Source organism: Erigeron canadensis, chromosome 1 (genome assembly GCF_010389155.1).
Source record: "Erigeron canadensis isolate Cc75 chromosome 1, C_canadensis_v1, whole genome shotgun sequence".
In the NCBI taxonomy this organism is placed as follows: Eukaryota; Viridiplantae; Streptophyta; class Magnoliopsida; order Asterales; family Asteraceae; genus Erigeron; species Erigeron canadensis.
In genome coordinates, this window is record NC_057761.1 from 29,302,862 (window position 1) to 29,447,040 (window position 144,179).

The 144,179-nt window shown below is 33.6% G+C and overlaps 11 protein-coding genes and 1 long non-coding RNA gene across 15 annotated transcripts; 7 read left to right on the forward strand and 5 right to left on the reverse strand.

Moving 5' to 3' along the window:
• The first annotated feature begins 11,935 nt into the window (after window positions 1-11,935).
• Window positions 11,936-17,798, forward strand: LOC122580099 (protein NEDD1). Its single transcript, XM_043752376.1, has 10 exons — window positions 11,936-12,236; window positions 12,333-12,445; window positions 13,252-13,512; window positions 13,640-13,744; window positions 14,440-14,505; window positions 14,612-14,833; window positions 14,908-15,411; window positions 15,897-16,451; window positions 16,786-16,965; window positions 17,378-17,798. Exons 1-10 carry the CDS (start codon window positions 12,080-12,082, stop codon window positions 17,483-17,485), a joined length of 2,271 nt encoding a protein of 756 aa, XP_043608311.1. The 5' UTR covers window positions 11,936-12,079; the 3' UTR covers window positions 17,486-17,798.
• A 608-nt stretch (window positions 17,799-18,406) lies between these two features.
• LOC122604541 (folylpolyglutamate synthase-like) lies at window positions 18,407-25,788 on the reverse strand. Its single transcript, XM_043777428.1, has 16 exons — window positions 25,631-25,788; window positions 25,324-25,478; window positions 23,938-24,003; window positions 22,787-22,896; window positions 22,409-22,469; window positions 21,670-21,753; window positions 21,478-21,534; window positions 21,346-21,406; window positions 20,985-21,031; window positions 20,784-20,861; window positions 20,521-20,685; window positions 20,158-20,427; window positions 19,697-19,775; window positions 19,140-19,292; window positions 18,830-18,987; window positions 18,407-18,716 (listed from the first exon to the last, which is right to left on the reverse strand). Exons 1-16 carry the CDS (start codon window positions 25,638-25,640, stop codon window positions 18,657-18,659), a joined length of 1,614 nt encoding a protein of 537 aa, XP_043633363.1. The 5' UTR covers window positions 25,641-25,788; the 3' UTR covers window positions 18,407-18,656.
• A 3,217-nt stretch (window positions 25,789-29,005) lies between these two features.
• Window positions 29,006-34,166, forward strand: LOC122607944 (protein YIPF1 homolog). The gene is made up of 6 exons (XM_043781029.1): window positions 29,006-29,240; window positions 30,195-30,234; window positions 30,343-30,426; window positions 32,422-32,578; window positions 32,824-33,097; window positions 33,687-34,166. The coding sequence occupies exons 1-6, from the start codon at window positions 29,184-29,186 to the stop codon at window positions 33,876-33,878; spliced, it is 804 nt and encodes a 267-aa protein (XP_043636964.1). The 5' UTR covers window positions 29,006-29,183; the 3' UTR covers window positions 33,879-34,166.
• An 11,919-nt stretch (window positions 34,167-46,085) lies between these two features.
• On the forward strand, window positions 46,086-54,416 carry LOC122601104 (delta-1-pyrroline-5-carboxylate synthase). Of its 2 annotated transcripts, XM_043773878.1 has the most exons (20): window positions 46,086-46,331; window positions 47,355-47,426; window positions 47,524-47,627; window positions 48,751-48,853; window positions 48,935-49,096; window positions 49,183-49,460; window positions 49,543-49,693; window positions 50,266-50,430; window positions 50,530-50,607; window positions 50,702-50,791; window positions 51,073-51,159; window positions 51,248-51,334; window positions 51,422-51,518; window positions 51,624-51,727; window positions 52,328-52,403; window positions 52,609-52,759; window positions 53,138-53,206; window positions 53,308-53,374; window positions 53,794-53,864; window positions 53,959-54,416. In XM_043773878.1, exons 1-20 carry the CDS (start codon window positions 46,272-46,274, stop codon window positions 54,038-54,040), a joined length of 2,154 nt encoding a protein of 717 aa, XP_043629813.1. In that variant the 5' UTR covers window positions 46,086-46,271; the 3' UTR covers window positions 54,041-54,416. The 2 variants fall into 2 exon arrangements, with proteins under 2 accessions (XP_043629813.1, XP_043629817.1); XM_043773882.1 differs by lacking the exons at window positions 46,086-46,331; window positions 47,355-47,426 and adding an exon at window positions 47,830-47,899 and having other exon boundaries at window positions 47,563-47,627.
• A 1,884-nt stretch (window positions 54,417-56,300) lies between these two features.
• On the forward strand, window positions 56,301-59,120 carry LOC122585344 (CASP-like protein 5B1). The gene is made up of 3 exons (XM_043757473.1): window positions 56,301-56,635; window positions 58,003-58,135; window positions 58,822-59,120. Exons 1-3 carry the CDS (start codon window positions 56,505-56,507, stop codon window positions 59,023-59,025), a joined length of 468 nt encoding a protein of 155 aa, XP_043613408.1. The 5' UTR covers window positions 56,301-56,504; the 3' UTR covers window positions 59,026-59,120.
• Window positions 59,121-61,841: 2,721 nt separating this feature from the next.
• LOC122591311 (probable methyltransferase PMT11) lies at window positions 61,842-68,131 on the forward strand. Of its 3 annotated transcripts, XM_043763569.1 has the most exons (9): window positions 61,856-62,548; window positions 63,729-63,878; window positions 63,962-64,232; window positions 64,886-64,996; window positions 65,955-66,114; window positions 66,192-66,449; window positions 66,534-66,656; window positions 67,253-67,330; window positions 67,505-68,131. In XM_043763569.1, exons 1-9 carry the CDS (start codon window positions 61,871-61,873, stop codon window positions 67,704-67,706), a joined length of 2,031 nt encoding a protein of 676 aa, XP_043619504.1. In that variant the 5' UTR covers window positions 61,856-61,870; the 3' UTR covers window positions 67,707-68,131. The 3 variants fall into 3 exon arrangements, with proteins under 3 accessions (XP_043619520.1, XP_043619504.1, XP_043619512.1); XM_043763577.1 differs by lacking the exon at window positions 66,534-66,656; XM_043763585.1 differs by lacking the exons at window positions 67,253-67,330; window positions 67,505-68,131 and having other exon boundaries at window positions 61,842-62,548; window positions 66,542-66,650.
• Window positions 68,132-68,341: 210 nt separating this feature from the next.
• On the reverse strand, window positions 68,342-72,716 carry LOC122591332 (protein HESO1). Its single transcript, XM_043763596.1, has 9 exons — window positions 72,433-72,716; window positions 70,740-70,962; window positions 70,495-70,659; window positions 70,248-70,426; window positions 70,062-70,157; window positions 69,854-69,923; window positions 69,645-69,775; window positions 69,439-69,549; window positions 68,342-69,061 (listed from the first exon to the last, which is right to left on the reverse strand). The coding sequence occupies exons 2-9, from the start codon at window positions 70,876-70,878 to the stop codon at window positions 68,522-68,524; spliced, it is 1,431 nt and encodes a 476-aa protein (XP_043619531.1). The 5' UTR covers window positions 70,879-70,962; window positions 72,433-72,716; the 3' UTR covers window positions 68,342-68,521.
• Window positions 72,717-73,489: 773 nt separating this feature from the next.
• Window positions 73,490-75,267, reverse strand: LOC122591340. The gene is made up of 2 exons (XR_006322691.1): window positions 75,202-75,267; window positions 73,490-73,753 (listed from the first exon to the last, which is right to left on the reverse strand). It is a non-coding gene; the product is annotated as an uncharacterized LOC122591340 (long non-coding RNA).
• A 4,834-nt stretch (window positions 75,268-80,101) lies between these two features.
• Window positions 80,102-85,101, reverse strand: LOC122606209 (thylakoid lumenal 15 kDa protein 1, chloroplastic). Its single transcript, XM_043779170.1, has 7 exons — window positions 84,801-85,101; window positions 83,519-83,614; window positions 83,355-83,427; window positions 80,851-80,912; window positions 80,679-80,760; window positions 80,541-80,601; window positions 80,102-80,457 (listed from the first exon to the last, which is right to left on the reverse strand). Exons 1-7 carry the CDS (start codon window positions 85,035-85,037, stop codon window positions 80,406-80,408), a joined length of 663 nt encoding a protein of 220 aa, XP_043635105.1. The 5' UTR covers window positions 85,038-85,101; the 3' UTR covers window positions 80,102-80,405.
• Window positions 85,102-93,399: 8,298 nt separating this feature from the next.
• LOC122589223 (L-type lectin-domain containing receptor kinase S.4-like) lies at window positions 93,400-95,388 on the forward strand. The gene has a single exon (XM_043761484.1). The coding sequence runs from the start codon at window positions 93,400-93,402 to the stop codon at window positions 95,386-95,388; it is 1,989 nt and encodes a 662-aa protein (XP_043617419.1).
• Window positions 95,389-96,050: 662 nt separating this feature from the next.
• LOC122600181 (pumilio homolog 2-like) lies at window positions 96,051-104,227 on the reverse strand. Its single transcript, XM_043772855.1, has 9 exons — window positions 103,171-104,227; window positions 101,237-102,375; window positions 100,666-100,807; window positions 100,473-100,580; window positions 99,572-99,784; window positions 99,357-99,467; window positions 98,413-98,607; window positions 98,118-98,292; window positions 96,051-96,518 (listed from the first exon to the last, which is right to left on the reverse strand). The coding sequence occupies exons 1-9, from the start codon at window positions 103,759-103,761 to the stop codon at window positions 96,433-96,435; spliced, it is 2,760 nt and encodes a 919-aa protein (XP_043628790.1). The 5' UTR covers window positions 103,762-104,227; the 3' UTR covers window positions 96,051-96,432.
• An 11,914-nt stretch (window positions 104,228-116,141) lies between these two features.
• On the forward strand, window positions 116,142-117,842 carry LOC122585933 (glycerol-3-phosphate acyltransferase 5-like). Its single transcript, XM_043758049.1, has 2 exons — window positions 116,142-116,696; window positions 116,806-117,842. The coding sequence occupies exons 1-2, from the start codon at window positions 116,142-116,144 to the stop codon at window positions 117,754-117,756; spliced, it is 1,506 nt and encodes a 501-aa protein (XP_043613984.1). The 3' UTR covers window positions 117,757-117,842.
• The last annotated feature ends 26,337 nt before the right edge of the window (window positions 117,843-144,179 follow it).

A 144,179-nucleotide genomic window follows, 5' to 3' on the forward strand; every position in this document is an offset into this window, starting at 1 on the left:
TGACCATTAAGTCAAGTCACGTGCATTGCATGCGAGGTATCAAAATTGTAATTTCGCGTATACCTTAGGTATCATCTATGTAATTTACTCTAATAAAAAATTATTAAGATATTTATATTTATATTTCAATTATTAAAGTGGATAGATATTCTATATTAAATTTCATATATATAGGGTAACACTCCGGCAATAACACTCTTAAAATAAGGAACGTTGAGAACACTTAAATACATCATTTTGATACATTAAAAGTCCATAAAACTAACATAGTGCATAACTATTTATCATTATTTAAGTGTTTAACAACACATTGATCCGTCAAAATCGGAAAAATCACGTTTTTTATTGGATGCATCATTTTGAAGAATATGCATCCAAGATGGATGCACAAAACAAAAAACATGTTTTTCTCTGGAACTTCAAACCCAAAATGCTACAAAATGCTAATTTAATAAATATTTTAAAACCGTAACGAGTCTTCAACTTTGCTTTACCCCTCTAATCTCAGGGATGACAAAAACCATATGAAAAAGTTATATTGTTTTTTAAAAATATTTTTGTTTTGTATCTTTTAATATATAGGTTTCTGTCAAAAAGAATAAATCATAAAAAATAAAATAATAATAATAATATAAGAGTAAAACTTTAGTGGTTTTTATGGTTATCATTCTTGTTATATTCACTATACACATATAACAAAATAATAATGATATATATAATAATAAATGCATTCTTGTATCAATTATTTTTCTCGATACATTTTATATTAAAAAAAAAGTTTTTTTTCATAATTAAATTATTTTCTTTTTTTTCTCTTTTTCATATCTACCCAACTCAATAATTGAAGTATAAATAAAACTCTAAAATTTTTAATAATTTTTTATTAGGGTAAATTACACAAATGATACCTGAAGTATACTAGAAATTACGATTTTGATACCTCACATACACTACACGTGACTTGACTTAACGGCCAAATAGACGACCCTCAGCGATAGGTATGGTCAGTGGTCAGTGTAAGTTTTTAACAATGTTGAGTATGTCTCGCGTAATTTTTAAATTGTAGGTATAAGCAGTGTAGTTTCGAACAAACCTCAGGTATGATTTTTGTAATTTACCCTCATTTCTTTAAGTTTTTTGGTCTTTTATAAAAAAATTTTGTAAAATTTTGTTTTACATGTATGTTATCAAAAAAAATTTTGTTTTTTTTTTTATTTATGCGTTTCTTTATAAAATTTTTGCGAAAGAATAGTATTTGATAACGCAGACATTTTTAAAAGCCGATACCGCCCATCAAACGGTTCGAGCTACCTAGTTAAATAAACTAAAAGTCTTTATTGCGCTCTTGCCATATATAATATGTAGGTACCCCAGTCAAAATTTTAGCAACAATACTTCTCACTGAGCTTGTCTTAGCCATAGGAAGAAAATCAATTACAAATTACAATCACATGATTTGTGGCTTGTAATTTCCCTTTACCACGAAAAACAACCTTTACTTCTTATGAATAACCGCACTATAATATAGATGGTTATAAATAGAGGTGTAATCGAATTGAGTCGAGACGATATAGTATCAGACTCGAGCTTGACTCGATGATAAAACTTGAAGCTCGAAACTCGACTAAGGCTTTGTTTTAGCCATATTTAGCCACAAAAGACGTTTTAGCCGTATAAAACCATGCTTTGGAATTCGTTGATTAAATCATACAATAGAAGACTAAGGAACCAATACTGAGCTAGAATATAAAACTACACAATATATTTGCTTTTTTTTCATACGACTAAAACTTGACCCATAAAAGATGTTTTAGCCGGTTTCGTTCCTTACAATAAAATACTTTTTGGTTTAGACCCTAATAAAGATATTGTGACAAGTTAAAGTACTTTTCAATCAAATATCCCTATTTACGAGTAAATTACAAGGTTAGTATTGTCATTTTAGAGTTAATTAAAAGAATCGTCCCTGTGGTTCGATAATTTTCATGGTTTATATTCCTTCCTAAAAATTTTAGTGGATTGGTCCAAAATCCTTACTTTTGTTGCAAATGACTTGAAACGGTTCCATATTTCTTCGTTAATACATGTCATGTGGCCTTAATGGGAGTGTCTTTTAGTCTTTTTGCTTATAATTTCACAACTATTGCATCTTTTTTTTCATATTTATATATATTAACTAATATTAATTCTTTATATCTATATCTAAATGACTAAATCGATATCAATATTATATGTATATCTATATCCATATCTATAATTTATAGCTCCATTACATGTATATGAGTATATCCATATCCATACACGATCTATATCTATCATTTATGTCTCCATGATCTATCTATCTATCTATCAAACAAAATCCATCACAGATCTATACACTTGAAGACTTTAAAGAGAATATGCTCAGAAATAACAAAGGATGTTTCTTTGGTAATAAACAAACACACACACACATATATATATATATTGAAAAGTTTTTTGAGAACCCTTTTTTTTACGAGAATCTTTGAGAACTTTTCAAATCAAGTCCAACCGATGATTATTCTTTACATGAAAATTGTTTTTTGATTGTGTTCTGAATAACTTATGTGTAGTTTTGAAGTTTATAATTGTGTGGAGTCATGGATTATCATCCGTTATACAATTATGTAGAGATTTGAATTCTTGATCATATGTGCACGAATATTGTTATGATTACATGTGATCGACTTGCATACATGTGATCATAGCAATATTCGTGCACATGTGATCAAGAATCCAAATCTCCACATAATTGTATACCGGATGATAATCCATGCCTCCACACAATTATAAACTTCAAAATTACACATGAGCTATTCAGAAAACAGTCAAAAAACAATTTTCATGTAAAGAACAATGATCGATTAGGCTTTGATTTGAAAAGTTCTCAAAGGTTCTCGCAAAAAAAAGGGTTCACAAAATAACTTTACCCTATATGTAACATCCGTGAATTTTGACCCTTTGACTTCTATGAAAAATGCTTATTAAATTGAATTAATGATGGATTTAGCTCCTTTGAGATTAAATGATGGGCAAAACGCTTAATGGGTCACTTGACCACTCGTTAGACGATATGATTTTAGACGACAAAAGGGCAACGATTTATTTGAGCTAGTAATGTGTGAAGCGGGTCAACCCATGATCCAACCCCACCCCCTTATCCTCACCTCCAACCTCCACCACCCTTTCATTTCCCCATATCTCTTTCTCTCTCTAATTCTCTTCCAAGAACACACACACAATCTCAGTCTCTCTCTAAATTTTCTTCATCAATTAGTATATCTTGAGCTAGATTAATGCAAGATTAAGCTTCATCATCATCATCTCATCTTCATCATATCAAAAATTCGGGTTTTGAAGTCCAAGGATTCTCCCATTCGGGTCAAATTCGGGTTTGAGCACTAGGTGAAGGTTTTGGTAAGTCAAATTCATCCCATAATTATCATTTCATGTTTATTTACATGTTTCTAGTTGATTGTAAACGAATTCGGGTCACAAATCAGGCAAAATCGAATTAGGGTTCAAATAGGGTTTGAAATGGGTCAAAATGGATTTGAGCAAGGATTTGATGTTATGAATCGAAACTAAGATGTGGGTTATGTTTATATATGTGTATTTATGCTTAAAAACGAGTTGGAAAGGTCCTTGGGTCGATCTTGGGTCAAAAATGGGATTTGGGGATGTTTTGGATCATTTTTGGCCAAGTTTCTGCTGCAGATTAGGCTCACTGCGGCGCAGTGGGAGGTGCCAGACCCCACTGCGGCGCAGTGAAAAGTTGCTGAACCAACGATTCTTCGTCAACTTCAAACGCTTATAACTTTTGATCCGTAAGTCCAATCGAGTCATATGACCTATCGTTGGAATCGTATAAGAGTCTACTCTCTTGTAGTAACATTCATTTTTCATGAATCTTTTTCCATTTCTAAAAATGTCGAGTTGAATGTGTCTTGTTCTTACGCGGGAAAGCGGTTAGACGTCTAAGAGTTGTGACTCGACCTTAATCTTACTAAACCAAATTGTTTAGGACTATAGAGTTGAATTTGATGATAATATGATATTTATTGCTAGGTTGTGGACTCGTAGCGGTTGTTGAGCGTTTGTAACTTTTCATTAACTCGTTATCGTAGCTTGGAAGCCAAGGTGAGTTCCGTAGCTCCCTACTCAATTGAGATTCGGGCTGGAAAGTGCACCTATATGTGTTTGATTGTTTGATTGACTTATTGATGTTTTGTTGGTTTATCTGATTCATGATGCATACGTTTATGATTGTATATTGTGTGATTGGATGATGCTTCGAGTTGTGGTTTAATTGATGGTTAGCTTGTAACTGTTGATGGATTGCGCTTTTGATTGTGATATGATGAATATTTAGGATAGATGTACCTACATGGAAGTCGGTTATACCTTCAAGGAGTTTGAGATGTGGAGGGTTAGCCGCTGGTACACCCTGTATACAAACATCGAGAACTCGTTGAAAGTAGAATCCTCTTAAGTGTATGTACGAATAGTTTTGGTTTGTTTGATGATTGACGGATTGTCTGATGGATTGTTTGTTGGATTATGCATCTGTTTGGTTAATGTGGTTATTTAGGATAGATGTACATACATGAAAGTCGACTTTGCTTTCAAAAGGTTTGAGATGTGGTGGGAAGGCTACGGGTGACCCTGTATACAAACATCAAGGACTCTTTGAAAGCAAGCCCTCTTAAGTGTATGTATGTATAGTTCGATTGCATTGGTTGTTATTGATGAGATGTACGTAGCCCCACACTAATGGGAAACTTGAGCGAGAACGTTCGCACCCCTGCGGGGAATCGTGTGCGGGGCCGTTCGCTCCCCGGGGTACGTAAGCATGCATTTGATGAGATGATTGTCTGTTGAGACAAATGTTTATCCAGGGGTATAGACGTATACACCAGTGTTGATCGGGTATATAGACGTATATACGCCGAATGCATTGCATAGATAGCCATACATATCATACGCATCACGACATTGGCATGCATATCATACACATTATGACATTGACATGCATACGATTCCTATTTGGCATTGGCATTGTTTGTGTTTACCATTACACGCTTGTTTATATCGTGAAATCATGATGGGTTGATACTGTGGTATGTGAGGGCTACTTGTATGCTTGATCTTCCTTATATGTGTTGTGATTATTGTCGATGGCTCCTTGTGATCCATCACTACGAACTCACCAACCTAGTGTTGACTTTGTTTAGTGCACTTTTCAGGTATTCTTGTGAAGTTGGATTATTGATTGGCTACTTATCATTTCCACTAGAGCTTGACTTGGGACTCCCATGGATCCGTGATCCGTTGTCCATTTAGGGTTCATGTTTAGTACTTACGATTTAGTTGTAATGACCTGTTTTATTTCTCATTCATGACTTCTGGTTTACTTTGTACCTTGCACCTTAAATGTTGGTTTGGATTCACCGAATCCTTTATCTTCATGTATGTTCTACGATAATTCCACCGTGTGCTATATAATTTCCGTAATATTTCGAGCCCTAGCTTGGGGTGTTACAATATATATATATATCTGAACAGTTTCTTTCTTGTTGATAATGACGACGATGATGATTGTTGAAAGATGGGCTATAAGTTCTTTATCATCGTTTTAGCATCCCAATATTTTAAGGTAATAGAAAATTAACCCATTTGTAGTTTTGACATTAAATTAATTTCCTAGTATTTTGTTTTGAGTTAAGGGGTTAATTTAGTTGGAACTTTAGTGGCTAGCCGGTATTTTACCCACAAAATACAATATGGGACGTGGCTAGCAGGGAGAAAAGCCAGCCACTAAGTTGATGATTCATGTTTTCCCACTCAAGCTCTTTTCACTTTTAACTACTCCATCATCTCAAAATCCTTCAAAATCCATGCAATTGAAGCTTCAAAACTAAAAGTAAAGAATTGTAATCCTAAACAATAACAATAATCATCTCCAATTGAATTAGAAATTGAAATTGGGGCTTTCTTGGAGGTGGTGGTGACCGAAATATTAAGGAAGTGAAAAGGGAAGAATTCCAATTTGAAAACCTTAGTTCTTTGTCTCTCATCCTTGAGGTATTGATTTCATAAACCTAATTTTTATTAATTATTGAAATTTAGGGTTCTTAACCTTAGAATTGGGGGTTTTTGTTAATTGAGATTTTCAACAAGAACCCTAATATTTTGAATTAAGAATTTGTTAGTTTGATTTAAAGAGTAGTTGATAATGGAAAATCCCCCACAGTAAGAAATTCACATTTTGGTGGTGTTTGGATAGAAATCATGAAATAAAGTTTGTAACAACCGTCATAGAAATGTTTAAATAAATTCCTCTAATCGTGCTGTCGCCATTAAAACGATTAGACGGCTCAATTTAACTTAAGTTCTTGATGTATTTTAGACTCAAGTATGTGTTTACATGAAGGCCCACTTGATCTTAAACCTTGAATTATAAGACGAGTTCATAATTTATTATGATAAAATACTAGATTTCGAGTCGTAAACGGTCGTATTTATGAAAGTTCTAGCCCTAAAATATTCACATATAGTCCCTACATTTATTAAGATCATTATTATTGGAAAACTATAAATAGAAGAACTTAGTGAGAGAAACTCATTCCTTCATCTCCTTCATCTCACCTCTCTCTCTCTAAAACACACACTTGTAGCCACATTCACACACACAAAATTCATCTTTTGATTTTGGGTTGTTAAACCAAAATCGTTTGTACTTTTAGCATCTTTGTGATAATCAAAACATATTTCCAGAATCAAATCTCAGGTAACAACAACAAATTTTGAGTTTTTGATCAAATTAAAAGTGTACTTTTTCAAGTTTATGTTCTTGATGATTTGTTCCAATTTTTAAATGAAAATTGTGTTAATAGTTAATGGGTTTGTGTCTAAATGTATTTAGTAACATTTTTATATACAAAATTGGGTCATAACATGCTTTAATCTACAAGACCCATTTTTGAAAATGCAGGGAAACTTGTTCTTGATGTGCCACACCTTGTTTATGTTATAGATGGTTTTGAAATCGTTTAAAGTGTTAATGGTTAATGTTTTTGTGCATATATGTACTAGTTCTATGTTCTAACAAGCCCCGAAATCGATATAAGCCTTTTTGTCGAACTCGTGCCCGTCCTTGAAGTGTTGGACGATCTTGTTCATGAAGCACTAGGACGATCTTGACCCCAAGACCGTCCTAGGGCTGCCATCTTGTACTTCTTCGTGGTTGCTCGTTTGATCTTGCGTTGTGATGTTGTGTTGGTACACCTCTTGGGTAACTAATCTTCTAGATTGGTTTTGCTCAAATAATTGTTCTTGGCGCTAGGAAGATCTTGCCAGGAAGATCTTGACACAAAACGATCTTGTTTTACAACTTGGCATACTTGAATTTAAATCAATCAGGTCTTGTTCATGTTCGTGTTCTTTGACCCTTAAGACGATCTTGGTCTATGTAACTTTAAAACGATCCTGACCTAGCTTGAGCCATAAGACGATCTTGAGCTTGCTAACCGAAAACGATCTTGAACTAGGATCAGCTAGGACGATCTTGCACCAGAGGGACGATCTTGAAACCCTAAAACCCTAGGACGACTTCGTGCAATCATAAAACAACATGTACATGTTCTATAACACACCATACTTAATCATTTAACACCAAACCAAGTTCATAACATCATTATCATTCGATTAAACACATTAAAGGCTACTTATTAACATCGAGCTAGTTCATGAGTCGATCTAAAATAACGAACAAAGTGCAAACCCTAATTGAGTACACATAAGACATGTGCTAACTAAATTACTAAAGAACGAGTTCTATGAACAACTAAATTAAGTTCCAAGGCTAAAGTTCCTTTCTAAAGTCATGTTCAACTCATTAACACGATAAGTATTTAGGTGTGAGTTCAAAGACGTTCATTTCGAGTCCAGTTCATGTATTTAAAGTGCATTTAAAACCCTTTTGAGTCAAGATGTTCAAAGAATCATCAAAGGACCAAATCATCAGTTCATCAAGGTTATTTCAATGATTAATTAATCACAAGAACTAATACATGTATTCATCTATGTTCAATGACTTGTGATTAGGTTGACATCAAGACATACTTGGATTTAAATAGATATATCTTACTTATATCTGTGCTCATTCTCTGTGCTTGTAAACTATGCTTGTACCGGATCACTGTGAGTCTTCGTAGCCCCTTTTTCTTTACTTATGTTTTGGGGTGAAAGGAATACTACATATGTTTTATATATGTCGTAACTGCTTTTATTACTCTATGGCTATCTGACTACTTGTTACATATCAGCCGGTCCTGTTGAGGATTGTGTGTGCTCGCTTATTACATATCAGCCGGTCCTGTTGAGGATTATGTGTGCTCGCTTTATACATACTTGCCGGTCATGTTGATGACTGTGTGTGCACGATTATATACAAACACTTACTTATGTGCAAGTTGGTCTCTAGCCACATTATACTACTTTACTCTTGAATTCTATTGATGGCATAAAACGTTTTTATACATCTTGTTTATGAACTCAAACCTACGAACTCACCAACCTTTGTGTTGACACGTTTAAGTATTCCTTTCAGGTAATCAAGCAAATCGTGGCTAGGATTGGTAGCATGGGACTCTTAGCAGACCGCATGCTAGGTTTTGAAGTTTGCATGCTCTCGTTTATGCTTGATGGCAATATGCCTAACCTTTTCCCCTGCGTGGGAACTTATCTCATCTCTATTTGAATGCTTGATTTAACTTGTGTGTGATGACTACTATTATGCTTGTTTGGTTATGAAATTGACTATTTATGCTTAATGTATGCACACATTTAGTATTCCTATGTAACATCCATGTGCGCGTGTGCTTTATCTTACATCCCGAGTTTTCCGCCGCTGTCGGGGTGTTACAAAGTTCTATCATGAATGTTTGTTGGAAAAGTGTTTAGTAGCCAAACACCATAATCTTAGAGTTGTTGAATGCAAGTAGAGGTTTGTAAGTAGGTAAGTCATGGAACTCATAGATGATATGTGATTATTCTTGTATAGGTGTTGAAGAATAAATTGTTGATCTTGTAACCTTGTTGTGTCAACTAGCCAAGTTTGAGGTGAGTGTATATGCATATAATCATGTTCTTGTTATTAGAGGTCATAGGTGGGTAAATTCCTATGACCCATTTGATAGATATTTGTTAGAACTAGTAGGTGGGTAAATTCCTACTAGTCAATTTGTTTGCAAGAGCTAGTAGGTGGGTAAATTCCTACTAGCCAAATTGTCCATGGCCATGTTGAAAATGAATGTATGTTATTTGAATTGTATGAAAAGGCTAGCTTGCTAGGCTTATATGGTGCTTGATGCACAAAGTTGAAATGACATGATTATGATTATGTGTGTATGCATTCACTAGGCGTTACTTATGTTTTAGTTGTTTAACTCTTTTATAGGAGTTGGTAGTAGTAAAGGCAGGGAAGCTTTAGAGTGAAGTTCAAGTGAAGGTTCTTGTCATCGCTAAGGTTGGCAAGTTGGATAATTGTGAGGGTAGATAGTCCCTTTGACCCAGTTGGCTTTTGATACAAGTCTTGTTTTACGGAACAAATCTAAATTTGGTGTAAAACTTGATTTGATGTCATGTACTTAGTTAGTCGTTGTTTGTTTTGTATACTTTGCAAGTGTTTAGTTAATCAACGTTTCGGGCCATTGACCCATTTCATCAAATCGGGTAATTTGGCTTTCGGGTCGTGATGTATTTTGGTCACAATGATGTGTACACATAACTATTAGCAAGGGCATGTCAGGTCTTAAGTTAAATGGATGTTTGAATTGATTTTGTGAAGTCATGTGCATGAAAAATGGATTTTTGGCAAAATGTTCCCGTGCAGTTAGTCTCACTGCGTCGTAGTGGGGAGCCACCCAGGCTCACTGCGCCGCAGTGAGCATTTGGTCGTTTTGATCCGTGGGATTCCACTACGCCGCAGTGGGTGTGTTTTGCCTCACTGCGCCGCAGTGAGCTTTCGTTATTTAATTGTCGAAGTTTTCCACTACGTCGCAGTGGAGGTGTTTCGCCTCACTGCGCCGCAGTGGACGCTTATGTAAAAAAAAAAAAAAATTATTCGAATTTGATTAAAAAGGTTTGGGTCATTACAATCGATCTATAACTTGGGTTTATCATTATATTTGGCTAGTGTGTTATGACTTATGAGAATATGAAGTCTAATGAAACAAAATCATTCCATTTGTTTAATAGGAATATTGAATGTTGAATCGTTAGATTTTGGATTCTTGTTTAGAAGCAAATCTTGATAATTAAATTAGTGGATTTTTTTCTTGATTAAAAGCAAATTTTGAGCTTAGATTTCGATTTGGCAATGATGATCAATTTTGATAAAACAAATTTTGAGTTTGGATTTTGAATTTGTAGTGATGTTTGGATTTTGATTAATGACCCTTTTATGGTATATAAATAACTCCGTTGAAACAAAGCATGAAAGAAAAGAGAAAAGTGATACACAGTTGGAAGTTAAGTGAAATGATCAAATTGCCCTCATGTGAGGTGCACGTGACAGAGATTAACGGAGAAATATGGATGGAATTCGTTTTAGGGATGTAATGTGCAACAGAAGTAAGGATTTTGGACCAATTCCACTATAATTTTAGAGAGGGATGTAAACCACGAAAATGCTCAAATCACAGGGATGACTCTTGCAATTAACTCGTCTTTTTATATATAATTGTTCATATTTATCTTCGGTGTACAATTTAAGTATAAGAATGAAATGTAATTATGAAGATAAAATAAAACTAAGCTAGAAATAAAATATTTTAAAAGTTTTAAACAATATATTTATAAAAAGGAAAATGATAAACCATCCTAACAAAATAGCTTAAAAATCTTCATAATATTATAAGAATGTGACATGTGGCATCCACTAATTCTCTTTCCTAATCTTCCCCTTTGATTTTTTCATATGTCATCATCCAATAGTTAGGAGGATTGATCATTTCCCTTATAAAAAACATGTAGTCTTAATTGTTTCTTCACTGTGATAAATTTGTTCGACTTACACAATATTATATGCTCGGAAAGACAACAAAAATGGTGTTGAAATATATAGTTTTCGACAACTTTTTGTCACATGTTGATGTATTTAGAGAGCTAGATAAAAAAAACTCGTTGAGGCTATGAGAAGCAAGGCTTCCTCTTAAAGCCTTTCACAAGGGCGTCTTATGCCATGTGACATATTAATCATCATGAGGTTTTCTCCCTTATTTTTTTGGAGCAAGACTTTAAAAATGATAGCCCCTTATTTTGTCTTTTTATGTTTGACTTATTATACTTTAAGGTTTGATATGTGATAGTGGCAGGTGGGGTCCACAAAAAGTAGAGTAGAAAGAGGATTCTATTTTTTCACGCCATCTCTCTTTTCTCTCTCCAAAAAGCCCCTTAGGGCAATATACGGGGCTTCCCAAGGAGTTTCCATGCAAAAAAAAATAAAAAAGAACGTCTTGCTTCGTTCAACCTGACGATAATATCAATTTCAAAATGATTTTTTAACACGTTAAATGCATAACTTTTTGTGATATATAGTTCTATTTCATGAATGGTTATGTAAATTCTCACCTATGTAATTGTGCAATGTGTATTGCAGTATTGATTACAATATAGTTAACTTTAAAATCAAAAATGATGTTATCTTCAAATTTGGTTTAACATGCGAATGAAAATAGTGTTATCTTAGAATTTGGTTTAACATGGAAAAGAAAATAGTTATCTTAAATTTTTAATTTCATTTTCTTCCCCCGAAGTACAAGGGCGCCGATACACTCAATTTTCTTTTTGAAATTTATTTCATTCAATTACAGAAATCAATAATTATAAAATTCAAAAATCAATTAATAATAATCACGATCCTTTTACCTTCAATTTGGCTCTGTACCAAATTCAAATTCCTTCTAATTTTTTTATATATGTATATTCATCATCTGTATCTATAATCTATTACAGTAAATATCAAACCCTAATTTATAACAATAAACCTCTAAAAATGAGTTTCAGTGATCCAGCAATGTCGTTATTGGCCGCTAGCGGCGGCGACACCGTGAAACTTTTCGATGTATCCGTGGATCCCGGAGATCCTTGTATTCTCAGTCACACGCCTTCGCCTGGCTCTCAAGTTAATTCTGTTAAATGGAATCATACTAGTAAGTTTTTTTTTTATTGTTTTTTTTTTTTTTTTAATTTATATTAATTATATATTTTTTTTAAAAATTGATAATTGTTGTGAAAAATGTGGATAGATTTGGTGGTGGCAAGTGCCGGCGACGATAAGAAGATATCGTTATGGCGAAAAAACGGTCAGAGTATGGGGACTATTCCGAGTGCTGGTGCTGATAGTGGTGACAATGTTGAGGTCGGTTCGATATTCGGTATTTATGTAGTTTTTATACGGCTGTTTAGAATTGTTACTTGTAATTGAGTTAGTGAGTGAATGGAACTGCATTATGCTTAATTTACTTGGATTTAGAGTTTTGAAGTTTGTGGATTGCGATAAGTCGGTAATTAGGCGTCCAATGTGCCATTTTAGTTACGGAAGATGACCGCCTAGACTAATAGAAGCTAAATGTTTATCTTTGCAATTGTATTTTTATATCTGTTATCGTGTCTGTATATGACCTTTCAACCACTTTATACACCTGCTTCTTTGCAAATCCCATTTTTTCACAACTTGACCGCTTCCACCAGAACAAATGTCACGAGATGCCTTAGTACTAAAGTTGAAAGTGAATATAAACTCCTGCAAGTAATTACACAAGCATTTGGTCCTTGGTTAAATAGAAAAGTTCTTTGGTGAAGTTGGGATCAGTTGGTTGGGCGACCATCTGAGAAGGGTGTTGGGTGAGCTTGCTTGGTATAACTTCATATGATATGCCAGTTGGGATTGCCAGAAAGTTAACCGTGTGGATGAGTTGGTAGTATGTTTCTTTTATCTTTAAGTATTAGGTGACAATGAAGAAGGAGGAGTTATTTGTATTCTTTCTCTCTGGTTTCTGGTCTTGTTATTTCATCTGTCACATAATGATTACATCTTTGCATGAGGAATGCTGCTATTAAAGCTGCAAGACTATGTCTGTTATTGGACTTTTTTGCGTTCTTTTTGGTCAATTTCTCAATTTTATTGAATGATGTCTGACCAAATGTTCGTGTAAATACTTGCAGGAGTCTATATTCACTATCAACTTTAGTACCAAGGCGTCTCGTTACATTTGTTCGGGTGGAAGTGGTCAAGTTGTGAAAATATGGGATTTGCAGAAAAGGAGGTGTATAAAGTGGTTGAAGGGTCATACAGACACAATTACAGATGTCAAGTACAATTGCAAAGATGAACATTTAGCTTCTATTAGTCTTAGCGGTGATCTTATTATTCACAACCTTGGTTCGGGTGCAAGGGCTACTGAACTCAAAGATCCTAACGGGCAGGTGTGTCTTCTGGTTCATTTCCCAGCTGTCTCAAAACCATTAAGAATGTCTGTTCTTATTGGTGTCTGTAATATATATACTTCTGTTTTCTGATTTGCTCGATGTTTGTATGATGGTTCAAGCTCAGGTCCTGAGGGTGCTTGATTATTCACGGATTAGCAGGCATCTTTTGGTGACAGCTGGTGATGATGGTTCTGTTCATCTCTGGGATACAACCGGTCGCAGCCCAAAGGTTAATCTTTACGAAAATTTTTTATAGAAAAAACCTCCCACTACTTGCTTTGTTCATTTAGGCCATTCGTTTGTGATTCTGAAATTTCTTGATGTTTTTGGAGGATCTGTACTAAAAAAATACTCATGATCAGACTTGATACTAAACACATCTGTTGTTTAACCTGTATGCAAGATTGAAATGTCACACCTAAATACCTAATTGGTTATGCAGCGCTGTTATGCTTTTAGTAGTCATATGTACGTGTGTGGGCAATGCCAGTTTTTCAATCAATATATAAACTATAAAGCACTGAAATGGGTGTGTGGGTAGGAACTGTTTAAAATACGTAAATCTTGTTCGAATGTCACATATTTGTATTCTTAATAAGATGAATACCTATCTTTGTAACTTAATATCATCATATTATTCATATAGATACATATTAATCAATCAAGCTTAGTTGAGTGCCTCATTGTACAAATACATACACAACAAGCTTTGAAATAATACAAAGAAATATCAGGGCAAGTACCTGTCATTTTTAAATAATAGCAGAGAGGAAGAGCAGAGTCTAAGAAAAAATTGTCAAATCTTAAATTCTAATCATCTAAGCAGTATAAGTGGAAATATGTTTAACAAGCATACATATAAGATGTACTCGCAATGCTTTAATTCACACTAACATCTTATGCGGTTAAATTTTCAACATGCAGGTCTCCTGGTTAAAGCAACATTCCGCACCAACTTCTGGTGTTAGTTTTTCACCATCAAATGACAAGGTTTCTTCTAGTTATTATATTCTGCCTGTTCAATGATGAAATGTTATGTGAAGAATATTCTGCATGGATTAACAAACCATCTTATATAAGTGTTGGCTTTTGGCAGATGATCGCTAGTGTAGGATTAGATAAAAAGCTGTACACTTTCGATTCAGGATCAAGAAGACCCTCATTTTGCATTCCCTATGAAGCACCGTTTTCTTCAGTGGCATATAGAGATGATGGATACACACTGGCAGCTGGAACAACTACAGGCCAGGTGGTATTTTATGATGTCCGAGGAAAACCACAGCCGTTTACTGTTCTTCGTGCTTATGCTAATTCTGAGGTAATAGCTTTTCTTTTTTTTTTTTGGTTTGCAAAGATTATATATTTCATAATTTAAACTCAATGTGTATGTAGGCTGTCACAAGTTTATGCTGGCAAAGATCAAAGCCATTGTTGGTGAATGAAAAAAGTTGCACACCTGATATGGCCCTCATGGGAGGTACTGTGGATGATTCGATCGTGATGCCAGATCCACTTCCATCAGCAACCACATCTACTACTTCAATGATTGGGTCCCGGAGTTCTGCTCGTCCTGGTCCCTCCCCAGAATCTGCCACCTCAGTAACAACTAGTGCTAATGATCCATATGCAGGAGAAGAAACACCGCTGAGAAGCTCAGTAAGAGCTGGTGGATTGCCTAGATTACATGCCCCACGTGGTTATAATCACAAGGATGACATGGAGGTGTTTTCTCCACTTGTAGAAGTTCAACCAATCACACCGTCGTTTGATAAATTGTTTGAAGATAAGAAGTCTTTTCTGTTGTTCCCTTCATCAAAGAGACTTCCTCTTTCAACAGATGTGGGTAGTGATCCTCAGTCAAGTTTTGATTGGAAGCCTCCCTCAACTTTGATGCAGGTTTGTTAGTCATCCACATTGATTTACACTCTATTTTGTAAATCAAATTATTCAGTGTAGTTAATAATATAGTTTCTGATATATATCTTATTATGTAAGTTTATATTTCACAAAAGCATCCAACTTTGGGAAATCTTTTTTTTCAATTGACTTTGTTTTCACCCATAAAAGAATTAAAATACTAAAAGGTTCGCTCGTAAGCTAGTTTTCTGATGCGATGTTAGGAAAAACTAAAGTTGGTCAAAGTTAGGAACTTAAGGACATACCAGCCACCACATTGTTATTTTGATGGGTGCTCAGGGTCAGATATGTTGATTGTTAGAGTTTATTTATCGCTGTAAACAATGATTGAAAGTTTGTTGCCTTAAATAGAGATGAAACCGAAGCATTTTACCTTTATATTGCAAATACCCATTTTTTAACCAGCAAAACCCTTGTAATATGGTCACGTTGAAAGCTGATCATGTGTAATCATAATAACACAGGATGCCAACCGAACTCCAGTCTTTCAACCAACATCTTCTCCTGTATCCTCAACAACCGATGAATCGCCTTCCATTACTCCACCAGAAGCTTGGGGCGGTCAGAGAGCGTCTGAAAATATTGCTCGGCTACGGCATGGGAGTTCTCGTTTTTCCACATTGGCATCTTCTTCAAGTTCTGGATCCATGATGGCTGGGCTTCAAGATCTTAGTTTGCCTTTAAGCCAGACGGGTATTAATTTCCGAGTCAGGGACAACTCTTCTAGTCAAGAGAGTCTTTTAGCCTATTCTGATGCCCCGTTTGGTTCATCAATATCGCTTGGTATGAGAGGCAATATGGAATCTTCTGGATCAGCGTTGACCCAAACACGAAGACCTTCAAGTTATGCTGAGAGAATAAGCACCACTCCATCCTTTAGTGACGGGACAGCCAATGCTGTGGGGTCCCCAAAACTTAAGAAAACAGGAGCTGAAACAAGAGAAGATCTTTTGAATAGCTTTACACCAAGGCATGAGATCTCAGCTGTCACGGAAGCGGCTATTCCTCCATTGTTGAATGTAAGATAGTCTCTGTATCTTCACCCCTATTTCATGAAAGTATTATGGTTTTTACAAAAGTGTCGGTGTTTCTATGTCTTCATTCCCTGAATTATCAAACTTTGTGAAACACTAACTTGATTGACTATGTGATTTTTACAACATCAAACAACAGAAGTATGTTCAAAACCTGTTGAAACACAAGTGTTCATGTGATTCTAATTGTTCCAATATCATAGAATCAACTTCTAAAATGCAAATCTAAATACCCCCCATTTAAATGATATGATGCTGCTTTATGGGCTGACTAGGATTGGCGTAAGTGGCTTAATATTCCCTTTGATTTTTTTGACAGGGTATGGATACACAACCCCAGAGAGCACCTTTGCAACCAAATTCACAGCAGGGATCTTCCTTCTCACTTCAACTATTCCAAGGCACTCTTGATGAAGCTCTTGGTTCATTTCAGAAATCCATTCACGAGGATGTTAGAAATCTACATATAGAAGTTCTTAGGCAATCTCATATGCGCGAGGTATGTATGATGTCTCAGATCTTTGTAGAGGTGGCAAAAGGATGGGTTTGTTAAGGAGTCAAAATGGCCCGATTTGGGTTAATTGAAAATATTTTGCAAAATTAAGTCGTGTATAATGATTGGCATGTCAAATATGAACACAAAATTCGTATCCTCTTAGTAATGATCTTATTTCAGAATTAAATGATATAGGATGTTTTATGCATTTAAAATACATTAAGGGTGACTTTCCACCTGTTTGACCCATTTAACCTGTTTTTTTTTGGCAAACTAGTACTTGATTTGACCTGTTAGAGTAGAAATGAAACATACCTTGATTCAGTTCATTCATAAGTAAATGGCTTGAAAGATAGTTATATAATATGTAACTTTTTTGTTTTTGCCACTCATTATTTATTGATTCTCTCTGTAGATGGAAATGTCAAATGCAATGAGCTCAATTTTGGAAGCACAGGCAGAGCTTATGAAGGAAATCAAGTATTTACGCAAGGAGAACCAGGAACTCCGACGGCTATTGTGAGGATTAGCCATTTACTCGTGTGTCTTCATAGTTAAATTGAGTCCACTTTTTGGTTTATTGTATTTCGCTTTCATTGCAAACTAGCCATTAGCCATCTCTTGTGAAAATTCAAAAAAGGGCTAACTGAAGTTTTTAAAAAATTAGGAGTTTTGGAAAAAAAATTAATATAGTATTTGTTTTGGATTTTGACAAGAGTAATGGTTTTGTGTTGTAATTTGTAAATAGTATGTGAGTGGTACAACGGTTTGAAAACTCGAGTGCTCTTTTTGAATATGATGAGTGATGGCCCTGATGGCCTGATTTACTTTACGTTTATGAAAGTTCATGCATATGATTTAGTGCTGACTATGCTATTCTTTAGGGTATCTGATGATTCCTTAGAGGTGGTTGATTTTGATCCCTCATTGGTTATTGAGAAATTAGAATATGAAGTTTTTTCCTTTGTATAGGAGTTGTATATTTTACACATCTTTATGAAGTCTGGAAAGATTCTCAAATAATATCATGCATCATTCAGTTTTTTCCAAATTTCCAATGCCTGTTTACAGTCCTTACTCAGACCTGAGCAAACTCCCCTCTTGATCATGTAACATGATTATACTAATTACTTAAGATTAGCATAGTACGGTCTTTCTATAATAAAAAAGCTAGAAAAGAGCAGTGAAACTAGTTATGACACATGACCCATTGTTTCATGGTTTGGTGTCTGGGTTGAATCTATAACAATGGGCCGGGCCGGTTCATTTGGGACTCAAACAGGTTAACTCGGGTCTTGGGATTCAGTGTTTCATGCACACCCCTATGAGTATGCGCAATGACACTTGGTCAAGTAACACGCTCTTCACATGCGCCAGTTAGGTGCTGATGAAGAGTTTTTAATGAATATATTTTACCTTGCTAATAGAAATAAAATACTTGCAATTTCTCTAATGTATTTCACAGTTCTATATCATCAAGGTAAAAATACTTTTGAGACAGAATAAATTTCTGGTAACAAATCTAGGACCAATACTGTAACTAGAATACACAGTAACATTATTATGACTGGAAACAGAGATTACAATTAATACATGATCTTTTGTATGTCAATTTAATATTTGAACTGGTCTTTGTTCGTGCCTTCGTAAACTATGAATCTTGAATCTTTCTATAGATAGAACCATTTGTCAACTTATTTCTTCACTAGTTTTATGACATCTCCCACCAAATGTAAAGAACCAGTCACCAACACCTAATATGGTGAAGAAAAAACACACACGTGTCGAGTAAATGGATGTTGCAGAGTGAACAGGCTTATTAGGTTATGTAAAGGGGTGAAAACTGAAAACCACTATAAGGATGTACCTGCAGCCGAAAATACTCATTTTGTTTGACAGTATCTCTTAACCATTTCATAGCCAACGGGAGGGATGAGAAAACCATACTGTTTTTGCAACTTATAGCGCTCATCCCTACATTATCTCTGTCCTCCTTGAAAACAAGGTCATCATTTTTAGAATTTCCTGAAAGTGGAACATATGAAACTTCAGAGTTTTAGTAAACTTATGGAACCAAACTCAAAATTCCTGTATAGTATAACCACCTTTTGTTTTTCATGGTAGTTGGCCTTGATTAAATTTCTTGTAAGAAGTAGCAATGTAAAAGCAACCCATACCTCTTGTACGGCAGATAATGTTCTCCCATGCTCTTTGAAGTGTTAGTTGCCATGACAGGTCAACTTGAGAATTGGTTGGTGGCAGGGAGCTAGATCCAACTTTGGTATATAGTGACATGTTTGGTACAAATAATGCCTTTTTGAAGTTTATACCTAAAAGATCAGTATTCCTTTAAATCATACAACCCTTACATGCTTGTAAGTTCTCAAAATAACCAAATTAATCAACCCAAAATGAAGCCAGAGACTCACAGCGAAGAGGCAAACATACATAACATATGTCTGTATTTGAGAAAGCTTTAGTAGAAAAATTAGGTGTCAAAGACGATGAACTTTATGAGTACATATGAAAGCTTAAGTACTATTAAAGAATAAAGATACACTTTGGGGACTTTCAGTGCATTGGACCCACTTCCTCTTAGTCAATCATTTTTACCTAACGGGTATTGACCTCTTACAAATAAATCATACTTAAATCGACCCAGGAATAAGTAAATGGTTGAAACAGTCACCTCTATATCAGCCAATATAAGTGATGCGTGTTACTAAGATATTACCATGATTAGCACATGTGTCCAGCAGCCGTGGAAAGAGCAATTGTGGGTCTCTCACTGACATGCAATTAAACAACAATATCTGCATTTTCAGTCAATTTAAAACGATCAAAGATTTGACAAATGTATTTCAAAAACAGAATTAGTAACACGTTCCCATGTTAGCAAAATGAATATTGAAGCTTGTGCCAGCAATAAGAAGTGGTAATGTCAACCCATTAAGCTATGAGCTGGTTGATTCTGTTTATATTTCATCTCTAACAAGTGAAATGAGTATATTAACCCGCGAAAATAAATACAGGTCAAATGGGTTGAAATTCTCTCAACTCTATTTTTAAAGCATGCAACCTACTAAATTACCTTATATAAGAGATAAGATTATAATTGTAGTAATATACTGTAATCACTATCCTTTTTATTTTTTGAAACTGGATGCATATTTCAATATTCAAGTTGTATCTAACCTGTGTAGAATGCTTTTTGGAGTTATTACTAGTGCTATTATGTGTAAGTTCATCTGAAACTCTGGAATTATGTAACTTCTGATCTTCTTTAACCGCAAGGGAATACCAATTTGCACAAACTTCCATGCTTTCAGGACTATGTGCTCCATCCAAGTAAAAGACCAGATCTCCTGGACTTTGAATATCAGACAACTGGTCAGGAACGATCTGGGCTCGTCCTTGTAAATTTGCTGTTGTTAACCCTTTAATGAATGGCTCTGACAAAGAGCTCTGTATGTGACCAAAAACAATAGGACTGGGAACAATTAATTCATCATATCAACATACAAAAAGAAAGGTTGCTTCCTGTTTTATAAAACTTACAGTTTGACCCATGGAATCGAATTCAAGATGACCGGTCCTTTGAAGCCACGTGGAGCTTAGCATAATGGCAAGCCCTGCATTTACATATTGATGCTCGCCTGCAAGCCCGAGATGTAATCCATTTAGCAAATTACCGTCCAACTGCTTTGCCACTTGAAGGGGCACCTGTAATAATAATTCGCGATAAAGTACATTGTGGTAGCTTTCTGGAGAAAGTATTAATAAACTTGAATTGACTGACTGTTAGGAGAGACTGAACTTACATCCAACTGGGAAGCCTTATCTTCAAGTACCTGCATGGCTTCGGGTGGTTGAGAAACGGTAAATGCGGGAACACCTTTCTGTACAAAAACCATAGAAATCAAGCATCTCCATGAGGAAGAAAATGAAGAATATCTCCTTAAAGATAAAAACTTGTAATCAAATTCACAATGTAGCAAAAGGCACATCATTTAAAGAAGCACCTTAAAGATGCCAGCCTTCTGCCCTGCAATTGCTTCAAGAGTATTTCCTGATCATTGATATTTATACAGATTATGAGTACTTGTCAACATTTGTGCTATCTTTAAACCCTATAGCTATACAATGTACGAGGTACCAAGATACACTTGAATCAATTACATTATAGAAAAACATACTGAACTGATTGTTAACAAAGTGAACTCATTTTAGGTTACACAAAAGCTGAATGATACCAGGGTACATGATACAAAATTAATCATAATGCTTACCGCCAATATCAAATCAGAGTTATTTTACAAAATCAAAGAAGTAACACCAGCCGAAAGAAACTATTTAAAAATACAGGCTATGCGGACAACTTACCAAGGATTTCCATATGATCGTACCCTAGTGGTGTGATACCACATACTATAGGAGTCTGAACCTGAAAAATTGTCCATCATATTAGATATATTTCTTCTGTATAACATATGATGATCCCAAATACATGCATACCACATTGGTTGCATCAATCTTTCCTCCTAATCCAACTTCAATAACAGCAACATCTACCTGCAACCAAACACTACGAATTTCAGTAATAAAATCATGATAATGATCACATTTATTTCCTTGGTGTGGTAGTGGGGGAAGTAGGTAAGTGTTTTGTACAGACATGAAGACGCTGTTAAGAAATTGCTCACTTACTTTCTCTGCTGCGAAAATTTTGAAAGCAAGTAAAGCAAGGAAGTGGAATAAGGTCGGCATTGGCATATCGTCATTACATTTTGCCTGCATATGGTAACACAAACAAGTTAAAACTAGACAAGCAATACCAAGGAATGTAAAAAAATTTAAAGTTCACACAGTTTATCATAGCTCATTAGTCATAACAAAAGTAAAACACATTAGCAAACTTGATGATCGCTAATCGGAAATTTGTGGCCATGTTACCTCTAAGATCAGTGAAGCTATATAAGTTAGAATAACAAAATCTCGTTTATAAATAAACTACTAATCTCTTGAATTGTTCTCATAAAACCTTCAAACAACAAGAGCTTTCCAACAAATTCTTATTTTGCTTCTGGAAGTTGAACAAATATTCTGGAAAGCATGAAAACTACTACTCCTTCTGCCCCATGAGTTATAAAAATTGCAACAATGATTTTTTGCAAATAATTAAGGATCTTTAATGTCAATCTATCCAAAGTCACCCTTAACAAAAATTTCTTTCTTTTCTTATAATGTTATTTCAGACTTAAATATCTAAGAAATATAATCTAAGAGGACTTTCAGTTAACTGGACCAAAAAGGCATCTCAAAGTACAGACAAAAGAATGAACATCAAATGGGTAGAGAATAACCATAAAAAGGTATAATATAGAAGCATGAGAAGAGTTATCATGGGTAAATTACATTCATACTATACATAGATTAGAAATCATGCCTTCAGCCTATCCCAACACCACCAGAAGTATACCAAAAACTTCTCTTTGCAGATGTCCTCGCTGAAATGGAAGAAAAATGTGAAATTTTAGCCTTTTAGTGCCATTAAATTACTACTGTGACAGAAAATCAGTTGTCATATTCCAACACACCATACGTAAACAGATAAAACCACCAAGATTTATCGATATTTATATCATATCTATGTTGATGGAGAGGTTCCATGAATCCTATGTATATTAAACTGGTCACTTCAGTAACATGATATTAAGCCAAAGCCAGTTTAGTATGCCAGTAGTTGGTTTATTCACATTTTAAGAAACGAAGTCCCGAAAAAACAATATTGCGTGAACTACAGTTAAAGGATCCAAAAACTCACCCATCTAACCGAAATCTTTCTCTTACATCAATGAGGTGAGGCGATGTAAAGAGGCCAGTGTGAAAGCCACAATTGCGCAATATAGCTTCCGTGAACACACACGTTGATCCCTGTGAAAAACCCAGATTTAGACACAAATCAAATTAACACCAAGAACAAACATGAAGTTGTCTCTCGGTAGGTAGATTGTTCCACATTAATATACTCTGAGATTCAAAAAGAAAGAAACAGAGTAGACAAGTTCACTCGTGGTATAGTGAGATTCTGCCTTCAAACTGAAAGCGTATGTGCAGACGAAAGCCATCATAGGAAGGTTTTTCAAACCTCTTGATCTGATCAACTTCTAAAAGATTGATTTCATCGATTCTCTTTCATTATATATTTAAAACACTTTCAGATAGTAGCTATAATAAACTACGAAAGCACCGACTGTGTCCCTCAAGTCCTCAACAAATGGATACATAAATTACATAGCTTTGGTTGTGATCATTTGAAAACTAAAACTTTCGTGAAAACTAGAAAACTGGCCAAAACACACTGTGATCTGATTTTAACACAATGTGTTATTATTTTTATTTTTTTAGAAAACACATTGTGTTAAGTTCACATCACAGTGTGTTTGAACAATTTTCTGATTTTCACGCGATATCAAAAACACACTGTGATTTAAAACTTAACACAATGTGTTTTTAGATTACACAATAAAAACACATCGTGAATGTGTTTTTAGAAAACACAATTAAAACAAATAGTGTTATATTCAAATCACAGTGTGTTTTGACCAGTTTTTTAGTTTTCACAAAAATTTTAGTTTTCAAATGAACATTTCACTAGGTATATAATCAAGATATATGCAAGTGCAACCCGCGTTATTTATCACATTTGATAAACTCACATACAGATATGTTTGTATAGCAAAAGATTAGTTTCTGTCAGATATAAACCATTTTAAGACGGATGTTACCAAAGGAAATACGAAAATCCCTCTACCAATGGCAACACTAACAAAACAAAAGGAACGGATTATCATAATGCATATGCACATACATACATGCTTATACACAAATACAAATCCAATCTCACACAATTCATCAAACAAGAACTTCTACATCAGAAGTGATAACTAAAACGAACAACCATCAAATTATCACCTTTCCTTTTGTGCCAGCAACATGGATGATCTTCATCTGCGAAATCGGCTCTTTCAGCTCTAAAATCTACAAAGATAGCAAAAGCGGAAACCATACATCATCTAAGCAACTTTATAACACTCATCTTTTCCTTTTTTTTTTCTTTTGGTTCCAACTCGAAAATGACTTTCTTTATCTTTTCTCGTCTATTCCATTATTTTTCCTATGAGCCCACTTATTTTTTTTTTCTTAACTTTTAAACTCAAGAATAAGCGTATACATAAAAAAAAACCTGTTGAAAAGTGCTTTTTACCATTTCCAGTGATAACTTTCTGAAGAAAAAAATCTTAAATGAATATGTTTTTTAAATTTCAAGTTATCCATAAAAATTCCCCATTTCTACAACTAAACAAAACCGATTCCATAAAAAAGCTAGTACAGATTGTTAGCAACTTATCAGATGCAGCACTTTTTACTCTTTTATGGTTCCTAACTAACTAGTTACAAAAAATACTTATACATACACATGTATGTATGTATAGGTCAATCTTCTTTTAGGAACCTTTTTTAAATTATGTATGATATCACATGTTTTTTAAATTCATTCACATGTAAAAAGCTATAAAAGTTCATATCGTAACATACAAATTTTACGATAAGAGGCATATATATACATAGGGAAAATGATCCGTACTGCAGACTTTACCTAAGCTTAGGTACTACCACATTAAAAAAAGTTACATATTAAACCTTTGAATTTAATAAACATACATAACCCCCCTGAATTTTACATAAACTCTCCCTGAATTTTACATAATCCCCCCCTGCTTTACCTAAGATAGGTACTGCTTGCTTTACCTAACCTTTCCACATATACATATATATATATATATATACTATCCTATAAAGCATTTTGCCCTTTTTGAAAATCTAAATTCTTGATTTGAAGTACCTAAAATATTCCTCTTCTTAATTCACTAATTTAAACATCCTTAGCTAATATACTTATAATACTTTTAAATCCCAACCACTCATTTTCTTCTCTTTTCTCAAATCTCAACTACTCATTTTTTTTCTCTCTCCTCCATAAATCATTTTATTCATCTAATTCATTCAATCAAAATCCTTTATCTTAAGAACCGTACATCGATAAATTATAAAAATTGTATGGGTGTTCTGAAAATTTCATGCTCATTCATTAGAGAAGTCATTCGATATACTTTCGACGAATTTTTAAATGCGAGGACGAACCCGTACGGATAAAGCATTTGGCTATCACACCCTATGACTTATCACCTCCTATGACCTATCACCCCTACCATCTCACCGCCGCAATTCGTGTATATATATATATAAGTAGTTAGTTAAAATGTGAATAGATAGATAGATAGATAGCAAGCAAGAAACCTGAAGATAGTGGAACATCCGGTCGAATCGATTATCGACAACAGAGACATGAGAACGATTTTTTTTGGTAATGAGAGAGGACAAAGCATCCATGGCATCATCATATGATGATGAATGTTTACTGCTAGTATTAGATCCAGATTCACCTTGTTCACCTATACATACACAGATATATATGTATACATAATATACGAGTAATAACAATATAAGTTAATTTATTTATGTTTGAGCTGATAGATATTAATTTTAAACCGTGTATATAGATATGTGAATTGAACAAAATGAATAAATAAATAAGTAAATATACCTTGTGACATGTTTTATTGGCGGCGTGGATTGAAGAAGGAAAAGATTGTGGTGTGGTGTGGCGATGGAGGGAAGACACTTTTTATTGTATTGCAACTTCCACTAGAAAGAAAATGGATTTTTTAAATCTCTTTCCCTTTTAGAGTTATTTTCCATTGTCCCAAATGGAAAATGTTATACTCCGTATGTATGAATGGGGCGCCAAACCAACCGAATAAATTTGTTGATTATATGTTATTTCATTTAATTTAATAAATAGTTAAACAATATAAATTTGTTGGAAAATTTTAGTTGTTCATGTTTGTTTGTTAAAAGAAATGAATGAATATAAATGAACAGTCACATAAGTATTGTGATTCAAATTGAAGGATGAGTATAAATATGAATGAACAATGATATAAGTAAAAAGTAAAAGTTAATAAAGTAAAGTAACTCTCAATGTTGTTTTTCATAGGTTTTAGGTCCTAATATTGTTTTTTGACGGTATACGTGAGAGGTTGAGATGTAAACAACCTTACCCCTACCAAAGGTAAAGAAACTACTTTTAGATCTACCAAAAGGAAAAAAAGTACCTCCAGCCTTACTAGGCATGCGAATCGAACCCTTGAACTCTGTCTCCAGAGGCAATGGAACTAAAATTTATTTATTAAAATTTTTTTACTAAAATCTATCTTATCATAAAGATATATATTATAATTAAAAATATTTTATAGGTAAACAAAGAAACACATTCAGATTAACATAATTGAATAAATTTCATGAATAAATAATTAAATATTCATAAAAATAATTTAATAAATAAGAAGTGCATTTTTGTTCCTGTACGTATATGTTTATGGGGTAAAGCATGCAGTACCTATCTTAGGTAAAGCAGGGGGTGATTATGTAAAATTCAGGGGGAGTTTATGTAAAATTCAGGGGGGTTATGTATGTTTATTAAATTCAAAGGTTTAATATGTACTCCCTCCGTCCCATTTTAGTTGTCATATTGACTAACTTTGACCGTAAATAACTTTGTTTGTGTCATGTAACACTTGATATAAAATATATGAATGGATTGAGTTTTTAATGTACTTTCCGTTCATATAAGTTTTATCAACTACTATATAGTACAAACAAAGTTATTTACGGTCAAAGTTAGTCAACATGACAACTAAAATGGGACGGAGGGAGTAACTTTTTTTAATGTGACAGTACCTAAGTTTAGGTAAAGTCTGCAGTACGGATCATTTTCCCTATGTTTATACAGCTAAATCAATGAATATGGGCGAATATCATGTGGAAAGAAGATTCACAAGGTGATCCTCATTCGCAACCCAACCAACAATACTAATTAATAAATAAATAATTAATTTTTTTTTCCTTATATTTTTACTTAACTCAACTAGAACTAATTTTTACACTCACATTAACAACTCAACCAAACAATTTTCCTAACATATACTAATGTTTTACATATAATACTTTTTAGTTAAAAATTAATCTACAAAGTAAAAATATATTTATATATTAAAGAAATAACTTATTTATCATATGTATAAAAATATATCTTGATATTGTAGGCAATAGATAAGGAATGAAAAGTTATATATTTTGAACTTTTTTTGAACAATTACTTAGTTTACTTTTTAATATTGAATCAATTGCATTTGAAAAATTACATTGAATATGGTGTTTGAAAAAAATTATCGTTTTAGCATTTTTTTTTTTTGTTGTTTGCATAGTTGTAGGTGTCTATTCAACATGTATATAGTGCCATGCCTACATATTCTAGTGCCAAACATTAGTTGGTAGGCTAAACAAGTTGGTTAGATGTAGTGGAGTTTATTAATTTTTTAATGTTATATGTGCAGACCGAACAAGGATTTTACAAGCGATGGGGATAGTCTAAAATGTTCGATGATAGTCTATTCATTTACAATCCTATATGGCTATATATGATGTTTGATAAAGATAATTGTCTCGTAGAAATTTACTTTAAAAGTAATGATTAATAATTGTATATGTTAGGGAGTCTAATACTCCGTAATAAATATCTAAAATTATTTCATGTTCCATTTGGGTGAAAGATATATTGCCAAAATGTTATTAGGGAGTCTAATAAAAAATATCTAAAATTATTTCATGTTCCATTTGGGTGAAAGATATATTGCCAAAATGTCAACAATGAATATGCCAAGAACCAATCAATGGATCCAGCTTTGCCAAAGCATACCAATAAATATTGTATGTGGTGGTAAATTTTATTGACATCAACATACACATAAACAATATAAAGGAAAAGTAAAAGAAACATCTTAACATCTTTTTCCATCAACCTAGTGATACCGCTTTTTGTTATCGATGTCACAAGTTGCGATTGTCAAAGCCACATGCCGCTGTCTCATGTCAATACTCATATGTCGATCACACCATTCACTTTAAACTCCACACCAAACACACCATCAACAAAAATGTTTGATTTGATGTATTCACTTGACGGTTGTGTTTTTTGTGATAATAAAAATAATAAAAATACGTGGGCCTTTAGAGGGAGTTATTTTTCTTAATTTTATACTCCTCTATAAAGCATATTGGTTTTTCTATTTTTGGAAATGAAGCAATTTTTTCAGTATTTCCATAATCTACTACTCCTTTATAATGATTATTTACCTCTTATTTTAGGAAAGGGTTAGAAAATAGTTAGATGAGAAATTACTAAATTGCCCTTAACAAACAACCCTTAAAGAAATAGTTATTAGATATTACTAAAATTACCCTTAATGAATTAATTTACACTTTAAACCCTTATCTTCTAAAATATCACTATCACCATTGTATCAACTTACACGGTTAGACCACTCGACACCAATTGTCGATGTTATCGATCACCACCTGTCACCGACACCACTAAACCACCGTCGCCGTTACCGCCGTCGCATTGCGCGGGTATAATGCTAGTATATTTAAACATAAAACCCTAATATACCCTCTTTCCTCCATTTTTTCCAATCATTACACGCTTTCATCGACCTTCAATCACCCTCCGCCGCCGCCTCCTTCTCCACCGCCTCTCTTTTATATTATCCTCACCTTTTAGGTGCCACAACGCGCAGACACTCTGCAACTTGTTAGTAAACAACATGACGTATCAAGCTACTAGCTACTTAAAAAAAGATCCGATCCGAAAAATTAATCTATACCTGATTACTTAACCCCTAAAAAATCTTAAAGAAAGAAGATTAAAAAAAAAATAAAACCGTCGGGGCCTGTAACTAGGTGCGTGGCCATGCCTATTTGCCAAGTCGTTGTCCCCTTTCAAACTCCATTCCAGTTGCTCTAATCATTCCTCCTCCTCTTCTTCTTCTTCCTTACTTTGCTGCCCTCCCTCCCTCCCTCCCTCATAATTAATATTAATAATTATTATAATTAAGTAGGGGGTTTTTCCTATTTCATTTCGTACTAGTATTATCAATTATTTCAGTTATATTTTACAGCAAGCAAAAACTCGATTCTCAAAAAAAAATATTATCATCAATTCCATCGCCCCCTCATTTCCTTCAAATTGTAATTCAATGACGGATCCTTCTTACACTAGCCTTCCTACTAGTCACTTGCCTGGTTCTGTTCCGGTATTTACTCTCTCTCTCTCTCTCTCTCTATATATATATATATATATCTGCCCTAATTTAGTATCACTGTATTTACTATCACTAATTAATCTTTACTCATAACAGATTGAAACTTTGTTATTCATGATTATTTTTAATTTACGTTTTAATTTTAAATTTAGTTCAATTTGAAGTGTGCATTTTGCTACTGAAAGTACTTGTTATTTAGGTTAGCATAACGTTTCGACTAGCAATCGATTATGTTCAATATTAGAGATTGTTCGTTTATCCGCCTCTGAAAGTATGATGTTGTCATATAGTTAAGTTAATTAGTTAGCTTACATATAGTTATTGTCATGAATTCATTGTTGAACTTGAAAGTAACGTTTTTGTGATCGAAGACCAAACGTGGATCCTTTTTATCGGACTGCTTTAATTTATATTTGTAAACGTATTAAGTCATCTCGAAACTATCGGTGTATACTGTTTCATGGTTTATCAAATTTTGGAGTGGATAATAGTCTTGTAATATCTTTTTGTGTGGGGGATCAAGGGGAAATCAGGTGTGGTGTAATGTCAGGTGCTAGCTGTAGTATGAAAATACAAAAGATTGTTGTGAACACGTAGTAGGGTTATTTGTGATTGACGTTTTGCCTAAATTCATTTTATGCTTTCCCAAAACTCACATGTCAAGTTTAATTGTTTAAACTGGGTAATGAAGTAAAAAATGTATCTTAAATTTATGGAAGGAAAGTAGTTTCCATTTGTTATGCTCTAGAGATCTATTATTTGTGAATATGTGAAATTTATGTATGTGTGAGCCTGTGAGGCACCGATGATTCATCTGGCATGTAAATGTGTTGATATGTCGGGTTTTGCTAGCTATAAAAAAGTACAGCCTTGGCGTTAACAAATGGATGAGTTATTTGTGAATAAGAGTAAAGCTGACTGTCTGTTGTTTTTTTTTGTGTTCAGGCTGTCATAACTGAAGGAAAGGCTTCAGCTATACAACACGGTATTGGACTCTTTTAAGATATGTTATTCTAGCTGTTGGAGTTTTCTTCGATCTGTAGCTGAATTTAAAGCAAGTATTTTATTTATCTTTTGTTGGGTTGTCATGCAGACCCTGAAGCAAATCTTCAAATATTTCCTCCTAATAGTGGCGGCGGCGGTGGACGGGGATACCAGACTCTTACAAGTCCAAACGGTATGTTACATGATGCCATCTATAATTTTTCATAATAAACTTGTCTTTTGAAGCAAGCAGGAAAAGTTGTTATGATGACTCAGTTTCTACTCTATCTAGCTATCTTCTTTTGATTCTTCTCTACATCAAATGTATTCCTGCAGTTAATATCAAGGTCCCATGACTATTTTGAACTTGACAATCTTTTTTAAGGCGATACAAGAAAAAAAGAAAACACACAAGAAGTATATTTTTATAGCTAGCCCTCTATTGACTAACTAATAAGTTCAGGATATGGAATTGACTATTTATATACTTGAGTTCGATTCCACCATATTGTTTGATGTAATAACTCTCAGATATCGTTGGATTCCTGTAGAGCTGGTGAAAGCCCAGGCAATCTTTTTAACCAATAGAACATTCCGTTGTGTTAGCATACAAGTTTTGTTTCTAAGATGTGCTGAATTACTGATATCCAGTCTAGAGCAATCAAAATTTAGTTGTTGATAAATAAGAGAAATTGATGGCATATACAGCTGCGTGCTAGTGATTAGATCTTGTGGATGCCTGGTTGATGAAGAACATCTTATACCATTTAGATACTCACTTTCATAATCTTGCAACCTTGCTGATCTGTTTCATCTGTTTTCTACATCACAAGTTTTTTGATGGCACATGGCAGCAGTATACCTTCAGATTCATTCACATGTTAACCTGAAAGGTCGTGTCTGTCGGTACTTGCCTACAAGACCAATGTCGTTTTACCATATAAGAATGCTTTTATCACATGAATCTCAATTGTTTTATGTCTCAACTTATCCAACCGATATTCATTGTTAGAAGTTCTTTTATGAGTTTGCTCTTACTATTGAGACTGAGTGCCTTCGTTTGTTATTATTGAAAACCGAGTTTTAGAGGCAAACTGTAACCTTTTTCTAGCACAATTACCTTCTTTTGTGCTAGCCAGTTTTGCACCGGGCATGTTTCAGAGAATATTTCAACTTTTGCAGTGCTAATGTTTGTGTGTTCGTTTGAAATTTTAAATGGAGTACGCTATAAAGAAAGTATGACTTAGCATGCTGCTCACCAATGTGGTTATTAGCTTTTCTATCAAAAGTTCAGTCGTTAGGTCAAGAAGAAAGGGATTCTTCTGTATCCCTTCGCATGGTAGTTCTATCACAAAGTTGGCAGCAGGAGTGGCACGAGAGCTTGCTCTTAATTCCGTGCTTTACATAAATAGTCTCATACTCATTCTCTTGTAAACTTTGCCCTCTGCTTACATGCAAAAAGGTGCGCTCAGGGTATGGCAATCTTGTGTGAATTGATATGTAAGCAGTACTAAGAAGTGAGGTTGTGAGGAGGGATGAATCATAGGAGAAGTCCTTTTCCTCTTGGACATAGTCTTGTTATATATCCATTATATACGGACTTTGAGGGGTAACGTCCAGTCATCATATTTGTATCAGATGGCACCTTACGTGACAAGCACATTACATTTTTGCCACATCTTAGAGAGCTCTTTTTTTGACATTCAATGCAAGATGTTAGCTTAAGGAAATGTGAGATATCATTCATACTGCAATGATATGCCTTTAATAAATGCTAACTTGCTACAGATAAGTACCCACGCAGTAAAAAGAGATTTTTTTAGTTAATTAATTAATTTGAAGGCTATGTGGTGTTAGCTTTTTGAGTTAGGTCTATGCATGTACATGCTCAACATCAACCAAGATACGTTACTGATGCTTCTTCTTCTTCTTCTTCCAATATTTAACAAAACATTTTATTGGGATCATCTTTTGTCTCTTGCTATCATGTCAAATCTATGTTAAACGACATACTCTCGTTCTCTGTTATATTGGCTTGTATGTCAACTATAGAAGTAATATGCGATACAAATTCTGTCTTTTCTGATTCTTGAATTTTAGTAGCAATAAGATACAGTAGTGCTAGGGAAGGTACAGTTCTCAGTTGATACACACCAGATGCTAATTTTCTATAGCCCTATATCTGCAGATGGACAGCAACCTAGCAACAACTGGAATGGAGCATTCAGCGTTTCCTCTTATACACAATATTTTAATGTTGATACAGATGATGTTGTGAACAGATTGACAAGTTCTTTGTATCCAACTGGGGATTTTTTCAGAAAAACCGAAGCCAACCCAGATCTGTAAGTTTTGTGCTTTTTCTTTCTTTCACCATCTCAGTGTCTCCCTTGTAAAGTTGTCTAAGTGCTGCATTGCCATATCCCTCAGTTACATTTTCTACTATTATAGTGTAGTTTTTCAATAGAAGTTCTAGTTAAATTGTTAATTTGTTTCTTTATATATCACATCATATTCTAATGTTATGAACACTAGCTTATCTTCGTAAATTAAGAATCTTGAGCTCATCTGATAACTGTTCTCTATTTAGATATGGACTCATCTGGATTTCCACCACATTGGTATTTGTGATTGCTTCATTTGGTAACTGTGCCACATATCTGATGAGTAGAAAGGGTAACTCTATGGTTTCTTGGAGCTTTGATGTGAGCTACTTCCAGGTTTCAGCCATAGCAGTATATGGTTATGTCTTCATTGTACCACTGGGATTTTACTTGCTGCTTCAGTATTTTGGTTCGAGGGTTGGTCTTGTCCAGTTTTGGTGCATGTGGGGATATTCTCTCTTCATTTTCATCATCAGCTCTGTAAGTATCCTTCTGCTTGTGCTGGTTAACTGGTTTGGAATCACGAATTAAGTTTTTCAACATGTGCATGCATGATCATCACATGATTTTATGATGATTGATGGCTGAAAACTATTTGATTAATCAAAAACTTTGGGATAATTTCATATAAGCCCTAATCTACTTAAATTTCTTATCAAGTTCAATCCTGGATTTCATAAGCTGCAATTTAAACCCATTTACTTGTGAATGGGTTGATTAGTGATAAAGGAAATGGGTCATATTGGGCCTAATTGGTCAATCTAGCAAGTCAAAAAGGTTGGCAAGCACTCAGAGTGTGTATTTAAATGTGAAATGCATTAAACCTCCTAAATTAATTTTCGATTTTGTTGAAATAACTCGACTTTGTAACAATATATGTACGACTCGCTAAACATTGATAAAAAAGAAGTGAGAAAAGTTGTTTTCAGTAAAACCAACCTATTTTGACTTATACAAATGTACCCATTTTGACCGGTTCCCCCACCCCTTACCCCCACTCATCCATTTGCTGCCTTTGTCACCTGCAGTGGATATGACAAATCATAACCTTTGTTTGTGACATGCACAGCTTTTATTAGTTATCCCAGTGGATTTTCTCCGATGGACCATCACACTCATCACGGGTATCGCTTCAGCTGCTTTTGTTGGTTTGAACCTCAAGTCTCACGTAGAGTTAAATGACCTGACCATTGTGTTGGTTGCTGCGTGCGTGTTGCAATTTGCTCTGGCCATCTTCATTAAATCATGGTTCTTCCATTGAGCTTCTAAAACCCTAGAAGTGGTATTTCGATGTAAGTGAATTTTGAAAAAGTATCAATTGTAGAGATTGTCTTAGGATTCTAGGCATGTTTAGATCAATGGTTCAAGTGGCAAGCACTGTTATAGCCCTTGGTTTGTAGAAAGGAAAGATGAAAAGAGTGTTGAATTTACTAATTGGTTTTGGAAGAATGTGATTTTAGTTGAATACCTGGATTTGCTTGTAAAACTAACAATGCTTCCTTTTGGGCGAATATGTGATTTCTACCCCAAGTTTGTCCAGTTTGTTTAATGGAATTGTGTTTTTTTGGGCCTTATTGTAAAAGTTCATCTTGCTTAGGCCCTTTCATATAATGATCTTGAAAATGTCAATTGTATGCGTAAATGGTTTAGGTTCGCAAAAGAAATGCGTAAATAAATCAGGTTACCCAAGGATGGCAAATAGATAACTCAGATGTATGCGGCCCAAATTGTATCTCATGACCGTTTTTGAACTCTTTCCCTAATCATTCGTAAGATGCTTTGTGATCGTCAAACTTGTTACCACTAGGCCATCTTGGTAGTTAGGAAATGCTGGATGACCAATGTGTTAGTAGTGTTGTGGTAGGCGGAATAGGCTAACCGCTAAAACAAGTTTAAGCTCAGAGGACTAATAAATATATACTAGTTTTTCGAGTAGTTAGCATATTAAACATCATTACCATAGCTAGAATATCTAACAAACTATCTGATTAAGTATATGTGATTTATGATGCTTTACCCATTAGGAACCTACTATAGTCTATAGGAGACCTTTGTTCAACCAATTTAACGGGTGATATTCCCTACACCAACTAATCTATTTGAAACATGCAAGTGGTGAAGGAAGCTACAATACTTGGAGGTCTCAAGTTCGAATATCTGAATCTTAATATCAAAAAAAATATAGCCCCCTGTGACTGCGAAGATTTACCTGTGAGAACTCCACGTTACTCGCAAAGCAGATGGTCGTTTTAGACTTTTAGGATTAGTTGGTTTTCAAAGCGGGTAACATACTTTGATAATAAATTAATAAAAAGTCATGTAACTTTCCATAAACTAAATTATCCATTTTATTCATAATTATATTTGGCAAACCTCTATTACTGTACACGGAGTCGAGTTTTTTGTTTCTTTTGCTACAAGTCATTTTCAAACTTTGATCATATTGGAAACAAATAACCAAATTAACACTCTTCCTGTCCATTTGTGACCATTGAAGGTCAAAAAGGTGCACACAGGCACACAGCTGTCACAACTATCGTAAATCATCTAAGATCATACCGGCGATGCTATCATTGTTAGAGAAAACTAGCGAACCAACACAAGCAAACACAACACAATCGATGTGAAAAAGAGTTTTTCGGATCAAAAGAACAGTACCGTGTGATGCGGTGGCGTGATGGTGGCGGAGGTAGCGGCGGTGATGGAGGTGGCAGCGGTGACAGACGGTAATGGCGGCAGTGACGGCAACTATTGGTTGTGGCAGCGTCGGAGGTTAGTGCAAGTCATTGATGTAATTTGGTTTTGATGAAACGTTGAAACTTAAAATTTTAGAAAAAAAAACATATTTACTTTAGGGATAAGTGTCCAGAAATGCAGTCAACTAATGCTCAAAAGTTATTGTGTGCACGAACTCTATGTCAGCTTTATTGTGTTTACAAAACTTAAAGTTTTGGTTATTGTAACAGTCAAAGTGGATTTTGCTTATGTGGAACCGGTTACCTCTCCACGTGGATGACAAATTCCAAATCAATATCACAAACCCTGATATTGAGTCAACTTTTCATTGTCAATCTTATAATTAAACAAAAGAAATCAGATAAAGAAAAAGATTCAACAACTTTTTCCTTCATCTTCTCTTTTCTATCTCAATCTCGTTGTTCAACAAATCGATCTGAAATTCATAAGGTTTTACTTGCGGTCAAAATCTAAACATAATGATGTTTTTGAATCTTCAATTGGTTAAGTTTCACTGACGGTTCGTTTTACGGCAAGACTCCATATTTTCCGGAGACGTCAAAACAGAAAACCGTTGGTTAGGGTTTGTGCGGGATCCATCTTTGGGTAATTTGGTGAAAATTTCAAGTTTTATCTCGAAGAAACACCAAAGTTATCATCGTTTCAATTTTTCCGACAATCTAGATCACAACAACTGTTGGGCAGGGTTTGTGTGGAATTCAATTTGGAGTAGTTTGATGAAAATTTCAAGTCTTAATTCATAGAAACAACAAAGTTATCATCATTTTAATTCTTCCGGTGAACTGACATCTTTTCTGGCGAGTCTCAACTAGCTTTATTTTGGATAGGATTTGTTCGCGATTTGATTGTGAGTGGTTTGGTGTCATTTTCGAGTCTTAATTCGGAGAAAAGTGAAAGATATCGGATTTAGAAGTTTTTCCAACGAAGTTTTGTTGTTTTCCAACGCATAACCCAGAATCAATCTATTATTACGATTATTATTACCTAATTGAATTGGGATTGTTCAACATGTTGATGAAACATATCGATTACAAAACTAACCCGATTTTGGCGATCAATTGGGAGTGGGTTTCGATGGATTGATGAAATGGGATGTGGGTTTCGATCAAGATTGCGTCTTGAAAAGAAATCATGGACGGAAATGAAGCCAAGATCATGATCTGGGTCGAATTCGTCTTCAAGATGTTGAGGGTGGGAATTGTTAATAGGATGTCTTGATGATCGTCTTCAACACTTAACAAAAATGCTTACATGGTGGTCTGATAGGTTAACACTTAACATGCCACCTAGTCTAGATTCACCTTTGTTATTTGTATAGAAAAACTGATTGATACATATTTTTAATTATATATAAAATCCAGTCAAACATGTCACGTAAGCAGTCAACGGGTCAAACTCAAATTGTTTACCGGTTAACTTTTTACTCGGTTACTTTTGCATGCTATGGAACTCTTGAACAAGCTTCCTGAATACAATAAAGCTGACCTAGAGTTCGTGCTTACAATAACTTTTGAGCATTAGTTGACTGCATTTCTGGGCACTTATCCCTTTACTTTATAATATAGTATAGATTACCTGCATGCATATGCATGGAATTAGTGGTAAAAACAATATATGCATGTATATATATATATATATATATATTAACAACGAGTTAATAGTTAGTAGTTCGTATTCGAGACACCACAATGATATCTAATTGTGTAGTATGCGGAACTTGAATCACGTATTTCTAGGATGAAACTCATGACTCTTAAAAATCTCCTTAATAATTCACTCCTACAGACTTGGAAAGCTGAATTTGAACCCTAGTGGACTTCTTCAACGTTTAAGACATTACTAATAAACCAGTGGCGGTAAAAACAAGATACTTAAAAGAAATGAACAAAAACAAAACCAAAAAATCAAATCGAAAAACCTGAGAACCAAAAAAAGCAATGGTGTCAGTTTTCTGATATGTTAATTTTTTTTATATTTATACCATGTTATTAAAATACTTATTCCTTATACTTAGTTATGTGTTGATTTTTTTTAATTTATAAATATTTAAAACAAAATTAACTATATGTTTCAGGTGAATATTCATAATAATATATATCAATTCGGTATTAGAAATTGCACAACAAATTAACACCTAAACAACGTATATTCTTCAAAAGAAAAAAAATGAAAAAAGAAATACAATTACTTAATTTGAGTTTTTTTTTTTTTAATTATACTATCTCTTTAATAAATTAATGTCTTATTTCAAACCCAGTCAACTTAAATTGTTCTTAAAAATAAATTTGAAAAGCAAGACTTCATCCAAGTTCGGTTTCTTAAAAATAAATTTGAAGAGGTGAACTTGCAAGGAGGGGTGGAGCTCGACTGCTCGAGTTTAGGTCATACATTCGGTGGTCTTTGCTATTGTTAGGAATTAAAGATGTCTACTTTACTTTTCATTATGTCTATTATGTTTATAAGTCCAAATAAGAGCTAAACGTTTGTACATCTATGACTCTATGAGGATGACTAGATTTGATATTAATAAGGCTGTTATCTTCCGAATTTTATATGAGAACTATTAAGAAGGCTGTTATCTAAGATCATACCGGCCATGCTATCATTTTAGTCTTAGTTAAAAGGTGTTACAAAAGATCAAAAGTATATGACAGAATAACATTTTAAGAAGTTTATATCTCTCTTTTTAATTAGCCAGATCCCAACTCAAATTTCTCATATAATTTACACTATAATATAAATATTTCTGTGAAATAATCAATCACCGCCTGTTACACGGATTTAATAAGCTTCAAATTGTTAGTTTGTTTGTAAATTTTAATGTTGATACCTCGTGATTTTTGACAGGTAAATCTATGTCTTTCTAATAATCATTTGTTGGAAATTGGAATAAGTGTACACTTTTATTATTAGGGTCATTGTCTTTCAGCCAATAATTGCTTGAATTTGATTGTTCGAATCAAACCAGTATTTCAGTGTCAATGGGTTGATAACTAAATGGCATCCCAGATCTCCAATAAAGTTTTGTTCTTTGGGCAACCAGAGTTCGAATCCAAAGGGACGCAAGTTTTACCCCAAATAGCATTCAATGTCGTAGATGTCGTGCAGTTTGGCGATCTATCCGGGGGTTTTCTCTATGAACTACGGCGATGACATCCTGCCCGGTGGGTGTAGAGGCCACATATGAAGTGAACAGGCTCTGACCAAAATCGTACATTAAAAAAAAACCAGTATTTCAATGACACCGGTATTATCCGTCGGTATTACCGATATGGTTATTTTTTATTTCTTTTTTTATAAAAATGCTACAAAACTTTATAATTCAACAAAAATAACTAAAATACAGTTATAATTCACTAAAAAAGAATCTCAAATAAATATTTCATAGCAATTATTATTTTTAAAGTTTACAAACAACAAAAATAACGTTAAACTATCATCAAAATATATTTTAAATAACTTCTAAAAAATAAAAATGGAAAAACAGTTTTACAATACCGGATAAACCGGAAAATATCAAATAAAACACCGTGCTAGTTGTATCGGACGACCGACCGATACCCGATATTACCGCCTTATCGGTAACACCAACTGGTACGTACCAGTATTTAAAATACTGGTTCGAATTGCTGAGACTTCCAATATAAAATCAGCCCGTGTAATGTGGTCGTGACGATAGTGTGGTGGCGACGGATTGCTGCAGAAACTGGTGGTGGAGATGGCGAGTAGTGTAGGCTAGTGATATAAATGTTATTGATACAATGATTAGAGTAATTATTTTAAGAATTCAGGAAGTGTTGGTGTAAATTATTTAAGTAAGGGTAAATCTTAAGTATATTAATGATGCTTAAATTAGTGAATAAAGAGTATAATTTAGAGAAAATGGAGGGGCTAGTTCTTGAACATCCCAAATAGAAAATTTTTAAAAAAATATAACATGAATACAAAAATTTCACATCTAAATTTTACTTAATTTGTTTCATTGAGATTTTCTAATTTGTGACCTAAATGTACACATAAGACCGTAGGAGTGCGATTTATGAGCCAATATTTTTGTTAAAACTTAAAATATATGATTTTTAAAGAATAATCTTCATATTCTTTTACTTTTTTGAATTGATATATTTGTATTACTTTTACGTATGCTATTAAGACACAAATTAAAAAATCTCTTCTATTTTTCCATTCTTGATTTAATCATTTGTATTGACAAAGTATATTAGACAGACATTTTGTTGTATTTTTTTTTTAATTTTTTTGACATTTCTTTGTCTGTTATACCCATGGCAAAACTGACCAAAAATAATGATATTTGGTACATAAATCATATGATGATTGGGAAGTTTAATGGGGAGTTTGTATAAGGCCAAATATAATGGGGACATAAATAACACTTGTCAATTTAAAAGAACTAAATAACAAAAGGAGGAGGAGAAGAGGAACATGTCACCTAGATAAAGTTAATGTAACACCACATGTGAATTCTTATCACAGGGACACGCGTATGACTAAATTCTCAGCATTTTTCTCTCTTTTGTTTAGTTCCTCAACAAATACTGATTACACGAAAAAAGAAAATAGTATGTTTATGGACGAAAAAACCTTACCAAATGTATGTTATATTTGAAGTTTTTGAAAATAAATAAAAATGATTTTTGGGTACTCGCAAATTGCCGTAAGCACTTGTTTTCTAAGCCTAAAAATTCATTAAAAAACAAATATATGTTAATACACAGTTTGAAGATAATAATGTTCATTAGCAAAGAAAAAGTTTAAGATCTTGTTTATTTAGAATTTAATTGGCCTAATAAAAAAAATACTTAATTAATTAAGTCAACTGAATATGTTTGTTTTTTATAAAGATAACTGCAGGAAATAGAAAGCACCTTTCGACCAATTCATGAAAATAGTAGTGACCTTTAAAAGTTTTGTTTATTAGAAATGAATTTTCATTTATTACCAGAAATAGCAACATTTGACACGTGGACATGGTGACGTGGACATCTTTTGATTACGTGGCATTTTTTTAATGACGTGACATTCTTTATAACACAGAAAATAGAAAGGACCTTTCGAACAATTTACGAAAATAGCAGTGATCTCTAATTTATAGTCGGATTACTTCAACACCACGTCAGTGCTGGATGTGGAGATGGTTTTTTCTTCAATTTCTTCAACTAACTAAGAAACCGTCGACAGTTTGTTCGAGTTCGAGAACACCTCTGGACCTTCGTCATCTGGATCTATCTCATCCGCAGACAAACTCTTCTTAAACGAACCAAATTCGGCCTATGAAACTCTCGTCTTACCTAAACATCCCCATGATCTCTCTCTGACGAAAACAAAGATGTTTTGGCATCTAATTTTAGAGATTTTAAATCTCGAAATAGATGAAGAAGATATAGATCTATGTTTCCTTTATGATCTTAATACACAGCTTCTCAATGTTTGAAAATGGAAGAGACTCAACAAAAATCAATGAAAAGAAACTGAAATCAGCTTCAGAATATAATGACGAAAAAAAATGCCTTGCCGGAACCAAAACTGAAACGGAACCATATTATTATTTTTTTGGGAAATGACATGACTGATAAAAAAATTAAATAGTAATAAATAAAGAATAATGTCACGTCATTAAAAAATGTCACGTAATCAAAAAATGTCCACGTCACCATGTACACGTGTCAAATGTTGCTATTTTCGGTAATAAATGAAAGTTCATTTCTAAAAAACAAAACTTTTAAAGGTCGCTGCTATTTTCGTGAATTGGTCGAAAGGAGCTTTCTATTTTCTGTAGTTATCCCTTTTTTATACCAAACAACTTTATTAATTTAGTCCATACGGATATTATTTATTCATTTAGTCACTTTATCAATTTAATTACTTAATGATTGAAAAAAACAGACTCTAAATTCTAACAATGAAAAAAGATGTTGTCAAACTCAAATTCATTCATATTTTTTGAACAGTTAGTCGGTATTCGACATCAGGTAGCACCTCAACGTATAATGGTGAAATCATGTACGTACTTTAGACTACGAGATGTAAACCATAAGCCGTTACAGGTGATTCAGGAAAAAAACCCACAAACTTGTCACTCATAAGAGTCGAACCCAAGACTTGTGGAAAAAACAGGGATGCATGAGATTTAGTTATATTGAAGTGAATTAATACAACCATATTTTCGGAAGGCCTACTAGAATTTATCACATTTTACAAAATTACTAACAACATCATATGTGATTTTAGGTTTTCACTATGATTTTAGAAAGTTTATATTTTGCAAAAGTGGATGAAATCGAGGGTGTCACTGGAGTTGATATTTAGGACTTACGACTCGAGACTTGATTGTTTTCTAACTTCCTTTAGCGTGACTTTTAATACTGTGCCTAGTGGCTTTTTGTAAAGCGATGGTCAAAAAATTTTTTTTTTTAATTTTTTTTTTTTTTAAATTTCAACCCGTAAATTGAATCGACCAAATCAAGTTATCCGTTTAAAGCTTGTTTATAGTTTTATGCTTGAACTAAATAATATACCTTCAAAGAATATTTTCAAGTATTGCAAACAATATCATTCTTTGGGAACAATGATGGAGTCAGAAATTTTTTTACGAAATAGTAAATTATTATTATTATTATATTTTTTTGTCATTTTTGTTAGAATCATCTTCAAAGATATATAAAAAAAAGAAGACCCTGACTCGAGTATATAAAATGGACTCCTAAAAGAATTTCAATTCGTTAAAGGAATTTCATTAACACCGGGTTTAGTCCAATTTCTTTTGGTGTCTAGTTTGTGATATAATGGTAGCGTGGTGGTGAAGGATATATATCATAAAAATGCGGAAGTCATGAGCATAAATCGCATCTTATGTCGGCAAAACCACATCGTTACATGGTGTATGTCTATCACAGGTCGATGAGGACCTATAATGAGTCGTTTATATATTTATATTTGTAATACAATATTGGGAGTCTACGACTCTACTAGTGTCGGGCTTGTAACATAAAAGTGGAGGTGAGAGGTTTAAAACATGTCTCGGTTCCCTTTAAACGTGATATTACATATTTATCTCTTTCATGTTGCTTGTAAAAAAGATTATTGAGGAACAATAATAAGTCGATTACCCATTATACTTAGATTAGTCATTTATAATATTTATATACTATTGAAAAGGTGATTTGAAATGCATAACAGTTTCAAAAGTGCAAATTAAGGGAAAATGAGACACACATATGTCAAACATTAAAGAGTGTTGATATATCTGTCGCAAATTCTAATTAATTATCACAATTGTGTATAACAATTATACATCGAAGAACATGCTGTGTCAAAATTTCTGGTAGAATTATGGCTCTTCAACATTATATTATATCGCCTCATTCATATACACATAACAGTGATGTTTTTTTCTGGATAACTATTGAATTAGTAAAATATATGATCGATCATTCTTTACTTAATTTATATAGAAACGTAATATTATCCTATCTAGTCATTTTAAAGAGTTGTGGCTAGGACGTAATTTCTAGGAAGTGGCCATTAGTATCGTTACGCTGACAACCACATGCTAAATATGATATGATACATCAAACAACTGAAGATTTGTATAAATGGTGACAAGTGGTTTGCTTATGATTGTTATGAATAAGATATTAAGCAATCAACCAAGGGACGTTGAATTTGGGTCGTTGGCACAACGGTCACAATCATGTGCCCGTGTCTTTGTTTAATGTGTATTTGGTGCTTTTCAACCGAGGGATATATTAATCATTACGAGTATTAAACAATTACAAAATTTATATCTCCGTAATTAAGATGCATCCAAATTTTTTGGCTTTGTTGTATGTTTAAACATATCTATTGGCGAATGGAGAGTATTAGGAGGGTGGTCACCACTCACCACGATACCACCTTAGCCTTAACTACATTTTCCTTATAATTTTTTTGTTTTTAATATTATGCTACAACCTAAAATATTAAGTTTCAACCCAATTTAAATTAACAAATGTCCAAGCCTTTTATTTTTAGAAATCAAGAATCCGGCACTCGACATCTTGTTTTTTTTTTTTTATTCAATAAAATTCATGGGGCCCATCATATATTAATTATACAAAAAATATTAAAATATATTATGCGAGAGGTTTTTCAACTAAGTTAGATATGCGACAACCTCACACTCAATTTTCCCATATATATATATATATATATATAAGGGTGAGATGTTTTGAGACCACCTCTTATTTTAGGACCAACTAGGACCATTGATTTTTGTACACCATTATTATCTACTACGATATACAAGACTTTCCGGCGATGAGCCCACCATACACATGTGTTACTTACACATGTGTAAGTTAACTTACACATGATTTTTCTGTGGGCCTGTTGCTGAAAAGTCTTAGTGTTTTTACAAAAAAGTCTTGTATATCGTAGTAGATGATGATGGTAGTGTGTAAGTTACGAAAATCAATGGTCCTTTTTTGGACTTCTTTTAGTTGGTCTCAAATTATCTTTTCCATATATATATATATATATAGGGAAAAGTGAATATAAGGCTGTCCGGCACCTAAGTTTAGGTGTGGAACCCCTCACATACTAATTTTTTAATATTCGTTGAATTTTAATTAAATCACATGACCCCCATGAATTTTATGGATTTAAAAAATAATATGTGATTGTTCCACACCTAAACTTAGGTATCTAACAGCCTTATATTCTCATCCTCCATATATATATATATATATATATAGGAAAAAGTTAAATTAGGGACACTTTATTTTAGGGACTGTTAGGGACTCCTTCTACCTTCTTCTCCGGCCACCACCACCATCATCTCTGACCACCACCGCCACCACCATGATCATCTCCGACCACCACCATGATCCTCAGGTGACGACGACCATCTCCGGCGAGACTTACGCATGTGTAAGAGACTTACGCATGTGTAAGTAACTTACACATGTTTTAAGTACAATTTTTTTTAAGTAGATCACCCATCATCGGCCGGTCACCCCCTATGACCTATCACATTATGACCTATCACCCTCAGTGACCTATCACCCTCAATGACCTATCACCTCCACCAGCTTTGGTTTATGAATCACTTTAAGGACGAAGCCCGTTCCGAATCATAATTTTTATTCAACTTACACATGTGTAAGTTGTACTTACACATGTGTAAGTCTCGCCGGAGATGTCGCCGGAGATGATTATGGCCAGAGATGAAAGATAGTTGTGACATAAATGAGAGATAGTTTCTTTATAATAATGAAAGAGATACATGCGCAATGCGCCGACGAGTGATTAATATAGATATGGAATTATGGGGAAAGACCTTTTTCGCATTGTTTGAATTTTGTTTTGATTGGGGAAGGAGGGAGGGAGGAGGAAAGAGTGTACAAAAAAAAAGGTAGGTGTTAGGAAAAGGGTAATATAAGTATATATTTTATGGTATGAGTTATAAGAATAGTTACAAGGTATTTTTATATTTTATAAGACAAAAAGTTTAAAGAGAAAAAATAATGGATTTGCTTTATATGGTATATTGAAATAACTGTTACAAACCATTGTTAATTTTGTGAATTCGGCCAAGTTTTCTTGTGTATTTATTTATTTAAATATGGGCAATGATAAAACTATAATAATTTTTGCCTTATCTTTGTTATAAACACTTTTACAACTATAATAACAAGCTTATCCTTTTTGTGTGGCAATTTTTTTTTTTGGATTTATCATTATCTTTAAATATTTATCTTTACTCTTTTATTAAGTAAATGAACTCTTCTATCTAAAATACCATTTGTTATTACCATTACATCTATCTTTTTAAGTAAAGTTTCAAAAATATTCTTAATGAAATAATATATAAAATCTATCCCTTAACTTTAAAAATATCTATATTACCTCTTTTATTTTTACATTAATAACCTACACTACTCGTCGCCGCCACCTTAATCGTTTCCACCATCGTTAACGCTTTGTAAGGGTTTTCCTCAGGTAGACAATAGTAATACACAATAATAGAAAATGATAATTGATAGTGATGGATATATATCATATATAATATGAAAATGATATTAGTATCATTTTTTTTTATATATGTTATAGGTTTGTACAGTCAGTTATAAAACTTGTACATTTTGGTATATCTATAAAAATATAGTGGTGCGAATATTATCTCTCATATATGAAAAGGTCTTGCTCAAATAAAACAATCAATTGCTATTAAGTAAAAATTGTTGTGCATCATGAAAAATCTTCATAAATCAGTTTATCTATTGGTGCCCTATAAAATTCTATACATCAGTTTTATCATAATCCAATAATTAAGATTTTCACATATTTATTTTTTACTATAATACTTATTTTACAATAACTATCCCACCAAAAAAACTAGAAAGAATTGAAATCGTATACAAATATGACTCATTCGTAAGGTCTTTGACTTTGTGAAAATTCATCATGGTTCGAATATCATTTTTTACATTTGTAGTAGTAGATTATAAAAGGTGTTTTTCGAGAGTGTTTGGTTTTATTTCAGGCATGTATGGTTTGAGCTCTGCATACTACTCAATTAAATGTCATTGTGGTGAGCGACTGGTTGCTAAAGAAAAATATGTGAGTTTTGGTTTTGCATGTGATAGATCGAGTATACTATATATATGGGCGATATATATCACTTTAAAAAATCATAAAAATGGAACAAGTGGAATTCAGGAATCCTACGATCACATTAATAAAGTGATTAGTCGTACACGAGTTTCCTCATACCTCCTCCCATCATTCCCATTCCTCGACACCAGCCACAAATTAACACACACACACACACACTCAACACACAGTAGTGTGTTTAATATATATATATACACATATTTTTCAAGCTTCTTGGTCAATAATGGAAGGAATCGATCCAACCCGATGTTTCCTTAAAGATGTTAGACGTATTGTTATAAAGGTAAATATTATTGGTTCTTGATCACATTTTCACTTATGTCACACACACAAACATATATATAGTACTAGTATATATAATATTCTACGTTTTATTTGTTACTTTTTTTTACACTCTGAATAACGTTATACGTGATATTGTGATAAATCTTCAATGTTGCATTAAAATTTTGTGTTTTTCTCATGAAAGACTTTGTGGTTTTTGGAATTTTAAGGTTCTGTTTAGTGTTTGTGTTTTTTAAGGTCTAATCATATGTGATACGAGTATGTTTTTTTTTTTGTCATTAGTTAGTTCATTTGGATGTATGAGGTCTAATGGCGGAGGCAGTATTCTTATACTGGGTCGCCGAACAGTTTTAATGATACTCAATAAGAGTCAAATTAAACTACGAAATTCAATTACAACTGTATGGGGTTGAAAGTTATGCCAATTACCTTAAAACTGAATAAATACTTAGAAATAGTACTAGAAATATAGAGTTTAATAGAAATTATGGGGTTGTCATGACCACCACATAGCTCCTCCATTGATGAGGTCTATTCATGCTTGTTCTAGAATTTTCACCTATAAATAGTAATATATACAAATACAAATAGGAATAGTACTAGTAATATTACTATTAATGATATAAAATAATGTTATTTTGAGAGTTTAGTCACTTAATTAGTAAAAATGATATAAATTTAATCTAATTTGGTAAAAATCATGTGACATAGATAATGATGTTCTAAAATGGCTGGGTCATGATAGAAATGTTTGGACATTATATATATTACCAACTAAAGACTTTTATATACACAAATAAAAAAAGCAATTTCTTTTTTCTATATAATCCTTGAGATACATATACTAACTGCATGTATTTTTGTCATATTATGATGATTTTACTTATTACTATTGATTTTAAATGGAGTAAATATGTTGTTTATGCTTAAACTATGTAACATACATCTAGAGAACATGTTCATATGATTTGGGATTAATAGTTTAGATGATTTTGATACGACTATTTTTCGGACTTTGAAGGTTGGGACGGCTGTTGTTACTCGAGATGATGGAAGGCTTGCACTGGGAAGATTAGGAGCACTTTGTGAGCAGGTGAGTTTTTGATTTCACTAGGACAAGTTAGAGTTTTGTGATACATATTTGAAAGGCCTTGAATGTGCATATAGTGATGGTTATGTATTGTTTACAGATTCAAGCACTAAATTCTCAAGGATTTGAGGTTATCTTGGTGTCGTCTGGTGCTGTTGGAGTTGGTCGCCAACGACTTAGATACAGAAAGCTAATTAACAGCAGGTACTTAGTCACAAATAAGTGTGGAGTTCTGATTATTTTTTGTAACTCGAAATACCATAACTGAAAAATATAGTTTTACGTGTCTGTAGACGCATTTCAACAAGTTATGTCAAATGATTAAGAAATTAATGGAAAATTTTCACCTTAATTTGATGATTTTCTGGATGGATTTTCATTTATGTCTTTAAGAATTTGAACACAGGACATGAGAGGTCACATGCATTGACAAGGTTAAGTATAATGGATGTGGGGGATGTGGCCCTGCTCCCTTTGTAAGTTTGTCATACTTTTCCTTTCTAAAAAAATAACCCCTTACATTTTAACCTGTTCTATTTTTAAACCAATCTTGAGATTTTAATGAAAATCTAGGTCTAACCCACACTAATACATGGGATGGTGGCCCATTGGAAGGTCTTTAGCCTTGGGGTTTCCCACCAGGTTCATGTCACACTTCTCACATTTGTGGGGGTAAACTTATTTTTATTTTTTTTGGGGGGGGGGGGGGGGGGGGGGGGGTCCAGAAGTCAGGTCCCAAGGGTCTTCTAAAAGAAGTAAGTTACAGCATTTAGCCATTTCTGTGCAAAAGCTTCATGAAAGATATCAACGCCAAACTTAATAGTTAATAGCTAATCAGAACTGATAATGAACTATGGAAATTGATTTTCTAGTCTTCATAAGAATGTTTGGATCATTAAACTTTCTAACTAATACTAATGTCTTATCATATCCACGTTCATTGGGCTAGTCATTGCTTAACTATCACGACTGACTGACTACCTTGGCAACTGACCTGTGGATCTAGGTTGTAAATATGAACATGAAAGAACCAAAAAGTCAACAGCAGGTTAACAAAGGGGAGATGGTAGCAATATGCGTGGCTTCAAATTGTGCTTTAAGTTTTTATGTTTGGATTGTGCATATCATGCCATGCTATTTGATATATACTGTATTCGTATTCTGCATCTGTCATAAAACATCCTGCTTTGTTTTTACTTAGGTGTTCAGATTCATTTGCTTACCCGAGTTTCCTTGTTTTGTTGTGCTTAAGTTACTAAGTCTGATTTCAAAAGTAAATATCGAATGATATGTTATATTGTGATTGATAAAAGTTCTTCTTTTGAAGTTTTGCGGATCTCCAGAAACCGCAAGCTGAACTTGATGGCAAGGCATGCGCAGCTGTTGGACAAAATGGTCTTATGGCACTTTATGATACATTGTTTAGCCAGGTGAATTCATAAGCCATTGGCCTTTTTGTCAATTTCCTTCTCCTATGCTCAATAATGCTTATTATAATGACTCGTTTGCAGCTGGATGTAACATCAGCTCAGCTTCTCGTCACTGATAATGACTTCAGGAGTCCAGAATTTAGGAAACAACTTACTGAAACAGTTGATTCGTTGCTAGATTTGAAAGTCATTCCGATATTTAATGAGAATGATTCCATTAGCACCCGCAGAGCTCCATATGAGGTATACTTTTACTATTTTCCAGCTTTGCATTCTTACTGATGTTACAAGCTTTAATTTTATATCATGCTGAATGCAATTTTTTATAGGATTCTTCTGGAATATTCTGGGATAATGACAGTTTAGCAGCCCTACTGGCTTTGGAGTTAAAAGCCGACCTTCTTGTTCTGTTAAGTGATGTAGACGGTCTCTATAGTGGCCCTCCCAGTGATCCTCAGTCGAAACTAATCTATACATACATCAAGGAAAAACTGGAAAATACAATTACATTTGGTGACAAGTCTAGGCTTGGAAGAGGTGGTATGACTGCTAAAGTAAAAGCTGCTGTTTATGCTTCTGATGCTGGAATCCCGGTTGTTATCACCAGGTATTAAAACATTCATCTTCGAGTTTTACAGTCTACCTTATATACAAGAATGAACGTCTGATGACTTTTGTTATATTTAAAGTGGCTTTGCTGGCGACAATATCGTACGAGTTCTTAGAGGACAGCGTATTGGTACGTTATTCCATAGAGAGGCTCATACATGGGTTCCAAGTCAAGAGCTAAATGCTCGTGAAATGGCAGTTGCAGCAAGAGAAAGTTCCAGGCTTCTTCAGGTAATTAGATTGTTTCCCTTATTGTAAAGTTGTCTATGCATTTAACAGCAGTAATAAGCAACGTGTCTCTGATAGGATGAATAGGTCTAATCTTGAGTACGACAAGTGATAGTTGGCAAAATGGGTGGGTTGGGCAGGTTGGGTAACAAGACAAAAACAGGCCAGCTCAAAATGGGTACAAGTTTTGTGGCTGGATGAATGGGTTGGGTTGACATGAACACTGTTGCTTAAAATTCTCAAATGTTTATAGATAGATGTGCTAAATATGGTTACCCATATTAAATATTAATATTTCAGTTATAGTCTATTTTTTTATTAAATCGATTTGGATATTTCATGCATTAAGAATACAATTTTTATGATCATTGACCCTATAGAAAAATCGACCCCTTCATATAAGTAAATGGGTCACAGCTGTCACCTACATTACTTCCATCAATTAGGTCACGCTTTCTAGAACTACTATGTGTTTAATACGTCAATCTTAGTTTTTATGGTGCCATGACATGTGACGGTGATAGCAAAACCAGCTTGATTTAGAAAATCATAAATGTTATTACACTTTTATGTAGGCCATGCCTGCAGAAGAGAGGAGTAAAATTTTGCTAGCTATAGCTGATGCACTGGAGGCAAATGAGAAAAGTATTGCTCATGAAAATGATGCTGATGTAGCTGCTGCACAAGAAGAAGGATATGAATCATCATTAATCTCTCGGTTGGCTCTCAAACCCGGAAAGGCAAGTCACCTTTTAAATCTGGTCTTTATTGATTTAGAACACTATTCTGTGGTTATATATCGACTTCTTTGGTGATATCGTTTTCGTCATATTTTGCAGGTCTCAAGTCTTGCAAAAGCAATACGTATACTGGCAAAGATGGAAGAGCCAATCGGCCAAGTACTAAAGAGAACAGAGGTAATAAATGATCAATTTGTCTTATTGGAGTTCTTATTAAAATACGCATGCCTTAAAATCATATTTTTACCTAATGAATATCATTTGCATACAGCTTTCAGACGGATTCATCTTAGAGAAGATGTCGTCTCCCTTGGGTGTCCTTCTTGTTATCTTTGAGTCTCGGCCTGAGGCACTAGTTCAGGTATGGTGAAACTGTATTTTAGAACATTTAGTTATTATATACTGTTTCTAATAATGGTTCCGTTACCGCTTCATGCATTATTAATTTTTGAAATGGCAATGCTTTCTTTTTTATCTTCATTTGTTTTTGAAGAAATAAAAACCAAGATAAATTATGGTAAGTGGTAGACATTTTTGTTTTTGGATGACCAAGATCGGGTTACCGACTTTGTAGGTACTAACTAAAAAATGTAACTATAATTTCTACGTTTGTTGAATTTTCATCCTTTTTTTTGGAAACAGATAGCATCGTTAGCCATCAGAACTGGGAATGGGCTCTTACTAAAAGGGGGAAAGGAAGCAAAACGTTCTAATGCAATCTTGCACAAGGTCAACTTTGTTGACTAAATTGAATTATACAAATGCATTTCTCCTACTGTTTTCATTTATTGATGTTATACATTTTTTGAAATTTCAGATTATTACTTCATGCATTCCAGCAACAGTTGGTAAAGGGTTAATTGGGCTCGTGACTTCTAGAGAAGAGATTCCTGAATTACTCAAGGTAATTTTATTTGTTAGGATGGATGTGTATTTCTTTTTGTTTTCTACGACAATATCAGTAACACACAATTATAATTCTCTGTTACAGCTTGATGATGTTATCGATCTTGTGATTCCAAGAGGAAGCAATGAACTAGTTTATCAAATAAAGTCTGCAACGCAAATTCCTGTTCTTGGACATGCCGGTAAAACTGTCTTGGATGATTATTTGTGCTCTTTGTAAATTAAAAAAGAAAAACAATTTGACAGTGAAAAGATGATATAGTAATTCCATTTTCCTAACTTCTCAGATGGGATTTGCCATGTCTATGTTGACAAATCTGCTGACATGGAAAAAGCAAAAAACATAGTTTTGGATGCAAAAACAGATTACCCGGCTGCTTGTAATGCTATGGTATATATCTTTCTTAAAACATCTGTAATGTTCTTAGTAATATATTTGTAACACCTAAAGTCTCTGTCATTTATGAACAACAAAAAGAAAACCAGAGTATCGTTGAAAGGGAGGTGATTTGCAGACCACCAAGTTTGAGTTGTACGTCACCAAACATGCATTTTGATGTTTTAGTATTTTCATGTAATATTTTACTTTAATGGTGTGCATATCAATATTTCTTGTGTACAAATAGCATCCCTTATGGAAAAGTTTAATCTTTAGATCATATCATACACAGTAATTATAGATAAAAAATATTAAGTTTGTCGCACACTGTATATAAGGGCAAACCAAACCTGACTCGTGCCAAAATATTACCTGTTTTCCCCTTACCCATTTGACCCCTTATGCAACCCAAGTGGCAGCCCAATTTTGTAACCTCTATATATTAGGGACTGTATGATGCTGTAATCATGTTCCTATTATGGTTCTCTTCTTCCTTATCCAAGGTTGATGATTTAATGAGAATTAGGAGATTACTATGTAAATGGATCGACATCTGCATATTTGTTGATCAACCACAGATTCTAGATATTTGATATTCCTCTTTATTACCAGGAAACACTTCTTGTTCATGTGGAGTTGATGGAGAATGGTGGAGTTAATGAGCTTCTCATTGAACTTCAAACTAAAGGCATGAAACTGTTTTTTCTTGGTGTTGATTATAAATCTTTTAACTTGCTTGATACCCAAATGATGTGTAAAAAGTAAGGTTTTTTAAGAAATTACTTGGCCATGTCATGACTCATGAGAGTTGTATTATGTCGCGTTATAGTGAGCATAATCCAGAAGGCTAAAAGGAAGGACATAAAAAATGATATTGATTGTATATATTTCAGGTGTCAGCATAAATGGGGGTCCAAGGGCATGCACATTGCTTAACCTTCCACCAGCGCCATCATTTCATCATGAATACAGTTCATTGACTTGCACTATTGAAATTGTGGATGATGTTCAAGCTGCCATTGATCATATACACAAGCATGGAAGGCAAGCTAACTTATTACTTATGTAGTCGCAACTCTTATGTTCCGTCTTGTATGTATTTTCTTTACTAGATGTGACTAATTGGATGAGTTGAGTTGACCCACACACACTGTTTGAAAGTAGTTATCTTTAGAGATGGTCGGGTTGAGTTGACTCACAAACACTGTTTGGAAATAGTTATCGTGCTAAAGATGATTACAAAAGACAGTTTGGTCAGCTTTTGCCCTTGTTGCCATTATGGTAACTTTTTTTTTTCCACCTATTTGACCGTTGGACATAAACCTGGCCCAAATCGATCAATTCATAAATAATTGGTGAACGTTTTAAAATTTTTAGTCTACAAATCACTTATAGCTCTGTCTTGGATACTTCTGTTTGCAGTGCGCATACTGATTGCATTGTAACAGAAGACCCGGAAGCTGCAAACATATTTCTACGTCAAGTTGACAGGTTCGAAATGCAACTATGTATATTGTATAGTCTGTTTTTAACTTATATATGCCTGCGGAACAATCAACTAACTTGTTTATGTCCTGATGTCTATGTTGCAGTGCTGCTGTATTTCATAATGCGAGCACAAGATTTAGTGATGGATTTCGTTTTGGACTTGGTGCAGAGGTATCATATCTTATTTATGTTTTTTTTAGACGGTATTTGGGTGTGCGGTATATATCTAGTTATCTAGTTATATTGGCTTGATGTCGTAATAATCAGTTATTAATGTTTGAGTTTACTGATAATTATCATATCAAAATTTAGTGAACATTAGATGGTCATATGTTGCGGTTTGGGTCGTCTGAATTATATAGATTTAATTCACGAGCTTTAAGATAAGCCTAAAAATATGATGATGACAAGTGGCAAGATCAATGAATGCGATGATGAAAGAGAAAATGTGTAACACAGTTGTCAAACATTTGATGATTAGGCCTTTAGGCTTATGAATTAGGTCTGTTTATTATTTATCTGGGTTTTATATCATGCCTACGTGTATATCTCCTTAGTCATGTCCCATTTCCTGTCTAATAAAATGGCAGGTTGGTATAAGTACAAGCAGAATTCATGCTCGCGGGCCTGTAGGTGTCGAAGGATTATTAACAACACGATGGTATGTTTGTTTGTATTTTTCCTTTTCAGATACATTAATGGTTTCCACATGAATTATGCATAATTTAATTCAGTTTGTATGCTTATAACTTTAGGATTGCAAGAGGAAATGGCCACGTGGTGGACAATGATAAAGGTGTCGTGTATACTCACAAAGACCTGACTTTGCAAGCTTAAGATACTGGCTCGAGTATCATCAACTTGAAGGTGCTCTAGATGATGAGCCATAACCTTACCAAAGTCAACCAAAGTCAAAGGAAGCTAGCTAGCAACATTACTCGTATCTTTGTCTGCCTATATGTTGTACAATTACATATATAACACCAGCTTTATATGTGTTTGTGACGTAAGCAAACCAGGCTGTGGACAAATACTATTCTATCTAATAAGTATTTCAAATTGTTTAGCTAAATGAGAGTGTGGGAGAATTAGAAGTGGCTGTTAATTGTTTCATGTAATCAAATAATACTACTAGATGCATTGCATTATCCTAGTTTAAGTTTATTAGGAAGAAGTTTAGACTTTTGATATCTAAATGTACTGCTTATAACTATTCAATTTGTCATTGCTATTGCTTTAACAATCTACACACACACACACACATTGCTATTCTAGTGTGTTCTGTGACAACTATACTAGAAAATAGCGTGTTAGTTGAACAATCAGAAAGAATTTGGGCGACGATCGTTGTTTCTGATTTCGGACAATAACCCATAGTTTTTTGGATTTGTGTTTGATGTAGGAGCAGGGAAACCTGAATAACATTAGATTTGGTTGCAGAGTTCATGTCACAATGTCAAACACTTGGAAATGAACATGAAGGCAAATAGTATGCACGTATTGTTATTTTAATGAAGTAGAATGCTTGTTTTTTTTTCCCACCAAATCTGTAATTGGTCTGCAATAACTTGCTAAAAAGTGCAAACCAACTTACATGTCAATACCAATCTACAAGTGCTGACAACAATAAACAGATATTTGGCCAAGCAGTATTAGAGAAGGGGAGCGGGTTTAGGGTAAGGCTGGGCTGGAGTTGGCATCGTTTGGGTGTGGAGGCGTTCAGGAAAGAAACTCCATTTGGCATAGGTGTTATGTGTTTGAACTTGATTAACTGATTAAACATACTACAGAAAAAAAACGATGTGTGTTTATATGAGGGTTAATATCTAAGGGTGTAAGTAACTTTTATACATTTCTTATTGTGGGAATGTAACTTTTATTTAGTTCATTGTATGTACGTAACCCGCTAGATTGAACGATTAATGTAAAATTGTATACGTGGCAAACCATATGAGCTGCCACGTAGAAGTTTTTATTGGTTAACGTAAAAGTTTTACATTAAACGTTCAATTTAGCGGGGTTAGTTACATACAATGAACCAAATAAAAGTTACATTCACACAATAAGAAAAATGTACAAGTTACTTACACACCCAGATACTTAACCCTTATCTGGGGATATTAGTCGGACAATTGTTTGTCTGTCCGTGAGAGCCATTTTCGTACCCCCATTGACTTTTCATTCTAACTTCTAAGCCTGGGCATTCTCATTGTATTCACGGCTAGAGATCCTTTTCTATCTTAGATAGATACTGAAAGTAGTCTCTATATACCGTCGTGGTAGAGGTAAAATTGTCTACATATTAATCTCCTCTATACACCGTCGAGGTAATGTGATAAAAAATCTGTAAAAGACGGCATTAGGTGCTTAGTTCTTTACCATTGTATTAACGACTAAGCTCCTTAAACATGATACTGTTGTAACAATATTTGATATTCTTATATATCTCTCACATTGCAAATGTTTGGGATAGCAAAATCAACTCCACATTCTTCTAAACTACAGTACTAGCCATTCATCTTAATCTTAACTACCTTATAAAACATTTAGTCATCCTATTTTTTCAAAAAAGAACTTGATTTACCCAAACTACTGATTTCATTCATTCACTAATTTAAATATCTTCACCCAATATACTTATAATACCCTTAATAAAATTATTTACAAACATACATCTCTTAATCCTTAAAATAACTACAATACGGTATTATATCTTCATTTATATCAAATATTTATATATTAATAATCACGTCACTACCGCCGTCACCGCCGCCATCGTCATCGCATCGCGCAGGCATATAACTATCATATAGAAAACATTTACATTTTTTCTTTTTTATGTTAAGAATTGATGTCTTTTTTCAAAAATATCTACAATTAGTAATTATTAATTCATCACATATCACGTCATAACTCTAAGTCAAAAATTTGACATGGCCAAAATAACAAATTGACCTGAATTGTGTTTGACTTTTTGTCAAAATTGAGAAATGTTGACTTTGATTGAAAAGCAAGTTTGGTGTAATTTCTATACGCCTGATAAAACTCCATATAAGAAATGAAGCCACTTTTTCTTTCATCATCTCTGACTTCAGAAAAAAGCAGCCAACTCCTCTTTTATACTCCATAAAATATTATATATTATATTTATATAAAGTTGTCCGAAATTTGCGTGAAATTTACAATCATTTTAACATCACCAAAATCACAAAACAAAGACACACACAGTTGTTCCTGTGTCAAATATAATATTTTACTTACACACAGACAGATATTAAGGAAGACAGAAATATATAGAAAGATGAAGCGTAGGTTTGGGACACCAGGGATGAAAAGTGGGCTTGTTTTGAGGGTGTTTCAATGTTTCTTTGCTGCTGCTTCTATATTCATCATGGCTTCTTCTACTGGTTTTGCCAGCTCCACTTCTTTCTGGTATATCTATACTACTCCATATAAATATAATTGTATATATTTATATGTATTTATGTATGAATCTTTCTCACAAACACACACACACTTGTACTTTTGTAGTAGTCCTTTTGTCCCAAAAACACTGCCCAAAAATTGATAAATAGTTAAAGATGTTTGTAATTAATTTCAAGTAGAGGTAATATGGAAAGGTTAGTCAATTATGTAGTATAATTATTATAAAGGAGTGTTCGGGATTTGAGTACCTTTTGTATTTCTGCTCTCATAATCTTGAATTTTGGAAACAACAAAGTCTAGGAAGTTAGCAAGAGCTATAATTATTTGAATATGTGCGAAGTTCAAGTGTATATATGTTTTCTAACTCGGGTATCTAGAGATGGCCCTAGTTCGTTAAGGCCTGGGCGGGATGATGCTGTAGCCCTGGCATGGTGATCGAGTTGTATTGAAAGCAGTTTCGTATTTTGGTTTGGGTCGTCGGTTGGTTTTGTTCAGGTCTGATGTGAAGGATTTGGATGTTAGGTGGTTTTGGTGTACTATTTTCAAGTCAGATGTTCCTGTTTATTTTTTCGGGTCGTCTAGTTTGTAACTAGTGGTGATTTAGTCTGATGAGGCTCCTGGCAGCTCGTTTGTACTTTTCTGATGATTGGCTGTTAGGAGTTATATTTTGTAATTGGAGCATTGTTAATGTCTCTAAAGATAATAATCATATATTAATTGAGGTTAAAGTGGGCTGGAAGCAGTAGTTTGTTTAGGTGTATTGACCTTCTTTATAACATTCTTCAGTATTACATCAAAGCATGACCAATGTAGCAAGTAACTGTCTTAAGCTTTCAAGAGGACTTGAATCAAACTCCAGGTCTAAACGTTACTGTGATTAAATTCAATTTATAAAGCCCTATACTCTTTTCCTCATTTGTAGGTCTACGTTTTGTTTCTCGTCAAGCCAAGTTAATGGGATTGATGATCGCGTCCTTGCTTCTTTGTTCAGCATATGTATAAGACTCACAATCTAAAAGTATAAAAATGGTGTAAACAAGTACAACCTAACTACCAAATTATATGGGGGTACTAGTCCTGAGGTGGAACACTTGTTTGCTGAGAAAAATTGCCCCACCCTGTAGATGTTGCCAAGTATAATGCCTCGACATCTCAAACAAGTCCCATTTTCCTGAGCACAATCCATTCTCATTCCCAACAAGATTTTAAGTCTTTATCATGATAATCAAACCCTTATGTAGAAGTTCTATCTTCTTTAGTGCATTTTATTCTCCTTAATATCCGTTAATCGATTTATTCAGTATGTAAATGACATGCCCTGTTACAATATCTCATTGTGCATGTTCTAATTCATGGTGTATGTTTGATATTAGCTATCTAATTGCAGCAATGGGGCTACAAGTTTTATGGAGTTTTGGACTTGCCTGTCTTGATATCCATGCTCTAAGAGTAAAGAAAGATCTGCAGAGTCAAATCTTATTAACACTTGTCGTCATTGGTGATTGGGTACATACATTTACTTCTTTTTTCTTTTTCTGGTGCACATTGATTAATTATGCTTAGAAGAAACGGATTAAGAAAATAAAAAATGGTTTATTTCTTGATATCTGAGAGAGTCGTTTAGGTTACAGTATGGGCAGGTCGGAACAGGTTTGGTAATGGGTAAAGACGGATAATCTTTTGATATTGGACAATATGGACGTGTTGGATTGATCTGAAATACTATAGTTCCTCGTTGGTTACAAGTTATTATTGTTGAATATGATTCCACAAGTTATAGTGTAAGGATAATCTTCACACGAAATTCAACATAACCTGAATCAATTCGTTCATAGGTAAGTGGGTTGGATTCACCACTTCTATTCTTTAGGTACTGTTGCTTGTGTGTCTGATAAAATGGGTTAAAATCTGATTGGGTTCAAACTTCAAGACAGAAAGTAACTATTAATCAAATGTCTAAATGACCTTTAACAGGTATAATAAGGTTTCATTCTCACTTGCCACTGCATAACGCAACTTTTGACTTGTCAGAGTCTCATAAGAAATATTAGTATATTATACCCAAATGGCCAAATGTACCGACTACATGATAGAGGCATCTTGCTATCTTGAAGTCCCTAATCAGAAGTAATTTGCCATGATGATAATGGCCAAATGTACTGACTACATATTTTTGTAATTTATTTTTTCAGGTGACGGCTATTCTAGCACTTGCAGCTGCATCCTCATCTGCTGGAGTGATGGTTTTGTTTGTAAGAGATTCAGATTTGTGCAAATTGGACCTCAAACTTTCGTGTAATATGTTCCAGATTTCGATAACTTTGGCTTTTATTTCATGGTTTCTCCTTGCCATCTCTTCTCATACAGTCCTTTGGTTGTTGGCTTCACTTTCTTGAATTTCCATAACTGTACATATCGAGTTTTTAATGTAACTCTTTTTTCTCAACTTCCATTATCTTCTAAATTACACCTGAAGTTTTCTGAACTTAAAGTGTTCATTGTTACGATATCAATATTTTGAAGTTTTATGCGCCGGAGTTTTTTCCCTTGAAGGAGATTGGTGGGGACATCCTTGATCCTGGGTGTCTTTTTAACCGCAGTCATTGTCCACCCTCGAATAGATAAAAAGCTACATTAAACAATGGTCTTCTTTTTTCTTCTAAAGAAGATTTTTTTGTTAAAAAAAGAAATCAAAATGTTTTACCCCAAAAGCTACATTATGACTTGTAAAGATGCATTATATCTGCTTTATTATGTTTGTCAAGTGGTCAACACATAATGCTTTGGCCTTCTTACCCTAATATTTGATTTCTGCACATTATTTTTAAATCTAAAAACACCGAAGGATCTTAAGATATTAAAAGAATTTGATATTATCTGCATTAACTTGACATAATAAGTTATATAATTTCAAATGCTTTTTCTATCAAATTCTTTGCAATCTATAAAACAAACCACCCATTAGTAGAAATGAACCTGAATCCGGTATTGACCCGTACAAGTCCTCAAAACCATCAAAACATGATATCAATCTCGGTTTCATTTAAAATTTGGTATCATTTTGTGTTCCCATTTCTGGATGTTGCGGTCCCAAATCCGCCAAATAACAAAAGTTTCTTGATATTGCAGTCCCAAATCCGGTAAACTAAGTATCGGTTCCGGCCTTTGACCACCAATTGAAGTATAGGAATACTCGTATTATTTTTATGTACGATTTACACCATATATTTGATTTTTTAAATAGAAAAACATTCGACATTACGCATCACGCTAATATAATTCTAATAATAACGATAATGATGAAAACAACTTAAAACTAGTAACTTGCATGGTAAACTTTATCCATCTTCTAACTTTCTACCCACTTGAAGTAGAAATCCAAACAGACGTTGTTCAAGCTTTGCTTTATTATGCTATGCTAAATTCAGGCTCGACAAGTTAGTTCAAGCTTATGTAGATCAGTAGATGCGTATATATGATCATGTGTTGTTTAAATAAATTTTTATATAAATATTATTTTTGTTAGACAAATATATTTTAAACATTACCACCACCCGGTTACACGTTTTGAAGTCCGGTCTTAAAGCTGAAATGTTTATTTGGAAATTGAGAGTTATGATATAGCTTGCTTTTCTTTCCTTTTTGTCAATTGTATCATACGCTTTGTTATTTACTCTCCATATGTAGTGAACATAATATCTTATTTTTGGTATATAAAATATAAAAAAACTAGTTGTTAACTTGTTATACACTTTGTTATCCTTCCTCTTTAGATTTTTGACAAAGAAATGAGATAACTATTGATTTTAGTTAGGGCTATCCGAGATTTGGTACCAATATCTCAGTTCCAGTCAACCGGTATCATAGTGGTCTCAATGTCAGTTTAAACGAGACCGGAATCGATACCATGCTTTGATCATTTTCAAGATCGATGCAATCGATATCGGGACTGGTACTATACATGACAATACCAATCTCACGTCCAAGGCTAAATCAATCTTATTTTTCATGAGATATCTATATTACCTAACAAGCATGGTACCCGCGCAATGCGACGGCAGTAGTGGGGAAAGCGGTCTAGTGGTGTTGGTGATGGTACTATTCGTGGTGGTGACGATGTCAAGTGGTGTAGGTTGATGTAATTGTGTAGTTGAAAATTTTAAAAGATAAGAATTTAAAGTGTTAATTATTAAAATAAATGTTTAGAGTGTAAATTAATTCATTAAGGGCAAATTTGGTATTTTATAAAAACTGTTTTCATAGTGGGTGTTTATTAAAAGTAATTCAGTAATTTCATATGTAACTATTGTGTAATTATTTCTAAAAATAGGGGTGTGATAATTTTTATAAAGGAGTATAGATAAAGCAAACCTTAAATTTTTCTTATTAAAGTTTAAGCCTTTGATACGACTAAAATATCCTCATCTCATACAAAGTTTGGAGGGCATTTTCTACCATTTAGGTAGAAATGGAAGCAGCCTTTCTACTTAAGTAGAAGTAAGATCTGCCTACATCTTAATTTCTCACATACACCGTTGTGGTATTGGGGCTTAAAACCCGCAGAAGGCGGCACTGAGCAAGTTTCTTCCTTTCTTTATCCTTTCATAAAACCAAAAATCATCACACATATCTCATATTCCATCAATGTTCCTCTATGGAAACATACGCTTTTCATTAACTACACCACCCTTTTACATCAATTACTTTTACATTAATAATCACACCGTTAACGCTAAAATCTCCCGCCGCCATATTACGCGGATACCCTTGTCGTAAAAAACTAAAGAAGACGAAATGTACACACTTTTATCCATCTCCAAATACTAGAGCACCGAACTTTGATAGACTCGAATAGTCGAATTGAGTTTAGCAATCGATATGTATTTCAAGGGTCTAAAACAGTTTCCAAAAAGAGTTGAGGGGTTTTATATGCATATACAACAGATTTACCTGCAAGCAACCAAAGAATAACATCACATCACAGTATCTATCAAATCATTCTCACTTCAACTTCACGAACTCTCAACACACCATCGATCAGCCAGTTCACACACAGTACGCGTGTCTGCATCACTCTATTTTCAAAAACATATAATTATTAAAAACTGTAAGTATTTATATATATTTATATATTTATATACAATCTGCAAATATTTATATCTATATCTATATTTATATATTGAGGTAATGTAGTATTAGCAGTAGTATATACAGATATAGATATAGATATATATAAGAAAGATGAAATCATCAATTGTAATTAAATCAGCTGGATTTATATTTATTGCACTAGCTTTTTTCTATTTAGGTATGCACTGGTCTGATGATAATAATTATCAAAATCAATTAGTCTTTTTCAATCCTAATAACTTAAATTTAAACCCTAGAATCTCAATTTCCCCTAATTTCAATAAAACTTTTGATATTACTTCATTTATTAGCGTTAATGATACTTCAGCTATTATTAACAACAATAATACGGCCGGAAAAGTAAACGAAAACGATCATACGTTAGTTTTACCTCCGGTTTCGGTAAATGTGATATTGTCTCCTCCGCCGCCGGTGCCGCCGGTGCAGAGGTTGGGGATAGTGGATGAGAATGGGGTAATGAGGAGTGATTTTGAGGTAGGAGAGTTTGATCCGGATGTGGTGGAGAGTTGGAATAATGAGACGGAGGTGACGGATGGGGATGTGGAAGGGGTTAGGGTTAGTGTGCCGAAATTTGGGAAGTGTAAGGCGATTATGAGTGATTATATACCTTGTATGGATAATGTGGAGGTGATTAAGAGGTTGAAGTCGACGAAGAAAGGGGAGAAGTTTGAGAGACATTGTCCGGAGAATGGTAAGGGGTTGAATTGTTTGGTGCCGAATCCTAAAGGCTATAAAGCTCCGATTCCTTGGCCAAGAAGCCGCGATGAGGTAATTTTACTGTGAATTTCTGTTTAATTTTATGCAAATGTTAGTTTAAATATAGAGCCTTCAACATGTAATCTAACCATGTCCATAGTGCAATGCATTGTGCTAAGACGTCCGTAATGTCAAAGGCAGAGCTAGGATTTCGAGTTAGGGGGGGCTTACATTATATAAAATGATACGCAAAGAAAATAATTTGAATAACATAACAAAGTGTTAGCATTAGATAGACAAAAGAAGTCAAAACTTACAGATAAGTACAAAATAAATACGTAACTTTTGCAAAAAGTAAGTTTGATGGTTGCGAATGACCTTCTTGTGATAACACAACCGATTATAGAAAAAGACTAGGGAAAGTTATACTCCGTATCTGCTAAACGTATTGACTAAAACAATTTATTTCTCAAAAAACACCATCATTTTAGATTGAATAAACTAAAAGGAACTCATTAAAAAATAGAAACTAATTGGTACAATAATTTAAAAGAAATTACATAATCAAGTAGAAAACAAAGAGAGACCAACTAGATTTGTGAATGGTGAAGCTTTGAGGTATTCATCTACTTTGTAAGTACGTTTAAAAAAATATCAAAACATATATGGGCTTAAAGTAATTTTGTTAGAAATGGGCTATACAAAATACATTGAAATTGGGCCATTGAGGGGGGCTGGGCACCCCTTGGTCCCTCCCCTCCCTCCGCCATTGCGTAATGTGTTAAAAGAGACCTCACCTTACTGGGCAAACATCTTGAGATGGCCATGAAAAAGTCTAGAGAAAGGCCATTGGAATACCCGTAAACCGGTTAAGCCGCCTATATCAGAGCTAAAGGCTTGACTTTCCCCTGTGTACATGGATTTTCTCCATTTACCTGTTTTCTTAGTGTGTATTTTAGTTGGTTTCGGTCCCTTCGGAGATGGGGCATTTTAAAAGTATCTCTGGTTCAATTTTTAGTGGAGCTAAGGAAGGACCCAATTTATTAGACAATTCCTTGGTGAGCTGGATGAGTTGATTTGGCCACTATTTGAGCGGGCCATCTAGTGAGTTTGACTCACATGATGTGTCTCAGGTCTATATCTGTTGGAAATATTAGAATTAAGTTTCTGTTTTTCTGTAACTGTACTGTTTGTAAAAATAATGGTGTGTAATTGTTCCTCATTTTAATGATGCATTTTCCAATCAACACAGGTGTGGTATAGCAATGTTCCACATGCACAGTTAGCTGAATATAAGGGTGGTCAAAATTGGATTGTTGCATATAAGGATAAATTTAGGTTTCCGGGAGGTGGTACACAGTTCATACATGGTGCAGATCAATATATAGATCAGATTTCAAAGGTATAAACATAGGTGGAGTTTCTACAATTTAGCTTCTTCTAGCTCCAAACCAACTATTTGATGATTTTGTTCTGGTATTGTAGATGATTCCAGAGATTGCTTTTGGGAAGCATACACGGGTTGTATTAGACATTGGATGTGGTGTAGCAAGTTTCGGTGCATATTTAACTTCACGAAACGTACTTACTATGTCTGTAGCTCCAAAAGATGTACATGAGAATCAGATTCAGTTTGCTTTGGAGCGTGGTGTGCCTGCAATGTTGGCAGCTTTTGCAACAAAACGATTGCTCTATCCAAGCCAGGCTTTTGATTTAATTCATTGTTCAAGATGTAGAGTTAATTGGACTCGTGATGGTAAGCTTTCATGAGGATTGACTATTTTCTTTGATTGCTAAGATGATTAGTTATTATGTGATATGGATGGATGTTGTTTTTGTATTTTTTGCTTAACACTATAATCATTGATCACTTAATAAGCTCCTGATATTGAATATAAATTTATGGCTTATAATTTAGTTAGGTGATATGGATGTTTTTTTTTTAATCACTCAACTGGTTAAAGGTCACCAAAAGTGTATTTTAATGCATAAAACGTCTTAAGTGTTTTTGAGTATACTTTAAATATTACAGTTGTAATCAAATTTAGCACACTAAGACTTTAAAATTTTTGAAGTTGGGGAAAAAAGTGATTTGCGTCCAGCCGTCCAACCAACCCATGCCAATCTGAAATTGTTTGCGCCTTTCTATCTTGCCACCTCTAGCATTAGTGCTATGTGAATAGCTTTACAATGAATAACTTTTGTGGGTATTTTTAGTTGCCCCAAATCTCTAGTAAGCTTGTGAATTTCACTTTGTATGTGCAGTTTACCGGTCATATATGTTTTTGATATTGTGGAGCCTCTGCTTGCCTATGTGATTGTTAGTTCCTGTTCTTGGTTTGTAACCCAAGTTTCCTATAATGGGGCATGGTTAATTTTCCTCTCTTTTTTATACATGTTACAATGTAGATGGGATTTTGCTGCTTGAGGTCAATAGATTGCTCCGGGCAGGAGGATATTTTGTTTGGGCAGCACAACCAGTTTACAAGCATGAGGCACTGCTTGAAGAACAATGGGAAGGTAACATCACCACATTTAATGGAAATTTCACATTCTTGAGATATAACTATAGCTTTTACTCTATATAATAACCTTATATTGGTAAGTATATTTGTATCACATTAAATAGCTAATGCTCCAAGAGCAGATAACTTGTGCTATCAAACTTCTTTATTCCCATTTCAATCTTAGCATGTAATTTTAAACTAAATATATTTGACAAAAATATATATAGATTTGCTATATGCTTCTGACACCAAAATACTTACTAATGGTTTTAGCAATTATAAAGATCTTTCAGCTCTGGCTTTTTTTTTTCCTAACCAATTCGTATAGTTTTGTAACCAGTTATGACATATAAAACTGACTTACATTCAAGATGTGTCTATAGTGCTTAAGACTTTGTTCAATATCGTCTGATCCATCCTGGCAGGGAAATGGTTTAAAAATCAACAGTGATTGATAATTTGATAGATATCTTGGACCCTTCGAACTTAAGAACATTGTGTCTTTTGGGAAGGAGAGTAATTTTAAACTTGCTATATTTGGGTTTTATTAGTAAAGTCTGCCATGATGGTATTTCCATTATCAAAATAGACAATGGTGGTATATTCTTAGTTAAATATCACCTTATTACTTTCAACAAGAAAGCAAATCCATAACTAGTAATTTTGAGAAGTCAATCTATTGTTTGATTTGATTATTAATCTGGGTTACATTAACTATAATTCGAGGAAGCCTACCTCTCGAAAGTAGGACACCTATAAATTGATGGCTGCCTCTTGTAAGCAGGTTATTTGTATGTATTTGCATTTTCATCATTGCCAATTGACTAATATTAGGGTGCTATCACATTTCAAAGATCTTATCATATACACATGATCATACTTCAACTTAGCTTTGGTCAATTGTATCAGTAACTTTTCGGGTGTTATTATATATATTTCTATCTAAGGCTATTTTCGTTTGTTTGTCTCAGAGATGATGAACCTTACAAATTGTCTTTGTTGGAATCTTGTGAAGAAAGAGGGGTACATTGCAATTTTGCAGAAACCCCTTGACAACAGTTGCTATTTAAACCGTGATTCAGAGACCCAACCCCCATTGTGTCGTAAGGAGGACAACCCAGACGATGTTTGGTAAGTTATTGTACAATTTTGTTGATAAATATATTATTTAATAGGAAAATGATTATATTTCTCTATTTTCATTTTAGGTACGTTGATTTAAAGCCATGTATTACTCCATTGCCTGAAGATAGAGCAGGAGCAAACACTACCACATGGCCCGCAAGATTGCATAATCCTCCTGAGAGGCTCCAAAGCATAAAGCTTGATGCCTTTGTATCTAGAAAAGATCTCTTTAAAGCAGAATCAAAATACTGGAGAGAAATAATTGATAGTTACCTGCGCTCTTTACATTGGAAAAAATGGAAACTTAGAAATGTGATGGACATGAGAGCTGGCTTTGGAGGGTACTCGTTTCTCCCATTATACCATTTTTTTTTTCATTTTTATTCATTTTTATTTTTACATCAATCCTTCACTTATTCTGGTAGATTTGCAGCAGCCTTGGTGGATAATCAACTAGATTGTTGGGTTATGAATGTTGTTCCTGTTAGTGGTCCAAACACTTTGCCTGTCATTTATGATCGTGGACTTCTTGGAGTTATGCATGATTGGTACCAAATTCTCTCCAGATTTGGCCTAATCATCAATATTTTTGCTCTAGTGAAAAAGATTACTGCTTTTAATACGCATTAGGTCATTCCCTATATACACAACCCTTGGAGTTGGCAAAATGCTCGTAAGTAAATGGGTGGAACTGGGTTGTGCTTAATCTCAAATGGGTCAAACTGTAATTGCTAATCAAAAGCGAACAGGGTGAAAGCTGCTCAAATTTTAATCTATCTCCTAAATGGTTTTGGATGATGATTTAAATTATAATATTGATTTTGTTATCATAATTAATGTATTCAGTACTTATAGAGATTAGAGGGGTTATTCGGTCAGCCTCGCCTAGCTTGTTTTCACCCACACTAAAAAACGATTTATCCTAACATATTACTTAATCCGCCCGACGAGTCTCGTCTTGCCACATTTGACAACACTAAATCTAAATATACTAGCCACATGATTACGATTCTCTGAACGATTGTGTTATTACAAACAGGTGTGAACCATCTGACACATACCCAAGAACCATTTGACAACACTAAATCTAAATATACTAGCCACATGATTACGATTCTCTAAACGATTGTGTTATTACAAACAGGTGTGAACCATTTGACACATACCCAAGAACCTACGATCTCTTGCATGCGGCGGGTCTTTTCTCAGTTGAGCAAAAAAGGTATCATATCTTTTAAAAGATTAGGGGATAAGAATGATATTCTTATTTTTCTTTTAAAAGATTAGGGGACAAGAAGGATATGCTTTACAAGAATAGTATAATATTTAAGCTAAAGTATCCAAAACCCATATTTACATTCTAAATGTTCTGTTCTGGTTCATTATGCTCTATCAGATGCAACATGTCAAGCATCATGCTCGAGATGAATAGAATGTTAAGACCTGGGGGTCATGTGTACATTCGTGATTCTATTTTGGTGATGGATGAACTTCAAGAGATTGGGAAGGCCATTGGTTGGCATGTGAGTCTTAGAGATACAGCTGAGGGGCCTCATGCAAGTTACCGAATCCTTATATGTGATAAACGCCTCAAGTAATGAAGTCTAACAATTGAAGACCAAAATCAAGATCTTGTTCTCTCTCTCTCAATGACATAAAGGGTTATTCTCTCTTCTTGAACTGCGTTTTTGTGTTTCTTTCAACCTCAACCTTAACAAAGAGATGAAAGATTATCAGATCTTAAAGTAAAGGCCTTTCTATGTAAAAATCTGAGTGATGTAGTTAGCCTTCCGATTCCAATTAATCTTTTTACTTGAACGCAGTTTACATTGAGTATAGTTAGTTGTTTCTTCTTGTCCAAAAGAATGGCTAGAAATTGTGTACAAAGGGTAGTACCAAAATCTTTTTTCAAGATTGTATGTAGTTTATCCAACCAGCCCAATAAGCTGGGTTTGCTTTGCATAGTGATTGCAAAACATTATTCAAGTACATATGCAGAAATTCAGAATCAATCCATTTTGTACTTCTCGTCTACATATATACTAAGCAAATCTTTCATTATATGCATTGAGAAACTAAAAAATAATTTTTACATCGTCTATCACATACTTCTCGCCTACAGATAATGCAAAAATGAAAATGAGGGATAATCCTATCATATCCCCAATTTAGTCAACCAGATATGAGATCAACTCTGTTTACACTAGCATTTGGTAATTACTCAATCACTCATTTCAAATTTAGTTCTCAGCAAGAGCAAAATTCATACAATGCATTACAATATCAATGCTAGTAAATCAAAAATCATGCAAGGTCAAGCCAAACAAATCATTACAGATATCTCCCGAAAGGTATAACAAAAAAACATTAAGCTTCCAATAAGACTATAGCTCTGTATTTTTGAAGAATATACTCATTTCTCAGGTCTTGGCCTCCACTTTGGCTGAAAGTGTTGATATCGAGAAGACTGTCCAGGTGGCCTCTGGCTCACACCATTATTCGGGTTTCTTTGAAACTGCTGAACTGGAATTTGACTTCGACTTCCTTGCAAGGGTATCTGATTAACCATGTTTGGATTGTTTTGATACACATATCTCTGTTGAAGTTGTGTGGGTGCATTTGCACCTCTATTAGCCTGTGAATAACCATTTCTATTTTGATTTTGATTAGCATTGTACGGATGCTGTATATGAGGTCTCATTGGGCCCCTAACAGGGTTTATGTAAGCCTGTGGTTGAATGCTTTGAGGATTCATGCCAAGGATACCAGAGCTTGCAACTTGAGATCTAGATATGATGCTCAATACTTCAGGCCTCACTAGAACAGCAAGCGGGTGTTGATTGGCAGATCTGAGCATCTGATGGCTACTTTGGAATGCATGTGCAATCTTATTTAGGTTCCGTGTCCCAACAGCCCTTGCACAATTCATTGGTTGCTCAAATGGGTCCTCAATCTGGAACCACCAATGGTACCAAAATCAGCTAATCCTATTTTACTATTATTGTGTGACAGCTTGTGATGTATGTACGTGTTAGAGATGACAATTTCGACTCATTAGGTATATGTTTGATTTCAGGCAGTTCTAATCGATAAACTGGTTGAAAGTCAACCAAAATCCATTAAGGTTAAATACAACCCTTAATCATTTTTATTCAAAGATTATCATAATAGCAATACTAATGTTTTAGTAATCATAATAAATACATTTGTCGTTTTTATATGGACCAAAGAGGGTTTGCTGATCAGCTCGATGCTTTACCCAACCCAATTATCTTGCCACCTCTTTTATCGTATGCACACAAATATACATATGAAAGAAGAAAGACATACAAAAAGCGCATAAGTTTTAGGTTGCCAGATCATGTTAGTATTAATGTCTTCCCACTGTCCATTATGCGTACTAATCCCCTGGGTTTCAGCTTTTAAATTGATGTCACTAAACTGGGAATACACAAAACAAACAGGTTTATTCAGAATTCCACCAACAATCGTTAAAGTGTACATAAAACCATACTCTGATTTTAAAAGAAAATTACCTTAGCAAGAAACGAAATAAAAAGATCAGCCATAGAGCTTGTATTAATCATTCTCGACCTATCTGATTTTATCCTGTTTGTATTCGCACTAACAATATCTTCTATATTTTTCTCAGCAATAGCTCTTATACCTATATGATAAAGTTCTATTACATAAGTTTTTCAAACATATGCATTCAGATTTCCAATGTAATATATCTTAATGATACCTGTAAGATCAGCAGCCATGTTCCCAGGGTAAAATTCACTCAGAGGGGGAAGAATAGCTGGTTCACAAGTCTGCAAGAAATGAGAATACAAGTATTTATAAAAAGTGAAAGATTTCTCTATTACTACAAGATACTAAAAATATTAGAAGATTACATAACAAGGATAGAACACTAAATGTAATGAACAGCGAAAATGCAAATAGAATACCTGAAAATGGAATATTATAAGTAAGCTAAGAGAATATGAATTTAAGGTTCCATTTTTGGGGTCATTGATACCATGTGCCTTTGCCCATTCTTTGACCTGCTCACAAAAAGTAACAATCAGAATATGAAAACGAAAAAGTAAAATCACTTAATAGGGAGTAGAATTAAGAGGGGGAAAAAAACATACAATTAAGACCATGTCACGAAAACGTGGGTCAAGATCGTTAATCCAAAATAGCATTTTTGACTTCATCTGACCGATCAAATTGTTGACAGATATATCACAAGATATATTATCCTTGTTGCTATCACATTTCAATATAGGTACTCTTGCATGTGAAATATATTTAATAGCATGGAATCCACCTGTGAACAAAAACTTATCAATAATATCAATACAATACTTATAAACATATACAAAACTTGAAACACACCTTTTCTTTTTAAAGCGTTTAGAACGTCCAATAATAAAGTCTGCTTGTGTTTTTTCCCAGCAGAAGGAATGTAAGAACCATTAGGTAACTCGATTGATATATCTAAATCTCCCCATCTTGTAAAGAGGTTAGACACAAATGAGCCAAAAGGCTCGACTGTTGCACCTGTTTGCACAATCAAATTTGCAATTTACTTAAAATGGCAGAATGTTTGCAAAATCTACATCGCAAAGTTGTGTATTTACCTCTAAGTATTTCCAAAGATTTAATAACAGCTCGAATCTCATTAATAACTGTAAACCGTTTTGACCAATCATCCTCTGTTGGATTGACTACTCGAAGAATATCCTTGAGAGCACTTTCCAACAAATAAGGAGAATCCATCTTCTTTCTTATTTAAACATTCTTATTTAAACAGCAAAGACTCGTACTCGGAAGTTCACCTTTGAGTCCTATATAGCGCAGAATCTGGCAAGTATGATTGTAAACACATAACTAGTTTAACTTCAACACATAACTAAATGAAAACTAGTTTAACCTCCTATGAAATAGATCAAATAACAAATTCTAGCAATACACAGCAAAAGAATCCGCAAATTTTCAAACACGAAAGTGGCGCTAGATAAGTAAAAATCTGAATGAGATCATTTGAGTATAGCATGTAGCAAGATATATTGAGATTGACAAATAAAGTCTACACCAAAAATGTTAACAGGACATATATTAAAAACAAAGCAATGAAAATAACACAACATAAATACATGATTTGTACATTAGAAACAAAATAAGCTGGTTGAGTAATCGGGGCGGCATAAGTAACCCTAGAATTTTTTAACGATGTATTTATAGTGTATGAGGCCCATAGCTGAACTAGTTTGAGTGATAATGATAAAAATCAGATTAGCCTTTTGGACCTACAAAAGCAGCCCAATCTAAAACAAGAAATTTAAAAAAACATCACTGACATTCATTCAGATCATCATGACAGATGATTAAATGCAGACATCAATGATCTCTATACCAAAATTCACATCCAACCACAAACCAGAAGACTAAGTTATATATCCAACTCTCAAAAGAACCTTGACAAATATGATTCTTATGTCAAGTTATGCAACAATTTCTTGTGCATTTAGAAAAAGTATCAAATACCTAAAGTTCTCTCCAAAATCTTCCTAATACGTGGAAAGCAACCTTTAACTACCATACAAGCCTTTAAAAAAGCAAAAGATCATAATTTTATGAAGCACGACCAAATAGACATCAACATCAACATATGATGTGAAATAAGAGTCTACAATTATCTAAAAAGCAGAACGATCCATACCCATAAAGGGAAAAGGTGAAATACCTTAACAGAGAAGTTGCATCAACGATACATATTTAAATAAAACTAATAAGTGGACTCGTATTACTTTAATTGTATTTTGACGACTATGAAACTAATACACATAACAAAACCGACAAAAAACTTCAATGTTAACTAAAAACTTACTTGTCACTACAATATCATAGAAAAAACAATGAATAATGCTGGACTCATCAGCTTACAAGTCATTCTAACAAATGCCTATCCTTACATTCAAGTTCTAATCACATTCCCAAATCGAAAACAAAAAACTTAACACACTACCCAGGCAATATTCGATACGCATAATATACAACACACGATAACATGGAATGCAAGATATTAGCAAATAAAATTCACTATCCGCAACAAATCATCAAAATAAAAATAAAATAAACAATCTATATACACCTAAACATCATTTAAATCCATATACTAAAAGCAACCCCAACATATACTGTATCAAAAAAAAAAACAAGATGATAAATCAAATAGTATAAAGCAAGCATTTTTATTCTTCTTACTGAATATATCAAAGATTCTAAAGAAAACCCAATATTTATAACAACAAAATACTACTGAAATCATACCATTAATGATGATTAACAATACAACCAGGGTTTAAAGATAATAGGGGTTTTTAGTTGTATATATAATTATTATTAGATCTTAAGATAATTTTAGAGGTGTAAAGTATGAGAAAACATATATATGCAATAACAATAATAATAATAATAAAAACAAAAGTGGGGGTTTTCTATTGGGGGCAATTATTTATTAATGGATGGATGAAGGTGCCTGGAAAGCGGGTGGGGTGAATTTGCAGGGATTTGTCTCACATGATATATGTGTTTTTGGGGGAATGACTGGCTGCCACTAGGTACAGGTTCAATTCAATTAGGCTTTATTACCTTTGAAAAATATTAGGTTCTATTTATGGGAATAAATGAATAATTTAATGTTTCTTAAACCCCCCAAAAAAAAAAACATGTTTTACAAAAATTTTATATTATGGGTGAGGGTTCTCGGCTTTCGACGACTTTTCATACGGTGTCAGGCAGCAACCGGCTGGTGACGGATGGTGGCCAAAATTGTGGGGAAGATGATGAATTGTGTAAACCTCAAAGACGTTTCATCACAAATAGTCCCCGTGGTTACAAACGGGACGAAAATGCTTTTATGTGCATTACACATGAACTAAGAGTTGTTAGTGTCAGGGACGACTGACAATGAAACTGAAAAGTACAGGAACACCTAATGAAAAAAAACACATGGATGAAAATATGAATCGAGTAAACCCTCTCTATTTATTATTTTGGATTAAGAGTGGTCAAAATACTGGCTAATTAGTGAAACTTACAAACTGGATTTGACTTAGGGTGGTAATCTGTACACCACCAACTTTTAATCGTATACCACCAAACATGCATTAAGATCTTGTACAAAGTACAATACAATAATGTAAAGCGTCTTTGGTGGTATATGTTAAAAAATAGTGGTGTACGATCACCACCCTTTGACTTATTGTTTTGTCTAGATTATGTCTCGTTTTAACACACATGAGTCTTTAAGTAATATTTCAAACTTAAGATGTAACACCCCAACAAGGCGAAAACATGAGCATTAATAGAAGAACTCAGAATGACATGAAAATTAAGTAGAGGTGAACTAAATGCATTCAAGGATTAGAACAATCCATATATAATTCGAGTACAAATACAAGTATCAGATCAAATAAGGCACAAGGAGCATAACATCATCAATAGTTTACAATAATAGATCAAATGATGGCTAACAATCCTAGGTAAAACCCATAAACGAGCGTAATGAATCATGGATCCACAAAAGTCCAAGCTCAATCCTATCACATGCAGTGCAATCATCCATCACGTCTCTAATTAACTTGATTACCTGAAAAGTAAAATAAAATGTGTCAACATAAAGTTGGTGAGTTCGTAGGTTTTGACTAAAAGAAATGAGTGTCGGGATAACAACCATTTAACCTTGATTCGATCAATAAACGACCATATATGAACATATTGATCATACAACGAACTTGTAACCTTCGTTAACTAGCCAAACGAACATATATCGAACTTGTAACCTTGGTTATATAACCAACCGAACATATAGCGACCTTGTAACCTTGACTAAATGGCCAAACGATCATTTATACGAACATAACGAACACATATACCTTGATATGATAATTAAACAAGCATATAACGATCACATAAATATAAACGAACACAAGTACACTTTCCACCCCAAAGTCATACAAGAAACGAGGCTACGAACTCACCTTTGCGCGATTACGATGAGATAATATGGATCTACAACGTCAATTGATAGCCACTCGCTCACGACCTATCAATTTATACATTTATACACACATATTAATTCATTTGTCATATTACCCTACACTTTTAGGATTTAAACCCGGCCAAGACACTTTAGAAGTCAAGTGGGGACCGAAAAGAATGGTTGGTTCGATCCTAGAACGATAAATGAAAAGCTAGAAGGAAAAATCTGGAAAACAAAGAAAGTAGAGCACCGTAAATTACGGTCACCCCCACCGTAACTTACGGAGGGTAGAAAAGAACTAGCATAACCTACGGCCATGGCACCGTACCTAACGGTGGCCTGGAAAGCACTCTTTTGGCATCTCGTGTAGGAGAAATCAACGTAAACAGAGGTTTTTGAGCGTAATGCATAACTGACACTTAGAGACCACCGTAAATTACGGTCCAAGGACTGTACCTTACGCCACCAAGTGCATTGCCACCGTAACTTACGCCACCTACAGCGTCCCTGACGCCCAGCCGAAACATGCCCAGCGTAATTTACACTGAAGGCCAGCGTATGCTACGCCAAAACTGGGCAACGAGCAGCAACATCAGTTTAAGCAACAAGAGCACGACCCATTTCAATGTAAAACCCTAATTTGCGACCCAAAACGTCTTGGAAAGGTTTATATTCAGTTTTGAAACATAATCGAGTATTGTTAAACATAAACACACGTAATTCGTTTCATCATTTCATTCCATAACATCAAAATCGTTGTTAAAATTGACCGAGAACAATCAAGAACACCAAACCCTAGAATTTGACCCAAAAATCGTTTTTGTGAGTTTCCATGCTCGATTTGACCGTAAAAGACCTTTACTAGCATGAACAAACATAACCCATATCATAATTTCGATCCATTACTCCAATTCTTTGCAAAAATCCATTTTTGACCCAATTTGTACTCTAATTTGACCCACCTTTGACTCGAATTTGGCCAATAAAACTCTTGCAAATTAACCTAGAAACATGTTTATTACATAAAATGATGAATTTGAACGAATTTCACTTACCAAGCTCTTCCACCAAAGTGATATACCCAAATTTGACCCGATTTGAGTGATTTCCTTGTACTATGAAGCTCAACTTTTTGATATGTTGAAGAAATGGTGATGATAATGAAAAACCCTAATAAAATCTTGCTTGAAACATTTAATTTGATGTATTAAATTTAAAGAGAGAGAGAGAAGTAAGAAAACTCTTGCATTTAAGAGTGTGAGAGAGAAAGAAAAGTGTAAGAATGAATGGGTGGATGAAAGGTGTAGGAATTTGGTTGGGATAGAGTTGGGTTGTCTTGATAGGTTATGGGTAAGGTTAAAGGTATGGGTATGGTCAATGGGTTGACCCATAGATTAACCAAGCCACCAATTCCTAATTTACTTATACCACAACTATCAACGAGCAAACAATTTAGTCGGCTACATACCTTTAACTAGCTTACGAACATAACTTAATTAAAACGATCAAATATATATATATATATATATATACACACATATATACACACACACACACACACATATATATATATTCACCTTGAACACAATTAAACCGCAAGCAACTCGATCACGTACTATTTATTAATAATACTAGTCAAACGTACATAAAATTAACGGGTCAACCAAAGTCAGATTCACGAATGTTACATAAAATGTATAATAAAATAAAATTTAATAATTATTGGTCAATTATGAAATTTCGGTATTTAGTGATGCACTTAATTTAGGTACATTTTGATTCCTTTATATTTTTCACAAAACAAATACATGTATTTATGCAATCAAGTTTGCCCTTAAGCTTAAACTGTCCAACCTATCCAAAAACACAAAAAAGCTAACTATAATTTTTTCTATTTTTTTATCCGAAATTGTAAACTTTTGAATAACTTTCGTATGAAAGTTTTGTATAATGTTACATTATTACATGTGGTTCAGTCAGTAACTTGATAATCTACAAAACTTTTCTTTCTTTTTTGAAAGAAAAACAAAAGTACATTCTTAGATTAAAAAATATACAAAATAGTATCATAACTAAAAATCAGATATAGATGCAATACCTTTTTATGTCATTTCTTCTTTTGAAAATAAGATGTTAATATATTTTTTTATTTTTGAATTTCATTTTTAGAGACTCAATTGGATTGTTATAATACATGATCAAGTTTACTGAGATTTCTAAATCACATAAATAGTTGATATCAATGATTGGAGATGTTATGCCTCAATTTTTATTGTTATAGAAGTTAAATATGTTAAAACATAAATATTAAACAAATATTCAATCCAAGCCGGCAACAACAGTTTAAGCTTTTGTCAAAATGTTGGAAACAATATCACATGAGCAATGTTTGGTGTTCCAATAACCGATCAAGAGGAAATCAAGGTATATTTGTAACCTTGCACAAGAAGGGTTTCTTTTTGTCATTATGTTTGAATTCCATTGGAATTGAAACTTTCCATAAGATGTTCTTCACTGATTACCTCAGTGGTTGGACACCCAGACGTTTGTCTGTGTGGTCTCAGGTTCAATACTCTCGGACGTGGGATTTACAGGCTTTAAGTTACCTAGGCCTTCGTGAAGTATTTACCGGGTGGGCGACCGGGGGGGGGGGGGGGGAGAGGGAGGGAATCAGGTAGATCCACGGTATCCAGTCCAGATACCCGTGATCCGGCTCTTGTTGTTCTAAAAAAAAAAAGAATTGTATATTTTGTATTTTAAGGAATTTGAAGATAAATTTTAAATTTCAATTCCATAGTTTCTCCCAACCAAACACAGGCTAGCATAAAATTCCAATTCCAAGCAATTCTTAAGAATTCAATGAACCAAACATCCCCTTAAGTTTTTGGTGGATGTGATTTGTATATTATATCATACAAATTTACACAATATTGTCATGATTTCAATACGGAGTGCTGATTAAAGTGTAACAGAATAAAACTTAAGCTACATCATTGTAATGCAACTTAATTTTTTTATTCTTCTCATATTAAGAAACCTCTTCCAGTTCTTTTCTTTTTTATTTCTCTAATATAAATATATTAGTGTTCAGGCTCGTCCAATGGACTGGTAGTCTCAAAGTATATTAATCAAAGCTAAAAAATTATAATTCAAATATATTAAATATATACCGAAATCAACTTGGAAATTTGTTAGTTGAATAGCCACTCCGTCGGTTAAAATTCTCATAAAATTTTTCGCTCATTCACCATTGACCGAGCCATGTATGGTAATGCCCTGCAAATAGCAAAAAAACATGAAAAAAACTGGTAAGTTTTCTTAATGTGTTTCTATGTATTTAATCCAATTTTAAAAAATAAACCCCAAACAAATTAACCATAAGAATCGAATAAACATCTTTGCATACAGAATCCTACAGGAAAATTTTTCTGGATAAAAAAAGAAACCCAACCGAGGACATTCTAAACGTCGATCAAATGATTTTATCGGCTAATGCAAGAAAGATAAGGAAACAAATTCTTGATCAAAAAGGGAGTCGAGCCAAAAACCTTGCAAAGCCATCTCCTGTTGTGTTAAATCCTAAATATAATGTGGATCAAAGGGTTTTATCTAAAGGTATTATTTAAAATTGATATCATGTTTTTCATAAGATCCGTAGTATATCTATCATACACAAACTAAAATGATGAATTGTTCCACCATGTTAAATAATCATAATAAATAATTCAACACCATCTCAATATGTAACATTTTCCCCTGATAGAATAACAGTGGCTAAAAAATTACACCATTAATGAGCTAGTTTCAAAACAGATTCAAAATAATCATAGTCGATATAATAAAATAATCAGACTCTTACTCATAACAAAATTCGACTTTTTATCTAAAAGCTTATAGAAAGATATAATCGTAAATCTTAAGTATACATCATTAATGAGCTACTTTCAAAACAGAATCAAAATAATCAAAGTCAATATATTAAAGTAATCAGAAACCTACTCATAGCAAATTTAGACTTTATATCTAAAAGGTTATAGAAAGATATAATCGTAAATTCTAAGAGTTAATATAGGTTACAAATACAAAATTTAATATATATAATATTTAGATTAGTTATGTCATATATCACAACTTAATCAATACGAAAGCTAAAGAAGAAACATACGAAAATTAACTTCAAATAAATATTGATTCCAGTTTACCCATTTTTTGTCAACTTTAATAAAATAAAAAATTTACAGTGTCTTATATTCGAGTATAAACTATATAAATTGAAAAATACATACCAATTCATCAACAAATACCATCTCGAATATTTTGATTTTCTTCGGGTTGTTTCACTCCGAAACAGTCCATACATGCACAACACAGAGTCGTAAATGATGGTTAACATGTGTTGGCTTAAGATCTTCAAGATGAACTAATGTGGTCATATTTTTTTTTGTTGAAGAAGAAGCCATAACGAACCTATAATGGACAATAAACTAAATTAAAAGAAGTAATAATAACAATAACATAAGAATTCAATGTTACAATAAGAATATAATGATTAATTATGTGCAAAGTATATAAAAAGAAAACCCTTTTTGTAGTTGATCGTAGCTTCTTTTTTTGTTGTCGTACGTGAGTTATATTATAGATTACCAATAAAACCGAAAAGTGTAAATTAATTATTTTTAAAATTGGGTGAAATTGTAAATTGGTGATGGAAACCCAAAAAGTGTAAATTAATTATTTTTAAGTGTAATTAGTGATGGAAAACCAAAAAATATATTTTATTATTTTAGATTGGGGTTAAAGTGTAAATTGTTGATGAAAACCAAAAAGTGTAAATTAATTTAGATTAATAAAAATTAGATGATTAATAAGGAGGGGGATTAGGGGTGTCAAGTGTACCCCAACCCTTCTTTAATTATATTATAAAAATAGATGTGTGTGTAGGTGTATTAGAAAATTTTATTTGTGAAAACGAAAAACTTCTTTCAATAAATAAAAATAATAACTTTTATTCCTCCAACTTGAAAAACTCCACCATTTAACTAAATAAAAATATCATCAAAATTACTAGTAACCCTTTTTATTTCAAAAACTAATTATAATCTAGTTTTCTTAATGTATCCATAGCAGTAAATTAAAAATCTTTTATAGTAATGCAATTGTGTCTTTTAACTTACTAGCTAATAATCTCGGGTACTAACTAAAATTTTAAAATAAAAAAAGTTAAAAGAATATATATACAGTATGTAGTTTTTGTAATTGATATATCATAACTTGATTTGAAAATATTAAGTTGGCTAACATAATATATATCTATGAGTATTTATTGCATTAACAAAACATAAAAAAGAAATTTACAATCAAAAAGTAAAAATTTAATATAAACATTTAATAAGCTAGCTATTAATTATCTTTAAAAATATTACAATATTAAATATGACATATGATATCATAAATAAAATCAAACCTTTTTAAAGAAAAATATAGATTTGCCACATAATACTTTTTCTAAAAATAGTTTTAAAAAATAATTATTCTTTATTATATATAAAGATCAGTTTGACCTATTAATATATAGTCCTATTTAACTTTTTAGCTTATTAAAATTTTTAGATATGCTATCAACCTTTCAAAAATAGCATAAATATGTTCAATGTGTTGCATTTTGTTAATATTCTTTGGAAAATGCCAGACTTGTACAAAAAACATACAAACAAAACTTTACAAACTTATACTTGTTCTATCACTGATTTTGTATTATGGCTCCCTCAAAATTAGGAAGCAAACTTTGACAGTCCTATAATGATGCTAAAGTTATGCCGTTGAACCCATATGTCAACATGCGTAGTATAAAAATAAAAATATTTAGATATGTAAAAAGATGCCAATCAATAAACTAATACTTTTGTGCACCTACACTGACAGATGTTTTCTTCAAACTTTGATATACACGGGTAATGAAATAAGTTCATCATGTTCAGAATTCAGATATGTGAAAATGACAAGTTTTTGGACTCGAATGTACACAGGATATGATCGTAATCGTTTTTCACACTTTCATCGCGTTTACATGAACTTGAGATGGAACCAAAACACAAACTGTAGTTTGAACACCTACATATGTAAGATAATCTCAACCAGCCACCAGATGAGAGAAAACTCTCCAATATTAAATCAAAAGAATGATACAGTTTAGCAGTATTCACAAGATCTCATACGAGCAAAACACGGAAAAATCTGAAGAATGGTCTTTTAACTAGGGCTACTTGCAAAACAAGGTCTCGCGCGTTTCATTACCTGTGGTCGGGTTCACCCTAAAATACGGAAGCAGTGAGCATCTTTAGAATTTAACAAACAGATAAGCGAAAAATGACCATAAATCAAAGTGGAAGCTTACCCATCTGCAATTTTACAAAGATATTCCTTTTGATCTTCTCTTAGAGGGACATCGGTAAAATCTGCACATGATAAGAAAGTTTCTACAAAACTGAAAGATACATGATATGGAACTGGAGTGTTGCTGAGTGTCATGTACCTGCGCCTGTTATGGTTGATCCTTTGAAAGATGTGTTCCCAGTAACAAGTGCTCCTTCCAAGTTAGCATTTGTCAGATTCGCCTATAAGAAAGTCAAACAATATGTGTGAATTGCTTGTAAATTTGTAGTAATGAACTTGTAAGAGAGAGAGAGATCATTTGTGGAATTCACCTTTGTAACTTGTGCTAAGGAGAAATCCGCCCCTCTAAGGTCAGCATCGGAAAGGTCAGCTCCTGAAATCATGATATAAACCATTAAATTAAAATGTACTGATTTAAAGATCTTTCGCAATGCAAATAGTAGGATCAGATTAGACATTAGAACCACCATAGGCTTAAATATAATAGGTTGACCACTTTAACTACTATATGAAAGTATGAAACCATTTACCCAAATAAAAGTAGAAAATTAGAAAGTGTTGGAGCCACATCTTACTGTCATATATCGTGACTTAACTGGAGAATGACTTGTGAGGTAGTGTACCTAGACCATTGTAAAGACTGAATCACATAATTCTTGTGTTCATTTTGTGTGTGTATCTTACTTTACCCATAAGGATCCAACACGTGTAAAGTCTTTATGTCAGTAGTCTCATATACATACAGGTTTGCTACTGTACCCAACATAGCCCAGTAGTTTTTGAAGATTGTAGTCGGTAAATTTCCAGATTTTTATTATCTCCATTCACGGGACTTAAACTCACCTAGATATAATGTATTAGAGCCTCGAGCATTCCATATATCAGTAACATATGTAGTAATACCTCATCCATACTCACTAGAAAGAAGCGACGAGCTTTAAGGGGTTTAATAAGAGTCCTAAGTCCTTTGGCTACGTGTCCAAGTTCTTCCACTGGCATTCAAGATAGTGTTAAAGCTTAGCACTAGTAAAGTGAGGCACACTAACACTCAACGGTTGGTTAAGCAAAACCACTAACCCTATGACAATAAGCTTTATCTTATATTTGACATGAAAACATCACCAATTACATTATCTGTATGATCACGTAACAAGACCTGATTTTCATCCCTACTGCTTACATATAGGATTATAGGAATGCAAAAACAACAATTGACCAAAACTCTCTTGGAAGGTCCTTTCTTGGTGACCAAAGGTCAGTGGGTAAGTGACACAAACAACCTCTTTGAGATGAAGCCTACTGATTTTTCTTAGCAGCACTTGAAGCATTTAACATTCTATATGTTGGGAGTGTGCAAAGAGAAAACCCAAAAAACAAACAGGAATTTTACTGTGTCAACCCAGTATCCTTGGTCTGCTTATCAGTCCCACTATAGCAAAAAGTCGGTTCTTGGTATAGTCTTGTCCACAACACAATTTTTTTGTTTTACTTAAAGAAAACGATAGTGTGTTGGGGCTGATCCTGGTTGTCCATAAATATAACGATTGGTTGAATGGTATTGATGATCTCGAATTTATTGGTGTTTCCCTAATGGTAAGCTGTTGGGGCCATTTTAGGCCACCAGCTTGTCAGAAATATCAAGTATGAAATGTATGATGATTAGTGGATATATGGAACAAGCAGATTTCGGTTGACTATTTAGTTTATAATGGTCCCAAGAAGCCTCTAAAGGGCCACTGCTTGTTGTCAGTATCTCAGCCTCTAGCCAATCACCGTACTACAGACCATGCCTTGCTATAGGAACTCATAGCTTCAAAGCAGATACAACATTCCTTTTGCAGATGTTGTCGACCATTTGTCTATTCTGTGTTTCAAAACCTGCCAGCACATGCTCATGTTGGTTTGCAATGGTTCTGAAGGCTTTTGCCTGCTACTTTCATCAGGAGGTTTTCCTTAAGGATGGCAATTCCAATTTGGAAACACAAATATATGAGGATGCAACCCACCACTAAGTTAGCCAAGCAGTAAGGAGTCCTGATGTCCTCACAAGAGGTCTCAAGTTCGAACATCACTTTGATGGTGGCCAGTAAAAAGGCTTGTAAACGGTCATGAGGATCCCTGGTTAGGCCACATATATCTGAGTCAAAAACTAATCCATCCCGAGTAACGTGAACAGGGAAACCTTAACTATTAATGTGTGAGGATGCAATATGATGCTACCATCTATGGATCCACATGAGATCTGGTTCAATATATTAATTTTGTTGGCTTACCTTATCCGTGTCAAATCTTCAAGACTCGGATTAGGTTTTGGAGGTGGTACATCATCAATAGTATAGGCAAAAATCTAAGCTTGAATGGAAGCCCAAAGTATATCTTCAATATATGGACGAGTTTAGACCAAACCACCATAATGATTTGGTTCATGGTTCCAATACTCTCAAATTTTTGGCCCAGTTCCGGTCAGGATTTGGTTATATACCATTAAACACCCTTATAAAACAAAGTCATAATAATTACTGTTGTGATGAGCATGATGTTAAACTACCTATAATCCAAAAATCAAGTTAGAAACCTTTGATGCCAAGCACATCACTCTCCAAATCCACAAGTGGCATAGTTTTTATTATTGCGTCATATAGTAAGACACAGACAATGAGCTTGTTTTGGTATCATATTTATTTCACATTCTAGTAAACTAAAAGTAACTATCTTGAGAACAAAAACCAGAATGCAACTCTGGCTTTAAGTTAAAATACTATTCACAACAAGAAACTGCATATAACTGTGCAGAAAACATTCATAGAAAAAGAACCTGTTAAATCTGCATCAAAGAAGCTAGCCCCAAGTAACTTTGCAGCCTTGAAATTAGCTTGCCTCAATATTGACTACATCAAAAAGGACAACAATTTAATTATCAGCTTATTAACATCAAATTCACAGTGAATTGATTATAATTTAATGACAACATAGAAATACCGTTTTGAAATCCTGCTTGATCAAAGTCTTGCCGCTAAAATCCTTTCCGCTAAGATCCTGTCCCCTCGTCACACCAAGACCATAAGGTCCTCCACCCTTGATCATTTCACAAATATTATCAATTTCATAACATTATTTCATCATGTTTTTGGGATTTCTTATCTACTTTAATCAGCAAAGTACTAATTTTTTAAGTGTTTATTTCTTTAAAAATAAGCTGACAAACATCATTCAATAGAGTTTCTCATATTTTGCTTATCTGCTGAAAGATATCAATAAACAATTTAGCATTTAAAATAAGAAACCCAAGAGTCTGGATTGTTTATTGAAATTCTTATGTACTCATCGCATTTTTTAGGCATAAGTTCATGGAAATGTATAACAATTGTCCTGTTTTGTTATTGTATGCATCCAACTCTAAAGTCCTCTATTTTACGTATCAAACTTTCAATTTTTGCTATATATGTCATACAGGAATGAGAATATATGGCTGTTGGATACCTAAGCTTGGGTATAGAACCCGCACATTTTAAAAAATCCATAAAAAACATGGGGCCCAATCATCAATCCATTATACAATAAATATTAAAAAATTATTATGTGATTGGTTCTATACCTAAGCGTATACTTCGTAAAATGCTAATATGACACCGGATTTAAGGACATGAAAATTTATATGGCTGTCTCACCAACAAAAAGTACATGTTACCTGGTGGTCAGGTAACCAGATACAAGCTATGGCAATGAATCGAAAGTTTGACACATAGTATTTTCACCACATGACCAGTCTAGGCAACTCGATACGTGCAATGAAAAAAATTGAAAGTTTGATGCAAATATTTGAGTTTTGAGAGTTCGATAATTACAATAGCAAAACCAAATGAGTTTAATACATTTTCTTGCACTATTATAGCAATTCCACATTTTAAAAAAAAACCTATAAGCAATTCCACACTGAGCATAGGCACTAACTAAAATGGATAAGTGTCTGAAAATGTAGCCAATTATGCATCCAATTAAAATTTTTGCCCATTTGTAGTTATTCACTTTCAAATATTTGTTACTTGATGTACCCGCCAATCAAAAACTTGCAAACTAACAATGTGGCACCGTACATTTATGGTTGCCACGTATACCCGGTACACTAACAACTTTTTGAAAGTTCTATACACACAATAAACGAAATTTTGGTTGGATTGGATACACACAATATATACATACGGGCATAGTTTGATAACATATTCAAACACAACAACTTATTATAAATGAAAGTGAAACTAACCTTAAAAGCAAGAGCAGGATCAACAGTGAAAAACAGAGAAGCAGAAATGAGAGCTGTTATGCATGCTTTGGACATTATTGATTCCCCAAAGCTTATGCAAGGATCGTCATTGACTTTGACTTTGACTTTGGTTTGCCCTTGTGACGACTGTGAAGAAGAAGAATTAAGGATTTGAAGTATTTGGGGTTTGGAAGGACATGATGATAACAAGGTGAAGTTGAGAACCGCCATTGTCATGTTGAGTTTTTGTGTGGGGGGATAATCATCACATCACATGTGGATAATGGATATAGATAGATATACACACATAAACATTTATTCATCCTCAACTCTTGACTTTATTTGCTTGCTTTGTTTTTGATTTTTACTTGGCAACTAATATCATGTGAAAGTGAAGTGAGAACCAAAACAATAGTTAAAACCGTCAAAATCATTAAAAAAATTATTTTTAAGGTTTTAACCGCTGGAGTTAAGGGTTACGTGCGTACAGTATCCAATCGCCACTATCTCTTAGATCGTCATCCATCAAATCCATATCATTTTTATATGTGTCCGGTGCTAATCCTTTAAAAACGTTACCATATGATTTTTAAAAAATTTTTTCTTTTTGGAATGAGGTTTTATTAAAAAAAAAAAAAGTCAAAAATTTAAGATTAAAAAATTAAAAACCTACACTAAAAAATGGAAAGAAAAAGAGGAAAAAATGATTATCACAGTTCTCACCCTTATTTTGATTATCAAATTAACCCTACCCTCTTGTGAAATACTAATCAATTAACTTAGTCAAATTAGCCCACTTAACTTGACGTTTCAGGTAAAAATAACTAAGGCCTCGTTTTTTTTTTTTACTTAATAAACTTAATAATTAAAAACTTAATGTATTTAATCAAATTTCATGTTTTTTTTTTACTTAATAAACAAAAATTGCCGTCAATTAACAATTTGTTATTTATTATTTATACATTCAGCCACTTAATGTATTCAGTACTTAAATAAAATTAAAAAAAATAAAAAAAGAACGGGCCTAAATTGCCTTAGACATGACATGATAATAGATTAATGGAAAAACCGATATGACTTTATACGTAAACCTAACTCTCCTCGAACCAAACATTTATTAGTTGAATCTCATGTCAATTTTTGAATGTTTTTGATTAAATATTGTATTTTTTTTTAATTTAAACTTTAATTTTTAATTCATTTTTGAACATTCTAATCAACTTAAACCAGAATTATCATGTCTAAAATAACAAAGCTAGGAAATAATAAACATAACCTATGATGTTATGTCTAACACATTATTACATGCATAAATGATTTGTACATTTAATATATTCAGTTTTTATATTTGTAAAAATTACCTTCAATCTACAATTTTCTATGCATGTAATGATGTGTTAAACATATCACTTATGGGTTATTTGTATCAATTTTTTGGGCAGTGTAAATACAAAAAAAAAACATTTTGGGAGTTGGGACAATCGTTTTCTCGAATAAATAACAATACTAACACTATATTCTTGAGTTTAAAAGAAAAGAAAAAAAATAGTAGATAAGAAAGGAAAACAAAAATATTTAAATTTATAAAAAGACATTCTTGAATTTAGATAATTAAATAGGAAAAGAAAGAGTATAAAATATAATTTTACAACTTTATCCTCATTGCCTTCATCTCCCACAACAATGTGTTGCCATAAACAACCATAAAAAATACTCTTATTGCCTTCATCTCCCACAACAATGTATATACATTATATTAATTAAAAATCAGAAAAGACCCCAACCATTCATTCATTCGTCTCCCACATAAAAATAACAACAACGCCGTCATCTCCCTTTATTGCCTTTTGATTACAAACATATATACCCACTCAAAAGTGTTGCCATAAACAAAGATCGAAGCAGTTGATTTATTTCCAGATTTTATAGCCCATATTATCAGTAGCAATAAATTTATAGGGATAGATTGATACTTTTACACCTGGATGTAAGTTTCCCATCCAAATCTAGTCAAAGTTAGCCGGAAAACTTTGTAACAAAAAACACTTTAGTTTTCCTATCATCTCTTTTCTTTTCTTGTTTAGAAAAACTCAAGAATAAGAAAATTAGATTTTTTTCTTATTTTTTCTTTTCCTCTCCATCTTTAAAAAAACTCAAGAATGCAGTGTAAGGAAATGGAAGTCATATACCACTACATTTTTGTTCTTTTTGGTTCAATAAGCCAATTAGCCAGATATTAAAATTTTGCCTATAAAGATAGCAAATACTGAGCATTTTGTTCATTTATTTGACATAATTATTTGGGTACCCATTACATTTACATAACAGATGATTCAAATGGCAACAATAGTACCAAGTGATGTCCAACAAGATGACTTTGTGGCTTATAATGTAGAGCCATACAAGGTATTATTATATGTTAACTTTACTAGTTTTGTTTTAACTATGTGTTTTTATTAGTTTTGTTGTGAAAAAGATATGTAAATGTGTTTCATTTTTTGTGTGTATGTTTAGAGGTTTTTTTGTTTTTTTTTTTCAATTAACAACTCACAAACTAATTTGTTAGGTTTTGACTACAAAACGTATCCGTCACTCTATGTATTTCCATTGCAAGCATTTATTCCTCGAAACAAAGTTGGATGTAACTTGCCCATCCACTGAGCAATGTGAGGTATGTAATCATCATGTCCTTAGCTAATACCTTATGGATATTTCAAATCGGGTTTATAGTATGTAAATAATTTTTTTTTTGGTTTTGTAGCTTTTCAAACCGAAATATAAAGACTACGAGGTGACGGGTTTCAACGGACAAAAGGTATGGTTCTCCTCGCCTATTCTTTAAGTTAGTTATCTTTTTGTTTATTGACATGAATTTGATTAGCAACTAATTAACTTTTCACGCTTTGTGGCGGGAATGAAAAATTAAAATAAATGGATCACATATAACGCCATTAATATAGGAAACGAAAAAATTATTTAAAAAATGAAAATTACAAAATGCAACTAAAAAACTAATATATCTTAGCACTTAGCTCGTAAAGACATATATTGAGTTTTGTAAAGACATACATTACAACACGAAGTTTAAGATACATATTTATATATTACTAGGTCTTTTACCCGCACGAAATGCGGTTGTTTAAAAGTATAGTTGAATTAAGTCGGCTAAAAGTTTAGAATGTCAACAATTATTAGTAATTTGTTTTTGCGTTTTATATACACTGATAAAAACTCATCTAAATATTATGTGGTGGCATCATGTATTCATACGTTTAACTTGTAGTTTTTGATGATAAATTATCAGTTTAAAAAAAGTTTTCACAATCTTAAAACCCTTTAGATTTTATCATGTTAACTATAACATTTGTTACTTGAAATCATATAAATTTTAACAAATCAATTGATATTCTCTTACGGTTGTGATTTTATTAACTAAATAAAATGGTGTTTGTTTTTAGTTAAAAAGAAGATTTGATATTTAATATGACTGGTAATTGTTGTTAAAAGAAATATGCCTAATAATCAAAAACTACCTTATAAATATCTTTTTATCTTTGCCTAAAAATAATTGTCATTGAAGTTTACGATTTCTTTTATAATTTTATAAGATAAATAATTTTATTTAATTGTCAAAGAACTGATATGATGTACCTAATTGCTATTTGAATGACAAGTTAACTCAAGAAGATGATGCTGTTAAGTCAACATTAAAAATAACATCATAAATAAAGTAAAAAGCAAAACAAAAAATTAAGTAACAATATTAAGAAAACATGGTTATGGTCTTATGGATGTCTCCATCTAACTAAAACATGAGAAAAAAGAAAATCAAAATATACTATGCAAGACAACAAAAAATTCTAAAATAACTTAGATATATAAACGAACTTTAGGATCGAAAACAAATTCCTTTTGTGTTTTGGAAAGTGAATCTTTTGGTAGAAAGAGAATTTTAAGAAATTTATTACGAATATATATTATGATTTCAAAGTGATCGAGTTTTACAATTGAAAACATATATTAGAGATATTTATTATTAAATAGTATTGTAAAAAAATTATAAAGATGACACATAAGCTTTTATCCCATGTGTCAATTTTAAAAAATAATTTTAAATTGAAGATGTCTTTAAAAAGCTAGGATTCCTACTGTTTTAATATGTATATAGATACGGATTTTTAATATTTATATATTATACGGATTTTTAAGTTTCCATGTTCAATATAGTCTTAACTAGAAAATTTTGGACCCCGCGTTGCGGGGTCTCAATTCTTTTGTTGAAACGGTTCGTTATTTTAGTATATATGCCGTGAATTTTCAACAGCTTAATTAGAAATAATTTTGTCATCAATATGTTTGTTTAAAAGTATGCAAGAAACCAAAACGTAACCCGTAGTGGAAACCTGAACGGGATGTGATATGACAAAAATATCAATATATTAATTCAGATATCAAGTGGATGCGATATAGCAAAATGCAAGTAGTGGTACGGGGTGTATCACAATAAGGTTGAATGACAAATAAAAAGTGTGAAAAAACAAAAGAAGTAACTCGTAATAAAAAATCCGAAAAGGAAAAACAAAACTAAAAAAGAAAAAGACGTGACAAAATCCGAACAGGATGCAATGTGGCAAAATCCAAACTATAAGAAAGGTGCGATGTGTCACTTTATAACCGATGCCACGTGTCAAGTTTTAATAAGCATGGTTACTATTGATAACCATGCAAAAAAAACGAAAGAAAAAACTCCAAATGGGATCCGTAATGTCAGTTGCTAAATAGTGATGCGGGATATATGATGAACTAATAATAGAGATCATATAAGCAAAATAAAAGTTATCAAAAAACCAAGATAAACCGAAAGATAAATAACCTTAAAGAAAATAGAAATAACAAAGGAAAAATAAAATGTTGAGTAAAACTTTCCAATATATTATTTGGGAACACAAAAGCCAAAAAACTATGATGAACACCAAGAAAAAACCCCAAACGGATCCAAAATGGTAAAATCTAAATAGTGATGTGGGGTATACGATGAACCAATAGGATGAAAACACAAAAGCAAAAAAACTATGTAATAAACCAACAAAAACTGAAAGAAAAATAACCTTAACGGGATCCGATATGGCAAAATCCGAAAAAACGCGGGGTATAGGTGGACCAATAGAAAGAAAACACAAAAGCAAAAAAAACTATGTAAGAAACCAAGAAAAACCGAAAAAAAAATAACCTTAACGGAATCCGATATGACAAAATCTGGGAAAAAACGCGAGGTGCAAATAGACCAATAAAACAGCGCGATGTGACACGTGACACTGTTCATAAACTTGAGCCTTAATGACATTGTAATGTAATTTTTCAACCCACTTAAAAAATCATAAAGGGATTATTGTCTAAACTCCAATTCAAACAAAATAGCTGATTTAAGTTACTCGTACATATACAAGTGGTATTTATATTGGGTCCACTCTTTATTAAAATTGGTGATCACATGTTTTTGAAAAATAACAACTGTTTTTTACAAAAACAATACAAGCAGAGATGTTTGATTGAATTGGTCCGAGATGGGCAAAGCCATTGAATCCATGAGGTTGTTCAAAACCCACTTCGGGATGAACACCTCCTTCCGCCTAAGATTAGCCCAACCATCATTCGGCCCTTATCTTTCAATACATGTATAACTTTTTTAGTAGCTTTGACTATCGTATTGTGCTCATAATCAATCGGGGAAAGTTGATATAATTTTTTTTTGAATGAAATTAGAGATCTGGAACTTTTTGGATGAATACTAAATTATCAAAGCTTAAAAGACTTTACATATAGCATATATAAAAGGAAAAAAATAAACATGTTCTTTTTGTGGGAAGATATTAAAATAGTTTTTTATACTTTAAAAGTAATACATTTGATACTTAAATAGTGAGCCTTTGTGGTAGATAAGATCATAAGAACATAAGATATAAATAAACAAAAGATTAACAAATGTGTTAATATTCTTCCAAGACCATAGTACGCATAAATTTTTGAAAAACATGTTCCTTTTGTGTTGGTTGATCTTCCAATTGACGATTTGTAATTGGGATGTGTAGATTTATCGTCTCTATCGGGGGGGGGGGGGGGGGGGGGGATTCAGGACTAGGTGTCCACGTGACGGTCATGAGTGCAATGGGATACGAGGTCGTCACGAGGACCGACGATGCCAAATTCAAACATCAATAGGCTCGATTAGTTAGTGAAATCAGTGTCATCGATCTTATCTGCTAAACTATTAATTACATTTTATCTGCCAACTAATTTCCACTGTCCCACTTCCTTGGCTTACCTTGTTGAAAGACCGGATTGCCATATTTTCATTTTAGTGTCATTCTTCAGACTTATTTAGTGGTTTATTATTTTCTTGTTGTTTGCGGTTACTTCACTTAATCTTTATTTACAATGTGAGAATTTCAAACCTTAAAAATTTCATATGATAAAAATGTCATATAATAACAGTAACTTTTTCATATGATATAGATAGAAAATATTTCCAATTGATGAAAGGTAGTTGCATATGTATTTTCGAGTTTAAATTAGCAGATTAGAAAGGAAATGATAGGATACGGGAAGAAAATAAAAAAAACTATATACAAAAAGAGCATTTTGAGTTGAATAAAAAAGAAAAGAAAATATAGAGTTGATTATATTTTTGAATTCATAAGAAAGGAAAAGAAAAGGAAAAAAATGTATAACTTTATAATAATGTCCCTCTTTGGTTGGGGCTTGAGAGATAAATTGGTAATTGCATATAATAATGAGTAGTTTTCCTTCTAAATCTGACCAGAAAATTTTGGACACCAAAACACTCGTATTATCTCATCAACCCCTTTCTTTTCTTTTGGAAAAAAACTCAAGAATACAAAAAAAAAAAAATTCTCCGTCTTTTCCTTTCTTTTCCTTATATAAAAAAATCTCGAGAATACACACTACTAATGTATAAAGGCTGGATGATCCGAGCCTGTTGATGCGGATGTGGAAGACCCGCTGCCGAGTTATATCATGATAAAAACCTTTTTCCATTAGCCTAAAAGTGTGGATATGTGGAATCGTGGATTACTCATCCATCCTAAGAGTGTAAAAGAATTTTTATTTTTTTTCATTAGCCCAACTGCCAAAGAGAGTTGAGTTGAAAAACTATGAAAATTTCGAACACGTGTTATAAAAAATGAATAAATGTTTTTCATAATTTATAATATACATAAAATAACTTTTTAGTTGAAACCTTTTTCATTTCAAATAGATTAATGCTATGTCATCTTCTCAATTATCAAATTGCAAGAACTATCAATAAAAACTCAGTCATATACTACACCACTCAACCCACATATTCAACCAAATTTTTTTTTATGTCACCTCAATTTTATTTATTCAACTCACAATCACTAATTTTGTTGGCATTACCAACCCACACTACATCTCAACTAACATAAATATAAACACATACTATATACACACAAGTTTCCATAGCACTCCGGCTTCATAAACCATGGGTTTCCATAGCGGCGTGTTACGACATGGGATGTGTTCAACCTACACTTCATACCACACCAAATGTCATCACCCACACTGTTTTACATAAACACTCATTTTAACAACATTTAGTGTATTTCTTATAAATGGTTCGATATGTTTCCATTAGTTTATTTTATCGCTTGTATTTTGACAAGTGATATAAGTTATTTATTTTCAAAAAGAAAAAATAGACTTTTCTTCTCCTAAAAGATGTATATCTATAAGTACAACTTTCAACATAGTTAGTGTTGTGACACTTTCATCAGTCTTGTTTTTTTTCAAAAGCTTTCTAAACTTTTTAGCATGTTTTTTAACCTTTGACCTTTTTTTAAATATAAATTAATCGAAACTTTGACCATTTTAGTTAGTTTTATATAATGGGACATATAAAGTAGTTAAACGATAATAGAGACTCTGTCATTCGAGTAATATTATATTTAATCTATGTCAATGGACAGAAGAAACTAACAGAAAATGATAGGTAGAAAATTGATTATCAATCAATGACATATTAACTTAACCACTACTCCTAATGCTTTTGAACCTGTCACACTTTATAGGCATACACTTCTGCCTGTTGTGAATATTTTTAGTATATTCTAAGATAACTACAACCGGTTTTAGAAGAGCTGTGATGTTTTTAATTTGATACATTGATGAATACATATTAATTTTAAGGATATATTTTAATTTGTAATTTTCCACACCTACGGTTCTTAATGTTAACTTTTTCGAAAATGTCTTTTAAAAAAGGAACATAACATACAAAATTGACATACTCTCGACGTGTAACTTAACTGACACCCCAATTTAACATATGCTAAAAACTAGTAACTATTTCAAAATTTGCAACATTTTGCTATAACATTAACTCTCAATCTTCTTCTAACACATTTATTTCAATTTCCAATATATATGAATGTCCACCCACACCATTTTTGTATAATCAAACACGTGTAACATTTCAATACAAACACCATATATATACACATCTAAATCATCAACCTTAAGCTCACAATACTCTTCTCATCACTCTCATGACCGACTAAATATGTCACTCCTACACCACCACAACCTTGTTCTCCATCTTCTTCCATTTCTATATCTATATGTTTCAATCCAACCATCTTTTTCACAATCTTTCACTTACAATGGTTTCACTTCCACAAACACAAACAACAAAATTACCAACTTAACTTTAAATGGAATTGCATCTATAACAAACCAAGGAATCCTTAAACTTACAAACACATCTTCTCATCATTTTGGTCAAGGTTTTTATCCTATTCCTATTCCTTTTAAAAACAACCTTAATAAAGCTATAAAGAAAACCTTAAATTCATTCTCAACTGCATTTGTGTTTTCAATAGAACCCGAATATCGAAAACTAGGTGGACATGGTTTAGCTTTCACTTTTTCTCCAACAAAATGCATTTTAGGAGCTCAACCTAGTCAATATCTTGGTCTTTTTAATGTAACAAATAATGGAAATGCATCAAATCATGTTTTTGCTATAGAGTTTGACACTGTCCAAGATTTTGTGTTTAGAGATATAGATGATAACCATGTTGGTGTCAATATAAACCGTATGACTTCCATTAATTCAACTCGGGCCGGTTTTTTTGTTGATGGGGATTTGATGAAACATGATCTTTGTTTGCATAGTGGAAAAAAGATTCAAGCTTGGATTGATTATGATGGTGTGACACAAGAATTAAATGTCACTCTTTCTTTGTTTTCAATTAAACCAAGTATGCCAATTATGTCTTTTCAAGTTGATCTTGAACCGGTTTTTCTAGATTTTATGTATGTTGGTTTTTCTGCATCAACTGGCCTTCTTTCTAGCAATCATTATATATTTGGTTGGAGTTTTAATATAAGTGGGAAAGCACAAAGTTTGGACCTTGATAATCTTCCTTTGCTTCCACAAATTAAGAAGAATCAAAAAAGTTTTGTTAGTGTGTTTTATTGTTCTGTATCTGTAGCCATTTTGTTTCTTTTGTTAGGAGGTGGAATTTATGTTGTTAAAATGTCAAAAAGTATAGATGATGTGGCTGAAGATTGGGAACTTGATATGGGCCCACATAGATTTAGCTATAAAGAGCTAAAAGATGCTACTAAAGGGTTTAATGAGAAAAACTTGCTTGGGTTTGGTGGGTCAGGTAAGGTTTACAAAGGGGTTTTGCCCGACTCAAAAACTGAAATCGCTGTGAAGCGGATTTTGAAAGAGTCAAAACACGGATTAAAGGAGTTTGTGTCGGAGATATCGACCGTTGGTCGGCTCCGACACCGGCATTTGGTCCAGTTGTTGGGATGGTCTAGGAAGAAAGGTGAGTTCTTGTTGGTTTATGATTTTATGGGAAATGGAAGTTTAGATAAGTATATTTATAAGAACCCAAAAATGATTTTGAGTTGGGAACAAAGATTTAAGATCATAAATGGCATAGCAAATGGATTACTGTATTTACATGAAGAATGGGAGCAAACTGTGCTTCATAGAGATATTAAAGCTGGAAATGTGTTGCTAGATTTGGAGTTGAATGGTAGGTTGGGTGATTTCGGGTTGGCTAAGTTATATGACCATGGTTCGAACGCTAACACCACTAAAGTGGTGGGTACATTGGGTTACTTGGCTCCTGAGCTCACTCGAACAGGAAAGCCTACCACGAGTTCAGATGTTTATGCTTTTGGGGCTCTATTGTTAGAAGTAGTATGTGGCCGTAGACCCATTGAAACCAAGGCGTCACCGGAGGAGCTGATTTTGGTTGATTGGGTTTGGGATAAGTTGCGAGAAGGGGTTTTACTTGAGGTAGTGGATTCGAGGTTGAATGGTGAGTTTAATGAGGTTGAAGTTATGGTGGTTTTGAAGCTTGGGTTATTGTGTTCTAGCGATGAACCATCATTTAGGCCGAGTATGAGACAAGTGATTGCGTACTTGGAACAGAAGATGCCCTTACCGGGGGTTTTTGGTCAATTGTGTGCTGATGGTGAGAAGGAGGTTTTTGTGGTGGAGTTTGATCATTGTGTGCCTTTTAGTTAGAGAAGACGAAGACATAAGATGGAGGGAAGGGAGTGATGATGAGCTTGAAGCGGATTCTTGTTTGACGTTCACGTTGGTGGTTTCCAGTAAGCACATTAACACGTTGGTGGTTTCCAGTAAGCACATTAACACGTGATAATACATGACGTTTATTCGGGGATTATGCTCTTAAGGGTCTATTCCTGTTTACACTCACAGTTTGAATAGTTGATTGGTAATGTTCGATCTCACATTAATAATAATCTTACTAATCCATTGTATATAAGATATAGCAGCTTGTACTTGAATAGTGATTTTGCTTTATCATCAGCATGAATAGTTTTATACTCGTGTACAGATTTTGATTAACCTTTGGGTTTTGGCAAATTCATTTTTGGAAAGATTATTAGCTAAAATAGATTTGCAAATATTTATAAATAATCTCAAGTTGCAAGCATGGTAAATTTGGCAATAACATCTCCAATGATTGTAACATTAATAATACTGATATTGATTGACATTTTTGACTAGTCTCGCCAGCCTTAATCATATTCATACAGGTGAAGTTCAGGCAGTTACTGCCACCAGTTTTCCAGAATGAGATCAACTTTTCAGGAAAGAATGGTGGCAGCAGCCAAGAAGCATTTGAAACATGTCAAATAAGATCACAAAACAGAACGATCTCAAGTTTAAACATAGTTCCACTAGATAAACATAACCATAAAATCCATACAAAGGAAAATGAGAACTTCGGAAACTCCTAATACACCATAAGGCTCTGCTGCACCCGGCTATATTTTTGTACAGTCACGACACTCATAACATACACAAACGCTAACTTCGTTTTAATCTCTGCAACGGGGGCGGCCTTGGGTGTATTTCACCCTTTGAGCCTCGTCTAAAGACTCGAGTCCTAGGTATATATATCTACCAATGTACAAGTTTCATAGCTACAAACCATTTTTATTAGCAAAAGCGACTCAGCTGGATGTTAAAACGAACCAACAAACACAAACCGACCATTCTCGCCACTCAGTTAGCTGTACAACTCCCTTGGTCTTTATATTAAGTAGTACCGTTATTATCAGCAGCGGCAGCAGCAGCCGCAGCGGCGGCAGCAGCATATCCAGCCAGAGCCCCAATCCTCCTTTCTGTAAAATATCAGGATAACTCGTCACAAAATTTAAAATAAACCTTCTAAGAACAAATTAATGCTTGTTTTTTGTGTGTTGCTATTTGAGGGAGGAAATCCAACTAATTTACGGGTCAATTCAAATGTAGCTTTATCCCAACTGGGCCAGAACAGAGAATTTACCTAACGGTAGGTAAAAGTAAGTAGCACAGGTAAAACATGTTAAAAGAATTGTCTGAACCTATTTTTATAGCATACGAATTTTCTGAACCTAATTTTACTTCATACACCCTCCCTAAACCTTTCCATGCATTGTACTCTTACTGAAAAAACTGTAGTGGAACACTTATTAACACTTTAATTATTGAAAGTAAATGAAGGTTTGCATATCAACCAGGTGCAGGCGTAGCTGGTTTTGACTAATACCAAAACATGGACTGTTTAAAACTTCTGACCATCCCACCCATACTTCCACATCTGGTATCTGGATTTTCCACTCAATCTTTAATGGAATAGCAAGAGGAACGAGCTATAGAGAGAGAAAAGGAGAACTGGGATCATGAAACAGAAAGACCATAACCAAAAATCCTGATTTTTCACTGGCTCCCTCTCTCCAAGGACAAAGACAATTTTAGGTTTTCAATAAACATACACTATTTAGATTCAAAATCAACGCCATCTTTACCCACATGCCATTAGCCTAGCAGAATCGAGGTTTGTTCAAGTCCCGCTACGGACAAATGAGTGAGCTGGTTTCCTAACAAAGCAATATATATATGTGTGTGTGTGTGTGTATATGTATGTTAAGGTTCAGTTTTTTTACTATCGTGGAATCATGATACCTCATCATAGCGTAATGTGGTGATCAAGTTCAACCCAAAACACGAAGAATTTGAATTAGTTATTAATCCATTCATACAGGTCAAACGGGCTAAAAAGAATAATTTTAGCTTGAAGAAAAGCTGGTCAAACAGGTTAGAAGTCACCCAAAAGGCCAAGTGCATTGTTATAATGTCTACAAACTCCTAGAATCATTTAATTCATTTTAAAGTAATATATATCAATCTATGAGTATGTTTGCTGAAACTAGCTGAAAGCTGGAGCTGGTAGCTGAAATTGAAAGCTATAGCTTATTTTGGAGTTGGAACATAGAAGCTGAAATTTTTATTTTCCCAGAGGTGTTTGAAAAAGTAGCTGGAACTGAAACTTAAAAAGGTATAGAATGATATATATATATATATAATAAAACAAAAACTTTCTAAGGATATCTATGTATTTTCGCAAACTATAAGCTCAAGCTAGTTTTATAAGCTACAAAAAGTAGCTTATATTTTTTGAGCTCATTTAATAAATAAGCTTTAAACAAATTATCAAACAAACAAAGCTAAAAGCTTAAGCTCTTTTCCAAAGACACCCTTTAAGTTTTCATAATCATACCCCACTCATTAAGCATTTTATTCTTCAAAACGTCAAAGTGACAAAATAGAGTTTACAGGTTCAACCCATGGAAAAACTGTATGTTTGAAATTTGATCTGAACCCATTTTGATCCGTTTCCCAAACTGACTAGACGACATTTTTTTGCCACCACAGAAAAAAGATAAAATACGTAGGTGTACCTCCAGCAGCAACAAGTTTCTCTACACGAGCAACTATATGTTTCCCGTAAGTATATTTCTTCAGAGCATTCAAATGAACCTTGATACGATTAAGAATCATCTCAAGTTGCTGGTCATCACATGTCTCCAAAACTTTCTGCACAACGTAATTAGCAAACTGATCTTTCATCATCACCTGACATGACAATTGAATCATGATCAGGATATAAAACAACAATATATTTAATTTTAATTTCAATGCACCTTTTTCTTCCCACTTTAAGTTTATGAAGCATAAGCTAATCAGAACACAAACCTGAAGTGGTTCATTTTCATCAGTGGTGCCTAGCATCTCTGTCACCAGGGTCTGGCGTTCCTCTGGTGTACCAAAAGTCAAACACTTTTCAACAACATTAGAGGCAAACTTTTGTTGACTCATTTGAACTATCTGCCCGGTTAATTGATCTATAATAGTTGTACGCTCATGTGGCTTTCCATGTTCCAGTACATGCTGTTGGAACATTAAAAGGAATCAGTATAACCGAAGAGGTGACAAATGACTTAAGTCTAATGCACCAAAGGTGGCAAAATGGGCGGACAAGCAAATTGTGTAACAGGTCAAATGGGTAAACTATTTTTATAAGAATCGATATGGGTTGGATTTTGCATGAAACTTTATATGCAGCTGCTTAAAATTTTAAAAGTTGACTTGTGTGTCTGCATGATTACAAAATATTTTTTTGTCTTAGTATTTATCTGAACTTTTGAATTTATTTTATGCATTACAATACACTGTAATTTTTAACCCATTTGGCCTGTTTCCGATTAAGCGATTTTGAAGAACTAGAGATAGAGCATAACACAAACCAGCCCATTCACGAATACACTGGTCGAAATCGCCACATTCTATCTAGCAATAACAAAAAGGAGTATTCTTTCCATATGTAGAAATTTAAATCTCAACCGATGCGTTTGTCTTTAACCATTTGTAACCAACTTTCATAACACAAGCATTCTTATCAATTTATGAAGTAATGCTTAATCTAAATGGCATTTCCTATAAGAAAAAGAAGAAGATAGCATTGTTATTTAATAGGCAATACGATATCCTGATTTTAAAGACTTTAATCATCCAGATTCCAAGCTGAACAATGTTGATAACATATTGGTTTTTTGTCTTGTGAGTTGTGAAACTTAGAAGTATATAGCATTCATTGCAAATTATAACATTAGGAATAATATAATTCTTAATTCCCATACCTGAACAACATAATTTCCATATTGATCTTGCGCCAGCATGATAATAGATTTCAAGATTTCATCCATCACAATGCTTTGTGTTTTAGGGTTGTGACAGTGCTCCAAGACCCTCTGTTACACGAAATATTCAGCCATAAAAATCAACATTGATCAAATAATATTTTATTTAGTTCAAGCAACCAACTACCCAAATATTAATAATAAAGATATTTCACCTGTATGACACGGCAACCATAAGGATGGGTTGACAATTTAACAACTTGATCATAAAATGTAGAGATAATGAAATGAATAGCCTCTTCCGGTACACATTCAATACACTTCTGAATAACATGATTTCCATTTTGATCATGCACACAACGCATCACATGACCATCAAGCTCTACAACCATTTTTGTCTGTTGATCAAGGTCAACAACCTCAATAGCCTGCATTGAAGCAAACCAAATGTATTTTAATAATTTGAGACATAGTATATAACATCTTTACCTCATTGATCCAATTTAGCTCTAATTAAAGAATTCTCGAGTATACTAATAAGTGAAGATCAAAGGAAAAAAACTAAATTAATTTCTTTCATACAAATTCAAATAATAACAGATTATATGTAAAGCTCAAATTCTCAAACACCCAATATACAGGTAACAGATAAACTATGGGTAAACAACGTCTAATCCAAATGTTTTTAACTTCCTATATATAACTAACAAGTATGTCAGATTCACAAAGTATTAACTGACTAAATAGATATGGAGTATAAAATATGAGGTTTTAAGAACTAAAGATGCACTTTGGGCAAGCAACATCTAATGCAAACGTTTTTGACTTCCTATATATAACTAGCAAGTGTGTCAGATTACACAAAGTATTCGCTGACTATATAGATACGGAGTTTAGGATATGAGGTTTTACGAATCAAAGATGCACTTTGGGCAACTTTTGACCAATTCCTTTTCTATACCATTTGACCCGTTAGTCTGATACGGACATAATTTAAATTGTCTCGTTCGTAAGTGAACAGGTCAAGAACTGAGCTCAAAGCACCTAATACCAAAACAACCTATATTTTGGTCGGTGTATGGCTTCCAAATTCATTTAATCAAGTGTTGAGTTTACCTTTTGAATAACGCGACAACCATACATTTGAAGACTAAGTGTTAGAACATGCCCGTCGAGCTGCTCAGCTAGTTCTCTTATCTGAGAAGCACTTCCATGTTCAAAAAACTACACACATCAAAAAGTAATTGATATCAATATATGTGGGATAACTGCCCATAAGTCGAACTCCAAATATACATGCAGACACTACCTTCTGAATGACATAATTACCAAATACATCCGTCATCAGTGAAAATGCTTGTGGCATAATTTCATTGAACACCATGTCTTTCTCTTCTACCGTAGCTGTCTCAAGTTTCTGTTGAATAAAACGACTTCCATATTGATCCGCACTGCTCAGAGACATTCCAAAGTATACAAATTAGATATGGTATATTGGTATGACACAGACCTCAATAACCATTTCCCTTCAACTAAAGGTAATTCAAGAAGTTTAATTCATTCTAAAAACAATGGGGCAACCTTTATTTTAAAAGTTTACTCATTTAACCAGCTTGATACTATAATATAACCTCCATCAGAATTGCTGCTTCTGCACCTGACACAAGGTCTCAAAACAGTCCTTGCCCTTGGAAATAAAAGTGAAAACTTTGTACTTTGAGCTTAGGCATATAAGCAAAAAATAGCTCTGATTCAATTTAAAATCTTTCTAGCAAAACCACCAAATAACGCTTTTTTCTGTTGTTGAGTTTTAACGCACAATAGTTTTCATACAAGTTATAAATGTTAATAATCATTAATCAAAGTCCAACAAGATATACCTGAATTCAACAACATGCCCCATAATTTCTGAGAGCTCGAAACACTTGGTTTTATTGCTTTTGAACTCATCTAGCAAAGAAGAAGCAAAACTTTCACTTCCAACTAAATTACGAATCCCAGAAGGAAACCTCAAGCTCCGGTCACCATGTCTAACTGGACTACCAGAACCAATAGCCGAGTTAGGTAGAAGAGAGCTTCCCAATGGGCTCCCAAGATACGACATGCCAAGACCATAACCAGAGTTTCCATAGTAACCATGGCTAAGACCGTATTGACTCTTTTGAGGAGATAGCAAACCAGCCAGGTAAGCTTTCTGGAGTGCCACTAATTCCCTATCAATTGTTGTATCATTCAGAGCCGCAGCATATTCACTCAAGTTTTGAAGATACAGCGGGTCCATAAGAGGTGCCTGAAGACCAGTGGGGCTGTGGTTTCCAACTCTATTAGATCCTAAACCAAACCCTCCACCCATTGCTCTAGAATCCATGGCGGAGACACCCATTGCCGCTGCAACAGCACTATTGTCAAATAAAGGTGGTGCATTAACACCGCCTATCTGGTTTGCCAACATGGTTGGTGATGCTGGATTCATCATATAACTGCCATAAAAAGATGAACTTGGACTATCATGATTCTGGTATTGAGGAGAACCACCTCCACCGCTGGCTAGCCCTTTAATATACGAATTCACTGGCGATCCATGAGCATCAGCAGCAAGTACACCATTTTTTCCCATATACTGATACGGTCCTTTAGCCAAATGGGAGGCATTTTGGATTCCATCTGCCATACCATTAGCTGAAAGAGTCATTCCAGAAAACCCAGCAATTAAATCTGAAGGCGCATTAATCCTCCCCCCTCCACCAGCAGAAACCCGAGGGCTAGCTGATCGAGCCATGAGCTGCGGGTCAGGGGTGGTGCTTTTAGATAAAGATGCACCAAGAGCCGAAGCATAAGTGTGTGAACCAGATGACATTCCTTGATGGTTTGGGCTGGATCGTAAAGCATCCATAGAAGCCAAATTGTGATGAAGCTGAGCAAAATGAGACTCTGAAAGGTCAACATTTTCATCAAATGTGTTACGGCTGGCTGGACGAGATGGCTGCCTAGAAACAGAAGTAGTTTGACCAATATCATCCTGCAGACACAACCATTTGTAAGAAATTGCTCAATCTAACAAATTCTCTTACTATGAACAAATAAACACAAAATCATGAACGTCTATAAATGCTTGTAGCAAGTTATGAATAATTAAAGAAGAAAATACACAGTCAAATGGCGTAGATTCAAAGATGATTTCTATACTTACTAGTGTTAGCAAGAAAACAAAATGATAAAAAATTCATCACTATCTCTAATTTAATAAACTTTTAATGAAATTGAGCAAGTCACAATAACTAGCGGATGCTGACCCCCTAAACTGCAAACAAATCATTCAAGACAGAATAGATATCAGCGTGTAAGCAAATAAATGGTAACCGCCATCTAATGGCATCAAAATGTTCAAATATAACAGCTTGTTCATTAGATCGGAAATACTCAAGTCAATAAGACACAATGCAATAAAATTTACCACAGAAATAATATTGAGAAAGTCATGACAGCTAGGCTATGCATGTACTATAGACTGCAAACAAGTTATCATATGTGACAGACATCGAAAATAAATCTAGAGATTCAAAGATAACCTTGAAAGTACGTCATCAAGAATGCTAAAAGATTCTACGCAATCAGTAACTAATAAGCTTCCAATGATACTTCAAGTAAGTAGCGACAATTAATGTAAGAACACACAATAGACTACAAACGTAATCATTATGGTAAGCGAATAAACCACCATACGTAATCAAAAAGCACCAAAGTATTCAAGAAAATGACAACTTAAAAACCAAATCCAAATACATTATCAATCATCGGGATTAAAAATAACAACCTGAATGATCTCAGCAATGCTCTTTTGCCTACTCCCTAACCCTAACCCTGGCAACCCGATAAGCCCATTTCCACCCCACTCGACCGAACTATTTCCACCACCACCACCTTGACCGTTCCTCGCCTCACTAACCCCACTACCGAACATTGTCATACTCTCATTCCCACTATCTCTACCCACTTTCCTCCTATCCCCAATTGCAGAACTCCCATTCCCATTCCCATTCCCACCCTGCATTCTCTGCGAAAACCGCCAATCTTCCTTCGACAGCAAAGGCGGTGGCAGCCTAGGGTTCAAATTCACATTAGCATAGTAATAACTAACATAAGCAGGATCAGACCTTAACTCATCCTCAGAAATACCACCATCAAATAACCCGGAAACCGCACTCAACGATCCTTCTACGGTCGGTGGAGCCGACCCACTTCTATACATATTCATCTCCATTTCAGGATCACTACTACTTGAACTACCACTAACTTCTTGCCTACGTTTTTCCCTTAACAAAAACCCTAATTCTTCATTATTTGAAACCAGTGATCTCATTCCCATATCACTCATCATCTTTATATAGCCAATATCACTGATCATATATATATAGATACAGATATATAGATATAAATATATAGCATTCAATCAAAATCAAATCTTTTTCAGCTGGGTATCACTAAATCTCTAAAACCAACCACTTTAAAATCTTGTTACCTAAAAACCCATCACAATTTTTTACAAAATTGGTAGAAAAAAATCCTAAAGTTTGAAACTTTTTTGTCTGGGTATGCTTTTTTTTCAAAGATTTTAAGATGGGTCGATTCAAAATGAAAAATCTTGGAGATTGAATGATGTTTGATGATTAATTTTGGCCATTTTGTATGATTTTGTGAGTGTTTATGAAAGAAAATATAGTGAAGAGCTAAATGGAGTGATAATAAGCTAGGGGAAAGGGAGACTGATGTGGACCGTTGGATTAAGATAGGTGACGGCAGAGATCGGATTTTGTTGCGGGATTTGTTCATACAATGGGAAGCTAGGGTTTTGTCTTAAAGTCTTTTAGTACCAAAAATAAAAGTTAATAGTTTAACTTATCCATTCATATATGTTTTATTTTAGACGGCTAACTAAACACTTTATGAACTTCATCTAAAATAACTTGTTACGGTGGTGACAATACACCGCGTGCGAGTTGATGTGATGACGTTAATTTCAAACCAACATTTATACAACGATATATAATATACGGTCAAGTAAAGTATATGAGATAGTATTACGATGAATTATACAAATTTGTTATTATCATTTATAATTAAAAATTATAAAAAAAGTAAGTCATAGTAAATAAAAGGCTCTCTATCATAAACATGATTAAAACAACATAGTCTAGATTTTCCATTATGATGTTTGATCTATATCTATAAAATAATGGTAATTGTACAAGAAGAAAGTTTGACTACACAAATAAAACAAGTATAATTAATAAGTATATCAAATATAAATGCTTAAAATAATTAATAGATGGAAAAAGGAAAATATGTACATAAGTTTATCTTTTGAGAAAGAAAAATGGTTCATATACTTTAACAATGAGCTTATTAATTGCACACCCCCAATATACAAAGTATAGCATGGGGGCCACTAACATAAGCATAGGTACATACAAACTTTTGTAATTTAACAAGTAATCAAAAGTGATATAATTTATAAGAGTTAATCTGGAACACTTATGACTGGTAATTGATGCCGCATTTTTGAAGAAAAAAAAATGAATCCTAAGTTTTTTTTTGTAATTGATGGTGGTGAGACTAGTAGTGTTAGTGATTTATGTAAATTTAAATGATGTAGAGTGGGTATTATATGTATTTTAAAGGTTAAGAGGTAATGATGTAAATAGATAAATGGTGACATATTGATCATTTCGTATATCTTAGAAATTTAATTTTTCAATATGAGGGTCTATTATTTTTATATATTAATATGGATAGTTAACATATAATTCCGTATTTCAGAAGGAAAAAAAGTTAAAGTGATACAAACTTTTGATATGTAAGTTAACATACAATACCGACTCAAAAACTTATATGGAAAACAATAAAAATACACATAGTAAATGTACAAATAAAAAATATTATAACTTTCATCTAGTGTCATCGAAATCTTATAACTCAATTCATTCATATAAAAATAGTACTCATTTATGGTGCATGTATTGTAACGAACAAATGCAAATATGCAATGCAATAACAAATCAAAGTAATCGGTTTAGATGGTTACACAAAAATAATACTCGTAGAAAAAAATGAGGCAAATAAATAGGACCTACTTCTAATTGTTATGGAGTAATAAAAATCAAGATAAATTATAATACTAACAAAGAAGCACAAAATCCAATAAAAACTTGTCAAATTGTTCAATTTCTCTTTCCAACAAAGGGACCAGTCTACTTATCCTAACTCATGGGGGTGTACAATTAAGATCGGACTTTAACAAATGTATAGATATAGATATCTTTATTCTTTTATAAATAAATCAAATAATCTCTTTTCCCTTTGAACTTTTCACCCTTGAAAATACTAAGTGGTCCCACACTTACCCAACACTTATCAAAATGTGACAAAAGTGACAAATAATAGGTGGTTCTATACGTACCCAACACTTACCAACGTTCACTTACATCAACTGCAAAGTATCGATTGTACATGTCAAAAGAATTTGTCAATTTATGGCGTACATTAGGATGTAATGAAACCACAAAAACAAAAAGTGCTAAATGTAACCGATGTAAGAACCGATAGATTTAACCGGTTACACCCTCGTCACTAATGTCGTCCTAAAAAATAGACAAACTAATTTAAAGCGTTGAGTAAGCTAACAAAATCACAATGTGAAACACATTAACAATTAAAGTTCACAATAGTAACATAACAATATTAACATAACAAAAGAAAGTCACCACGTCAAGTTTGCAAATAAATGATGTCGTTGTTGTCTATAGCCATTTCCCGACACCGAAACTTACCACGCGACCTTTCATTAGAAGCTCAAAAACACATGCAAGAAAATATACACATATTAAACAAAAAATCTTAAAAGAAAAAACTAAATATAGTCATGAGTTAAAAGATAAATCACTACTATAAAATCTGGATATACCAACAAATTTTCCTACAATAAAAAATTCGTGGCAAAATTTCACACGTATTATCCACGATGGGGTTAAAATTAAAGATTTAAAACATCTTCATTTTTTTTTCACAAATTTTCCACGGAATACCCATAAAATTACACCCGGATGAATCAATTCAATGGGTAATCCGTAGCAAATACTTTAAAAATTGGTGTCGTGTTATCCATGGGTAAATCGTGGAAAATATTTCCCACAAAATTGAAACGGTGGAAAATCAGTGGGAAATATTTCCCACAAATTATAAAACTTGAAGGAAATCAATGGGAAATCCATGAAGATTTTGCAAAAAAATGTTTTGGTTTATACTTGGGAAATCTATGAGAAGATTTTCTACAGATTTCCCACGGGTTATTATATTTCAAGGGTAATCTATGATAAATTTGTAAGAAATTCAAATAATTTATCATTTTGTTTAGTGTGTATACTATAATATATAAATAATATATCGCTTGTTATCTTGTGTGGGCCTAATAAGCCCAATATGGTTCTCAATCATTATTTGGGCCTAACTGCCCAGTATGTATATATGTCTAATCATTTGGGCCTATTGTGCCAAATAAGGCTCTTCAGTTGTATAAATGGGCCATATGGATCGTATGTGTTTATCTTTCACTCGAATGACCTAATTGGGCTTTAAACCTCACTTCTTATCTCATGTGGGCCTAATAAGCCAAATATGTTTCTCAATCATTCATTTAGGCCTAACAGACCAAGTATGTATATATGTCTAATAAATTGGGCCTATTGGGCCAAAATAGGTTCATTATATGTATAAAATTTGGTCGTGAAAAAACTTGTGGGAAAATGTTTACTACGCCCCTTTTAACGACGACCAATATCCATGATAAATTAAGCTCTTCCCACGGATAGCCGTGGGAAATCGGCGATTTCCGTAGTAGTGAATAAAAGATAGATGAATGAGATCATTGGTTTTTTATTGATAAACTTTGCAATCTAGAAATTTTTTTTCTTGTAATTCATATGCTTCAAATCCAATTGCAAGAAACCCAACAAAAATATCTTTTTTTATAAACTTGTTATAAGAGATATAAATAAAATAGTGATTATTCATTGTAAACAAAATTTGACTTTTAAAACATACTGTATATGACATTTAACTTATAAACGATTATGGGAGCTTGATGTGATGACTTGTCATATTGACCTCCATCTTTTGTCATAGTATATGAAAAACTTATATAAAGCTCTCACAAATGTTCAAGAGATTCCAAAAACTTTTACAAGATTTCTAGAGAATTCTCCATGGAGCATGATCAGAAAGTGTCTTGTATATATCTAGAATTTATTTGTACAATGTTTCTAAATTAGTCAGAGTGGTATAGGTAAGGCCTCGTTTGGCATGTCACACCTTAAAATGCTCCTTACATATATTTTCTTCGTAAAGTTCTTTCAAGCAATCTATACTTCAATACGGTTTCCTTTACTTCACCTGTTCTTTCACGTGTTCTCTTTGTAAGCTTGAATTGTTGATGTTGAGCCAGGCTTAGTCAAGACTAAGGCCGCATATTTAACTTACCGAAATAAGCCTGAGATATTTGGTATTAGAGCAGGGTTGATTAAGGATGATGGTAAATGACACCGACAATAACAAGTTGCCAGGGCCGTCCCATCGATTTTATGGGCCCTGTTCAATAAATATAAAATAAGGCTTTTGTATCTGAAAATTTTGCATATATTTAAAAATAAATCTAATTAAACTGACTATAGAAAAGATGTATTATCATAAATAAAAAACCAAAATATGAAAAGAAAATATAAACAAGTTAAATTTCAATTAACATAAGAATTATGGCCTTATAAAAACTTAAACGTAATGGTATTTCTAAGAATTTTATACAAAAGCTAAATGAAAATATATATTAAATAAGAAAATTTATTATTCATATATGAAACTAAAATAGAATGTTGAATAACTAAAAGATAAAGCAAAAGAAAACTAAAATATATTATTACTAAATAAGTATTTAAATTATCAATGAATAAGTATTTAAATTATTACTGAATAAACTATCTAAACTAAATTAAAGTTAAGATAGAAAAAGCTTTTCAATAACATTCAAAGAAAAAAGGCTTTTGCATATATCAAGGGAAAGTCACGAAAATCAAATGTTTTGTACAGGATACATTCATAATTCATGAACATATACGTTAACGTTATTAGACGAGTATAAAACTGTTTGAACTGGGCCTTTGGAGTTTAGACTACAACTTAATATATATGATAGAATGAAACTATAGGCCTCTTATAAGGATATAGGCCCTGTTCCCTTGAACAGGTTGCACAACCCAATATCCGGCCCTGCAAGTTGCAACAAAGGTTGTGACTACGAAGAGAACCGTAGATGGGATGATAATATATAAACCACACATGAATTGTTATACGGTATTTACAATAATGTACAAGTTGTACAACAATATATGTGGTAACTTTATCACTTCCCTCTAAAAGAATCTTAAACTCAAAACATAAAGCTATTTGGAAAACTAACCTATATGGATACCTACAACCAACAAAATCTTACATTTACATTACAAGTAACAATAAAATATGTTTCACCACAAAAAAACATCACACCGAGTATTTGAACAATATGTGGATGCTTAACACACCTTCTAAAACCTGAATCTCCAAAACCAAATACCTTTCCAACACTAAGTGTTGAATTTCCAATCTGGACAAAAAGAAAAAGACTTATCTAGCTGATTGTTATCACCATGATGTTTGCTTGTAGGTAGTAATGTCTCCATTTATTTCTTTTATTGCAACTTCCTTTGCATTGCGTATATCCCTAGCTAAGATGTCAGTTATGCTTAAGAGATGAAATGTAGGGGGATGGTGTGTCCACCAACTAATGCTGCAAATTAATACGAGAGTACATCGGTTAATAAAAGAGGAATAATCGTTCCTATTTCACCACTGATTTGCTTCTTTTTGGTAAAAGTGAAAAAATAAAGATAGAAAGAATACTAGTGCAAAATACAAGGATTACAAAGAAGAATTATAGTTAGAGAGAGTTTAGACCTAACAAGTGAAATCTATTCAACATATATATGTAAATTGAAATGCACGATTTTTTTTTTATTGAAATATGTATCTTCTGCTAATTCACAAGAAAGTGATGATTAGGGCAATGCCCCCTACAATCTTAAAAATAATCAAGTAATTGATATTAAACAAGGAAGTGTAGAGTTTTGTTTCAATAGGTCTTTTAATATCAAAAATAAAATTATCCATTCATATGTTATAGATACAAGTCACATGCCCACATGCCCACATGTGCAGCAACGATGGTGGTAGTGACGCGGGATGGTGGTGACGACGAGTGGCGTGGGCGATGGTGACGGATGGTGGGGGAGACAATGGCGGTCATGTAAAAGTAATTGATGTAAAATAGGTAGTGTAGTTATTTTAAGGATCGAGGGATCTATGTTTTTAAATTATTTCATTAAAGGTATTATATAGGTATATTAGGTAAAGATGTTTAAATTCATGAATAAAGGAGATTGATCAGTAATTTAGATACTTCATTTCCATAATTGAGATTTTTAAAAAGGGGTTGCTCCTTTTAATATGTACTAGATGAATACCCGCGCAATGCGGCGGTGTAGGCAGCGACGTGTCGGTGGTGGCGGTGGCGACTTGTAGTGGCAACGACGACGAGTAAAATAGATAATTGATGTAAAATAATTCATGTGATTTAAGAACTTAATGAAGGTAATTTAGTAGATAAAAAATGTATGTTACAAATGTTTTAATAGATTAAGAGATTCTAAAAATAAAAACCTAGTTTGTATAATAAGGGAGTATAGATTATAGATATATATAATTTTAAAATATAAATTATAATTTATGGTATTATATTTTTTTGATAAAAAAAACTTTTGTATGGAGTATAAGTTTAAGATAATTATAAATTAATGAAATGAAATATGTGAGTTTCTAACTTTGTTCAAGTCTAAATTGGACATGGATACAAGAATTGGTTAGATAAGTATAAAAAGGGTATCTGCGCAAGAGGCGACAGAGGTGGTGGCAATGCAATGACAAATGCGATGGTGACAGTGATGGGTGGTGCGTGGCAGCGGCGATTGGTGGTGATGATGGTGACATCAACGAGTAGTGTAGGCTATTGATGTAATGCAATTTGGATAAATGGTTGGAACTTAAAATTTAACAAATTTTCAAAAAATTTTATAATATAAATATAAATATAATAATATCAATAATAATAATAATAATAATAATAATAATAATAATAATATAGTTTGGTTTAAAATTAATTGACATTGCTAAATTTGAGTTTATGGTTATTCATTATGTTTTGGTGTCATTTTGGAATACAAGCTCATGTACAAACATAATTAACTACCATCTCTTGCGCATTGACTTATTTCAAAGATAAGTTTATGAGTTTATCATACTTTATGTTAGCTCATATATTTATTCACGAACTACGGAATTACGGACATGGGACATATATGTATGGATGATATCATAAATTTCAATTCGAAGAATATAGATACGTACGATATTACTGTTTAAACTAATTAAGAATAATTCATTCGTACTTTCGTAGTCTAGAAAACAAGCAAGATTCGTACTTTCGTAGTCTTTACTAATGTATAAAAGATTATAGACGTTAAATCATCATGTATAACAAACAACTTACAAAATGACAATTGTACTAACTCGGACCGATAATATCAGTTTTCCTTGTAAAATAAAAAACTTCATTTTTATGATAACTACTTTATATTGATAAATAATTAAAATCCCGTTGGTACGATTCATTTTTCTCACCTACATTTGCAGATTAAAAGTTCCTAGTTTCCTACCTGCTTTCAAGATATAGATGATAACAAGTTTCCATGGGTGAAACGTGTTGTGATCACCACACGGGCACACGGTAATATTTTAGTTATGATATTAATATATTAAATATATTAGATATTGTAATATATAATATCATTAATGCCGACGCCTATGAATAGTGCCACGTGTCACGTGGCGTTGTTCTATTTGTCTCGCCCGTATCTCGCGTTTTTTTCAGATTTTGCCATATCGGATTTCATTAAGGTTATTTTTTGTTCGGTTTTTCTTGGTTTCCTACATAGTTTTTTTTGCTTTTGTGTTTTCTTTCGATTAGTCCACCTATACCCCGCGTTTTTTCGGATTTTGCTATATCGGATCCCGTTAAGGTTATTTTTCTTTCGGTTTTTGTTGGTTTATTACATTGTTTTTTTGCTTTTGTGTTTTCTTTCTATTGGTTCATCGTATACCCCCCATCACTATTTAGATTTTGCCATTTTGGATCCCGTTTGGGGTTTTTTCTTGGTGTTCATCATAGTTTTTTCGCTTTTGGGTTCTGAATTAATATATTGGAAACTTTTACACAATATTTAATTTTTCCTTTGTTAATTCTATTTTCGTTAAGGTTATTTATCTTTTGGTTTCTCTTGGTTTTTTGATACCTTTTTTTTTTTGCTTTTTTGAGTTTTTTTTTTTTTTTTTTTTGGCATGGTTATCAATAGTCACCATGCTTATTAAAACTTGACACGTCGCATCGGTTATAAAGTGACACATCGCACGTTTCCTATAGTTTGGATTTTGCCACATTGCATTATGTTCAGATTTTGTCACGTCTTTTTCTTTTTTTAGTTTTGTTTTTCCTTTTCGGATTTTTTATTACGGGTTACTTCTTTTGTTTTTTTCACACTTTTTAATTGTCATTCAACCTTATTGTGATACACCCCGTACTACTACTTGAATTTTGCTATATCGCATCCATCTGATATCTGAATTAATATATTAATATTTTTGTCATATCACATCCCGTTCAGGTTTCTACTACGGGTTACGTTTTGTTTTCTTGCATACTTTTAAACAAACATATTAATGACAAAATTATTTCTATTAAGCTGTCGAAAATTCACGGCATATATACTAAAATAACGAACCATTTCAACAAAGGAATTGAGATATTAGATATCAATAGTTGAATACTGTTTAAAGGTGTATATGCATACAACTTAAGATTATGATATATTGATATAAATTATATACAAATTAAGATAAGAAGCCGATCAAAGAGTAACCGCATATGTGAAACACCTTTATAATTATTCACATATTACTCATTTCATTTTCTCTAAAGTAATAAATACAAATTTATATTTCATTTCTTATTACTGTAATTTTCTTTATTTAAATACTAACACGGTAGCCACGCAATGCGGCGGTAGGTAGTGGTGGGGGCGATTGTTAATGGCGGATGCGATATGATATCGAGTGGTGTAAGCTATTGATGTTAAAATATTTAATGTAAATAGTTAATGGATATAATTTGAAAGATAAATGATTGATAGTGTAATTTAATTATTAATGTTAAGTAGATAATGTAGATAAAAACATTTTAAGGGTGTTATTTTTTAATATTAAACAAGTTTCAATGTTTTTATAATAAATAACAATTCATTTTGTAATATAGTATATATAGATGAATATCATCTATTTCTTACGAGTTACATACGTGAGCATTTTCGGAAAAATAATGTTTCTTATAGAAAAGCAAAGTATTTATGCACAAATTCACAAACATTCACCATTCGTTTATCATGATGAGAGACTAGAATTAATCAATAGTCTAATTAATCATTTCACATACCAACAAAGTAAAATTATTAATCGATCATTAGCTATTTCACAATAAAAGTATCGTTATAGCCTCTTTTTTTAAGTTACCAATAACTTAATTGCGGAGTTTTGGAAGCCGACTTTACCCAAAGCTAGTTAAAATAGAAACGTCTATATAAGCATTATTAAATTAAATATATGATCATGTTCTCGTTATAGGATTTTTATTTAATTATTTTTTATTTTTATGTTTTAGTTTTGAAATGAATCTCTACGTTATATAAATCTCACTTCAAAATTTGTTAGTTATTGCCTATGTGGCATGCTTAAAAATACAAGAAAACTCAAAAATCATTACAATATTGCTCCTTGAAAGGTCTACGGATTAGTTACTTTTATAAGAAGTTCAAATTTTCGAAAACGGATTAGTTATGCTTTCAAGAAGTTCAAATTTTCAAAAATTTGAATATGTAACCGTTCGTGTATTGCTTGTGGCGGTTACTTTCTTACATGTCTATGTCTATATAAGGCCACTTCCATTCAGTTTTAAGGCATTTCAAAACGTAAACACATAACAAGGCAATTTTAGCATGACTTCACTAAACGATGTTTCAATTAGAAATTTGCGTCCAAATAATTAGCCATGTACGATAACGGTTAGAATTTGCGGCTATGGAAGCAACCTCTATATGGAGATGTTAATAACATAGGTAGTATTGAGATGATCCTGATGGACGAACATGTAAGTATTCATTGTTTGTGAATTTTTCTTTTTTGATTAGATTACTTTTTAACATAACTTTCTTTTGAATTTATAACTAGCTTTTTAACATTCTAATGTATAAACATTTTCATTTTGACAGTTTGATAAAGTGGTTGTTGTTGCAACAATCGGTTTTATTCCAACCGACCAGTTATGGTATTCAATGGAATGTGTGAACTGTTTTCGAGAAGTTAAGTTGACCGATCTTTACATGGATGCAGTCGACATTATTGATGCTTTAAGGGACAACAAAATGTGGATTTGTTGTTCATGTAACAAGGAAGGAGTTCTCATCAATCGTAGGTATATATTTATATTTCATATTAAAACTCTATAATCATTAAGTTGTGTGTTAAAATTGTATCTCTGTTTTTTTTTTGGTAGGTTTAATGTGCAAGTTAGGATTGTAGATGCCACTAGTGCTATTGGAGTTAAAATGAATGATCAACAAATTTCAAATCTTATACAAAGAACAGCCTATCAAATTTATGATGAATGTTATGAGGTATATTTGGTTTATTTTAGTGCTAAATAAGACTTTTCTATGCATTTTAAGTCATTAATTTTTTTTAAAATGATCATTAGTTGTAATAGGAGTACATTTACTTCGCTACATGAATGCTTGAACTGGTGTTAAAGAAATTATTTAAGGTTATAGCGTATCCACGTGGGTCTAATCAAAGTGGGGGAAAATTCATAATACATATCACATCCAGGTAACCAACATAATCCTTCTTATATGCGCCTACTATGGGCAATCAATTTTATAATTTCTCTCCGGCGTGCAATGTACGCGTTTTAAGCCTCGTGTATCATTAATAAATCTCAAGGTATATCTAACATTATTCTTCTTTAAATTAATCAACTCATAAGAATATTTTTATTATGTCCAACTCAGTTATATTTATTCATTGATACAATCTTAAAATAAAATTTAAGAAATTATTTAGGGTTGTCCATGCATCGCACGGGGTCTAAGCACTAGTAATATATATATTCTTTTATTTCACGCGTATGCGCGCATTTGTGTCAACTCGTACTATACGACACTAGTATGAAAGGCACACAAGTTAGTTAAACATTAACGTATTTAAATAATTATGTACATTAATTAAATATAGTAAAAATGCCAAGTATGGTGTACCAGCTTGCTATACATACACCACAAAATATTTTGACAAGAAATTAGTGGCGAAGAAAATATCATGCACAAACGTGGAAGTCACCTGAAGATGTATTTCAAATAAAAATGCAAAACTAATTAATTTGTGGCTCGACTATACATTCTTCCTTGGTAAGTAACCTACATTTTATCGGACGTAAAACATTCAGAATTATACTCTATATTAATTTATATTAAGAGTTAACTTCCACGTGGTTTGTCTATAATTTTCAAAATGACAATTCTTTTTTGAGTATCCTTTCAATGGAGGTTCTTATTTTCAGAATTTTTTTTACAAGATTAATCTCTTTTTAACAAAACCGTTAATGCCGTTGTTGGGGTTTAAGAGGGAAGTGAGATACTTTGTTTCTCTAAACGTTTCGAGATTGAATTTGGGAATTGATGACATCTAGTTGTTAACTTGAGAAAGACTAACTACTTAACATTTTCTGATATAAATTTTGCTTTTCCATAAAAAGAAAAACAAAATAAATTAAAGTAACATTTGTTGTTAAAATTATCATACGTACGTAGAGCTAGCATTGAATACTTAAATGACCCGCACCATCAGATTTCACCAAATATGTTGATTAGAGCTATTTATCGGATATAATATTTCATTATTTTGAATATATTAGTTCGATCATCAAACAAAAAGCGTATTGGGGATTAAGAAAAAAAAAAAAAAAGTAAAAAAGTCCAATTGAAATTACCGATCTATCTCGAAATTTATTTTATTGAATTTATACGTACATCTCGAAAGATACTTCCTGAGAAAAGTGAACTTTTTTTTTTTTTTTTCATGTACTGGTAATTAACTCGTCTATTGATGAAGTTGTTGGAGTTAAGTAACCCACATATTCCACATAAGCATTCCTCAAGTTTATTCTTTATTATTATGTATACACCAAGATATTTGACACATGAATACAAAATAAATATATTAATAAAAGAGGAGGAAACTTCAAATATAAATTGGTGCCATTTGCCTCCATAGATGGTAGGTATAAACTGATAAACGGCCTCTCTCTTGCATTACACATTAGTCAATCTAGCTTCAACCTCTATCCATAAAATCCCACGAAAATTAAACTTTTGTTTAGTCAAATTCATCTTCATCTTTACTCAATCTCTACTTTTGATCCAAAAAGTACCTTAAAGAACAAACACACAAACATAAACACAAAAACACACAAATTTAATTAAGAACATGGAATCCGTGGTTTCGGAGCTAGAAGGAACTCTTTTAAGGAACGAAGATTCTTTCTCCTACTTCATGCTAGTAGCTTTTGAAGCCTCCGGGTTAATTCGATTTACATTGTTGTTATTATTTTGGCCAGTTATCAAGTTACTCGAAATATGTGGTAAGCCGGATATTGGCCTAAAATTGGCTATCTTTTTTGCCACTGCTGGAGTTCGTATATCGGAAATTGAATCGGTTGCAAGGGCAGTTTTGCCTAAGTTTTATTTTGATGATATTGATTTGGAGGCATGGAGGGTGTTTAACTTGGGTGAAAAAAGAGTGGTTGTGACTAAAATGCCTAGAGTTATGGTTGAGCAGTTTGTGAAAGATCATTTGCGTGCTGATGAAGTTATTGGGACCGAGCTTGTGGTGAGCCGGTTTGGGTTTGCCACGGGCTTGGTTCGTGATAATGGGTTCGGATTATCGGTTTCTGATCGTGTTGCAGCCATGTTTAAAGATCACCAACCCAGCCTAGGCCTTGCTAGGTGCTATTCAGATACATCTTTCTTGTCTTTGTGCAAGGTAATCACAGTCTGTTCCATTTTAAATGTTCTAGTCTGACTTTTCAACTCCCTTTTCTTTAACTTTGATCGTAAATATATATTAACTTGCAATTTTTGTTTCATTACAGGAACAAGTAAATGCACCATACAAAGTCGAAAACCATAACCAAAGACCACGGCAGGTCGACATCCGGCCAGTCCCGGTAATCTTCCACGACGGCCGACTCGTGAAACGGCCGACGCCATCCACGGCGCTTCTCATCATCCTATGGATCCCAATCGGTATCATCCTCGCAATCATTCGCATGGTAGTCGGTGTCATAGTCCCTATGTGGGCCATTCCATATATGTCAGTCATATTCGGAGCACGAGTTATAGTAAAAGGAGTCCCTCCACCACCACCATCAGGATCCAATTCCGGTGTCCTTTTCGTATGCACCCACCGTACTTTACTCGACCCCGTGGTACTATCAACCGTTCTCCAGCGCAGCATTCCAGCTGTCACTTATTCCTTATCAAGACTTTCAGAAATCTTATCCCCAATCCCGACTGTTAGACTAACCAGGATCCGCCACGTAGACGCTGAAAAAATCAAAAAAGAATTATCTAAAGGTGATTTAGTTGTATGCCCCGAAGGCACAACTTGTAGGGAACCCTTTTTACTTCGTTTTAGCGCACTTTTCGCCGAATTAACAGACAGGATTGTACCCGTTGCAATGAACTACCGGGTCGGGTTCTTTCATGCAACTACTGCCAGGGGATGGAAGGCGTTAGACCCGATTTTCTTTTTCATGAACCCTAGACCGGTTTATGAGGTTACATTTTTGAACCAGTTGCCGGTTGAAGCTACTTGTTCATCAGGAAAAAGCCCGCATGATGTCGCGAATTACGTACAAAGAATCCTGGCTGCGACGCTAGGATTCGAGTGTACGAATTTTACAAGGAAAGATAAGTATAGAGTGTTGGCTGGAAATGATGGAACGGTGTCGTATACAACCGTGATGGACCGGGTTCAGAAGATGAGCAAGACATTAAAGAAGGTTGTGGGAACGGTTAAACCATTTATCTTTTTTAATTAGTAATTAATTGTGATTTCATATGGTTAATAATTGTTTGTTTTTTGGTTTATACATATATGTATGTATGTAATCAATTTTTTCTTTGTATTTGCTTATATTGTCTATGAACATTTTTTTTGTAATTTTGATTTTGCATAGAAAAGTTGAATAATGAATGTTTGTCGATTAAAAAGAATACTTTTATTCTTGTTTATATATCCCCCGACTTCATCATGATTTTAAGCGGTATTTTATTATATATATATACTGCACTACATAGCAAGATAGAACCAAGAAATTAAATTCGGGTCTGGTATATCCAGAAGTAGTATCCACTTCTGATGAAAAATAAAATCAAATTAAGTACTATGTATATATCAAACAAAACAACACACTATTGAACATGTGAAGTGGTAGGTTTATAATAGCAGGGCTCCTTAGTGACATGCAGCTTTATGGCAAGGCTTGAGTACAAAGAATGCTTATCTTTCAGAAACATGGGTCCAAAACTAATCCCATAACCGGAGTTTCCCAAACGCTAAATTTACTATTCCAACAAAATAAAAAAAAGTGTGAATGTGATATGATCGATGACACGTTAAAATTTGACTTTATGAGACAAATTATGTCTCATTTGATAGACTTCAAATAGTTCAATTGATCTTGTTAATATATCATGAGTCTGTCTAGCAAAAGAAAGTTTGATGTCGGAAAAGACCAAAGCAAACTAGGCAAACTACGCAATTACAAAAATACAAGAATGTAGAACCACAAAATAAATGGGCCCAATTTTTTTTCTTTCACATGAGCCCAATGGCCAATATTTTCATATTTCGTGGGCTGATTTTTAATGTAATACTTTAGAGTTTAGACTCATGATTAATATATACTACCGTGAGAATTGATTCTTTTGAAATTAGCCATGACTAACACGGTACCTCTACAATGCAAAGATGGTAACTGCGACGACGGTCTGATGGTGTCGGCCATGGCCAGTGATGGCAGCGACTATTAATGGTGGTAGCAGTGTCAAGTGAAGTAGGTTGATGTAAATGTATTATGTAACCGTTGTAAAGTTGGCAATGGAAATATTCTATAAGATAAAAAGATACCAATGCAATGCGGCTACTGTGATGGTGGTGGCAACCGATGGTGACGACAGCGAGTGGTGGTGGTAATAGATATAAAGATAATTAATCTAATGAGGTAGTGGAAATATATTAGAAGATAAGTGACTAATGATGTAATTTAATTTATTAAGGTTAGGATATATGGTCGCATCTAACCTTGTGCATAATTTTTATATAGCAATATAATTTCTGTTTAAAAACTCCAATACGCTCAAAGTCCATTAGATTTAAGTATCAGCCCATCAAGATAAAATGAGTTTAATACTTTAATCATTAAATCATCAACATAAGTCGATCCATAGATATCTATGAGCTTGCAATTATGAGATACTTTACACGGCGTAACTAATAGTGTTTAGATATAAAAAAAATGAGAAGAAAAAAAGTGACAAACGAAAATTCGTTTTTTCAAGAATTGACCCCACAACAACGTGTGGGAAGACAACCATAGAATTACACATAGATACAGTATGAACATCAAGATTCATATCCAATCTCCCCAACAAATAAAATAATTTTTGTTCGAGTACCACATGTCCACATGTATCCGAGCCATTTGATTTCTTCACTTCTTAAGTAACCCTTAGAGGGCAAATCTCAATACTGCAGAATAAAATATGTTAAATAGTAGAAAAGAATAAAAAATGATTTTGTATTACTTTGTGATGATTATTACAATCGCTTGATGCCTCTATTTATACAAGAATTCTTATGTTAATTATGGAAACAAAATCGAGAAAATATTCTTAGCTTGTTGCCTACGCTGAGATCCTCTATTTCGGTAAATGATGATTCGTTCTGATCTGCGTAATCTTCTTGTTCTAACACTACCCCTCAAGTTGAACAGTGGGATCACTAAAATTCAACTTGCTCAAACATTTGTGAAACATAACTGTTCCCACTACTTTAGTCAATATGTCTGCAAGCTGATCTTTTGATTTTACAAATGGTATTTTAATAATTCCATCTTCAAATTTTTCTTTGATGAAATGTCAATCAACTTCAACATATTTAGTTTTATCATATTGTACTGGATTTTCTGAAATTTGAATGACAACTTCATTATGACACATGATCTGGTTACTTTCTTTAGAAGCAAACCATATTTCAGACATAAGTTTTCTTATCCATAGTGCTTAGCAATACCTCTGAACTCTATTCAGCACTTGTTAAAAAAATAACCTTTTGCTGTTTTACTTTTCCATGTAACAAGATTACCTCCTACGATGAAAAAATACCCCGAAGTTGACCTTCTATTTTCTTTGTCTCATGCCCAAACGACATCTGTATATATTTGGATGTTCATATGACCATTTGCTTTGAATATATAGGACCCCATAACTTGAAGTTCCTTTGAGATACCTGTTAAATATGAAAACTGCATCCATATGATCAACTTGAGGTTGATGCATAAACTAACTAACTACTCCAACCGCGTAAGCTATATCTGGACGAGTATGAGCTAGACAAATAAGCTTACCCACCAATCGCTGATATCTGTTCTTATCAGGAAGTTCACCTTCTGTCTTCATAAACAACTTCTGATTGGCGATCATAGGCGTATCAACTGGCTTACAATCAATCATTCCTGTCTCTGTTAGTAGATCAAGTACATATTTCTTATGACAAATGAAAATTCCCTGTTGCGATCTCAAAACCTCCATTCCAATGAAATATCTGAGGTTTCCTAAATCTTTCATCTCGAACTCGACACATAATGCCTTTTCTAATCGCTTAATTTCATCTTTATCATTCCCAATGATAATCATGTCATCAACATAAATAATTATACACGTCACAAACCTACCCTTATGACTATGAGACAGTGTGTGATCTGAATTACTTTGTTTATACCCGTACTTCTTCATTGCTAGAGTGAATCTGCCAAACCAAGCTCTAGGTGACTGCTTCAGTCCATACAACGATTTTTTTAATCTACAGACTTTTGCCATCCTCAAAATTATGAGAAAAACTAGGGGGGATCTCAATATAAACTTCTTCTTTTACTATATTATTTGTTTTGCTAGCTTGTAACGACGGACCAAGTTAACAATTAAAAATTAAGATGGATCTTATATCTTAATTGTCACTCCTAAAGCTATATATAAGCAATTCTAGGCTAGTCGCGTTATCAGCGTATTTAATGTTGTTAAAGTGTTCCCCAAAGTGGTGGTCACCGTGGTAATTTGGTAATGGATACGTGTTGATTTTTTCTTAAAGAAAAATATTTTAATATGTGTGTCTATAATTAAGCAGTTTATAAATCACTAACACGGTACTCGTGCTATGCGACGGTGGTCATGGCGGTGACGGTGTGATGGTTGGACGACTGTTGGTGGTGGAGCGACGGTGAGTTGTGTATATAATTGATGTAAAAGGTTAATGGACATATTTTAAATGATAAAGGACTGACAGTGTAATTTAATCATTAATGTTAAAAGGATAGTGTATATGAAAGTATTTTAAGGGGTGTTAAGTGAAAATATTACATATTTTCAACATTACCAAAAATATAACGAGCTATTCTTTTTATAATATAACGAGACGGGGTGCCCGCGCGATGCAGCGGTGATGGTGGTAACGACAAAGGTGTGGCTGCGGCAATTGTGACGATGATGTGCGGCGGTAAGGGTTAATATGGTTATTTAAGGATTGGAGAATCTATGTTATAGTTTATTTTATTAAGGGTATTATAGGTATAGTTGTTAGACTCTTACGAGTCACGAGTCGATTTGGATCGAAAACGAGGCGACTCGTTGTGTGACTCATTTTTCTCCTGACTCTTACGAGTCGCGGTGTGAATTTGAAACGAGTCACTACGAGTCGCAAAAATTTATCACTGTTGTAGTTTGATAATATGGTTATATATTATATATCATATTTATGGTTACATTATTTTGTATGTTATATATGTATTTTTTATTCTTTTAGTACGAATTTGGAAATAAACTGTAAGTTTATGACTTAAAAGTATCGAATATGTAATATTTTGGTAATGTATTAAAGTAATCCACTTAGAATTTGTTTATAAATACACCACATATATATAAGTATACACTATTATGTAGTATATACAAATGTCCGGACTCTTACGAGTCGAGTCACGTTTCGAGTCACGAGTCAGAAATCAGGTTTTCGAGTCGAGTCAAAAGTTACGAGTCGACAACTATGCATAACATCCGTGGATTCAACCATTCAAGAGGAGCCACCAAACACCGTTCGAAACAGATGGATGAAAATGTGAAGTATTAAGAAAAGAGAGATTTCATTGATGGCCTTCATCAAGATTCAAGAGAATGTAAGATATTCCTTGATGGAAAGTGAGAGACACGGAAGGGGAAGAACAAATTGAGGTAGGCGGCTGTGAGAGATAAAAGAAAAAAAAAACTTACGTGTGAAGCCCTGATTAGTAGGCCTTCGCTACAGTAACCCTCTCACAAATGCTACAGTAAAAGCTACAGTAAATTGTGAGAGGCAACCGACCAACAGGCTTTGTATATTTATAATTTTGAGCGAATACTTGTATTTTTTTTTTAGTTTTGCTAGTTGCCAAGTTGGTTATTAGATAGTACTAGAAATATAACCCGTGCGTTGCGCCGGAGCATCCCGGGACATCAGCTTGTTATTAATAGGTTTTGACGTATTGTATTTGGCGTTACATTTTTCGTGTAAGATGAGGATACTTTTAGCACAATAAATTCGTATACTCGTACATGTTTATACTTGTAGTACAATATTTGGATGATGGAAAAAGGTGTAAAAAATTAATGCAATAGTAGTAACCAATGGTCTGAAATTTTCATGCAAGGAACAAATCAAGTTAAAAAAAAAATGAAAATATCTGGAATTTTAGTTGTATCATATGAATTTTTAATTGTATATGCAAGTCAAATGGAATTTTATAAGCTAAGTTGTAACTTATGCATTAATAGTTGTAAAATATAAGTTAGTTTTTAGTATATAGGGACAATATGATATGCATATACGTATGACTATAAGAGATATATACGACTAAGATTTATTGTGATAATTTGTTATTGGCCGGTTTTGGGATTTGTATTGTCGGTATCAACTGACTTTTTTGTATCAGTGTTCAGTCCTATATTGTTGTTGAAGAAATGATATTAACTAATTGGTGAATAAAGTTGAATGCTAGAGTATGTGAATGTTTTGTTTTTTAGGTCAAACTTAAAGTCAACAATCTGTATGTCAACTCATATGTTATTGTTGAAAAATTGATAGTATGAACATTTCTAAGAAAACTGCAAAGTGCAATTCTATTCTATTGACTATGATATATTGACATATTGTTATTAATACTCCATAATATATTGACATATTGTTATTAATGAACATATATGGCAAAAGGAATGTACCTTAAAGATGATGAATATTATTTGCAAGTAGAGTTGGCATAAGTGTGAAATTACTTGGTTTGTTCAAGTTTGTTTGTACTTCAGTATTCTTGATTCCATAAGTTTTTCCGTGATTCTTAAACAGAAACAATAGTTATACACTACTATGTAAAACTTTTGTTAGAGCTAATTGTCTGATTTAGGTTAATGATGTTTTCCGGAGGCACGAAACACCATTTTCCCCCAAAACTGAGTGTGATCTTGTATTAACAACTAACGTTCCATTATAACTTTTAACTAAATGAATGACAAGCATGTTTAAATAATTATGCACCGATTAATAGTATTAAGACATGAGCTAACGCCTAACGGCTTCCTTGGTTGCAACCGACAATTAAACGCGACAACTAACTAAACCATTGGCACGGCCTGTTAGGTAGTACCGAATGATACACAACTATTTCTTCAATAGCGACACATTATTAGTTGGGTCTTCTCAAGGTTTTTGGTTTTTTTTTTTTTTGGCTCGTAGTAGACACGGCCCAAACAGAATTACTTTTGCAAAAAGTACTTGCACAAAGAAGCTCAAGTCTCCTCCACTTTGGATGACAATATTTGTGAGACAAAATCAACATCAATATACTTTTTTAACATGAAATCTTACTAGATATCAAGTACATACTGTAGATCTACTTCGTGCAAATTAAAAGTTTCACCCGATTCATTTAAATCTTTTTATGTCCATATTAACGAATCAATTACATATCTCATAGTCCGAGTATTTACAAATATATTATCCAGGCGATGAAGACGTACATATGATAACCTTTACTTCAATAATATTCGGTGATCACATATATCGCCATCACGCTGTGTGATGTTTTAGTTGAGGGCTTTGTCTATCACCGTCAGGCTCTGTGATCATCTTTTAGTTTTAAGAAAGTTTCGTCTACATATCGCCCTCATTGACAAATTTACGAACCCATGCGCCAATATTTCCAACTTTCAAAACACGCTTTTTTTCTTATTGGTTCCTCCAAACCCCTTTACCATCGTGTTGTTTTTGTTTGTTAGTACTAGTCTACTCAATTTGTCTAGTACCCTAATGTATATATGTCACGGCATACACATGATAGATACTAATTAAGTTAAAGAAAAATATCTTGCATGAATGAGTTAAATATTTTGTTTGTTAGTCTATACTCCCTTATAAAGCAAATTAGCTTTAAGGGAGTAAGAACCTGAAATGTCTAAAATACCTTTGAATCTTAAAAAAAAAAAAAAATACTTTTTGGCGTTTCTCCCTCACATTCAGACTTCTCACCCAAAAACCCTTCCGCTTCGTTCCAGCAACCCTAACCCTCCCTCTCGCTCTCCGGCCGCCATAACCACGATCACCCCCACCACAACCATTGACGTCGTAACCGTATGTCTCCCAAATGAATATCCGATCCATCCGATAAACACCAACCCGTATGTCTCCCTAAAAAATTTTAGGTTTTTATGTCTCTCCAAACGGAATCAACATCCGATGCATCATGGGTTATTATGTCATCATTCGATCAGCTTTTGTATCATCAAATTTTGGGGGATTGCATCACGATCATCAGCTTTTATATCATCACTCTTGGGGGGTTTCATGAAATTTGGTATGTTCATATTGTTTTTAATTTTAAATTATTGTGTATTTGTATAATAAGAAAATTCTTATAGTAACTTTGGGTTATGGGTTATAATATCAGGTGAAAGGCTTAAAAGAACCCGAAATCCCTACCAACTCTTTTGGATAACAAAATCATTTGATGATTATGTAATTTGGGGATATCCATCAGCAAGGTATTTATGACAAGTATATCTCATTAGGTGGTTTTTTCAAACTGTGTTATAGAAAATCAATATAATCCGAATTCTTTAGGTGGTTTTTTCAAACTGTGTTATATATCTCATTATCATTTTTTGATTTTGACTTTGCTTTATATAAATTGACTTTGTTTCTTTTGATTAGATGCATGTAGCCTTCAATACCATGAATAATTACACTGATGTTGATGATTTTCGTTCAACTTATTGGCTATGGTGGTTCTATCATCGTTTCGTCTTTAAAGGTAAAAATCTAACATGCTTCCTTTGTAGATTTTTTAACATATTCGTTTTAAAATCTTTTTGTGATTTTTGGTACTTTAAACAAAAAGGTTGTACATGTATTTGTTTTGTGCATAAATTGAGGCTACAAGTTTTAGAATTATGATAGTTTTTGATTTCGATGCTTACTCTTCATTCAACTTCGACTTAATTTTGTAAAATGGGACAACAGGAATGCTGAGGAAGACTTCATGGCAAGTCGAGTCTTGGAGACTAACTGTTAAACCCCATTCCAATGGACGTGTCATATGCAATCAAAAGATCAAATTCCTAACCAATTATTTTGACATGCCAAGGGATTTAAGAAGTGAATAAAAATTTTCGTACAAAGAACCAACCTAATTGATTCAACTGACATTAGAATTACACATTTGACCTTAGACCCCAACCCGTTATCCACCGCCCACTCATTTTACTATGTCTACTACATATCACTTAAAATAAGGCAATGGGCTAACGCTTTCGAAATGACGAACTTCAATAATAGGGACGACATGCATTTTTCTAATTGTCTTTTCAGAATAGCAAACCTGAGATTATGGCGGAGTGCTTGACATCCGATTTTCGAGGCTATTTGAAAGCAATGTTATTGTTAGCAAAGTCAGGATTAGATGCTTTTGCTCGCAACATTGAGACCGTTAAACACCTTCAACGAATTGTAAGAGATATACGAGCTGGGTGAGTATCTGAAAATCTAAAATCCTTTCCTTTACAATTTCAAGTGTTCACATTTAATGTATAATGGATGTTAATTGTAATACATTTCACTACAAGTTGAATTATATCAATAACGCAACATACGAACACGAAATGCATGTTTAAAAAATAGGTTATAAGCCTCATAGTTTCCATAGCTTTTAAGTGGTGTAAGGTAATTAAGGCAAAAAGACATTTGTTATGTATTTAAGTTTAAAATTTGGTATATCATTGTGTGATGTAAGGTCAGTTATCTTAAGGGTCAGAAGTAACTATGTGTGATTTTCCATATAACTCAGAGTTAGAAAATATAATTTAACGTATATTTGTTGAAATATTAATGTATTTCTAGAAACTACTAGAATAAATTAGTTGTAGTAAAATTTAGAATTAACTAGGATTATCTAGAATCATTTAGATATTTGGTTAGTGTTTAATTACTAGAAATTTCTAGATTAGTCTAACCGACTTTGAAGGCCTATAAATATGGCCATCTTGTAACATATGGATGTAACAATAACAACATCAACAACTTCAATCAATAAAATCTAAGTTTATTTCTATCTAGTCCATCACATATTCAAACTCTTCTAAATCCCCTCATCATCAATTAACATCTAAACTATATTTAAGCATCACATAAATAACTAAAACTCATAACAATTCTAACAAGTGGTATCAATAGCCGTGTTGGGCGTTTACTAAAAATACACCATGACTACCGTTGGTGCATACAATATTCCCGTTCCTATCTTTGATGGTGACAACTATGACTTTTGGAGTATCCGAATGAAGACATATTTCCAAGCACAAAGCTTGTGGGATATTGTCGAAGTCGGGTTCACAACTCCAAAAGATGTCGAAACTCTGCCTGCGGATCAAAAAGAAAAACACAACAAAAATGTTGTGAGAAATGCTGCCGCCCTAGGCTACATTCAACAAGCCGTGACGCCATCTATTTTTCCACGTATCATGGGAGCTACAACAGCCAAGGAGGCGTGGAAAACTCTTCAAGAAGAATTTCAAGGAAGTGTCAAGGTGAGATCCGTCAAGCTACTAACCCTAAGGCGAGATTTTGAAAATTTAAAAATGAAAGATTTTGAGACCGTCAAAGATTACTACTCTAGAATCAAAGAAGTAGTAAATCAAATGAGAGCTTATGGAGACTATATAACTGACAAAAGGATCGTTGAAAAAATACTTATCAGCATGCCTGGAAAATACGATCATGTCGTCACTGCTATTGAAGAGTCAAAAGACATTGAGACTCTTTCCGTAACAGAACTAATGGGCTCTCTAGAAGCATATGAGGCTAGACTGAGTCGGCGAAGTGATGACTCACTTGAAAGTGCCTTTCAGTCTAAACTCAGAATGAGGTCTCAAAAATCTAACAATGAGGGGAAAAGAAATTTTGAAGAAAAATCTAGAAATAGATTTGACCAGAGAAGAAAAAGCTATCCTCCATGTGGTATTTGTAAAAAGATAAACCACTTGGAAAAAGATTGTTTTCATAAAGGAAAGCCACAATGCAATAACTGCAAAAGATTTGGACATCTAGAAAAAGATTGTCGTCTAAAACAAAATCATCGAGCTAACTACACGGAAGAAGACGAAGATACACCGGAGAACAATAATCAACTATTCTACGCGTGTCATGCTGTGAATGAGCAAAAGGAAGATATTTGGTTCATTGACAGTGGTTGTAGCAACCACATGACTGGAGATGAGAAATTATTCAGCAGCATCAACACGTCAGTAAAGTCCCGTGTCAAACTAGGGAATGGAGCACTCGTTGACACTAAAGGAAAAGGTACGATAGATGTCCAAACTAGTAACTGCACGAGATCCGTCAAGGATGTTCTTTTAGTTCCAAGCTTAGCGAGTAACTTGCTAAGTGTTGGCCAAATGATGGAGCATGGCTACTCTCTACACTTTGAAAACGAATCATGCGTTATTCGTGACAAGAAAAATAATAACAAATTAATTGCCGAAGTCAAAATGGAAAATAGAAATTTTCCACTTCGTTGGCATTACATCAGAGACACAGCCATGAAAGCACAAGTTGAAGAATCATGGCTATGGCATCGAAGATTTGGCCACTTCAACTTTCACGCATTAAAGATTCTCCAACAGAAAAATATGATGAGGGACTTGCCTATCATAGAGGAGATCACTGACGCATGCGAAAGTTGTATGATGGGCAAGCAACATCGAAAACCTTTCCCTCGTGATAAAGTTTGGAGAGCAAAGAGTATTCTAGAATTGGTACACACTGACGTATGTGGACCAATGAGAACTCCATCTCATAACCAATCCAGGTACTTCATCCTCTTCATAGATGATTATTCTAGAATGACCTGGGTATACTTTATGCGTGAAAAATCAGAAGTTTTCACGATATTCAAGAAATTCAAAACTTTCGTTGAAAAGAAAAGTGGCCATTATATAATAACACTAAGGAGCGATAGAGGAAAAGAATACACTTCTAGAGAATTTAATAAATTTTGTGAAGATGAAGGAGTTCACCGCCAACTAACAGTTGGTTACGCTCCCGAACAAAACGGTGTCTCTGAACGTAAAAACAAAACTGTAATGGAAATGGCCAAAACTATGATACATGAAAAAGGCCTTCCAAACAGATTCTGGGCAGAAGCTGTATACACGGCTGTATACTTGCTAAATAGATGTCCGACGAAGGCTGTGGAAAATAAAACTCCGATAGAAGCATGGAGTGGAAAGAAGCCATCAGCAAAACATCTACGAGTATTTGGATGTATCTGCTACATCCACATTCCAAAGGAGAAACGTCACAAGCTCGAAGAAAAATCAAATAAAGGAATATTCTTGGGCTATAGCACACAATCAAAAGGCTATCGAGTTTATAACCTAAAGTCAAATAAGCTCGTGATCAGCCGAGATGTGGAGTTTGATGAAGAAGCTTCTTGGAATTGGGAGAAAGAGAAAGTTGATAAACAGATATATCTTCCAAAAATATCTATGGAGACTCCTACTCAACAACCACTACAAATAGAAGATTCTGGAAGAGATGAAAGTACAGGAGAAACGAGCCCCACTACACCAACTTCTTCACCGTCAACATTACCTTTAGCACAAGAGGAATCAAGTTCGGAGTCAACACCTGGAAGAGTCAAAACATTAACTGAAGTCTACGAGACTTGCAACTACACATCTCTAGAACCTGAAAGCTATGAAGCTGCTGCCAAAGACGAAAAATGGGTGACAGCTATGAATGAAGAAATCAAGATGATCGAGAAAAACAATACATGGGAGTTAGTTGATCTCCCCAAAAATAAAGAAATCATTGGAGTTAAGTGGGTCTATAAAACAAAACTTAACCCCGATGGTTCTATTCAAAAACATAAAGCAAGACTAGTGGCTAAAGGCTACTCACAACAACCTGGAGTCGACTACAATGAAACTTTCGCACCTGTAGCTCGACTTGATACTATAAGATCACTTGTGGCATTAGCAGCTCAAAGAAGATGGAAGATTCATCAACTAGATGTGAAATCAGCCTTTCTAAATGGGTTTCTGGAAGAAGAAATATACGTAGAGCAACCACAAGGATTCGTCACGAAAAGAAAAGAAGATCAGGTTCTCAAGCTAAAGAAAGCTTTATATGGACTAAAACAAGCTCCACGAGCTTGGTATAGTCGTATTGACAGCTACTTCACAAGTTCTGGATTCAGGAGGAGTGAAAGTGAGCCTACGCTCTACATCAAAACCCAAGGTAACTCTAACACTCTCATTCTTTCCTTATATGTCGATGACCTAATATATACGGGAAATAATGAGAGAATGATACAAGAGTTTAAACATGACATGATGAAAACATTCGAGATGAGCGACCTTGGATTGATGCACTATTTTCTTGGCATCGAAATTAGTCAAGAAAATGAAGGCATCTTTATATGCCAAAAGAAATATACCGAAAACCTCCTGAAAAAATTCAAACTATACGGTTGTAAAACCGTAGCCACACCATCAGTTGCCAATGAGAAGATGAGAAAAGAAGATGGATCTGAGAAGGCGGATACTTCAAGATTCAGAAGTCTCATTGGAAGTCTACTCTACCTAACAGCTACAAGACCAGATATTATGTACGCAACAAGTCTGCTATCCAGGTTCATGCAAAACCCTACTCAGATACATTATGGAGCTGGAAAACGAATATTAAGATACTTACAAGGTACCATGAACTATGGAATATGGTACAAGCCCACTACAGACTCAAAGCTGCAAGGATATACAGATAGTGATTGGGCCGGATCGGTGGATGACATGAAAAGTACTTCTGGATACGTATTCACACTTGGATCTGGAGTAATCTCATGGGCGTCTAAAAAGCAAGATACAGTGGCACAATCATCAGCAAAAGCCGAATATGTTGCAGCCGCAAATTCAGCAAATCAAGCTATATGGCTAAGGAGAATTCTAGAAGATATGGGCGAAACACAAGATGAAGCTACAAAAATATTCTGCGACAACAAGTCCTCAATTGCAATGGCAAGGAACCCCGTGTTTCACGGAAAAACAAAGCATATCTCCATCAAGTATCACTTTCTTCGAGAAGTGTCGGCAAAGAAAGAGATTGAGCTACACTACTGCAAGACTGAAGAACAAGTTGCAGATATTTTCACTAAAGCATTGCCAAGACCAAAGTTCGAGTTCTTGCGTAACATGCTTGGAGTAACATCGAAATACATTAAGGAGGAGTGTTGAAATATTAATGTATTTCTAGAAACTACTAGAATAAATTAGTTGTAGTAAAAGTTAGAATTAACTAGGATTATCTAGAATCATTTAGATATTTGGTTAGTGTTTAATTACTAGAAATTTCTAGATTAGTCTAACCGACTTTGAAGGCCTATAAATATGGCCATCTTGTAACATATGGATGTAACAATAACAACATCAACAACTTCAATTAATAAAATCTAAGTTTATTTCTATCTAGTCCATCACATATTCAAACTCTTCTAAATCCCCTCGTCATCAATTAACATCTAAACTATATTTAAGCATCACATAAATAACTAAAACTCATAACAATTCTAACGATATTAATTATTAAAGTATTCCGGTAGCAAGTACAATATACACAAAAGATTATCTAACTATGAGTGTTCTGTGTTGTATGGCAGCCAGGTGAGAGTTGTTAGATTACCACATCAGTTAAATGTTTTCCAAAAACCAACATTCCAAGAAGCTTTTCTATAAGCTCAAAACACTACTAGCAAGTGAGTTTTTCATTCTTGCCTTTTCAGTATTCTTGAGTTTGGGACTTTGGGTCAACTTCAAGAAAAACAAGAACCCATCTTTTCCATGTTTTCTAATTTGGGATTTTAAAGAGTTTGTGCTAAATCATAAAAAAATATATATATATATATCATTTAAAAGAAACAAAAATAGACTTTTGTTTCATTTGCATGTGGTGTCTCTTATTTTTAGAGCTGAATGTAGGAAGCTTGATTGTTCATTTGACCTATCCAATGTTTTCAAGCCGGCCGGTCCGACCGGTTTGACCGCGGTTGGACCGGATTTTTTAAGAATTCCGGCCAGATTACCTCCGGCCAGATAGTGGAAACTGAACCGGGAAGAACCGGCACTACACCAGTGAACCGGATCGATAATCAAACCGTTATGAACCGGGATTTGATTGTTATTTCTGCAACCTTTCATCTTCGCTAGTGGTGCGGATCTGCTGGATTTGATTTTTGGTTGCCATTGTTTATTGTTATTGACACAATCTTTCGTCTTCTATGGTGGTATGGATTGTTGATAGTTTGTTTATTCTTTCTTGAACGCGAACAGATCTGTGTATTCCCTTTTTGAACATCAGCTAGATATGTGAGTGCGTGCGTATTTGGCCGGAGATGGTTTCAGATTACGGAAGTGGGATTAGAACATATGTGAGATGCATTAAAATAAAAAAGATGCCATATATATTACGCAGATAGGTAAATGGGTCCTAGCTGTCACATTGTCACGTGAAGTAATCACCAAATTTTTGTAAATTTACTTTTGCAACTTTTCTAGTAATCTGTTATCATATCATACAAATTATATATGATCATATTATATATAATAAAATACAGTAATATATATATATATATATATATATACCCGGTCTAACCGCGGTCCAACCGGTCCAACCAGTAAAATATTATAAGACCGGTTCAGTGTTCGGTCCGATTTTAAAAACATTGGATTCCTTTGGTTTAGTAGTGCATTTGCTTTGATACTAAGATGATGTCACTTGATTTTTAAATTACATCTGAATATAGGTCCAATATCTAGATCTTTAGTTTGTAGCTAAGCCAAAAATTAATAGTAGACTACCTAAAGGCTAAAAGCTGTTGTGATAACTTAGAGTCGTAAAGAACTAAAGATGGATAGAAAAATAAAAAGACGATATTAGACTCTCGAGGCTGTTGGTAGTTGTTGTATTCTTTAAATTCTAGTTTATGTTTGTATATAGATTTTTTGTTATTAATCAATTTTGTTTAAAAAATTGTATTTTCATGTCACGGATAAAAGTTTGAATTTAAAAAGTTATTTTGGTTTTCAAAACGGGAAATTAAGTGAATGCATGTTTGTTTTTTTTTAAAGTAAAAAAGTGAGAATGTACATTGTTTGGTTTTTTAAAACCGAAACAGGAAAAGAATCTCTCTATATATATAATTCTTTATCTCCGAACGCTTATGTGACATTTCTCTTTGCTTGCCACATTAGCATTCTGCTTACGTGTCACTTTCATATTGTGTTGGGTTAGCAGCTTGACACATAAGCCGCCACATCATATGACACATATGCATAATATCGAACTTACAACATGCGGGATAAAAACAGGCGAATGTAACCATTAGACTAGACAACATGTTGGTGATATTGTTTCTAATTTTAAATAAAAGTATAGCATTTAGTTATTTTTATTTGTTTCCTTTGACACATATTTTAATATTATAATATGTTTATGTATAAATATAATATATAATATATATTATATATAATATGGTGTCAATTCAACACATCCAACCTTAAAATGAGAACATTGTGAAAATACTTAAAAACTTCATTTTGATGCATTAAATGTCCATAAAACCAACATAGTTTTTATATATACGTTAACTATCATCTAATTATATAAATAATCTTTTTAATAATTTTCGTGGAAATTTTAGACCAAATATTTATCATGTTTTCCAAAATATAAACAAAAATCTCATTAGATCAAATGGTTTATGTTGACATAAAAAACTTGAGGTTGTGGGTTCTAATCTTGCTTATCACTTTTTAATATGCTATTTATTTATAATTAATAAAAGCTATGTGGTTGTTGACTGGATGATGATTTGTCAAGTATGTACAAGTGTCAGCTTATGTGCCAATGTTTAAGAGATTAACGACGTGAGATCGCCACGTAGGAAAAAGATGATGTGACGAGCTCTGAGATATGCCACATCATTAAATTGAGATAGAGAATTATATATATATAGAGAGAGATTCTATATATTAAGGGGGTGCTTGGTTGGATGTATTTTGGGGTGAGGAATGAGTAATATAATCATTAATGATATTTAGTTAAGAAAAAAAGTGAGTAATCAATATTAGAAATAGGCAATGATCCATTATACAATAATTTGGAGGGAATGACTATCAATACCCCACTCCTTCTCTCACATTATTATTATTATTATTATTATTATTATTATTATTATTATTATTATTATTATTATTATATAATATATTTTATAATGATAATATTATTTACCCATTACCTTTCCCTCCCCCTTTTTGTATAAAGCACCCCCTAAGTCTTGACACAACAAGTTATTAAAAACTTATCTTTATTCTTAGCTAAGTCTTAACAACATAGAGCTATTATTCATAGAAAGAAATCGAGAATTATTACGACTTCGGATGACAAAATTAAATGGTTGAATCATGTGAAGGTTAAAAAATAATGACATAAAGACCACTACTAGTATTATTTTCCACATTCTTAGAAACTGGATGTCAAAAGTCGTAGTATTCATCAAGTCTCTTTTAGAGGATTGTTTTTCATTCTTTTACAATGACCAGCACTATTTCCTCTAGTGGAAAGTTACCGAAAAAAAATCCTAAGTCTCTTTTTCAAAGTAAAGATCTTGCAAGTACAATCGTACATATATGGTGTTACTCTTGATGAATACTATGACTTATATCCTTGTTCTTTAATCATAAACCACACTCAACCTCAGGCGATATCTGAATAGACAAACTTCGCTTTAGAGTATATAATTGATAATAATAATTAATAATTGTTGAATTGGAAAATTGCATGAACCTAATTTGAATAATTATTGAATTTGAAAAATTGATGAACCTAATTTGAGAAAGAAAGAGAATGCTACTATTTCATAAGATGCCAATTATTTTTTATATATATTTGTCAGTTTTCTATAGGATATCCAAATATTAGAGGAAACAATGAGTTCATTGCATATTAGTATGCGCCCACAAAGTACAATTTAAAGTTTCAAACACATATCAAAGAAAAATATTTATAAATTAAGATAAATATTTGATACATCCTGCATTTTTTTCTACAAAATCCTGATAGGAAATTCATCACACAGTACTATTTATAAAAAAAAAGGAAAAAGCAAAAAACAAAAATATCATCTTCAAGTTAAGAAAATGAGGGTGAGAAGTTTGTAAATTAGTAAGTCACCTTTGAAAACGGTCCCCAAATCCAAAGCATCGTAGAATAAAGAAGAAAAAAACCTGATTTTGATACGTTAGTTTAAGTAAATTGATAACAAACAAATATTTAGTTTGGTTGTATTTGTATCAAAAAAATTAAATTAAATTCTTGACCTTAAATGGCATTAAACCTAAATGAAATGCTAGTAGGAAGCTAGTTAATATAAAAAAGAAAAACATAATTCGACCTTGCACAGAACATATATTATTTCGAGACTATAATAGAAACAAACATGTAAAATAAGGCAACTTTTAAAATAAAAAGGTGGTTCCAACGCAATACAAAAGAAACGACCTTTCTAATGGGGGAGTGTTTTACCACCCCATCCTGCCCGTTCCCTAATTGCACGGAATGCTTCCCCGCCCAATGTTTTAAAAACCGATATTTTAGTTATACCGGCGTGGAAAAGTTTTCCGGTATTATCGGTAATACCGGAATTACCGGTCAGTACGACTATTTTTAATTTATTATATTTTTTGTGTAAAAATCCTACAAAACTTGTTACAATTTAACAAAAAAAAGTCAAAATGCAATTATAATTTACTCAAAAATAATACCAAATATGTATTTTATAACAAAATATAGGTTTTAAAGTTCACAAATAACAAAAAATAACATTAAAATATCATAAAAATATTTTTTTTTAAAAATCAAAATTTAAATTTTGAAAATACCGGAAATACCGGTATGGTAATACCAGAAAGTACCGAGAATACCGGAAATACCGGCCGGTATTGAATAGTGAAAATACCGGACTTAAAATACCGGCGTGGTCTCCGATACCGGTAATACCGGTAATACCGGCCGGTATTTACCGGTATTTAAAACATTGTCCCCGCCCCTTCCCACCCACATAATGCCAAAAGACAACAAAAGACAAAATAGGAAAAAAGAATATATGCTGGAGATGGAACCGATGACCACCCACCCCGCCTATTAGGTACCGGTACCATGGGGCGGTGTTCCTTTAGGTACCGGACCGGTACCTATCTGCTCCCTGCCCCACTCCGTCTACCCTTATAAAAATAACTTTGTCCTTCCAATCTCTTATGTCTACACTACCAGAACCCTTAAGGAAACAGGAATTATCCTTAGATCTAGTTGCTATGGTAATCCATTGCCCCGTGTCACAAGCATATGCGAACTTCCTAAAATAGATCCAATGATGGCTCACTACGACACAAAACCTCAAAGGCTATAATCTTTGAATGGCCCTGCGGATGCCAGCAGAATAAATGATTTCCTTAATATTTCAAGACAGACAAAAAGAAAAGGGGTAAATAGATACCTAACACTACCATGAGTGAATGATCTCAAATATACACCAATAAAACCATCGGGCGGAGAAATAATATTTTGCCTACGATCAGACAACCTACAGGATCCAACATGATTCGGAAAAAACGTATTCACGAAATCATCAAATTGACTCCGTGTAACAATTGAATAAGTTGTCTCTATACCTACTTTTGACATCGAATCAATAAAGAGTTTCAGAAATATTACCTGAAGACAATAACCAAGATGACGCCGACGATTATGAAAGAGGGATCTGGAAACTTAAAAAAATGAGAAATGAGAAGGAATTAGGGCGGAATAAAAAGAATAGTCGTAAGAGAGAATAAAGGAAAGTGAAATCTTTTTTGAAATTTGAATTTATGCCGCTCAAAAGCTTCCTTGGCAATTTACCTTCAAAATTTTTTTTCACATTTAATCCTCGGAGAAGTAGTCACCGTCCTTTGACCCCTGATTACCCATAAAAAAAATACACAGATGGTCCTTCAAGAAAGTCACTGCTTACAAAAGAGCACCTGCTTTAAAAGGAATCATTGCAAAGAAATAGGCAGCAGCCACAACACAAAGCGACACTTCTTCCACAATAGAGAAGACTATACACTATGACCCTCGAAGAATAAATTATGACGATAAAAGAATACGAGCATAGTCTAAAATCATACCCTTAGCAGTCTATAATATTAGACTGGGGGGCTTGACGATTTATCCCTTCGAGTCACCATACGAAGGTCATCTACACGAAGCATAACCATGAAAGGACATAGACACGAAGGTGTCTAACTTGGACGATCGATTAAAGGATCAACAAAAATCCTTCCCAAAGATAAACACGATCCTTACCTAGTCCGGAATATTTTAGAATATCTATCTAAGGAAACTAGATCGAGTAAACATGGTAAGTAGAGTTTGATTCAAAGAAGGAATAGGAAAACCCTAACCTTCTCCTCCAAGGAATCTCCTCCTATAAAAGGAGGAGACATCCCTCACCATCGATATACTTTGATACACACACATTCGGAACAAACACCGAATAAACCCTAAACCATACGATCACTGATTGAATACATACTTAAAAGTTGAATACAATTCGACTATCATCACTATACACTTCCGTTGGCGTAAAGGAACACCATTCCTACCTTCTAGGAATCGTCAACAAAGCCTAAAAACCCTTGGGTTTTTCTCATAAACAACTTCGACCCAAAAAGCCTCTCAACGCGGTTTGGTGCACAATCATTAATATTGTCATACGCTTTCTCAAAGTCTATCTTAAAAGCGAACACAGTTTTCTTTGCTTATCTTAGCCCATTACATGATCTTATTGAGGATGAGCGGCCCATCGATGATATTTCTCCCGTTTGATTGGTAGATTATAAGTTATATTGATGCAAAATGGATTGATAATTGTATGTTGAGGGACTATTTGTGACATAAGATTGAAGATAGCATTGGAGGACTAAAATTGGACATGACGCTAACATCCTACTACAGATTAGGGTTCCCCACACAGTCTTCCTCTCAGACGCTTCCATGATAATTGTTAGTTCCTCTTTGTTAACCCTCATTCACTAAATCACATAAACAATATGGCGTCTCCATCAGGGAGGGCAAATCCGCCGATAGATCCAAGGTATTGTTCGATTCTAGTTGCTCCAGATGGACGATTACATCTAACAAACATTAAAACTAAAGAGAGTTACTGGTCAGCAATAATTACAGATAAGGATAACCGCAACAGTAACAACAGAATTTATTCAGCTTTTCACGGAAAATCTGTATCGGATTATGTCGATGCTGTCGTTGATGCTGGTGGATCAATACGCCTCATTCAACACGAAGCTGATAAATCTCCAAAGGTATACTCTTATCTATACTTTTTACCAAAGGGAAAGGAAAAAAATATAAAATCCATTTTTTCAGCTTTAAAGAATTGTTCCATTATTTTTCTTCCCAATTTTGAGATGATTAGGGAGAATTAGAAAAGATAACTTATCAAATTATACGAATAATGACATTCTGAAAGTCCCTTAGCCACCGGATCACACGAGATTAAGTATCTAATGTATAAGTGCGGAAAATCTTATACACTAGCAATCAACAACACGAACACGAATATGATTAAACTCGAACCGTATATTACTTCGTTAATTGCAATTACAAGTAACACACCAGGTTCGGAATACGAAAATATGAAAAACAGAACGCTGGATGATTTTCCTTAAACATAAGGTTTAAAATATCTTATGTGCGAATAAAAGGAAGCGAGCGGCTGTCGAGTCGCCCGGCTACGCAATTTAACAATCTCTATTTATACTAAAACTAATGGACTAGTCGGACCTCGAATTTCATGGACCAAAGCCCAACTCGGGCACCACACGAGCTTGACCAGGTCGAGCTCGACGAAGTCAACGTGTTGACCAATTCAAGCTTGACCAGGTCGAGCTCGACCAAGTCAACTTGTTGACCAATTCGAGGTTGACTTTATTATACGCGAAAACTTAACGTTTATTACAAGTACATATTAAATAGACTCAAGATAAACTTCTATAATGATGTTGTCACCCGGAAATGCACCAACAGACTCCCCCTTGACATCAGCATTTAGAAGTTTTCATCGATCTTCAAAGTCTTCACTTGTAATGCATGGAAATAGTAACAGAAATGCCCAATCAAGCACTCCTTGACTATTGCTATTACTTATGACAATCATTAGTTAAAAAATCTGCAATCAACAAATTTTCGTTAACTAATAATATTATGTCTTATTTCGGTAAGACTTGATCTTCATACGCTGCACATTGATCTTCAAACCGCAAAATCTCCGTATCCTTATGACAACTAAGAAATCCAAAACACAAATTGTAATTCTCCTTTAAACAGTAACCTCCAAATTAAGCTCCAAGCAACATTATCATGCCAAACATCATCACTTTAAAGTAATACAGACATCATTGCCTCCTCATGCAATTCGGATATCATCACTTCAGACATTATGCAAAATATCATCGCTCAATCTATTGATCTTCAAGCTTAACCGACATATGTTAAAGAAGTTGAATCTCCAACAATCAACATCGAATTTAATCAGCTCTCACAATGATAAGAAATTTTGTAACTTGAATTTCAGATATGCAACACTCACAAGATCCATGTCTTCAACCAATAGTGTCCGACTTTGTCTTGTATCTTCATGAATTCACCAATCACCTAAAGTCTTTCATATCAAATCTCCCCCTCAAGGTAAGCATCTCCAAAATACATAGAGAACCACTTAATCTGCAACCTCTTCACTAGTCACCAGATTAATCATCTCTACATCATTGGCATTAAGTAAAGGTTTGATTTTCAATTACTCGGCTACAAATGATTAACTTTATCACAAAAAGCTTTTCGACAAATTCCCAAACACATGTTAAGCAAAGATCATGAACAATTTACTCGGATTTTCAATCACGGTCTTCAATCTTCATCTGATTCATTTGAATCACCTAATCTTAAATCAGGCGCCTTTGATCCAAAAATTAGGTCGGACACATGTCACACGGATTCAAAACCAGAAAAATGCCATGACTAAACCCTAACGAAACACCATGATCTTCATTGCTACGAACACCCAAGAATTTTGCATAGAAAACTTGGAAGCTTTGAATTTTTATCCCCCCTTTTTCTCTACAAAATTCTTAAAACAGCCTATATGTTTGTTTTTGTTTACAATATGTCTCTCATTCTCATCTTCATCCCTCGGTTGTTCACATATGCAATCCAGAGATAACACAGTAGCTTATTGCCATAACAACATCATGACACAGTCGTTTATATATACAATCAAGAGATAACCCAGTAGCTCCTTGTCAGAATAACCTTTTTGGCCTGGTGTTGAATTCCCTCTAAGATTTCTCAGAATCTTCTATAAAGGATAGAACTCTAGCCGTCATTGATTCGAGTTTTCTAAATTTAGAACCTAAAGTTGATCAAGTTTTCAAGTCTAATGCTTTATTACAGAAATCGAACCAAAACTCAAAGATTTTACAAGTTCAATATTCCAACAAGCTTAGACCAAAACTAAATTAAAATTACAAGTTCTTGACAATTCGAAAAGTAAAAAATATTAGAATCTAAAATTGATCAAGTTTACAAGTCCAAAACCGTCGATTAACAAATATCAAACCTAAACTCATAAGAGTTTACAAGTTCAATATTTTTAGACAAGTTCGGAACCTAAACATAATCAAGATTAAAAATTCTAAAAACTCTTTTACTCGAACAAAATATGTGTATATATAGTGCACGAACCTTCGAACACAAAATATCAGAAGGTTGGTCGAGCTAGTAGGAGGTAGAGGTCGAGCTTGAGGTCAAGCTTGTGGTCGAGCTCGACCTGGTCGTGGTCAAGTGATGTTCCCATAACCATTGGAAAGTAGACTCATTTACGAATTCGTGGCCACTTGAATCGTCAAAAACGGAGTTACGGTTTGAAAGTTATGGCCAAAACAAAATCAACACATTTTGGTCGAGCTAGGGAAGGTCGAGCTCGAGCTTGGTTAGGTCGAGCGTGAGTGGTCGAGCTCCGGACTAGGTCGAGCTCCGGAAGAGGTCGAGCTCCAGAAGAGGTCGAGCTCCAGACTAGGTCGAGCTCCAAAATAGGTCGAGCTCTAGAATAGGTCGAGCTCGACTAGGTCGAGCTCGAGTGGAGCGGCTGAAGCTTGTCTGAACCAAAAAAACGAAAGAAAACACCTTAATCGAGCTCAACCTGGTTTAGCTTGGATTGACTTGTTCAATTTTCTCTTAAGCGGATGTAGCTTGTTTGCACCAAAAACCAAATGAAACCTCCTTAATCGTGGTTAAAACCTTAATCCCGAACCAATAGAATACCTTTGTTGGCTCTGATACCAATTGAAAGTCCCTTAGCCACCGGATCACACGAGATTAAGTATCTAATGTATAAGTGCGGAAAATCTTATACACTAGCAATCAACAACACGAACACGAATATGATTAAACTGGAACCGTATATTACTTCGGTAATTGCAATTACAAGTAACACACCAGGTTCGGAATACGAAAATATGAAAAACAAAACGACTGGAAGATTTTCCTTAAACATAAGGTTTAATCTCTATTTATACTAAAACTAATGGACTAGTCGGACCTCCAATTTCATGGACCAAAGCCCAACTTGGACACCAGACGAGCTTGACCAGGTCGAGCTCTACCCAGTCAACTTGTTGACCAATTCGAGGTTGACTTTATTATACGCGAAATCTTAACGTTTATTACAAGTACATATTAAATAGACTCAAGACAAACTTCTATAATGATGTTGTCACCCGGAAATGCACCAACACATTCTTATCCCTGTCTATTATAAATCCTATTGACCGTAATCATGGTGTCTATACACAACAGTAGCCGCAACATTTTTTTAGGTACACCATTAATTCAGATTTGATTATTTTTGATTAACTTTTTTACCATTAGTATTATTTATTTATTAAATCTCCAGTTATGTGGCTTGTGATCGGATTTTAATATAATATTTATCTATTTTTTATTCAAGTCTCCAAGCTATCATTGATATCATAAACAAACTTATTTTTTTAAGACATTTATGGAGCCCATGAGTGAAAAAAGTGACCGTATTCACATTACAACAATTTTCTGATGCAATGGGTGAAGAAAGTGCCAAGGATTAACTAATTGCAGTCATTATCCATTTCACTATATTGTTTGTGTTTAGCAGGCATATTACCATATAAATGTGAAATTACATATCTTTTCTCTCTTTCTTTTTGACTCTTTCAACTAAAAAGAAGATTTCTAACTTTCCACCTTCTTTTCTTTTCTTTATTTTTCTATGTAACGATTAAGTAACGTTTACTTTTTTGCTACTTTACTTTCTTTTCAATCCCTTTCATCTCCTTTCTACATATTTTTTTTATAGGTTATACCATGGGTATCCACCGGGTATATTGAGAGGTATTTAAAAGCCCGGTATAGCAAAGAGGTTGTTCTAAAGCCAACACCTAAGGGTACCATGTTGGACGTTAACAATGGAAGACTTGTGAATGCTAACAAAAATTCCATTCGTATAGAAAACACAAAGTTTGAAATTTTCACCCGATTATGGCGTCTCCAGTTTGTTCGCTACAAAGCAGAAGTTGTTCTTGAAAATAAAGATGATGTTCACCCCATCAGGGTCAACATCACTCATGATTGGAATGCATTCCAACGGTTATGCCAAAAGTTGAGCATATGTAGCAATCGGATAAGCCATGACTTGTGGGTCTCAACAAGGCTGATATATCCGATCATCAAAGACACCTCCGTGAATGAAACTTATCCTGAAGTTTCTAGAGGGGTTATGGAGGGTCTAATGAAGTTGTTGTGAAGTCGTATCCGGTTGATTTTCTTCTTCCTCAATTCTGGTGTAATGTCCTGTTTCCTTCTAATCATACTCCAATTTTTTATGGCTTTAATGTCGACCATCAAGAAATGCACCTCGTTTTTGAGCTCTGCAAGTCTTCATTATATGATTATATCTTTAAGAAGGTTCAATCTTTCTCGGGAGAAGAGGTGCTTTCTAGGTAATTGATTATTTAAAATCACTTCATCATATGACTATAAGTATTTCAAACTCACTAAATTTTTGTTTGTTTATGTAACTGCAGGGATAAGGATGTAAGTGCCGATAGTTTGAAGAAACTAATGAGGTATATTGATGACATAGATAGAGTATATCACAATATTTAAACTTTCTAATTCTTGCTAGATGTTTGACAATTTGTATTGTAGGAGTTTACTTGAAGGAATCAGGTTCTTGAAAAAAAATAGGCTTCAACACAAAAAGTTGAATCTATGGAATTTTGTTGTTGGAGATGATGAGTGTGTCAAGATTGTTGGATTTCATCACATAGAAAAATATGTGATAGATGTAAAAGAAGACAATTCATCTAAGCTCGAAGGCAAGTTATCAGTTGTAATTATAATTATATGTTGGTAGTTGTGGAATATATCTTTATTTTTTATTGTTCTTCAATATAGTTGGAGAAGCACAGAAATTATCAAAGGTAATTGCTTCATTCTATGGCAAACCCGATACTTCACTTTGTGAGGAAAGTTTCGAGACGACGAAAGTAGACGTGGATGATCATTTTCCTGAAGTTAAGAATCTGATCAAGTGGATGCAAGATCCAAAATCGTAAGTAAAATGTTTGTATGAAAGGTTTTGTTATCTCTTACTTAGTTAATTTAAATATAAATATTATTACGTGTTATGTATAATATACTTTGTTTTTAATCTACATAAATAGTTTTATACCGAATATGAGTTCTAATTGGTAAGTTAATGCTATGCAGTCCACCGGATATCGATGAGATTGCCGCTTATACCAACCTATGGGAGGATACTAAGAAAATTGATTTTTTTAAAGATGTGAACGGGATCTTGGAACGTTGTGGTGAAGATAGTAAAATTAAGGGTCTTGTTGATGATATGTATAATCAACGGGATTTCTTTTTTAAAAAGAGTTGGAAAAACTCAGATTAGAGGCTTATAGTGCCCTAAAGTGTTCTTGATCAACTGGAAAAACCCGATAAGTCTGAAATGGAAGCTTTTGAAATAATGGGGAAGGATGGCCCGTCAGAATACCATGGAGACAATCCTCGTCAACTGTTATGGTTTATAAGAAATCTCTTAACCCATTTACCACTAATATTGAAGGGTAAGAAATTGGACAAAGATGGGCAGAAGTGGCTTGGTTTTACTGCTGAAGAGTTATTCAGAAGTTTCCAAGCACGTTTTCCGAACTTTTTGTCAGATCTTTATGATTTTTTGCGTGTAAAATTAACAAGACTTCAAAGAAAGGAGCTTTTAGGTGCATATTATGCCTAATACAAAGGTACGTCAGATTCCAACTTACTTTTTGTTTGCTAGTAACTAATCCTGCTTACAGATCATAAATTGATCTTAGTATTATCATAGATTTACTTCTTGAATCATTTTTTATGATATTACATCATTGTGTTTCACTTGGCTGCTACCATTTATTTTTATTT

What these genes read in the sequence shown, in the direction of transcription:
- LOC122580099 (XM_043752376.1), top strand. Translation starts at nt 12,080, where the DNA reads ATGAGTTTCAGTGATCCAGCAATGTCGTTATTGGCCGCTAGCGGCGGC. An exon ending in TGTTAAATGGAATCATACTA is followed by an intron (nt 12,237 to 12,332) that starts GTAAGTTTTTTT and finishes AAATGTGGATAG; the next exon opens with ATTTGGTGGTGGCAAGTGCC. An exon ending in CTATTCCTCCATTGTTGAAT is followed by an intron (nt 16,452 to 16,785) that starts GTAAGATAGTCT and finishes TTTTTTTGACAG; the next exon opens with GGTATGGATACACAACCCCA.
- LOC122604541 (XM_043777428.1), bottom strand. An exon ending in GAAAGATTTCGGTTAGATGG is followed by an intron (nt 22,470 to 22,786) that starts GTGAGTTTTTGG and finishes CTTCCATTTCAG; the next exon opens with CGAGGACATCTGCAAAGAGA. An exon ending in AGATTGATGCAACCAATGTG is followed by an intron (nt 21,407 to 21,477) that starts GTATGCATGTAT and finishes ACAATTTTTCAG; the next exon opens with GTTCAGACTCCTATAGTATG.
- LOC122607944 (XM_043781029.1), top strand. Translation starts at nt 29,184, where the DNA reads ATGACGGATCCTTCTTACACTAGCCTTCCTACTAGTCACTTGCCTGGT. An exon ending in GACTCTTACAAGTCCAAACG is followed by an intron (nt 30,427 to 32,421) that starts GTATGTTACATG and finishes CTATATCTGCAG; the next exon opens with ATGGACAGCAACCTAGCAAC. An exon ending in TCATTTTCATCATCAGCTCT is followed by an intron (nt 33,098 to 33,686) that starts GTAAGTATCCTT and finishes TGACATGCACAG; the next exon opens with CTTTTATTAGTTATCCCAGT.
- LOC122601104 (XM_043773878.1), top strand. Translation starts at nt 46,272, where the DNA reads ATGGAAGGAATCGATCCAACCCGATGTTTCCTTAAAGATGTTAGACGT. An exon ending in CCCGCAGAGCTCCATATGAG is followed by an intron (nt 49,097 to 49,182) that starts GTATACTTTTAC and finishes AATTTTTTATAG; the next exon opens with GATTCTTCTGGAATATTCTG. An exon ending in CATTGAACTTCAAACTAAAG is followed by an intron (nt 52,404 to 52,608) that starts GCATGAAACTGT and finishes TATATATTTCAG; the next exon opens with GTGTCAGCATAAATGGGGGT.
- LOC122585344 (XM_043757473.1), top strand. Translation starts at nt 56,505, where the DNA reads ATGAAGCGTAGGTTTGGGACACCAGGGATGAAAAGTGGGCTTGTTTTG. An exon ending in GCCAGCTCCACTTCTTTCTG is followed by an intron (nt 56,636 to 58,002) that starts GTATATCTATAC and finishes GTTTGATATTAG; the next exon opens with CTATCTAATTGCAGCAATGG. An exon ending in TTGTCGTCATTGGTGATTGG is followed by an intron (nt 58,136 to 58,821) that starts GTACATACATTT and finishes TTATTTTTTCAG; the next exon opens with GTGACGGCTATTCTAGCACT.
- LOC122591311 (XM_043763569.1), top strand. Translation starts at nt 61,871, where the DNA reads ATGAAATCATCAATTGTAATTAAATCAGCTGGATTTATATTTATTGCA. An exon ending in CTTGGAGTTATGCATGATTG is followed by an intron (nt 66,657 to 67,252) that starts GTACCAAATTCT and finishes TATTACAAACAG; the next exon opens with GTGTGAACCATTTGACACAT. An exon ending in TTCTCAGTTGAGCAAAAAAG is followed by an intron (nt 67,331 to 67,504) that starts GTATCATATCTT and finishes ATGCTCTATCAG; the next exon opens with ATGCAACATGTCAAGCATCA.
- LOC122591332 (XM_043763596.1), bottom strand. Translation starts at nt 70,878, where the DNA reads ATGGATTCTCCTTATTTGTTGGAAAGTGCTCTCAAGGATATTCTTCGA. An exon ending in ATCTTTGGAAATACTTAGAG is followed by an intron (nt 70,660 to 70,739) that starts GTAAATACACAA and finishes TTGTGCAAACAG; the next exon opens with GTGCAACAGTCGAGCCTTTT. An exon ending in TTATTTCGTTTCTTGCTAAG is followed by an intron (nt 69,550 to 69,644) that starts GTAATTTTCTTT and finishes GTGTATTCCCAG; the next exon opens with TTTAGTGACATCAATTTAAA.
- LOC122606209 (XM_043779170.1), bottom strand. Translation starts at nt 85,037, where the DNA reads ATGACAATGGCGGTTCTCAACTTCACCTTGTTATCATCATGTCCTTCC. An exon ending in CCTTAGCACAAGTTACAAAG is followed by an intron (nt 80,761 to 80,850) that starts GTGAATTCCACA and finishes ACTTTCTTATAG; the next exon opens with GCGAATCTGACAAATGCTAA. An exon ending in CTTTGTAAAATTGCAGATGG is followed by an intron (nt 80,458 to 80,540) that starts GTAAGCTTCCAC and finishes TCCGTATTTTAG; the next exon opens with GGTGAACCCGACCACAGGTA.
- LOC122589223 (XM_043761484.1), top strand. Translation starts at nt 93,400, where the DNA reads ATGTCACTCCTACACCACCACAACCTTGTTCTCCATCTTCTTCCATTT.
- LOC122600181 (XM_043772855.1), bottom strand. Translation starts at nt 103,761, where the DNA reads ATGATCAGTGATATTGGCTATATAAAGATGATGAGTGATATGGGAATG. An exon ending in GCATTGCTGAGATCATTCAG is followed by an intron (nt 102,376 to 103,170) that starts GTTGTTATTTTT and finishes TTGTGTCTGCAG; the next exon opens with GATGATATTGGTCAAACTAC. An exon ending in GAAACTTGTTGCTGCTGGAG is followed by an intron (nt 96,519 to 98,117) that starts GTACACCTACGT and finishes GATATTTTACAG; the next exon opens with AAAGGAGGATTGGGGCTCTG.
- LOC122585933 (XM_043758049.1), top strand. Translation starts at nt 116,142, where the DNA reads ATGGAATCCGTGGTTTCGGAGCTAGAAGGAACTCTTTTAAGGAACGAA. An exon ending in CTTTCTTGTCTTTGTGCAAG is followed by an intron (nt 116,697 to 116,805) that starts GTAATCACAGTC and finishes GTTTCATTACAG; the next exon opens with GAACAAGTAAATGCACCATA.